The sequence below is a fragment of the Thalassophryne amazonica genome, chromosome 3, assembly GCF_902500255.1.
Source record: "Thalassophryne amazonica chromosome 3, fThaAma1.1, whole genome shotgun sequence".
Taxonomy (NCBI): Eukaryota; Metazoa; Chordata; class Actinopteri; order Batrachoidiformes; family Batrachoididae; genus Thalassophryne; species Thalassophryne amazonica.
In genome coordinates this window covers 40,806,038-40,950,216 of record NC_047105.1, presented here as the reverse complement: position 1 = coordinate 40,950,216, position 144,179 = coordinate 40,806,038, and the positions used below count along the sequence as shown (strand labels likewise).

Genomic DNA, 144,179 nt, shown 5'->3' with positions numbered 1-144,179 from the left:
TGATCTCCTATAGTTGGAACACATCCTCCGGTCCCCCTTCTTAAACAGAGGGACCACCACCCCGGTTTGCCAATCCAGAGGCACTGTCCCCAACCGCCACGCGATGTTGCAGAGGCACCAGAGACCTTGCAACAACAGCTATGAGCGGCCGCATCAACAATGGAGGTGGAGAACATGGTCCACTCTGACTCCATGTCTCCAACCTCCCCTGGGATCTGGAAGAAGCTCTACCGGAGGTGGGAGGTGAAGACCTCATTGACACAGGGTTCCGCCAGTCGTTCCTAGCAGACCCTCATGATACATTTTGGCCTGCCAGGTCTGAACCAGCTTCCTCCCCTCCCAGCGGATCTAACTCATCACCAGGTGGTGATCGGTCGACAGCTCAGCCCCTCGCTTGACCTGAGTGTCCGAGACATGTGGCCGAAGGTCAGATGATACAACTATAAAGTCAATCATCGACCTCCGGCTCAGGGTGTCCTGGTGCCACGTGCACTTATGGACACGCTTGTGCTCGAACATGGTGTTCGTGATGGACAAACTGTGACTAGCACAGAAGTCCAACAACTGAACACCACTTGGGTTCAGATCGGGGAGGCCGTGCTTCCTGATCACCCCCCTCCAGGTCTCACTGTCGTCGCCCACGTGGACATTGAAATCCCCCAGGAGAACAATGGAGTCCCCAGTCGGAGCACTATCTAGTACCCCTCCCAGGGACTCCAAGAAGGTTGGGTACTCTGCACTGCCTCTCAGTGAGAGACCTGTCCCCGACCCAAAGGTGTAGGGACGCCACCCTCTCGTTCACCGGGGTGAACTCCAACACATGGCGACTAAGCTGGGGAGCAGTAAGCAATGCTACTCCAGCTCTCCATCTCTCCCCATGGACAATGCCAGAAAAGCGTCTAGCCCCTCTCCAGGAGTTGGGTACCAGAGCCCAAGCTGTGCGTGGAGGTGAGCCCGACTATCTCTAGTTGGTATCTCTCAACCTCCCACACAAGCTCAGGCTCCTTCCCCCCCAGCGAGGTGACGTTCCACGTCCCAACAGGCATGGGCTGTGAGCATGGACCGGGCCGCCGGGCCACCTATCCTCGACTGCCACCCAATCCTCTCTGCACACACGTTGAACTATTTCTCATATTAAATTTTTTCAAAATCACTGTGAAAAACAGGCCTGGATTCTGGAGAACATCTCTCTCACAGGAGATCCACCCACCCAGAATGTCGAAACTGAAACAGTTTTTGAAAAACACAATATGGACGTCAAAAAAGGTAGCCTTTATTTCACAAATCCTTCGCTTACTGGTATCCCCTGGGCATAGAGGGAGATCCTGACCCATGCCCAAAACCTGTGCAAGTACAAAACCTATGGTAACTTGATTCTCTTTGTTCTAAGCACTAAAACCAGTTAAATCCAGTTCCATGTGCACGTTTAAAAAGACAACAGACTCAGTAAAATATATGATCCTTTAAGTAAAGTGATTACTTGGCCCCAAAACAAAATAGCATATAAAACCACAGATAGCGTCTATAGATGGGAAGATGTTGAGATCAGTCACTGATCAGGAGCAAACGTCAAGGTCAAAAGTGCTCATTTTTGTTTATGGAAATGAGTTAGATACTTTATTGTTAGTGATCTATGTAACTGAGATGATTGAAATGAGGGTGAGAAAAAAAAACATGCTTATTTAGGGTCTGCTCCTTTGTCTGCCCCTGACCAAGGCAGCATCTACATCTGGAGTTGGTCCCTGGGCTGTGGCTGTCCACTGCTCCTAGTGCTTGTATTGTGTCTAACTGTAATTAGGACGGGTTAAATGCAGAGGACAAATTTTGTTGTATGTATATATGTTCAATGACAATAAAGGCTCTGTTCTATTCTATGAGGCATTACTGTGCTCTGAGCACTTTGAATATGAGGATTTCATGTTCAGCTACATCCATCGGCATAGACAAAAAAGGGTACATTGTTCTACACATTTGCATCACATCAAGAAAAATGACTGTAATGATTCGCAGTAGTACAGTGGAGGTTGCATTCCAGAGTAGGTTATTTAGCAGACGCTTCATTAATGGTATTGTACAGTAGATCTTATTTTATTCTGGCTCCAATTGCATCAGATAAAACTGTATGAGGGGCATATCTGTTGTGTGCACACGTGTGTGTGTGTGTGTGTGTGTGTATGTGTATGCACCTCCATGCATGATCCTGTGTGCACAGAGAGGATAGAAAAAAGCTGTTCACAGGCTCTGAGATACATTAGAATCTTCTTCATGTGTTCTTATTAATATTTGCTCAGTGACATTAGGTTAGAATCAAGGCAATGTCAGAAATCCGCTTGTGAACAATGAGCTGCAAATCACACACCCCTTCTGGTTCTTCTGTTGTGCTGCAAGGCATTTTGAATCTGGTACATTGTGGGTGATTTTGTTGGACTACCAGTATAAGAATCGGGGATGATTCCAGGTGTATGCTTCAGTATACCTGCCTAAGACACTTCATGTACATTGCCTTGATGCATGGCCATTCCATCAAGGGAGGACTGTGAACTCTTACCTTCCTCACATAAGCAAGGAATAAGCATGGATCTCAGGCCTTGAACATGATTTACATTGTTCTACACTTACCCTCAGGGCTATTTCAGACTGGATGTATCGACCCAGCCATGACCCATCTTCAATGCTCTTACTGAGGGAAGGAGGTTGTTTGCCAAAATCTCGCAATACATGACCCCATCCATCCTCCCTTCAATACGGTGCAGTCGTCCTGTCCCCTTTGCAGCAGAGCACCCCCAGAGTATGATGTTTCCACCCCCATGCTTCACGGTTGGGATGGTTTTCTTGGGGTTGTTCTCATCCTCTAAACATGGTAAGTGGAGTTGATTCCAAAAAGCTCTATCCTGGTCTCATCTGACCACATGACCTTCTCCCATGCCTCCTCTGGATCATCCAGATGGTCACGGGTGAACTTCAAACAGGCCTGGACACGTGCTGGCTTGAGCCGGGGAACCTTACTACCCTGCAGGATTTTAAACCATGACAGCATCATGTGTTACTAATGTAATCTTTGTGACTGTGGTCCTAGCTCTCTTCAGGTCATTGACCAGGTCCTCCTGTGTAGTTCTGAGCTTTTTCAGAATCATTCTTACCCCACAAAGTGAGATCTTTTATGGAATGCCAGACTGAGGGAGATTGACAGTCATCTTGTGTTTCTTCCACTTTCTAATAAATAATCATAACAGTTGTTGTCTTCTACCAAGCTGCCTGCCTGTTGTCCTGTAGTCCATCCCAGCCTTGTGCAGGTCTATAGTTTTGTCCCTGGTGTCCTTAGACAGCTCTTTGGTCTTGGCTATGGTGGACAGGTTGGAGTGTGATTGATTGAGTGTGTGAACAGGTGTCTTTTATAGAGGTAACAAGCTCAAACAGGTGCAATTAATACAGGTAAAGAGTGCAGAATAAGAGGGCTTCTTAACGAAAAATTAACAGTTCTGTGAGAGCCAGAATTCTTGCTCGTTGGTAGGTGTTCAAATACTTATTTGCAGCAGTAACAAATAATAACAGCAACAATAAATTATTTAAAAAAATCATACATTGTGATTTCCGATTTTTTTTTTTTTAGATTATGTCTCTCACAGTGGACATGCACCTAAGATGAAAATTTCAGACCCCTCCATGATTTGTAAGTGGGAGAACTTGTAAAACCGCAGGGTTACTTATTTTCCTCACTGTGTATATATATATATATATACGAGGTCTATTAGATAAGAAACCGACACTTTTATTTTTTTTTAACTATATGGATTTGAATGACGTGCAATTACACCAATCATGCTTGAACCCTCGTGCGCATGCGTGAGTTTTTTCACACGTGTCAGTGACATCATTTCCCTGTGGGTAGGCCTTGAGTGAGATGTGGTCCAGCCCTCTCGGCTGAATTCCTTTGTTTCACACGCTGCTCGAGACGGCGCGCGTTGCTTTATCAAAATTTTTTCTGGACCTGTGAGGAATATCCGAGTGGACACTATTCGAGAAATTAAGCTGGTTTTCGGTGAAACGTTTAACAGCTGATGAGAGATTATGGGGTGTTTCTGTCGCTGTAAGGACTTCCCACGGAGTGGGACGTCACATAGCACTTCCAGGCGCTGTCGTCGGCCTGTTTCGACCTGAAAACATCCTAATTTAAGGCTTAATTCACCCAGGACGTCGTGAGAGAACAGAGAAGATTCAGAAGAGGCCGGCATGAGGACTTTATACGGACATTCCACTGTTTAAGGACATTTTTTAATGAAAGACGTGCGCGCAAATTCGCCGAGTCATTTCTGTGACGACTCGGCGAATCTGTGTGCGCCGCGACAGGAAAAACACCTCCGTGTTGAAAACCATTTGTAAAATTCAGGCGGCTTTTGATGGCTTTCAACAAGTGAGTAACTGAGAAATTGTTTAACAGCTTGGGCATGTTCCAACTTGCCCGTTAAGGTTTCCGGAGGTGTTTTTCCTGTCGCGACCCCCCGCGGTCGGGTCCGGCCTGACATGCGACTCTGCCCGCACGTTCTTTCATTACAAAATGTCCGTTAACAATGGAAAGTCCGAATAAACTCCTCACACCGACTTCTTCTGAAAGTTCTCTGTTCTCTGACGACTTACTGGGTCAACAGAGGCTGAAATGTGGAAGTTTTCAACTTGAAACGGCGAGACGCTGCCACCTCGAAGTGCAGATCGCCGTCAGGCGCCGTGGGCCGTCCTTAAAGCGACACTACCAGACCAAAATCTCTCATCAGCTGTTAAAATTTTTACCGAAAACCAGCTGAATTTATCGAATGGTGTCCAGTCAGTTGTGCCTTACAGTTTTGAAAAAATTTTGATCAAACAAAGCAGCAGTCTCTGAGCCATTCCTAAACAATGAAAAAAATCGATGAGAGGGTGGGCCACTCCTCACTCAAAGACTGCCCACAGGCGAATGATGTAACCGACAGGCGTGAAAAAACTCTTGCATGCCCACAAGGGTTCAAGCATGTCTGATGTAATCACACATGATTCAAATCCATATATATATATATATACATATATATATATACACATATATATATATACATATATATATACGTATATATATATATATATATATATATATATATACATATACACATATATATATATACATATACATATATACATATATATATATACATATACATATATATATATATACATATATATATATATACATATATATATATACATATATATATATATACACATATATACATATACATATATATATATATATACATATATACATATATATATATATATATATATATATATATATATATATATATATATATATATATATATATATATACATATATACATATATATATATATATATATATATATATATATATATATGGCAGCAATTACAGCCTCAAGTCTTCTTGAATATGATGCCCCAAGCTTGGTGCACCTATCGTTGGGCAGTTTTGTCCATTCGTCTTTGCAGCACCCCTAAAGCTCCATCAGGGTGGATGGAGAGCGTCGGTGCACAGACATTTTCAGATCTCTCCAGAGATGTTCAATCAGATTCAGGTCTGGGCTCTGGCTGGGCCACTCAAGGACATTCACAGAGTTGTCTTCATAGCCACTCCTTTGATATCTTGGCTCTGTGCTTAGGGTCATTGTCCTGCTGAAAGATGAACTGTCGCCCCAGTCTGAGGTCAATAGCGCTCTGGAGCAGGTTTTCATCCAGGATGGCTCTGTACATTACTGCATTCATCTTTCCCTCAATCCTGACAAGTCTTCCAGTTTGTGTGCCTGAAAAACGTCCCCACAGCATGATGATACCACCACCATGCTTCACTATAGGGATAGTGCCTGGTGTCCTCCAAACTTGATGCCTGGTATTCACACGAAAGATTTAAATCTTAGTTTCATCAGACCAGAGAATCTTGTTTCTCATGGTCTGAGAGTCCTTCGGGTGCCTTTTGGAAACTCCAGGTGGGCTGCCATGTGCCTTTTACTAAGGAGTGGCTTCCGTCTGGCCACTCTACCATACAGGCCTGATTGGTAGATTGCTGCAGAGATGGTTGTCCATATAAGGTCCTTGTCCCCCGATCACTGAGTTTAGACGGGCAGCAAGCTCTAGGAAGAGTCCTGCTGGATCTGAACCTCTTCCATTTATGGATGATGGAGGCCACTGTGCTCATTGGGACCTTCAAAGCAGCAATAGAAATGTTTCTGTACCGTTCCCCAGATTTGTGTCTCAAGACAATCCTGTCTCGGAGGTCTACAGACAATTACTTTGACTTCATGCTTTTTTTGTGCTCTGACATGCACTGTCAACTGTAAAACCTTATATGTAGACAGGTGTGTGCCTTTCCAAATCATGTCCAAGCAACTGAATTTATCCCAAGTGGATGCCAATTAAGCTGTAGAAATATCTCTAAGATAATAAATGGAAACAAGAGACAGCTGAAGTCAATTTCGAGCTTCATGGCAGAGGCTGTGAATACTTACTGTATGTACATGTGATTTTTTTTATTTTGATTAAATTTGCAAAAAACTTGAATAAAAACTTTTTTCACATTGTTATTATGGGGTACTGTGTGTACAAGCTTGAGGGAAAAAAATAATTTTCCTCCATTTTGTAATAAAGCTGTAACATAACAAAATGTGGAAAAGTGAATTGCTTTTCAAGCTTCCGAATGCACTTTTCTATAGGACTTACTTCTTTGATCATTTTGAACTTTATGGAAGAAAAGGCAGATCATATGGCCCCTAATAGCAAGCATGTTACCACGTATTGCTCCGCATCCTCACCACGTAAGCCTTTGACATATTTAGAAAGGGACAAACTTGTGCTTGTACCTTTCATTCTGATAGCAATAGGCCTATTTTGTTCACTGAGTGTGTTTAGAGTCTCTGCCCACATAAATGGCTGTTTCAACACTCAACATCATATGACTGTGTGTGGTCTATTCACTTATACCGATTACAGTGATATATGTTACATCACAGTTTAACTATTTGACCCATATTGTACCACAGAGGTGAACCGATGTTATATATGATCACAGATGGATTTGTTTTATACATGCACCTCCATGCACAAATGCACACACTTTGTAGCATGACCGGGTGATAAGACCGCTGGCTTAACTGTGACATGAGTTGTGTGTGTATTGCACTCTACTGGCAGCCGTTATATATTACAGCAGTGGCTCCAGCTTGGAGCTCAAATGGCCTTGAGATGTCAGGTCAGCCGCACTGTGAAGACAATGCTTGAGTTTTGTCATACAACATCTGGAGCTCTGAGCTGCCAGCTGACAACATGAAAACCAACAAAACAGCTGCAGACCGCCTGCAGACATAGACCTCCACTGTCAAGATTTTGTTGTTTGACTGCTGCTAATAGGCCAGAGGAGCTGTCTATCTCTGAAATCACAAAAGAACACAAAAGCAAAATCTTATATTCATTTGATTCTGAATGTTGGCAGTATAATCATATAATTCCCTATGTCAGTCTGTCAACTTCTTAATGTCCCCAGTGAGCTCAGAATTCTACTGGCAGGTCTCTTTTCCTTGCAAACATACACACCTCAAGAGATGAGACTCGATGAACAATGACTGCACCACCAGATGGCAGTCCACAATATCGTCATCTCAGAAATCCACAAATGAATGCAGGGGATAAATTGGAGAAACTGATTAATCAAATTGCAATAATTCATGTAGATTGCAAACAGATGGTTGACATTTCACTCATCATCTATCATTGCTACGTTAAAATATGGAATTATCTTTTGTGATATCTGTTTTTGTTTCACATAGTATGCTTTTATATGAGTAGAGCAGGTGGCTCCGTGGTACAGTTTGACTGCCAACCTACAGGCTGAGGTTTGATTCCAAGTGTGTGTTTCATGCTGCCTGTCTGTCTCAGTGGAGAAGACACTTCATCTGCATTGTCCCAGTCCACCCAGGTAGACATTGGTGTTGGCTTGGGAAGTAATCTGTCCCGTATAGGAGGGATCATACATTCTTATTTCCTGACAAGCACAATTTTCACATGTGAATAGTCACAACTGTAAATGGTACTTGACAGGAGGCATTCTGTCCTTCCGGCAAACTTTTGTATCTTGAAATGCAAGAACTGTAAAGCTTTCACAATTAAACATTTTGTACCTTAATACTGGAAGGTTAAAGCTCTGCATGCCAAAAAGAACAAAACAATCATGCATTATATATATATATATATATATATATATATATATATATATATATATATATATATATATATATATATATATATATATATCCTGCATTTTTGCGAAAAGGAGCCATGCAATACAATAACACATAGTATGGGACTAAAATGCACAGAAAATAATACGAAAGACACTTTACCTGACGTCACTCATACAGTTGGACAAATCAGTGTCATGTGACATACAGTCCACCAATCAAATAATATAATAAGAATACATTTTCATTTATATTGCATCTATCATTAATAAAAATCTCAAAGTGCTATAGGAAAAATAAATAAATAAATAAAGGATAAACAAGAGATTAAAAACAGAAAATCTTAATAACAGTAAGCACAGATAAAAACAGTCAGCAGAATAGAATAAAACCAGAATAAAATAATAAGATGGAATAAAAAGACTATCCATCCATCCATTTTCTTCCACTTTATCCGGAGTCGGTTCGCGGGGGCAGCAGCTCAAGCAAAGCCGCCCAGACCTCCCGATCCACACACACCTCCCCCAGCTCCTCCGGGGGAACCCCAAGGCATTCCCAAGCCAGCCGAGAGATGTAGTCCCTTCAGCGTGTCCTGGATCTTCCCCGGGGCCTCCTCCCAATGGGACGTGTTCGGAACACCTCTCCAGCGAGGCGTCCAGGGGGCATCCGGAAAAGATGCCCGAGCCACCTCAACTGACTCCTTTCGACGTGGAGGAGCAGCGGCTCGACTCCGAGCTCCTCCTGAGTGACCAAGCCCCTCACCCTATCTCTAAGGGAGTGCCCAGCCACCCTGCGGAGGAAACTCATCTTGGCCGCTTGTACTCGCGATCTCATTCTTTTGGTCATGAGCCAAATCTCATGACCATAGGTGAGGATCGGAATGTAGATCGATCAATAAATTGAGAGCTTTGCCCCCCTACTCAGCTCTCTCTTCACCACGACGGTCCAATACAGTGACCGCATCACTGCAGATGCTGCACCGATCCGTCTATCGATCTCACGCTCCATCCGTCCCTCACTCGTGAACAAGACCACGAGATACTTAAACTCCTCCACTTGAGGCAAGGACACTCCACCGACCTGAAGAGGACAAAGCACCTTTTTCTGGTCGAGAACCATGGCCTCGGATTTGGAGGTGTTGATTTTCATCCCGGACGCTTCACACTCGGCTGCAAACCACCCCAGTGCACGCTGAAGGTCCTGATTTGATGAAGCCAACAGAACCACATCATCCGCAAATAGCAGAGACGAGATTCTGTGGTTCCCAAACCAGACCCCCTCTACACTCTGGCTGCGCCTAGAAATTCTGTCCATAAAAATAATGAACAGAACCGGTGACAAAGGGCAGCCCTGGCGGAGGCCAACATGCACAGGAAACAGGTTTGACTTACTACCAGCAATGCGAACCAAGTTCCTGCTGCGGTCGTACAGGGACCGGATAGCCCTTAGCAAAGGACCCCGGACCCCGTACCCCCGGAGCACTCCCCACAGGGTGTCCCGAGGGACATGGTCGAACGCCTTCTCCAGATCCACAAAACACATGTGGACTGGTTGAGCGAACTCCCATGAACCCTCGAGCACCCGATGGAGCGTGTAGAGCTGGTCCAGTGTGCAGCGACCAGGACGAAAACCACACTGCTCCTCCTGAATCCGAGGTTCGTCCATCTGTCGAATTCTCCTCTCCAGTACTCTGGAATAGACCTTACCGGGGAGGCTGAGGAGTGTGATCCCCCTATAGTTGGAACACACCCTCCGGTCCCCCTTCTTAAACAGAGGGACCACCACCCTGGTTTGCCAATCCAGAGGCACTGTCCCCGATCGCCACGCAATGTTGCAGAGGCGTGTCAGCCAAGACAGTCCCACAACATCCAGAGACTTAAGGTACTCAGGACAGATTTCATCCACCCCAGGAGCCTTGCCACCAAGGAGCTTTCTAACCACCTCGGTGACTTCAGCCTGGGTAATGGATGAGTCCGCCTCTGAGTCCCCAGTCTCTGCTTCCTCTTCGGAAGACGTGACGATGGGATTGAGGAGATCCTCGAAGTACTCCTTCCACCGCCTGACAACATCCCCAGTCAGGGTCAACAGCTCCCCACCCGCACCGTAAACAGTGCTGGTGGAGAGCTGCTTCCACCTCCTGAGGCGTCGGACGGTTTGCTAGAATCTGTTCGAGGCCGACCGATAGTCTTCCTCCATAGCCTCCCCGAACTCCTCCCAGACTCGGGTTTTTGCCTCTGCAACTGCACGGGCTGCAGCATGCTTGGCCTGCCGGTACCTGTCAGCTGCCTCTGGGGTCCCACCTACCAACAAAGATAAGTAGGACTCCTTCTTCAGCTTGACGGCATCCCTTACTTCCGGTGTTCACCACAGGGTTTGGGGATTGCCGCCGCGACAGGCACCAGAGATCTTGCAACCACAGCTACGAGCGGCTGCATCGACAATGGAGGTGGAGAACATGGTCCACTCGGACTCCATGTCTCCAACCTCCCCTGGGATCTGGAAGAAGCTCTACCGGAGGTGACAGAGGGTTCCGCCAGTCATTCCCAGCAGACCCTCACGATACGTTTGGGCCTGCCAGGTCTGACCGGCTTCCCCCCCTCCCAGTGGATCCAACTCACCACCAGGTGGTGATCAGTCGACAGCTCTGCCCCTCTCTTCACTCAAGTGTCCGAGACACGTGGCCGAAGGTCAGATGATACGACTACAAAGTCGATCATCGACCTCCGGCTCAGGGTGTCCTGGTGCCACGTGCACTTATGGACATGCTTGTGCTCGAACATGGTGTTCGTGATGGAGAAACTGTGACTAGTACAGAAGTCCAACAACTGAACACCACTCGGGTTCAGATCCAGGAGGCCGTGCTTCCCAATCACCCCCCTCCAGGTCTCACTGTTGCCGCCCACGTGGGCGTTGAAATCCCCCAGCAGAACAATGGAGTCCCCAGTCGGAGCGCTACCTAGTACCCCTCCCAGGGACTCCAGGAAGGTCGGGTACTCTGCACTGCTGCTCGGCCCGTAGGCCGAGACAATAGTGAGAGACCTGTCCCCGACCTGAAGGCGTGGAGACGCGACCCTCTCGTTCACAAGAGTGAACTCCAACACATGGCGACTGAGCTGGGGAGCAATAAGCAATGCAACCCCAGCTCTCCGCCTCTCCCCATGGGCAACACCAGAAAAAATGAAACGTCCAGCCCCTCTCCAGGAGTTGGGTACCAGAGCCCAAGCTGTGCGTGGAGGTGAGCCCAACTATCTCTAGTCGGTATCTCTCAAACTCCCGCACAAGCTCAGGCTCCTTCCCCCCTAGCGAGGTGACATTCCACGTCCCAACAGCCAGGGGCTGTGAGCATGGACCGGGCCGACGGGCCACCCGCCCTCGACCGCCACCCAATCCTCTCTGCACCTGACCCCCAAGGCCCCCTCTGCAGGTGGTGAACCCACAGGAGGGCGGGCCCACATTGCTCTTTTGGGCTGAGCCCGGCCGGGACCCATGGGCTAAGGCCTGACCACCAGGCGCTCGCGCACAAGCCCCAACCCCAGGCCTGGCTCCAGGGTGGGACCCTGGCTCCGCCATACCGGGCGACGTCTCGGTCCTTGATTTTTTACTGGTCATGGAGGTTCTGAAGTCTGACCCGTCACCTAGGACCTGTTTGCCTTGGGAGACCCTACAGGGAGCACAAAGCCCCAACAACATAGCTCCTAGGATCATCCGGGTACGCAAACTCCCCCACCACGATAAGGTGGCAGCTAGAGGGGGAGATAAAAAGACTAAGATGGAAAAAAAAATTAAAAATTTTTCCATAAAAAGACTAAGATGGAAAAAGTTTTAATTATTGAGACATGTGATAGGCCTTTCTAAACTGTTATGTCTTGAGGCCTTTTTTTTTAAAGCTCCAACAGTTTGTGGAGCCCTCAGGTGGTCAGGGAGGGAGTTCCAAATATGAGGGGCAGCTGAACAGAAGGCCCGGTCTCCCATGGTGTGACATTTGGTGCAAGGGGGACAGAGGAGATTAGTGTTGTATGCACGGGAAGATGTGTGTGGAGTGAGGAGGTCTTTGAGGTATGTGGGGCATTGCCATGGAGCATTGGTTCATTGCTCCCTCATTCATTAATTTTCTGCTGCTTATCCAGGTCTAGGCTGTGGTGGCAGAAGAAGAAGCAGCTCATCCCACACTTCCTTATCTAACTTTTCTTGGGAGATCCCAAGGCATTCCCGAACCAGATGGGAAATTTTATCTTTCTGGCATTTTTTGGGGTCTTCCCTAGGGCCTCCTCACATTTGAATGTGCCCAGAAGGCCTCCAAGGGAAACGACCAGAAGGCATCCTCACCAGACGACCAAACCACCTCAGCTGGCTCCTTTCGATACGAAGAAGCAGCAGCTCTACTCTGAGTCCCTCCTGGACAAGCTTCTTACCCTCTCCCAGAGTGTAAGCCCAGATAACCGATGAAGGAATCTCATTTCTGCCACTTGTATCTACGACCTTCTTGTTTTAGTCACTATCCAAAGCTCATGAGCATAAGTATTGGAGCGTAAATTGTCTAGTGAATCAAGAGTCTTGCCTTCTGGCTCCAGTACAGTGTCTGTACGAGACACTCGTAAAACATCAGACGCCGCCCAAATCCATCTGTCAGTCTCATGCACCACTGTACCCTCACTTGTGAAAAAGACCCTGAGACACTTAAACTCCTCCACGTGGGGCAATAACTTACCCCTGTCCCCAAGGAGACAATCCACTTTTTGGTCTCAGATTTGAAGAAGCTGAACCTTATCCCAGTCGCTTCATACTCCACCTTAAACCTACCCAGTGTACATTGGAGGTCACAGTCTGGTGAAACAAACAGAACCACATCATTCACAAAAAGCAAAGATGCAATTCTGAAGTCACTGAACTGGACACCCTCCAGTCCCTGAAGCCTTGAAATCCTGTCGACAAACATCACGAACAGTATTGGTGACAAGGGTGCAACCCTGACCCAGTCCAACACCCGCTGGGAACAGGTCTGATGTCATGGCAAGAATGTGGACACAGCTCCTACTGGATTGCGGGTCACAGCGGTTCACTGAAAAAAGTGAAACACAGTGCACTTCATTCAAAGTACTTATTTACATTGGTCTAATGGAAAATTGTGGTTTCCAGTTTAAATCTGCTGGAATCACTTTACAAAATCATAAATATACATTGTGAGAAACTAAAAAAATTAACTGTAACAAATTACATCAATTTTTTTAAGTTGATCCAAAGTAACATTTTTTTCAGTGTTCCATTATCCCATACTCCTGCAACATCACCCAAAGAACAGTCCGAGGGACCCAACTGTACAGCTTTTCACAGTTCACAAGACACATTGGCGGCTGCTGGTCTTTCAAAGAGAGGAAGCTCATTGTCTGCTTACATCATTTTGTTGTTAAACAACAGAAAAACACCAAACCATTATTGGATCACTGCTTAAAAGTGTTCTCTGAACTCATGAATTTGGTGTTTGAGGCGCTGATTCAGTCTTTTACGAATGACACATCATCTTACAAAATACCATACCCTTTATTTATATAGCACATTTCACAAACATAGTTTCCAAAGTGCTGTACAAAAAAAAAAAAAAAACACACACACACACACACACACAGAGGCCCACACACTCACACGGTGTTAAAAGCCAAAGCATAAAAATGAGTCTTTAGACGAGACTTAAAACACTCTACAGTGGGGGCTGTTCAAACGTTAAGGGGCAAATCATTCCACAGCTGAGGGCCCACTAAAATAAATAAATGCATGTTAATTATACCATATAATGTCTGAACTAATATGTAGAATTAATATTAGTGCTACACGTGCAAAATAAAGGTGACAATAATGGGAATTCATTGGTTTGACACTTTTTAAATTATTTTTATTTATTTATTTTTTGGGGGGTGGGCATTTTGTCTCTGCAAGAATAGCAAACAGTGTTGGTTCAGAGAGCATTTTTCCACTGGCCAAATAGCACAGACACACAAGCATGACAAATAAATGCAGAAAATGATTTCTTATGCATGTTGCAAGTTTCTCCTGAATAAATAAATGTGTTTTGCTCATTCATGAACACAGAGAGCAAACAGCAAACACCTGCTCATATCCAGAAGAAAATTCATTGACACAAATCCAAGCCTTGTGCACACATTGTGTTACAAACAGCATATGATGAAGGATGAGAACTGACAAGGTTTTTTTGATATCAGTATCATTATTGATTCTGTTTACCGGTCCTTATTGATTTTTTAAATGTGGGCACTTTTTCATTAAAGAATACATAGTGAAAAATAGGTAATAGTAGCAAAATTGTGATGATTCTTTATCTTTTCATATTTATTTCAGTAATATTAATTTCTTGAACCTCAGGCCCACATGATCAATAATTATGGCAATTATCTAAGCTCAGCCATGATTTATTAAATAGTTATGGCTGCAAATGTGCCTGTTTTGTGTGTAAATTTGTGTGTGAAAAAGGTAAGTGTGTAACTCAACATGCATTGTTATTAAATTATAAAAGGCCAGACTATAGTTATATATATATATATATATATATATATATATATATATATATATATATATATATATATATATATATATCAATTCAATTCAATTTTTTTTTTTATATAGCGCCAAATCACAACAAACAGTTGCCCCAAGGTGCTTTATATTGTAAGGCAAGGCCATACAATAATTATGTAAAACCCCAACATATATATATATATATATATATATACCTTCTTCAGCATCTACCAGTACTATCTTCTCCATTTGTTTAATGCTGGTAGAGATATTTTTTCAACTAATGTACTTTTTGCATGTCCCCTCCAACACAAGGCTCCAAAAACATATAAAATACAAAACCACACCTTTTTTAGTTACCTTGAAAAAGGTCTGACCTATATTTAAAAGGGTTAAAATTAGATCTAGTGTTGCAACAGTCTTGTGCATTTTGCAAAACGTGACAAAATTATGTTAAACTGAAACGGGGAAATACTATGAGCGTTTTTTTTTTATTTACAGTGTTAGAAATGAACAATGGAAATGGTCAAGTAATTTCGCCAAGGAAATACCAAGAAATGGGTTGCAGTTTGTCTTTCAACTTCACTTGCAAAATCCACGATGGGACTGAGCTTCCAATGATTAAGTGACTGTGTATATCTCAAAATAGCTGTCAATCAAAGCAGGATTCAGCCTTTCGACTGATCCTCCAATCATCATGTGGAAGCTCAGCGTCCAGGCCCGCCCACATGCTCAGCGTCTGGGGTTGGGACAAAATTGTGGTATTTATCCAATGAGCATCGTTTTTCAAGGCAATGAAAAAACTCTTCCATGCAGTCCCATTGAAGTGAATGGATGGATAAATGCATTGACCACAGACCGTATAAGAATACAATTTCATGAAATCTATGACATTGACCCTACGGGAATGTATGAAAAGTTAACAAAATTGATTCAGTCGATTTGTGATAAGTAGCTGATTCTGAACGAACTCATCTTCAAGATGAATGTGTTTTAACACATTTGTAGTCAATGAAAAGTTAACAAACTGTACATATTTCGCCATTTAATTTGTGACATTTTACGGGAAACTGAGCTTCCCTGGTAGTCTTATGCTGCATTCACACCGGACGCCAAAAATTCACATCCTCGCCTGGCGATGGACGCACCACTATCACCCCGTGTGTCGCTCTACTTGAGCCGCGTTCACACCAGACATCACGCAATGCCACAAATTGAGCTGCGTCTGGATAACGGCCGCTTTCAGCAGTACTTCCACCTCTCCAGGACCCAGTTTGAGGACCTCCTGACCCATTCACACACGCACATGTGAACAAAAAAATTAAAAAACTGGCTGCTGCTGTAGTTCACCGCTCTCCCCTCAAACTCTGTCATAATTGTGTTAAATAAATACAAGGTCTGTCAGAAAAGTAACAGACCTTTTTATTTTTTGCAAAAACTATATGGATTTGAATCATGTGCGCTTGTATCAGCCAAGATTGAACCTTCGTGCGCATGCGTGAGTTTTTTCACGCCTGTCGGTTGCGTCATTCGCCTGTGGGCAGGCTTTGAGTGAGCACTGGTCCACCACCCTCATCGGATTTTCATTGTCAGGAAAATGTCTGAACAATTGGAGCAGCACTGCATCAAATTTTTTCAGAAACTGTGAGAGACAGCCAGGTGGAAACCATTTGGAAAATTCAGATGGCTTTCGGTGAAGATTCTATGGGAGTCACAAGGATTAAGGAGCAGTGAGCCAGGCGCAAGCTCACTCAATGGTAGACGAAGCCATAAACCGGAAATGGCACAAAAAATCTGCCCATGGTAGACGAAGATAGTAAAGTAAAAGTACAAACCGGAAATGGCACAAAAAATCTGCACATGGTAGATGAAACCATAAACCGGAAATGGCACAAAAAAAATCTTGTGAGCTCGCTCAGTGGTAGACGAAACCACAAACCGGAAATGGCACAAAAAATCTGCCCATGGTAGACAAAGCCACAAACCGGAAATGGTACAAAAAAATCTTGTGAGCTCGTTCAATGGTAGACGAAACCACAAACCGGAAATGGCACCAAAAAAAAAATCTTGTGAGCTCGTTCAATGGTAGACGAAACCACAAACCGGAAATAGCACAAAAAAAAATCTTGTGAGCTCGTTCAATGGTAGATGAAGCCACAAACCGGAAATGGCACAAAAAAATCTTGTGAGCTCGTTCAATGGTAGACGAAGCGACAAACCGGAAATGGCACAAAAAAATCTTGTGAGCTCGTTCAATGGTAGACAAAGCCACAAATGGCACAAAAAAAAAATCTTGTGAACTCGCTCAATGGTAGACGAAACCACAAACCGGAAATGGCACAAAAAAAAAAGTCTTGTGAGCTCGCTCAATGGTAGACGAAACCACAAACCGGAAATGGCACAAAAAATCTGCCCATGGTAGACAAAGCCACAAACCGGAAATGGCACCAAAAAAAATCTTGTGAGCTCGTTCAATGTTAGACGAAACCACAAACCGGAAATGGCACAAAAAAAAATCTTGTGAGCTCGTTCAATGGTAGACGAAACCACAAACCGGAAATGGCACAAAAAAAAAGTTTTGTGAGCTCGCTCAGTGGTAGTCGAAACCACAAACCGGAAGAGGCACAAAAAATCTGCCCATGGTAGACAAAGCCACAAACCGGAAATGGCACAAAAAAAAAAACTTGTGAGCTCGTTCAATGGTAGACAAAACCACAAACCGGAAATAGCACAAAAAATCTGCCCATGGTAGATGAAACCACAAACCGGAAATGGCACAAAAAAAAATCTTGTGAGCTCGCTCAATGGTAGACGAAACCACAAACCGGAAATGGCACAAAAAAAATCTTGTGAGCTCGTTCAATGGTAGATGAAACCACAAAACCGGAAATGGCACAAAAAATCTGCCCATAGTAGACAAAGCCACAAACTGGAAATGGCACAAAAAAATCTTGTGAGCTTGTTCAATGGTAGATGAAACCACAAACCGGAAATGGCACAAAAAATCTGCCCATGGTAGACGAAACCACAAACTGGAAATGGCACAAAAAAAAAATCTTGTGAGCTCGTTCAATGGTAGACGAAGCCACAAACCGGAAATGGCACAAAAAAAAAATCTTGTGAGCTCGCTCAATGGTAGACAAAACCACAAACCGGAAATGGCACAAAAATCTGCCCATGGTAGACAAAGCCACAAACCGGAAATGGCACAAAAAAATCTTGTGAGCTCGTTCAATGGTAGATGAAGTGACAAACTGGAAATGGCACAAACAAAAAAAAATGTTGTGAGTTCGCTCAATGGTAGATGAAACCACAAACAGGAAATGGCACAAAAAAAAATCTTGTGAGCTCACTCAATGGTAGACAAAGCCACAAACCGTAAATGGCACAAAAAAATCTTGTGAGCTCGTTCAATGGTAGACAAAGCCACAAACCGGAAATGGCACAAAAAAAATCTTGTGAGCTCGTTCAATGTTAGACGAAACCACAAACCGGAAATGGCACAAAAAAAAATCTTGTGAGCTCGTTCAATGGTAGACGAAACCACAAACCGGAAATGGCACAAAAAAAAAGTTTTGTGAGCTCGCTCAGTGGTAGTCGAAACCACAAACCGGAAGAGGCACAAAAAATCTGCCCATGGTAGACAAAGCCACAAACCGGAAATGGCACAAAAAAAAAACTTGTGAGCTCGTTCAATGGTAGACAAAACCACAAACCGGAAATAGCACAAAAAATCTGCCCATGGTAGAAGAAACCACAAACCGGAAATGGCACAAAAAAAAAATCTTGTGAGCTCGCTCAATGGTAGACGAAACCACAAACCGGAAATGGCACAAAAAAAAATCTTGTGAGATCGCGCAATGGTAGATGAAACCACAAACCGGAAATGGCACAAAAAATCTGCCCATAGTAGACAAAGCCACAAACTGGAAATGGCACAAAAAAAATCTTGTGAGCTCATTCAATGGTAGATGAAACCACAAACCGGAAATGGCACAAAAAATCTGCCCATGGTAGACGAAACCACAAACTGGAAATGGCACAAAAAAAAAAATCTTGTGAGCTCGTTCAATGGTAGACGAAGCCACAAACCGGAAATGGCACAAAAAAAAAATCTTGTGAGCTCGCTCAATGGTAGACAAAACCAGAAACCGGAAATGGCACAAAAAATCTGCCCATGGTAGACAAAGTCACAAACCGGAAATGGCACAAAAAAAATCTTGTGAGCTCGTTCAATGGTAGATGAAGTGACAAACTGGAAATGGCACAAACAAAAAAAAAATGTTGTGAGTTCGCTCAATGGTAGATGAAACCACAAACAGGAAATGGCACAAAAAAAAATCTTGTGAGCTCACTCAATGGTAGACAAAGCCACAAACCGTAAATGGCACAAAAAAATCTTGTGAGCTCGTTCAATGGTAGACAAAGCCACAAACCGGAAATGGCACAAAAAAAAAAAAAATCTTGTGAGCTCGTTCAATGGTAGACGAAGCAACAAACCGGAAATGGCACAAAAAAATATTGTGAGCTCGTTCAATGGTAGACGAAACCAGAAACCGGAAATGGCACAAAAAATCTGCCCATGGTAGACAAAGCCACAAACAGGAAATGGCACAAAAAAAAAATCTTGTGAGGTCGTTCAATGGTAGAGAAAGCCACAAACCGGAAATGGCACAAAAAAAATATCTTGTGAGCTCGCTCAATGGTAGACAAAGCCACAAACAGGAAATGGCACAAAAAAATCTTGTGAGCTCGTTCAATGGTAGACAAAGCCACAAACCGGAAATGGCACAAAAAAAAAAAATCTTGTGAGCTCGTTCAATGGTAGATGAAGCAACAAACCAGAAATGGCACAAAAAAAGTCTTGTGAGCTCGTTCAATGGTAGACGAAACCCACAAACCGGAATGGTACAAAAAAAAAAATCTTGTGAGCTCGTTCAATGGTAGACGAAGCAATAAACCGGAAATGGCACAAAAAAATCTTCTGAGCTCGTTCAATGGTAGATGAAGCAACAAACCGGAAATGGCACAAAAAAATATTGTGAGCTCGTTCAATGGTAGACAAAACCACAGACCGGAAATGATACAAAAAAAAAAAATCTTGTGAACTCGCTCAATGGTAGACTAAACCACAAACCGGAAATGGCACAAAAAAAATAGTCTTGTGAGGTCGTTCAATGGTAGACGAAACCACAAACCGGAAATGTCACAAAAAATCTGCCCATGGTAGACAAAGCCACAAACCGGAAATGGCACAAAAAATCTGCCCATAGTAGACAAAGCCACAAACCGGAAATGGAACAAAAAAAAATCTTGTGAACTCGTTCAATGGTAGACGAAACCACAAACCGGAAATGGCACAAAAAATCTGCCCATGGTAGACGAAACCACAAACCGGAAATGGCACAAAAAAAAATCTTGTGAGCTTGCTCAATGGTAGACGAAACCACAAACCGGAAACGGCACAAAAAAAATCTTGTGAGCTCGTTCAATGGTAGATGAAGTGACAAACTGGAAATGGCACAAACAAAAAAAAAATGTGAGCTCGCTCAATGGTAGATGAAACCACAAACCGGAAATGGCACAAAAAAAATCTTGTGAGCTCGTTAAATGGTAGATCAAGCGACAAACTGGAAATGGCACAAACAAAAAAAAATCTTGTGAGCTCGTTCAATGGTAGACAAAGCCACAAACCGGAAATGGCACAAAAAAAAAACAAAACTTGTGAGCTCGTTCAATGGTAGACGAAGCAACAAACCGGAAATGGCACAAAAAAATACTTGTGAGCTTGTTCAATGGTAGACGAAGCAACAAACCGGAAATGGCACAAAAAAATGTTGTGAGCTCGCTCAATGGTAGATGAAACCACAAACCAGAAATGGCACAAAAAAATAAATCTTGTGAGCTTGCTCAGTGGTAGATGAAACCACAAACCAGAAATGGCACAAAAAATCTCCACATGGTAGATGAAGATAGTAAAGTAAAAGTACAAACCAGAAATGGCACAAAAAAAAAATAAAAAAAAATCTTGTTAGCTTACTCAATGGGAGACGAAACCACAAACCGGAAATGGCACAAAAAATCTCCACATGGTAGATGAAACGATAAACCGGAAATGACACAAAAAAAATCTTGTGAGCTCGCTCAATGGTAGACGAAACCACAAACCGGAAATGGTACAACAAAATCTGCCCATGGTAGATGAAGATACTAAAGTAAAAGTACAAACCAGAAATGGCACAAAAAAAAAATCTTGTTAGCTTGATCAATGGTAGATGAAACCACAAACCAGAAATGGCACAAAAAAATATTGTGAGCTCGTTCAATGGTAGACGAAGCAACAAACCGGAAATGGCACAAAAAAATATTGTGAGCTCGTTCAATGGTAGACAAAGCAACAAACCGGAAATGGCACAAAAAAATGTTGTGAGCTCGCTCAATGGTAGATGAAACCACAAACCGGAAATGGCACAAAAAAATAAATCTTGTGAGCTCGCTCAGTGGTAGATGAAACCACAAACAGTAAATGGCACAAAAAATCTGCCCATAGTAGATGAAGATAGTAATGTAAAAGTACAAACCAGAAATGGCACAAAAAAAAAAGAAATCTTGTTAGCTTGCTCAATGGTAGATGAAACCACAAACCAGAAATGGCACAAAAAATCTCCACATGGTAGATGAAGATAGTAAAGTAAAAGTACAAACCAGAAATGGCACAAAAAAAAAAAATCTTGTTAGCTTGCTCAATGGTAGATGAAACCACAAACCAGAAATGGCACAAAACAATCTGCCCATGGTAGACGAAGATAGTAAAGTAAAAGTACAAACCAGAAATGGCACAAAAAAAAAAAAAAAAAAATCTTGTTAGCTTACTCAATGGGAGACGAAACCACAAACCGGAAATGGCACAAAAAATCTCCACATGGTAGATGAAACGATAAACCGGAAATGACACAAAAAAAATCTTGTGAGCTCGCTCAATGGTAGACGAAACCACAAACCGGAAATGGCACAAAAAAATCTTGTGAGCTCGTTCAATGGTAGACGAAACCACAAACCGGAAATGGTACAACAAAATCTGCCCATGGTAGATGAAGATACTAAAGTAAAAGTACAAACCAGAAATGGCACAAAAAAAAAATCTTGTTAGCTTGCTCAATGGTAGATGAAACCACAAACCAGAAATGGCACAAAAAAATATTGTGAGCTCGTTCAATGGTAGACGAAGCAACAAACCGGAAATGGCACAAAAAAATGTTGTGAGCTCGCTCAATGGTAGATGAAACCACAAACAGTAAATGGCACAAAAAATCTGCCCATAGTAGATGAAGATAGTAATGTAAAAGTACAAACCAGAAATGGCACAAAAAAAAAAATCTTGTTAGCTTGCTCAATGGTAGACGAAACCACAAACCGGAAATGGCACAAAAAATCTCCACATGGTAGATGAAGATAGTAAAGTAAAAGTACAAACCAGAAATGGCACAAAAAAAATCTGCCCATGGTAGACGAAGATAGTAAAGTAAAAGTACAAACCAGAAATGGCACAAAAAAAAAAAAAAAATCTTGTTAGCTTACTCAATGGTAGACGAAACCACAAACCGGAAATGGCACAAAAAAAATCTTGTGAGCTCGCTCAATGGTAGACAAAGCCGCAAACCGGAAATGGCACAAAAAAATCTTGTGAGCTCGTTCAATGGTAGACAAAACCACAAACCGGAAAAGGTACAACAAAATCTGCCCATGGTAGATAAAGATAGTAAAGTAAAAGTACAAACCAGAAATGGCACACAAAAAAAAAAAATCTTGTTAGCTTGCTCAATGGTAGATGAAACCACAAACCAGAAATGGCACAAAAAAATCTGCCCATGGTAGACGAAGACAGTAAAGTAAAAGTACAAACCAGAAATGGCACAAAAAAAAAAAAAAAAATCTTGTTAGCTTACTCAATGGTAGACGAAACCTCAAACCGGAAATGGCACAAAAAATCTCCACATGGTAGATGAAACGATAAACCGGAAATGGCACAAAAAAAATCTTGTGAGCTCGCTCAATGGTAGACGAAACCACAAACCGGAAATGGCACAAAAAAATCTTGTGAGCTCGTTCAATGGTAGACGAAACCACAAACCGGAAATGGTACAACAAAATCTGCCCATGGTAGATGAAGATAGTAAAGTAAAAGTACAAACCAGAAATGGCACAAAAAAAAAAATCTTGTTAGCTTGCTCAATGGTAGATGAAACCACAAACCAGAAATGGCACAAAAAAATATTGTGAGCTCGTTCAATGGTAGACGAAGCAACAAACCGGAAATGGCACAAAAAAATGTTGTGAGCTCGCTCAATGGTAGATGAAACCACAAACAGTAAATGGCACAAAAAATCTGCCCATAGTAGATGAAGATATTAATGGCAAAGTCACAAACCAGAAATGGCACAAAAAAAAAATCTTGTTAGCTCGTTCAATGGTAAACGAAACCACAAACCCAAAATGGCACAAAAAAAATCTTGTGAGCTCGTTCAATGGTAGATCAAACGACAAACTGGAAATGGCACAAACAAAAAAAAAATCTTGTGAGCTCGCTCAATGGTAGACAAAGCCACAAACCGGAAATGGCACAAAAAAATCTTGTGAGCTCGTTCAATGGTAGACAAAGCCACAAACCGGAAATGGCACAAAAAAATGTTGTGAGCTCGTTCAATGGTAGACGAAGCAACAAACCGGAAATGGCACAAAAAAATGTTGTGAGCTCGCTCAGTGGTAGATGAAACCACTAACAGTAAATGGCACAAAAAATCTGCCCATAGTAGATGAAGATAGTAATGTAAAAGTACAAACCAGAAATGGCACAAAAAAAAAAAATCTTGTTAGCTTGCTCAATGGTAGACGAAACCACAAACCAGAAATGGCACAAAAAATCTCCACATGGTAGATGAAGATAGTAAAGTAAAAGTACAAACCAGAAATGGCAGAGAAAAAAAAATCTTGTTAGCTTGCTCAATGGTAGATGAAACCACAAACCAGAAATGGCACAAAAAAATCTGCCCATGGTAGACGAAGATAGTAAAGTAAAAGTACAAACCAGAAATGGCACACAAAAAAAAAAAAATCTTGTTAGCTTACTCAATGGTAGACGAAACCACAAACCGGAAATGGCACAAAAAATCTCCACATGGTAGATGAAACGATAAACCAGAAATGGCACAAAAAAAATCTTGTGAGCTCGCTCAATGGTAGACGAAACCACAAACCGGAAATGGCCCAAAAAAATCTTGTGAGCTCGTTCAATGGTAGACGAAACCACAAACCGGAAATGGTACAACAAAATCTGCCCATGGTAGATGAAGATAGTTAAAGTAAAAGTACAAACCAGAAATGGCACAAAAAAAAAATCTTGTTAGCTTGCTCAATGGTAGATGAAACCACAAACCAGAAATGGCACAAAAAAATATTGTGAGCTCGTTCAATGGTAGACGAAACCACAAACCGGAAATGGCACAAAAAATCTCCACATGGTAGATGAAACGATAAACCAGAAATGGCACAAAAAAATCTTGTGAGCTCGCTCAATGGTAGACGAAACCACAAACCGGAAATGTCACAAAAAAATCTTGTGAGCTCGTTCAATGGGAGACGAAACCACAAACCGGAAATGGTACAACAAAATCTGCCCATGGTAGATGAAGATAGTAAAGTAAAAGTACAAACCAGAAATGGCACAAAAAAAAAATCTTGTTAGCTTGCTCAATGGTAGATGAAACCACAAACCAGAAATGGCACAAAAAAATCTGCCCATGGTAGACGAAGATAGTAAAGTAAAAGTACAAGCCAGAAATGGCACAAAAAAAAAAATCTTGTTAGCTTGCTCAATGGTAGATGAAACCACAAACCAGAAATGGCACAAAAAAATCTGCCCATGGTAGACGAAGATAGTAAAGTGAAAGTACAAACCGGAAATGGCACAAAAAATCTCCACATGGTAGATGAAACAATAAACCGGAAATGGCACAAAAAAATCTGCACATGGTAGATGAAACCATAAACCGGAAATGGCACAAAAAAAATCTTGTGAGCTCGTTCAATGGTAGACAAAGCCACAAACCGGAAATGGCACAAAAAATCTTGTGAGCTCGCTCAATGGTAGATGAAGCGACAAACCAGAAATGGCACAAAAAAAAAATCTTGTTAGCTTGCTCAATGGTAGACGAAACCACAAACCGGAAATGGCACAAAAAAATCTCCACATGGTAGATGAAACCAAAAACCGGAAATGGCACAAAAAAAAAAAAAAAAAAATCTTGTGAGCTCGCTCAATGGTAGACAAAGCCACAAACCGGAAATGGCACAAAAAATCTTGTGAGCTCGTTCAATGGTAGACAAAACCACAAACCAGAAATGGCACAAAAAAAATCTTGTGAGCTCGTTCAATGGTAGACAAAACCACAAACCAGAAATGGCACTTAAAAAATCTTGTGAGCTCGTTCAATGGTAGACAAAACCACAAACCGGAAATGGCACAAAAAAAAATCTTGTGAGCTCGTTCAATGGTAGACGAAACCACAAACCGGAAATGGCACAAAAAAATCTTGTGAGCTCGTTCAATGGTAGACAAAACCACAAACCAGAAATGGCACTTAAAAAATCTTGTGAGCTCGTTCAATGGTAGACAAAACCACAAACCAGAAATGGCACAAAAAAAATCTTGTGAGCTCGTTCAATGGTAGACAAAGCCACAAACCGGAAATGGCACAAAAAAATCTTGTGAGCTCGTTCAATGGTAGACAAAACCACAAACCAGAAATGGCACTTAAAAAATCTTGTGAGCTCGCTCAATGGTAGACAAAGCCACAAACCGGAAATGGCACAAAAAAATCTTGTGAGCTCGTTCAATGGTAGACGAAGCAACAAACCGGAAATGGCATAAAAAAAAAAAAAAATCTTGTGAGCTCGCTCACTGGTAGACGAAGCCACAAACCTGAAATGGCACAAAAAATCTTGTGAGCTCGTTCAATGGTAGATGAAGCCACAAACCGGAAATGGCACAAAAAAAAAAAAAAAATCTTGTGAGCTCGCTCAATGGTAGATGAAACCACAAACCGGAAATGGCACAAAAAATCTTGTGAGCTCGCTCAATGGTAGACGAAACCACAAACCGGAAATGGCACAAAAAAAAAATCTTGTGAACTTGTTCAATGGTAGATGAAACCACAAACCAGAAATCAAATCAAATCAAATCAATTTTATTTATATAGCGCCAGATCACAACAAACAGTTGCCCCAAGGCGCTTTATATTGTAAGGCAAGGCCATACAATAATTACGGAAAAACCCCAACGGTCAAAACGACCCCCTGTGAGCAAGCACTTGGCAACAGTGGGAATGAAAAACTCCCTTTTAACAGGAAGAACCCTCCAGCAGAACCAGGCTGAGGGACGGGCAGTCTTCTCTGGGACTAATTTGGCTGAGTGAGAGAACCAGGAAAAAGACATGCTGTGGAGGGGAGCAGAGATCAATCACTAATGATTAAATGCAGAGTGGTGCATACAGAGTAAAAAGAGAAAGAAACACTCAGTGCATCATGGGAACCCCCCAGCAGTCTAAGTCTATAGCAGCATAACTAAGGGATGGTTCAGGGTCACCTGATCTAGCCCTAACTATAAGCTTTAGCAAAAAGGAAAGTTTTAAGCCTAATCTTAAAAGTAGAGAGGGTGTCTGTCTCCCTGATCTGAATTGCGAGCTGGTTCCACAGTAGAGGAGCCTGAAAGCTGAAGGCTCTGACTTCCATTCTACTCTTACAAATCCTAGGAACTACAAGTAAGCCTGCAGTCTGAGAGCGAAGCGCTCTATTGGGGTGATATGGTACTATGAGGTCCCTAAGATAAGATGGGACCTGATTATTCAAAACCTTATAAGTAAGAAGAAGAAATTTAAATTCTATTCTAGAATTAACAGGAAGCCAATGAAGAGAGGCCAATATGGGTGAGATATGCTCTCTCCTTCTAGTCCCTGTCAGTACTCTAGCTGCAGCATTTTGAATTAAGTGAAGGCTTTTCAGGGAACTTTTAGGACAACCTGATAATAATGAATTACAATAGTCCAGCCTAGAGGAAATAAATGCATGAATTAGTTTTTCGGCATCACTCTGAGACAAGACCTTTCTAATTTTAGAGATATTGCGCAAATGCAAAAAAGCAGTCCTACATATTTGTTTAATATGCGCATTGAATGACATATCCTGATCAAAAATGACTCCAAGATTTCTCACAGTATTACTAGAGGTCAGGGTAATGCCATCCAGAGTAACGATCTGGTTAGACACCATGTTTCTAAGATTTGTGGGGCCAAGTACAATAACTTCAGTTTTATCTGAGTTTAAAAGCAGGAAATTAGAGGTCATCCATGTCTTTATGTCTGTAAGACAATCCTGCAGTTTAGCTAATTGGTGTGTGTCCTCTGGCTTCATGGATAGATAAAGCTGGGTATCATCTGCGTAACAATGAATATTTAAGCAATGCTGTCTAATAATACTGCCTAAGGGAAACATGTATAAAGTGAATAAAATTGGTCCTAGCACAGAACCTTGTGGAACTCCATAATTAACCTTAGTCTGTGAAGAAGATTCCCCATTTACATGAACAAATTGTAATCTATTAGATAAATATTATTCAAACCACCGCAGCGCAGTGCCTTTAATACCTATGGCATGCTCTAATCTCTGTAATAAATTTTATGGTCAACAGTATAAAAGCAGCACTGAGGTCTACCAGAACAAGCACAGAGATGAGTCCACTGTCTGAGGCCATAAGAAGAACATTTGTAACCTTCACTAATGCTGTTTCTGTACTATGATGAATTCTAAAACCTGACTGAAACTCTTCAAATAGACCATTCCTCTGCAGATGATCAGTTAGCTGTTTTACAACTACCCTTTCAAGAATTTTTGAGAGAAAAGGAAGGTTGGAGATTGGCCTATAATTAGCTAAGATAGCTGGGTCAAGTGATGGCTTTTTAAGTAATGGTTTAATTACTGCCACCTTAAAAGCCTGTGGTACATAGCCAACTAATAAAGATAGATTGATCATATTTAAGATCGAAGCATTAATTTATGGTAGGGCTTCCTTGAGCAGCCTGGTAGGAATGGGGTCTAATAGACATGTTGATGGTTTGGAGGAAGTAACTAATGAAAATAACTCAGACAGAACAGTCTGAGAGAAAGAGTCTAACCAAATACCAGCATCACTGAAAGCAGCCAAAGATAATGATACGTCTTTGGGATGGTTATGAGTAATTTTTTCTCTAATAGTTAAAATTTTATTAGCAAAGAAAGTCATGAAGTCATTACTAGTTAAAGTTAAAGGAATACTCAGCTCAATAGAGCTCTGACTCTTTGTCAGCCTGGCTACAGTGCTGAAAAGAAACCTGGGGTTGTTCTTATTTTCTTCAATTAGTGATGAGTAGTAAGATGTCCTAGCTTTACGGAGGGCTTTTTTATAGAGCAACAGACTCTTTTTCCAGGCTAAGTGAAGATCTTCTAAATTAGTGAGACGCCATTTCCTCTCCAGCTTATGGGTTATCTGCTTTAAGCTGCAAGTTTGTGGGTTATACCATGGAGTCAGGCACTTCTGATTTAAGGCTCTCTTTTTCAGAGGAGCTACAGCATCCAAAGTTGTCTTCAATGAGGATGTAAAACTATTGACGAGATACTCTATCTCACTTACAGAGTTTAGGTAGCTACTCTGCACTTTGTTGGTATATGGCATTAGAGAACATAAAGAAGGAATCATATCCTTAAACCTAGTTACAGCGCTTTCTGAAAGACTTCTAGTGTAATGAAACTTATTCCCCACTGCTGGGTAGTCCATCAGAGTAAATGTAAATGTTATTAAGAAATGATCAGACAGAAGGGAGTTTTCAGGGAATACTGTTAAGTCTTCAATTTCCATACCATAAGTCAGAACAAGATCTAAGATATGATTAAAGTGGTGGGTGGACTCATTTACATTTTGAGCAAAGCCAATTGAGTCTAATAATAGATTAAATGCAGTGTTGAGGCTGTCATTCTCAGCATCTGTGTGGATGTTAAAATCACCCACTATAATTACCTTATCTGAGCGAAGCACTAAGTCAGACAAAAGGTCTGAAAATTCACAGAGAACTCACAGTAACGACCAGGAGGACGATAGATAATAACAAATAAAACTGTTTTTTGGGACTTCCAATTTGGATGGACAAGACTAAGAGTCAAGCTTTCAAATGAATTAAAGCTCTGTCTGGGTTTTTGATTAATTAATAAGCTGGAATGGAAGATTGCTGCTAATCCTCCGCCTCAGCCTGTGCTACGAGCGTTCTGGCAGTTAGTGTGACTCGGGGGTGTTGACTCATTTAAACTAACATATTCATCCTGCTGTAACCAGGTTTCTGTAAGGCAGAATAAATCAATATGTTGATCAATTATTATATCACTTACTAACAGGGACTTAGAAGAGAGAGACCTAATGTTTAATAGACCACATTTAACTGTTTTAGTCTGTGGTGCAGTTGAAGGTGCTATATTATTTTTTTGGCACAAAAATCTGCCCATGGTAGACGAAACCACAAATCGGAAATGGCACAAAAAATCTGCCCATGGTAGACGAAGACCCAAACCGGAAATGATACAACAAAATATGCCCATGGTAGACGACGACAGTAAAGTAAAAGTACAAACCAGAAATGGCACAAAAAAATCTGCCCATGGTAGATGAAACCACAAACCGGAAATGGCACACAAAAATCTGCCCATGGTAGATGAAACCACAAACCGGAAATGGCACAAAAAAATCTGCCCATGGTAGATGAAACCACAAATCGGAAATGGCACAAAAAAATCTGCCCATGGTAGATGAAACCACAAACCGGAAATGGCACAAAAAAATCTGCCCATGGTAGACGAAGACCCAAACCGGAAATGGTACAACAAAATATGCCCATGGTAGATGAAACCACAAACCAGAAATGGCACAAAAAAATCTTGTGAGCTCGTTCAATGGTAGACGAAACCACAAACCGGAAATGGCACAAAAAATCTGCCCACTTGATGAAATCACGTTCGAGCGTGAACAGAGCTTCGCTCATTAAAGTCAGCGACATCGAACACATTGGAAACAGCATGGGCAACTTGTTCCAGAAAGGGCCAAGAGGGTGCAGGTTTTCTTAACAGCCACTGATTCCACCAGGTGATTCCACTGATTGAGCAGATGGAATCAGTTAATCAGTGAAATCACCTGATGGAGTCAGTGGCTGCAAAGAAAACCTGCACCCTCTTGGCCCTTTCTGGAACAATAAGTTGCCCACCCCACTATAACACAATCCATCTCCAACAACCTCACTCAGCTGAAACAAATGGTGTGAACACTACAAACATTTTAAATAAAGTGATGTTTGTTTCTTTTCCAGCTTTTAAGGGCTGTGAGACTAACAAATAATTTTAAGATAAAAATTCAACACAATAATGTTTGATATAATTTCATAATCCAGTACTTAAAATTATAATTCACCGTAAAATACACGTGAGATAAATCACGTGTCCTTACTTTAATTTACATGTCTCGGGGTGGGACTCGGTTCGATTCTTTAAAGAATCTTTTAAAAAGAGGCAGAACTAAACAAAGAAAAATATAACCTAAATCCAAGAGGAGGGATGCTCCTCTTGAAGCCCCCGCCCTCTTCCCCAGATGCTCGCCTCTAATTGGCTACAAGATGCAGGACTGGCTCTTCTATTGGCTGACTCGGTTGTCACACAAAAAAACACTCTTTCAGTCCACCGTTCCTCTGCTGCTTCGGGATCACACGTACCAAAGCAAATCTTACGACAGGAGGAAAAGTTCATGTTGGAGTTTTCGAAGACTTCAGATGGCTATATGAAGGTAAGCAGCCTTTTAGAGAATGTTTCCTGACATAATCTTTATATTACGCGGGGTTTCGTCGTGTTTCTATCCATATTGGTCCAAAAGAAAAGAAACCGGAGGAGGGAAAAAAAAGAAGAAGGCAGCAGGCCGAACCGTTTGAGAAACTGCATCTTCTCAAACTGACATAGAACTACAGCAGACTTGATCCAGGCTCTTATTTATCGGTTTAATATCACTAACATGTTTTGTGTTCATATTAGGCTGCTTCAAAATCGCTAAGCAGCCAGCTTAAGTCAGTGACCTACACAAAAATTAGGTTATGCACCAAATCCAATTTAGTATCCAGACACATACTACATCTGGTCAGACGTCCTGATTAATCAAACAGGGAAATTCAGCAGACTGTATACTTCCCCTGAGCTGACCCTTATTTATTTACAGCCTACATAACTCTGATCTCTGGATGGGAAGCTTTTTCTCTTATCCCCGAAATCCGTGTAAGATTCTGTTAAGTTTTATAGAATGTAATGTTTATTCTATTTGAGAAGTGATTTGTTAAATTGATGCCAGAATAATTTTAACTGTACTTCACAGTTATCTAAAAAAAAAAAAAAAAAAAGTAGCTAGTGTGGTCCAAACCAAAGGCTTGTTGTCACTTCCATAGATATAATTGCCAGAAGGTTGTTGTTTATCTTTTTAACACCCCCCCCCCCCCTTTGTTTGTTTGGGGTCACCATAGCAGAACCGCATTAGGATTTCACACAAGTTTCATGCCCGGTGTTGCAGACTGAACGGTCCCTCTAAAAAAAACTGGTCCCCCCTGATGACACGGTTCACGGATTAACACCTCGTTTCTGCTTCAAACTGCCCACCAGTCATCATCTGTCTCAGCGACAGATATCTGAAGCTTTTGTACAACAATCATTTCCACATAAATTCAGCATTATTTCATCGTTAAAGGCGGCAGAAGCGATCAGAGTGCCACGGCTAAACGAGCTGCTAGCTGATGTGTTCACTGTGCGTCGGACATTTCAAAGCGTCACAAATTTCACCTAATTTCTGCTTAAAATGGCCTTTCTGCTTCAAACTGACTTTACAATGATTTAAGAGGCTTTGCCTTTATCATGTGATGATTAATAGTCCATTTAATTGCTTTGGGTGAGGAGACTCCAGATGTGCTGCTGTGGTCCGAAATGACGCATGTGCAGATGCAAAAGGCGGACCAATTTTTAGGGGCGGACCGTTCGGTCTGCGACACCGGTGCCCTTCCTGACACTACTCCAGTTGCACATGGAGAAATGCACACAACCCCTGCTCTTCCTACACAGTCTGCCACCTGAGGGTTCATAGTGAAGTCGCCCCACTGCGTACTTGCCCCAGATGAAGACACCCCACTCTAATAACACAGTATTTCAGTTGTTATATGGTCATGTAATAAATTATTAATACACACCAATGGCATAATACACTGTTCTTACTCAGGTTTTGTGAGTAAGATGTTGTTTTAAGGTAGGGGAATGTAATTGTCAGGTAAAAAGCCCATTGATGGGAGAAGCAGGGAGCACTGTACAGTTCCATACATCACACTGGCAGGTTCCTAACTTTATACTAGTCATCATTAATTATTTTAAAAAGCATGCATGGATAGCTGTAGTGGGGTGACTTCACCGACAAAAGTGAGGTGACTTCACCTGGGGCAAGTATGCAGTGGGGTGACTTCACTCGCTACCCCAGCCACGTACTGATCTGGACCTACTCCACTTCACTTCTGAGATCTGATGCGATCAGATATATATAGAGCAGAATGGCTGCATTTGACTTAGGTTTATGAGAGAAGGTCACAGTTTGAAACCTTGTCCAGATCTTGGAATTCTTTAGAGGTGGTAGGAGGTTGTTTGTGATGAACTGGGATATACTGTAATTGGGCAGTGCAGTCTTGTTTGAGGGCGGGCACTAGGGCTGAAACAATTAATCGAGTAACTCGAGTAATTCGATTACAAAAAATGTTCGAGGGAAATTCTGTGCCTCGAAGCTTTGTTTAACGTTGTAGTACATATGCCAGGCCTGTGTGTGGTGCTGCAACGTCTGCAGAAAAAAAAACTGAAGAAGACGAGCATAACAGCTAATCAAATTAGCAACGATAGCTACCGCTTTCCAATGTGACACATAAAGGCTTTTAAGAGAAAGATGGTCCACGCTGATCATCTGAAACAGACTTACTGTGCATTTAAAGTGAAGCAGCGTGTTTGTCTATTTTTAAAATACACACGGTCTGCTCTATGACCCGGTGGCCGGCTGCTGTCTCTCTCGCAGGGACCCAGTCCATCAACCTTTATTTAAAAAAAAAAAAAGAAAAAACTTAAAAAGGTTACATTTTACAAGTTGGAGAAAACAAAACAGAAAGCCACATCCCATCGCCATTTCAGCAAAATGCCAACACTTTGGCGCAGTGACATTGTGGCATTGCTTAGAGAGAGCCCTGGACTATTGCTGTTGTTTAAAAACGCAGAAGTACTTTTTATCCGATTACTCGATTAATCGCCAGAATAATCGATCGAATACTTGATTACTAAAATAATTGATAGCTGCAGCCTTAGGGGGCACTAAAGCCTGGTCAGACCGAATAATGAACAATGAACAATGAGCCACGTAACATGAATTTTTTTTGTGCGAGTCGAATTATTCAAGAAACGTGGGAGAATAGTTCAAAATTGAGCAAAAATAGCATGGGGCGACTTGTGTACGAGGACAAATGAGGATGTTAGAGGCATGTTAGTGGTGAGTACGAGGCTGTTAGAGACCCATTATCCGAGTACCTGGTGGCTACGAGGACAGGACAGGCTCCCTGCAACAGAGCAGGCTCCATTCTGAGAAAGTCCTTGTGGCTTTTTTAAACATCTGTTTCTTGCAATTCTATCAGAAGAACATCATATTTGTGGCTTATTATTTGAATAATCACTTAAATTTCTGACAAATTTGGCTTATTATTAATGGCTTTATTATTCGGTCTGGCCAGGGCTTTAAGGGTTAAAATATGACAATAATCCCTCTTCCGTGGACAGCCCTCATATGTCCCCATCAGAAACATGGCACTTTCTGAGTTTTTGGGCAAATTACACAGCAAGGTGAAAATGCAAAGAAAAAGTGATGATGTGGTGGAAAGTGGACATGTGTTGTGATTTGTTTATGACCCGGAGCTCAAACATGTTGATGCATTTGTGCAGGCGAGAGACTGCATCTACTCTTTGAAAGTGTGTAGGCTAAAACTTACCGACACAACTTCTCCCATTCTGATGGTCCTGCACCGTGAGAATACAGAGCCCATGTCAGTTGTTGTTCATTTGGCTGCTCCCGGTTTTGTTCGGGTTCGCCACAGCAGATACAGCCAGATCTGCATTGGTATTTGGCACAAGTTTTACACCGGATGCCCATCCTGACGCAACTCCAGTTTTACCTGGAGAAACACACACAGCCACTGGTGTTCCAAAGAGGTCTCCCATCCAAGTACTAACCAGATCCTGCTCTGCTTAGCTTCTGAGATCTGACGGGATCAGGCTGACACAGAGCAGACCGGCTGCACAGAGCCCATGCCAGTATGTAGGGTTTAATGAGGTCAGCTAGGTAGGGAAGTGCTAGCCCATGAATAATTTTATAGGTTATTAACAGAACCTTAAAATCTGACCTCACAGAGACAGGAAGCCAATGAAGAGAGGCCAAAATCTTCATTGAACACATGCTCACTAACCCAGTTGCATGAATTACCACATGAATGCATGTATGATCTGATGATATGTCCTTTTGATTCTCCTTCCCTTATGTGCAGTCAATCCAATACATGTTTATTGGTATCAGTTGCTATGGCAACAAGCTTGTGAACATGTCCTGTTCAATAGAACATAAGAATTTTTCTGAAGTTATTTTTCCGATCACTAAATCCTCAAGCCTGCCAAGGGAGAAGACAATTTGAGGCATATCCAAGTAAGTCATGCATGAACTCTTGTACTGCAGATGATGCAGATCGAGAGACAAATGTCTGACCAATGATCTGATTTTAAAGGGATATCAAATCAATATAAGAGGAGTCCCCAAAATCCTGCCAACTGTTATATAAAGTAGAGATGTTGGTTTATCCACTCCTCCAAATTTTGTTAAAGAAGGCTGATGGCGTGGGCCACCAGGTGACGCTAAATTTCTTCAAAATTGGGCAAGTCGAGTACTTTGGTGCCCCCTGGTGGCCAGCGCCATCAAGACCCCAATGTTTTTTCAGTTGCATTTGATAGAGTAGGGCCTATATTTGTTGATAATATTGAAATCTGGTTGGGGTCTTGATGGTGCAGAGGGTTATAGGCCTTTAAACACAGCCAATTTTGCAAAAATGACCAGACATTGAGCGCCCCTATATTCAGCACCATCGATTCCCCAAACAAATATGTATATAAGATGAAAGAGTTTCCCTTCCTATGTCATTGTGATAGTTAAACTAGCTTAGGGACTTGATGGCGCTGAATGTTACACCACTTGAAAGATGGGAATTTAATAAAATATCAGTTTTTGTGTATTTTTGCCTTGAACTTTGATGACCCCTGGTCACCGTTTGGTTTTCGGTCATGAAAGTTTGGGAAAGTTAGTTTCTTGGTAGGTTCCATCTCTGAGCCAAGTTTCATTGAAATCCGAGTCGGCTTGAATCACACCCTAATGTAAACCTACCTGAACTTTAAAAATATTGGCTCTTAATTGAAGAAAAAAAAATGCACGCCTTAACTCACATGCAGGGCACCCATTCAGATTGTAATTAAAGTCCACCTTAGCCAGCCACTACTACATAGTAAATAAAGTGCGATGCTTGCTACCTGACCTGCGTACCACGTGAACTGTGAAAATAAGGGCTCCAGTGAACGGGTCATGATCTAATATATAAGGCTGACCATGTGTGTGTTTGCACACATATGTTTTCATCCTAAGGCCCCAGTAACATCCCCCTTGGTGCCCCCAGTCACCATACCAAGTTTGGTGTTGATTGCTTAATTACTGTGGCTGTGCATAGCGAACACACAGGCACGCACGTGACAGTGGTGCTTTGGGTCCGGAGAAGACATGATCATTCAGCAACTCATCTATGCACTCCCAGGTGGCTGCGCATTCTAGAACTAGAGGCGCATAGTCTGGAGCAATGGGGTAACTGGAAATCAGTCATTGTCTTTGTTGGATGGATAGCTCACTGGTGGGGTTTTTCTCTTGCCACAGTCAGTCGTTGTCAGCAGGCATCCTTGAGATTTGTGTTAGTCTTGAGCACTAGTGATCTCCACTGTGGTTTGTTGCTGGCATGTTGTTCTATGTCTTTGGGATTTATACAACACAGATGAAAGTCTGCTTTAACGCAGTCTATATACCTCTTCTTGGGGCGGTTCTGCTTTTGTCTGCCACACGCTAGTTTACCAGACAGCAGGTGTCTGGGCAGCCGGTGCCCCTCCATGATGTGGGATGACATGTCCCACCCATCAGAGTTGGGCCTTGGCAAGCATGGATTCAGTGCTGGTGGTGTTTGCACGGTCGAGGACCTCAAGATTCGTGATGCGATCTTAACACTGAATGCAGAGAATGGAGTGGAGAGGGCACATATATGGAAGTTCTCCAGCTTCTTGATGTGCCCGAAATACCGTGTCCATTACACTATGTAACACATTTTTATTTTTGTTTTGTTCCTGGGTACACAGTGAGTTTTCCTAACCTGTTATGCCTTAAATAAATAGAAAATAGCTGTTATTCCACAGAAACTTTGCTTCTGTGATCAGGACAATGATATTTTGAAATTTGTCTGTTTTCAAGAATATTCTTGATTCGCCTTCACTACTACCGAGTAGTTTCTAGAATATTCTTTGCTAGAAGTTTCCAGAATTATCTTGAAATTTCAAGAAACTTTTAGAACTTTCTAGAATGTTAAAAAAATAAAATCAAAGTTTGTGCTGAATGTAGTCATTTTTCCATAGACTTTAGACATAAGCAGTTGAAATATAACACTTAGAAGCCAGGAACAAAAATTGTGTTACATAGTGTTCACATCCATCGAGGAGAGAGGGGATTACCACAGCATTGAAAACTTTGAGTTTTGTTGTCAGATGTATGTATGTTGTGCTGATTTAGGACTGCTGCAGAGCCTCCATAGTGCTTGACATGCTTTACTGATGCGGGCATCAATCTCTCTGTTGAGGGAACCATCATGAGACAGTGTGCTAGCCAGGTACTTGAGGTTCTGGATGTTGAAGAGGTGATTGCCGTAGATCGTAATGGTAGGTGCTAGGGGGTAGGTGTTTGGAGCAGGATGATGGAACACTTCAGTCTTGCAGAGACTGATTGTCAAGCCAAACAGCTTTGATGCTTCTGAGAAGCGATCCAGTATGAGCTGTAGGTCAGAGTCTGTATGGGCTAACGGCATACATTGAGGCAGTGGAGGTCGAAGAGGGACCCATCTGGGCGATAGCGGATGTAAACTTCCTTTTTCAGGTTCTGATCGGCGTGGGAGAGCATGTGGGTGAAGAAGATGTTGAATAGAATGGACGCCAAGATGGAGCCTTGTTTCACACAATTTTGATCTCAAACTCTTCCATTACATCACCACTGGTGAGAATCTGGTTGGTCATGCAGTTGTGGAAATACTGAATCATTTGGATGAATTTCCTGGGGCATCCATTGCTCTTGAGCACAAACCAAAGGCTTGTCTGTTGACTGTGTCCAACGCCTTGGTCAGGTCAATAAACACCGAGTACAAGGGCATGTTCTGCTCAATACACTTTTTGTAATTGTCTCATGGTGAATATTATGTCCCCGTGCTTCTGGCAGGTCTAAAGTTGCACTGTCCTTCAGGTTCAGAGATGGTGACCAGTCTGTTGAGGATGACCAAAGTAAAGATTTTTCCGGTGATGGGGAGGAGTGAGATGGCCTTGTAGTTGCTGCAGTCTGCTCTGCTTCCCTGGTTCTTACACAGGGAGATGATGAGGGCATCACGGAAGTCATCCGGAATCTTTTCCTTAACCCAGATGCTCAGCAGAATGTTGAGGAAGGCTTTGGGGGTGTTTGGGTCTGCTGCTGTATAGATCTCAGCAGGTATGTTGTCTTTTCCTGATGCTCTGCCTGCGCTAATCTGATGGATCACCTTCTCCATTTCAGTCACTGTGGGGAGCGAGTTAAGTTCCTTCACTTCAGGCTGCTGTGGAATGTGGTAAAGCGCGGCTGGATCCACTGTTGATGGTCTGTTGAGCAGGGTGCTGAAGTAGACCTTCCAGGGTTCATGGTGCCCACCCTGGATCTTGATCAGGGTCATGCCATCAGAGGACAGCAGTGGGGAGCATCCCGAGGTCAAAGGGCTGTAAATTGTCTTTAGCGAGCTGACTGGAAACCCCAGATTGAATGGGGTCTTAACTGTAGTGCACAGCTGTCCTCAAGATTTATAGTCTTTAAAAGAAAAAAGTGTAAAAAACAAAACAAAAAACAATACTTTAGATTCCCCTGCCGCTTATCTGAAGCTAGATCTGCTCTGCACAGCACTTTAGGAACAAAATACAGATCCTAATCATCACACAGAGGTATGTGGTTGCTTTTTTTTTTTTTTTTTTTGCAGATGACATGCAAAAGTACAGAAGTAACGACCTGAACGTTTGCGTCTGGGTTCAGTTCTACAATATTGCAGAGCTCTGATGCAGTTCAAAATGAAGAAATACAAAGTACAAGTATTGCAGAATTTTTCATAAAGCTTATAGTGCATCCAGAAAGTATTCATAGCACTGCACTTTTTACACCTTTTTTGTGTTACAGCCTTATTCCAAAATAGATTAAATTCATTTTTTTTCCTCATAGTTATACATATAATACCCCATAATGACAATATGGGGTATTGAAAAAAAATTTGAGATTTTTGTGTGTATGTATGTATGTATGTGTGTGTGTGTGTGTGTGTGTGTGTGTGTGTATATATATATATATATATATATATATATATATATATATATATATACACACAAATTAAGAAATCATTTGCACATAAGTATTCACAGCCTTTGCCATGAAGCTCAAAATCGAACTCAGGTGCATCCGTTTCAAAAGAATTGTCTATAGACCTCTGACAGGATTGTCTTGAGGGACAAATTTGGGAATGGGTACACAACCATTTTTGCTGCTTTGAAGGTCCCAGTAAGCACAGTGGCCTCCATCATCCGTAAATAGAAGTTCGGATCCACTAGGACTCTTCCTAGATCTGGCCGCCCATCTAAACTGAGTGATCAGGGGAGAAGGGCCTTAGTCAGGGAGGTGACCAAGAACCATATGGTCACTCTGTGAGAGCTCCAGGATTCATCTGGAGAGAAAAGAACCTTTCAGAAGGACAACCATCTCTGCAGCAATCCACCAGTCAGGCATGTATGGAAGAGTCTCCAGAGGACCATCTCTGCAGCAATCCACCAGTTAGGCCTGTATGGTAGAGTCTCCAGAGGAAGCCACTCCGTAGTAAAAGGCACATGGCAGCCCACCTGGAGTTTGTGAAAAGGCACCTGAAGGACTCTCAGACCACGAGAAACATCATTCTCTGGTCTTTTGAGACAAAGATTGAACTCTTTGGCCTGAATGCCAGGTGTCACGTTTGGAGGGAACGAGGCACCATCCCTACAGTGAAGCATGGTGGTGACAGCATCATGCTGTGGAGATGTTTTTCAATGGCAGGAACTGGGAGACTAGTCAGGATTGAGGGAAAGATTAATGCAGCAATGTACAGAGACATCCTGGATGAAAGCCTCTTCCAGAGTGCTCTTGACCTCAGACTGGGGTGACGATTCATCTTTCAGCAGGACAGTGACCCTAAGCACACAGCCTTTGTCTGATTAGACAAAGATTGAAGTCTTTTGCGTGAATGCCAGGCATCATGTTTGGAGGAAACCAGGCACCGCTCATCACAGAGCCAGTACCATCCCTACAGTGAAGCATGGTGGTAGCAGCATCATTCCATGGTGATGTTTTTCAGTGGCAAGAACTCTGAGACTAGTCAGGATTGAGGGTAAGATGAATGCAGCAATGTCCTGGATGAAAACCTGCTCCAGAGTGCCCTTGACCTCAGACTGGGGCACACAGCCAAGATATCAAAGGAGTGGCTTTAGGACAATTCTGTGAATGTCCTTGAGTGGCCCAGCCAGAGTCCAGACCTGAATCCAATTGAACATCTCTGGAGAGATCTGAAAATGGAGTGCACCGACGTTCCCCATCCAACCTGATGGAACTTGAGAGGTACTGCAAAGAGAGAAAATGGCAAAACTGCCCAAAGATAGGTGCACCAAGATTATGGCATCATATTCAGGAAGGCTTGAGGTTGTAATTGCTGCCAAAGGTTAATCAACAGTGTTGAGCAAAGGGTGTGGATACTTATGTACATGCGATTTCTGTTTTTTATGTTGTCATTACAGGGTGTTGTAAGTAGAATTTTGAGGGGGAAAAATGAATGAGACTGTAACCTAAATGTGGAAGTGTGAAAATGAGTTCATCATAAATGATAGTAAGGGAGAAGTGCTGTGTGCTCAGCACAAACAAGCGAAGCATTGCGGTTCTCCTTTTACGTAGTCGGAGACTGCGTGTAAAAGGAGAACCGTGTGTGTAAAAGGAACTGTGTGTAAAAGGAGACTCTTTCTCCACCTAACATTAATTTATTAATTATGCCCAATGTTTCACTGAGTGATTTATTTATATTTTTCGCTGTCAAGCAGTGGCATCTGAAATAAGCTGCTTCTTCGACAGAGACTGCAGTCCACGATGCGTAGCCACTTTGAAAATGGAATTCAGAGTGCAGCGCAAACAAACCTTTCCACTCATCAGTTAAGGACAGAAATCATAGATTTTGCCAGTGGTGCTACTAGTATTAAGGTTATTTTTATATTTGCCACCTTGGCAAATGAGAAGCAAAGAAGCCTCACCACATCATGTATTCATTTGACAGTGTGGACTGAAGCAGGGAGGGGGGTAGGGGGGATTTTAACTGGTACATAGTTTTAACATTTAAATTGGAACATTCTTGTAATTTTTTATTCTCACGCTTATTCTTTATTTGATTTTTAGTTCTTTAAAGAAAATCCACTTAAAATTCAAGTTTTTTTCATCTGCTGCAACAATCTTCACTCTGTTTACAGCTGACCCTAAGGTCAGCTGTAAACAAATAACAAATCCGCCTACATCAATATGTCTCTTACCCATTTGCGATTAAATAACAGCAAATCTGTAACGGAACAACAATATATAAACAATCATCATGATATTTTTGATGTTATCTTTGCCATTACGCCACAAACTCCATTCGAAATTGACCCTTTTTGCTGGTGTTTTGTCCGTTTCAGCAATAGCTTTTCTTTGTGATTCATGCCATAAATTAGTGATGTACTGTGATCAAAAAGCAATGAAATTTTCAAGCCTATGCCATATTTTAGAATAAAACAAGTTACCTATATTCACTGGTTGTGTTTGTGTTTGTTCATGTTCTCCAATTCTAAAACATTTGCCCTAAGGTCTGAAATAAAAGGAGAAAAATAATCAAATATGAGTGAATACCTTTTTATTCTTGAGTATATAATTTAAAATGTCATAAGAAAGAGCATTTCCATGTTATTCATTACATTTACAGAAATGCATTGTATCATGATATATATGGTTATCGCAGGGGTTGAAATACATTTTAACCTACTTGCACTGGTGCTAGTAACAAAAAAATTACTTGCACCAAAAAAAGGTACTTGTACAACCAAAAGTCAGTCTTATATCAACCTTAAAACTCCTCCTCTGATGTGTCAGACTCTTCCTCTCTGGGGATAGTTTGAGGGGAGATCAGCGGCAGACAGTTTTTTTTTTTTTCAGGTGCGCCCCGAACGAATCTTCCGTGAAGATTATTGGTGACTGGTTTATAACACAATTATGACAGAGTTTGAGGGGAGAGAGAGCGAAGAACTACAGAGCCCTGGAATTGTCATTGCAAAATGTTTTGCATGTGGAGAGAATGTGCGCACTTTTTATTATATTGTGCGCACATTTTATTTAAGCATCGTTTGAGTAAAACAAGGGCACGATCTACTTAAACGTGGCCACAATTTATAAAACGTGCACTCAATTATTCAATATTGTCTTGACACAGAAATGTTGACTATTAGTCAACAAACCAGGAGACAGTGTAATACATTTCCCCATTAGAAATGGATCTGGTCAGGGTATATCATCATGGTTTGGGTGCACAAGGACATACAGGGAACTCCAGCTGCCCAGCATGGCATCATCTGGAGTTTAAGCACATTAAAAAGGATGCTGAGGGTGAAGCGTCTCCCCGTTGTGAGGATGACAATTTAGGTCATATTATGGAGTTCATTTTGAACTAAAGGAAAACATGCACACGTTTTATTAATTTGAGGGCTCAATTAAAGGAAAACATGCGCATGAATGATCACGGCCAAGAAAATGTGCGCATGTTTTATTAATTTGAGAGCACGTTTTATTAATTCGTGGGCTCAATTATAGGAAAACATGCGCACAAATTATCATGGCCAGAAAAAAATATCACTTTAAGTGACCTCTCCCGGGTTCCATAAGGAACCGCAACGACAGCCAGTTTTTTTTTTTTTTTGTGTGCATGTGCCGCTTTCCACAACAAATAGAGGACAGCAACTCGCTCCGTGTGTGAGAGTCATAAAACGCAGGGAAAACAAAGACAACACACTGGAAATTGGTTTTGTTCCTTATTTATTCGTTTATTGGTTCATTCTACTGGTGCTTATAGTTGATAAAACTTGGATAAAGTTACTTGCACCAGTGCAAGTGCAGTATAAAATTCTGTGCTCGAATAATATGTGCACAAACTAGCACATGCACGTACTATTTCGAGCCCTGTTATCAGGATATGAAATTACCTATATCATGATGAGATTTTTGTCATACTACACAGCCCTGTAAACAGCAAATTGTTTCTATATTTTGTGCTCAGATTATGGGCTGCATAAATTGCGAAGATTTGTTTAATGTGCCTCAGATGGTCTTGCACTGTGCCATAAAGTGTGCACCAGTGTTGGTCAAGATAGGGCCCGTAATGTGTAATGTTTTCCTGCTATTATAATATACACAAGCAGCTTCTCACAAATGGTGGTTGTTATTGAATAACTGGTGTTGCCGACCGAACGCCCCCCCCACCAAAATTGGTCCGCCCTGCCTTCACTGCACGTGTCATTTGGACGTCTGAGTCTGACTCTCTACACCAAAAGTGATCAAAGGGAATAATGTGATTATTAACCATCAATGACAAAGTAAAACCTCTTAAATAATTCTAACGTCAGTTTTAAGCAGAAATGAGGCCGTTTTAAGCAAGAACGAGGCGATAATCACCTCATTTCTCTACTGACATACTGAGATGACATAGACGCAGTGGCACGTAAGACGTCTGCCGTGCTGCTGCGCTCTGATCGGTTCGCCGTCTTTTATTACGAAATGATGCTGAATTTATGTGGAAATGATTGTCGTACAAAAGCTTCAGATATCCGTCGCTGAGATAGATGATGACTGAGTGCAGTTTGAAGCAGAAGTGAGGTGATAATTAGTGGATCACAGCTGACCCTTAGAAATGACGATGCTGACACTGACGCATGCACAGTGAAGGCAGGGGGGACTGATTTTAGTGGGGGGAGCGTTTGGTTGGCGACAGTGATATTTTACTTTTTTTTTCCACATTTTTAAATGTTTGCATTGTTGCAGATGAAACTGTCCATTTGTAAAATAACATTACCAGCACAGGATTTTTCTAATTTGAACAACATGTGGGAATATTTGTAATTCCCATACTGTTTTCCCTGCTTTGTATATTCTCATGACTACCAACTCCAGCTCGAGGACTGTGTGAAATAATATCCAATGATAAAGCTCTTAACAAGCACGATGATGCATGTAGCTTCCTCCTGAGCCAGACATTTCTCGTAACACAGGCAGCACACATACTGTCTCTGTAATTACAGCTGCCTGTGCAATTACCAAACGAGACTGTAAACCAAAACCAAGGAGGTGTGTATGCTGTAGTGTAATTAGCATTTTACTCCTGTGGTTTTGCCACAGACCGAGTGCTGGTGAGGGCACAGCTCTAGACATTGTGTGCTTTTCTTCAGTGAGGACGTTGACGCAAGGATCAGACTATCAAAGTTCTCCAGTGCTGGAGAGAATAGTTTTAGAAAGGGTCCAAGACTCAAATCATATTGTTGTTCAGGTGTATGAAAGTAAATTGAAGCGCTGTAATAAGAAAAGCGCTCATTTAAAAAAAAACTACTGCTTCTGCCTCTGTACCTGGAGCTGATGTGCTATATTCAGACTTGCAGACTAACAGTCCAGGGCTCTCCCTAAGTAATGGCACAATGTCACTGCGTCATCACGGAGATTGTCAAATTTAGTGTATCCCTTTCTGTTTTCCTGGGTAATTATTTATGTTTTCACATCAAGTTTTGGATCTTTCCTGGTGTCAGGAGCTCAGCCAAAGTCAGGCCACAGTCTTGACATTTTGCTCAAATGGTGATGGGTTGTGGCTTTCTGTTTTTTGTTTTCCCAACTTGTAAAATGCAACCATTTTTATTTATTGATTGATTGATTTATTAAGGTGGTGGACTGGGTCCCTGCATGAATTTCTTTTTAACACTGCGATTCAGCCAATGCATTTCATTTTCAGCTGGAGGTTGAACATGCAGCCTCGCAGTCACTGTTTTTTATTATTATTATTTTATTTGAGTTCCTGTTTTTGTGAAGCATTGTGTGTTGCCCAAAAAAGCGAAAATTAAAAAGCGAAACACTTATTACGAATCTAAGCAAAACGCAGAAGAAAGCGTGGACTTCTTCCAGAGACTCTGTGGCCGGGACGGAGCTGTGTGAGGGCAGTGCTGAGCCGCTCACACCGGTTAGAGAGAGGCAGCAGCCGGCCGCCACACGTAGAGCGGCCAGTGGACGAAACTGTGTTTTTTTAAAAAAACAAAAAAACAAAACACACTGCTTTGCTTTAAATGCACAGTAAACTATTTCAGATGATCAGCCTGGACCATCTTTTTCATAAAAGACTTTATTTCATTCTGTTTGTCGCGTTGGAAAGCTGTAGCTATTGTGCTAATTTGATTAGCGCTTGCTCTAGTCTTCTTCTGTTTGTTTTTCTGGGGACGTTACAGCGCCACACACAGGCCTAGCATATGTACTAAAACGTTAAACGAAGCTTCGAGTCATATTCTGTGCCTCGAACATTTTTTGTAATCGAATTATTTGAATTACTCGACTAATCGTTTCAGTCCTAAAAAATATATTGCATGAATGGCCCATGTGCATAAACTCCAGGGGTGTTCACAAGTATAGTGAATTTGCAAAATACAATGATACGATGTTCTACTATGACTGTGAGTAAATATCAACACTCACAATATTGTGATATTAATCTTTTTATATGACAATCTATTTTCAAAGGCAAGAGTCAATATAATTCCATTTCTGCTTGAAATGAGGTGGAAATGCAGTATCGCCGAATTGGGCACGGTTGATTATTTACTTAAAGCAGTTGCACCTAGAGAGTGCAAAAATTAAGAATGGGGTGGGGGGTGGTGAGTCTTTAGTAGCATGTTTAAAAGTTGAGATGCATAGTCCATTTGCCAGCCAAAAGTGTCGTGGCTGAGCAGCTGTGCCACCTTCTCTCTTGGCTGGCTGCAGAGACGCAAAAGAGCATCAAATTTTCACTATGAACACAGAAAAAATTAACACACCATCGCTATGAGTTCCCTACGTGATGTGTGGTGGCAGCCTTGGTGATATACAAAGTAAAATAACGTAAGAATCCTAAATAAAACTAGGATGTTTAGCAATTCTCTGTTTAAAAATTCCTTGCTGTTAAAAAAGCACTTGGGAATTTTTTTGGAGAAAATTTTAAATTTTATTTGGGGGGGCTAATAATTTTGTCCTCACCTGTATATGAAAGAATTTAGAGTATAAATTAATATTACAATACAACTTGTAGAGTTACACAGATAACGTCAAAGCATTTATGGCATACAATTTACGTCAGGTTTTTCAAATAAAACTACTTAGAAATGATGAAATATGCAATTAGGAACTGAAAATGTAGGTTTGGGTGAGAGCAGATTAATTCCATGACTCCTGCTACAAGTTTGGACTGCTCACACATTTTGTTTGTACAGTACATATAAAAAAAAACACTCAATATGAGAAAGTTGGTCAGTGCGGGAGCCAGAGAGGAAATCTGGCCAGATCTCTTCGTAGACCCCCCCCCTTCATGTGACTCATTGTCTGCAGTTTTTTTCATCTTTTTTCATGGCAGCACTGATTGAATGTGCTTTCATAAAAGTCTCACATGCACATTGGTTGCATGGTGTTCGTAGTTTCAAGGGCATTTTTGTCACAAAATTGCTGTCCTTGTGCCATGGCCCTTTGGACTGCTTAGATATTGTATTTAAATGCAGCAGAGCACTGAATGTTTAGTTTAAGGTTTTTCTTTGTTAGCGGGGACAAAATATTCCACACTGATTTAAGTGGAAAGTCAGTGTGCATTGGCTACTTCAGAAATGTCACAAACTGTGAGTTTATCTGCACTGGTGATTTTATTTGAACAGTCACCTTATGTTCTTGTGCAGCAATTTAATAAAAAACAAAACAAAAAAAAAAAACAATGATAAGGGTAAATTTTAATTAGTCTTTATATGGCCTCTTTTGAAAAAATGTCTACAACAGCAGTTATCAGGTTTAACAGAGTAGTATTCACTTTGCAAAAAGCCTGGTTTTTGCCAGTGTAATGCCTTTTGCAGTGGTGAATAACAAATATACACTGATAATCCATAACATTGTGACAACATGTCAGATATTGCCTTTTTTCCACCTAAACAGCCTTGACTTGTCGAGGCTTAGACTCCACTGGACCCCTGAAGGTGTGCTGTTGTAGTTTCACAAAAAAACATTGGTAGCAGATATTTCAGTTGAATGAGACCACATGGTTCAGCCTTCTGTGCTCTGGCCGAGTGGTATAGCCATCACAGTTTTGATGCTTGTGAAAGTCACTCAGATCTTAATGTGTCCCTGTTTTTCTGGTTTCCAACACATCAACTTCAAGGACAAAATGCTAACTTGCTGCGTAATATCCCCCCACAAACTGACAGGTGCCACTGAAACTAGATGAGGTTATTCATGTCATCTGTCATTGGTCAAAGGCTGATTAGTGTAAATAGTGAATATAAATATAGTGCCTTCAGTTCTGCTTTGAAATGGTAAATGGACTGCACTTTACAGTGATGCTTCACATTCAGCCATTCACACATCAACGTCAGACTGCTAATGCTTATGTAACTCTGTGCTTCCCCTGAGCGATGTTCCGGTCTGATGTGGATTTGAACCAAAGATCCTCTGGTCACAAGCTCACTGCTTTAACCACTTCACCATCACATCCCCTTGAAAACTGAACACAATTATATACTGTGTGTGACTAATGTGTAGGCCTATTTGAAAATTGGCAAAATGTGTGTCATTAGACTTTTTTTTTTAAGTATGTTATTTCTGAAGTGCACAGCTCTTGTACTATATTCTCTATGGTGAAGTCCTGTATATACCCTGAGGTTCGCTGGTGCCTTTGTCGGACTCTGTCGGACGCATCAGATGAGAGTCCATGACTCCTGGACAAGACACAGGTTACTTCCTCAGTCAAGGCCAGTAGCCATTTACAGCTGGGTTGACTGGTACCATGCAAAATAAGTGTCTGGTCCAAGGACAGAGACAGGAAGCATAAGTGGGGATTTGAAGCTAGTTCCACTTTTGGCAGGGCAGCTCCTTATCCATTGAGCTTCCTGCTCAACACTGAGGTGAAAACATTAGAATAAATTTATTGCAAGCGTTAATACCAACTTTCAATGACAGCACCAGTGTTTTTGACTTCACACTATAAACCAACCTCAAGAAATGGCGACTTGCCATGAGCAGCAGAGTGGCTCATTTAGAATGTTAGAAAATTAAGACACAGGTCAGATGATGGCTTCCTTATCCAGAGCTGATCATCTGTGTGTTAGATTTGTCCAATCAGTGGCAGTCATGCTATCAAATTTGGTGGGAGGATATTCATTTGTTACAGTATTTTTGTGATGACAACAGCAACTGTTTCATGCCAGAGTAGTGTTACATTACTCGGGATGGAGCAGATAACCAAACTCATGGTTTGTATCAGACCACAGTTTTAATCACAGATTGGATCATTTTTATGGATCTGCAAAAAAGGGGACACAACTATAGCTTTACTTTTGGAGTTGCAAACATTGGAAAAGTCATGGTTTCTGTAGCTCGGTGGACTCCCACCTACCTCTGTATTGACCCTGCACAGCTCAAGACAGCACAGAGAAAGTGCAGCACACAGTCTGTACTCAACTCCGGGTATTTTGTAGTGATTCTTTCCATGCATGGAGCCCAACTTGCTTTGGCTTTGTGCCAGGCTGTCTTGAGCTGAGCAAAAGGCAGCAGAGGCAGTCTGCTTTTAACTTGGTCAGTTCACTTAAATGCACAATAAGCGAAGTGCGCATCGCATCTGCGCATGCGTGGGTCAAACGGGGGCAAAAATCCCAGCTACCACACTCACACTGCTCTCATTGAACTTCGTATACAAGTGGCATTAGTGTACTGTAAAGGTTAAGGCTTTTACAGGGATTGTTTCAAAGGCTTTAAGACTTAAGCGACACATACAATAATGACAGGGGCGCATTGTGCTGTTTTCAAATGCTTGAACGGAATTTACAGGCTTGAAAGTTGGCTGAAAACACACGATTGCAAAGCTCCGCCAAGTCCACACAAAGATGGAAAGAAGAAGAAATGTGGTCGTAAACCTCCGTTCATTCTACACAATTGCACCACAGAAAAGAAAGATCCAGATGGACGTAAAAGACGGACTAAAATTGTAAGTTTCTTCCACACATTTATTTTGTCAATATCCTGAAACCGTGCCGCCGTTTTCGTGCATCGGCTTATGACTGTAATGTCGCGCCATGAATGACGTGGTGCGTAATATTGTAAAATTGACATGTTCTATATAAACAAACTGCATTTAATGCACATATCATTGTATGTCTGTCAAAACTTATCAAAACAAACGTGACACCAAAGAGGTTATATGTGAGACTCACCGTCATTGTCGTCATTATGAAGCCGGTGGAGTAGCAATTTCTCATCCCTGCTTAGCAAATATTCTGCACTATCCACAGTTTCAGTCTCTGGACTTCGTCTAACCATCTGTTAGTTGCCTTCAAGGGGTCAGAAATTTGTTTGTCTCCAACTATCAACAAGCACTGGTCATTTTCGTTAGCAGCGCGCTCTTCCTCCTTCAGCACTAACAGTACTTTCTGTACAGATGCAGCACACGCAAGCACAACCAGCTCTTCTTTCCATTTCTGTCCACTGCTGTACGTAGTCCTGGTTGTAACAGGCAATCCGCGGAGCTTACAAAAATGCTTTAAATTGTCAACTTTCCAGCGGTTGAAATGATCCAAATCACAGCACTACTTGCTGCTTTCCACCGCTATAGCTTGTGGGTTGGTAGCTGAAAAATTTAGCCTACCCATAATGCACCGCGTGGCCTGATATGCACACTTCGCTTATTGCTTGGATTTCACTGCTAATCAGCATCAATATTTCTACATTACTTTAAAAACATGATGGACGAATGGCCAGTAAATAAAGCAGATATCTTTTTTTCATTCATTAATTTTGCCCGCTTTCAATCATTTACAACTCCAATTCCAATGAAGTTTGGGACGTTGTATAAAATGTAAATAAAAACAGAATACAATGATTTGCAAATCCTCTTCAACCTGTATTCAGTTAAATACACCACCAAAAAACACAAAACAAGATATTTAATGCTCGAACGGATACCACAAAAACAAGATATTTAATGTTCAAACTGATAAACTATTGTTTTTGTGCAAATATTTCCTCATTTTGAAATGGATGCCTGCAACATGTTTCAAAAAAGCTGGGGACAGTGGTATGTTTACCACTGTGTTAAATCATCTTTCCTTCTAACAACACTCAATAAGCGTTTGGGAACTGAGGACACTAATTGTTGAAGCTTTGTAGGTGGAATTCTTTCCCATTCTTCCTTGATGTACGACTTCAGTTGTTCAACAGTCCGGGGTCTCCGTTGTCGTAGTTTGTGCTTCATAATGTGCCACACATTTTCAATGGGCGACAGGTCTGGATCCAGGCAGGCCAGTCTACTACCTGCACTCTTTTACTACGAAGCCACACTGTTGTAACACGTGCAGAATGTGGCTTGGCATTGTCTTGCTGAAATAAGCAGGGACTTCCCTGAAAAAGACATTGCTTGGATGGCAGCATCTGTTGCTCCAAAATCTGGATGTGCCTTTCAGCATTGATGGTGCCATCACAGATGTGTAAGTTGCCCATGCCATGGGCACTAACACACCCCCATACCATCACAGATGCTGGCTTTTGAACTTTGCGCTGGTAACAATCTGGATGGTCTTTTTCCTCTTTTGTCCGGAGGACACGACGTCCATGATTTCCAAAAACAATTTGAAATGTGGACTCATCAGACAACAGCACAATTTTCCACTTTGTGTCTGTCCATTTCAAATGAGCTTGGGCCTAGAGAAGGCGGCGGTGTTTCTGGCTGTTGTTGATGTATGGCTTTTGCTTTGCATGGTAGAGTTTTAACTTGCACTTGTAGATGTAGCGACGAACTGTGTTAACTGACAGTGGTTTTTCTTAAGTGTTCCTGAGCCCACGCAGTAAGATCCTTTACACAATGATGTCTGTTTTTAATGCATTGCCGCTGATGGATCGAAGGTCACTGGCATTCAGTGTTGGTTTTCAGCATTGCCGCTTAAGTGTCGAAAGTTCTCCAGATTCTCTGAATCTTCTGATTATATTATGGACTGAACATGATAGAATCCATAAATTCCTTGCAATTGAACATTGAGAAACATTATTCTGAAACTGTTGGACTATTTTTACCAGACAGTTGTTCACAAAGTGGTGATCCTCACCCCATCTTTGCTTGTGAACTGCTGAGCCTTTTGGGGATGCTTGTTTTATACCCAGTCATGACACTCACAATTAGTGTCCTCAGTTCCCAAATGCTTATTGAGTGTTGTTAGAAGGAAAGGTGATGAAATGATGGTTCTTGGTCCAGCAAGATATTGCCATCAATTTCAGCAGCTAGCACTTGGCCTGGGTTCAGGTGCTATACATCATACGGACAAGGTGAGGAACCTTGGGTTGATTTTTGATCCTGTGTTGTCCTTTGGCCTCACATTAATGATAATACGAGAGGTGGGCTTCTTTCATCTGTGAAATATAGCGAGGATTCGTCCCATTCTGGCCTTGGCTGATGCTGAGACCCCCGATCCATGCTTTTGCTTCTTCCAGATTGGATTATTGCAATGTCCTATTTTCAGGGTTACCGCAGTCCAGTATTAGGGGTTTGCAATTGGTTCAGAATGCTGCTGCCAGACTTTTGACACAAAGCAGAAAGTTTGACCACATTACACCTGTTCTGGTATCTCTTCATTGGCTACCTGTCTCTGTGAGATCAGATTTTAAGGTTCTGTTATTAGCCTATAAAAATGTTCATGGACTGGCACCAACCTACCTAGCTGATTTAGTTAAACCCTACGTACCGACCCAGGCTTTGTGGATGCAGGGCTACTTTGTGTTCCAAGAGTGAAGAAAAAGTATGTGGGTCAAAGAGCCTTCTCCTATTGTGTCCCTGTCTTATGGAATGGTCTCCCAGTGGTGATAAGACAGTCAGATTCTGTGGAGACATTTTCTCAGTGCTATGGTTAGCATATTATCTTAGCATCCTATTTAATTCTTCTAATTTTACTCTATTGTGTTTTTTTTTTAATCTTTTAATTGTGCTTTTAATTTTTTGTTTTTGCATTAATTTTGAATTGTTTTGTGTGAAGCGCCTTGGAGCGACGCTGTTGTGAGTTGGCGCTTTATAAATTGAATGAATTGAATTGAAATTTAAACTTTCTGCTCAGTGTCAAAAGTCTGGCAGCAGCATTTTGAACCAATTGAAGACCTCTCATTCTGGATTGCGGCAACCCAGAAAATAGAACATTACAATAATCCAATCTACAAGAGACAAATGCATGAATCAGTGTCTCAGCATCAGCCATAGACAGGATGGGACAAATCTTCACTATATTTTGCAGATGTAAGAAAGCAGTCCTAGTATGTCCCTAATGTGGAGGTGAAAGGACAACGTAGAATTAAAAATTACCCCAAGGTTCCTCACTGTGTCCGATTATGTGTGACACATGAACCTAGGCTAGCACTAGGTGGCCAAATTCATGCCGATGTCTCGCTGGACCAAGAACCATCATTTGTCTTCATCAGAATTTAAAAGTAGGAAGTTACTAGACATTCAGCTTCTCATTGATGCGAGGCAACCTTCTAAAGACTTTATGTGAATGAGATTACCAACAGTTATCTGCATGTACAATTGAGTATCTTAAGCATAGCAATGAATTCCCTTATCGGTTCACATTACGCTGGAGCAGCCGTTGTTTTTGAAGTTGTGTATCGGGAAAATGATAATTTCTCTAAGTTCAATGTGGACCTGCTGTTTCTGAGAGTAGCGAGTCGCAGCGCAAACAGCGAAGCTCTCAGAAGCAAACAAAGCTCTCAGAAGCAGCAAAGTGCAATTTCTACATTGTTTATTTTTATTTATGTCCAGAGATCAAGGATCCAGTGACATTGTACAGATTTATTTATGTCCAGAGATCAAGGATCCAGTGACCAATTTCATATTTATTTACTTTAAGACTCAACAAAATGTTGTTAACATAGAAAACCTTTAAAGCCTACTTTTACTCACTTATCACTTATCTTAAACCACTTTCCGAGTTCGAGTCTGCGGGGGCAACAGCCTCCAACAGGGGAGCCTAGACTTCCCCTTTCCCATGCCACATTGTCCCACCTCTGACTGGGGATCCCGAGGCATTCCCAGGCCAGTGGGTCTCCCCGGGGTCTTCCTCCCAGATGGACGTGCGTGGAACACCTTCCCCTGGAGGCGCCCAGGAGGCATCCTTACCAGATGCCCCGAACCACCTCAGTTGGCTCCTTTCACGCAAAGGAGCATCGACTCTACTCCGAGCTCCCCATGGATGACCGAAATTCTCACCTGTCTCTAAGGGAGACAACAGCCACCCTCCTGAGGAAGCCCAATTCGGCCGCTTGTACCCCTGATCTAGTTCTTTCGGTCATGACCCAACCCTCATGACCATAGGTGAGAGTAGGAACAAAGATTGACCAGTAGATCCGAGAACTTCGCCTTTTGAGTCAGCTCCCTTTTTCATTGCACAGTACGGTAGAGCAAATGCAATACTGCCCCTGCTGCGCCAATTCTCCGGCCAGTCTCACGCTCCATCGTCCCCTCACTCGTGAACAAGACCCCAAGGTACTTGAACTCCTTTACTTGGGGCAGGGCTGCATTCCCTACACGGAGTAGGCAATCCATTGGTTTCCTGCTGAGAACCATGAACTCAGATTTAGAGGTGCTGATTCCTCATCCCAACCGCTTTCACCATTCGGCTGCGAACCTCAGTTGGCTCCTTTCAACGCGAAGGAGCACCCACTCTACTCCAAGCTCCCCATGGATGACCGAACTTCTCACCCTATCTCTAAGGCACTTCACACTCGGCTGCGAACCGATCCAGTGAATGTTGGAGGTCACCGGCCGATGAAGCCAACAAGACCACATCATCTGCAAAAGCAGTGATGAGACCCTGAGCCCACCAAAATGGAAACCCTCCAACCCCCGACTACACCTCGCTATCCTATAACGGGATTGGTGACAAGATGCAGCCCTGGTGGAGGCCAACCCTCCACCAGAAAACGAGTCTGACTTAGGCCGAGCACCTGAACACGGCTCTCAACTTGCAAGTACAGAAATTGGATGGCCCTGAGAAGGGGACCCCCTCACTCCATACTCCCACAGCATCTCCGAGGTACAAATGATACGCCTCTCCAAGTCCACAAAACACATGTAGACTGGGTGGGCATACTCCCAGGCACCCTCCGGGATCCTTGTGAGAGTAAGAGCTGGTTGGTTGTTCCACAACCAGGTCGGAACCCTGCATTGTCCTCTTCAGTCATAGGTTCGACTATCGGCCGAACATTCCTTTCCAGGACCCCTGGAGTAGACTTTACCAGGGAGGATGGTAGGTGATGTCCCTGTAGTTGGCACACATTCTCTGGTCCCCTTTTTAAATATGGGGACCACCACCCTAGTTTGCCCATTCCCTTAGGCACTGTCCCAGACCTCAATGCAATGTTGAAGAGACGTCGTATCCAAGACAATCCCGCCACACCCAGAGCCTTCAGCATCTCTGAACGGATCTCATCAACCCCCGGGGCTTGCCACGCGGAGTTGTTTGACTACCAGGGAAATTGATGAAAAACCGTCCATCAGCTTCCCAGCTCTGTCCCTACTATAGAGGGTTCTCTGGTCTGAGCAGCTCCTCAAGTGTTCCTTCACAGCGCCGGATTACATCCTCAGTTGAGGGTCAACAGAGTCCATCCTTACTGTAGACAGCTTGGATGGTTCCCCGTGTTCCTTCTCCTGATGGTGCCTCACGGTCCGCCAGAAGCACCGTGGTGCTGACCGAAAGTCCTTCTCCATGGTTGCTAAGACCTCCTGCCACACCGGCTGCTGCCCTTCTGGCCTGTCGGTACCTTGCAACTGCCTCTGGAGTCCTCCGAGATAACATATCCCGGAAGGACTCCTTCATTCGGATGGCTTCCCTGACCACCGGTGTCCACCACGGTGTTCAAGGGTTGACGCCCCTTGAGGCACCTCAGACGTTCAGGCCATAGCTTCCCGCTGCAGCTTCAGCAATGGAAGCTTTGAACATTGCCCATTCTGGTTCAGTGCCCTCAACCTCCACAGTAATGCTGGAGAAGTTCTGCCGGAGGTGTGAGTTGAAGATCTGTTGGACAGTGGGCTTCTCCAGACATTCCCAATTCACCCGCATTATCCGTTTGGGCTTACCAGGTCTGTCCAAAGTCCATCCCCGCCCTCTGATCCAGCTCACCACCAGATGGTGACCAGTTGACAGCTCTGCCCCTCTCTTCACCCGAGTGTCCAGATCATGCGGCCTCAAATCGGATGATACGATCACAAAATCAATCATCGATCTTCGGCCTAGGGTGGTACTCTTGTGTACCCTGTACACTTATGAGCATGCTTATGTTCGAACATGGTGTTCGTTATGGACAGTCCGTGACTAGCACAGAAGTCCAATAACAAACGACCATTCGGGTTTAGATCAGGGAGGCCATTCCTCCCAATCACACCTCTCTGGTTGTCTCTGTCATTGCCCACGTGTGCGTTGAAGCCCCAGCAGAACAATGGAGTCCCCCACCGGAACCCCGTAGAGGACTCCATTCAGGGACTTCAAGAAGGCCGAATACTCCAAAATGCTGTTCGGTACATACGCACAAACAACAGTCAGAGTTTCCCCCCACCACCTGAAGACGCAGGGAGACGACCCTCTCATCTACTGGAGTAAACTCCAACGTAGCGGTGCTCAGGCGGAGGCTCGCCACCCGCAGTGGTTCCCCCTGCGGTTGGTGAGCCCAGAGGTTGGAGATGGAAGGTCCATGTTGCGTTTTCTGGCTGTGCCCAACTGGGTTCCGTGGCAAGCCCAGCCACCAGGCGCTCGCTGATGGGCCCAATAGCCTACTTTTAGTACACAGAAAATTCACAGGAGGCATTGATAAGGGAATTCACAGATGAGTGATAAGGGAATTGATAGATAAGATTGATAAGTGGAATCGATAATGTCATTGACATTGATTAAAAGCTTATCAATACCCATCCCTAATAATGCATTAAAAATTGAAGGGCAGTTATTCCAGTGAGACATTTTATTTAAAGTTACAGTTGTATGCAATGGTTTGGGCACCCTTAATAGTTTTCATGATTTTCCTTTGTAAATCATTGGTTGTCTGGATCAGAAATTTCAGTTAAATATATCATATAGTAGACGAACATGCTGATATTTGATAATACTGATATTTCCTAAATTTGGGCACCCTTGTCACTTTATTGATTTGAATACATTTTGCACTAATTATTGGGACACAAAATTGGTTTGATAAGCTCATTGACCCTTGACCTCCTTACACAGGTGAAACCAGTCAAGAGAAAGGGTATTTGAGGTGGCCATTTGCAAATGTTTCCCCTCTTTGCATCTCTTCTGAGTGGCAACATGGGAGCCTCTAAACACCTCTCAAATGACCTGAAAACAAAGATTGTTCAACATCATGGTTTAGGGGAACTGTACAAAAAGCTATCTCAGAGATTTCAGCTGTCAGTTTCGATTGTGAGGAACATATGGAAGACCGCAGGCACAGTACTAGTTAAGGCCTGAAGTGGCAGTCCAAGAAAAATCTCAGATAAGCTGAAGCGAAGGATGGTGAAAACAGTCATAGTCAACCCACAGACCTGCTCCAAAGACCTATAACATGATCTTGCTGCAGATAGTGTGCATCATTCTCAACAATACAGCGCATTTTGTACAAAGAGATGCTGTATGTTGCTGTAATGCAGAGAAAGCCTTTTCTGCATACACGCCATGAACAGAGTCACTTAAGGTATGCTAAAGCACATTTGGAGAAGCCAGCTTCATTTGGGAATAAGGTGATGTGGACTGATGAAACATAAATTGAGTTATTTGGACATAACAAGGGGCGGTATGCATGGCTGAAAAAGAACACAGCATTCCAAGAAAAACGCTTGCTACCTCCAGTAAAATTTGGAGGTGGTTCCATCATGCTGTGGGGCTGTGTGGCCAGTGCAGGTACTGGGAATCTTGTTAAAGTTGAGGGCCACATGGATTCCAGTCAATATCAGCAGATTCTTGAGAACAATGTTCATGAATCAGTGACAGAGTTGAAGTTGCACTGGCGCTAGATCTTTCAACAAGACAATGACCCTAAACACTGCTCAAAATCAAAAATCAATCAAGTCATTCATGCAGAGGAACAGGTACAATGTTCTAGAATGGTCATCTCAGTCCCCAGACCTGAATGTTATTGAAAATCTGTGGTGTGATTTTAAGCGGGCTGTCCATGCTCGGAAACAACAAACCTGACTGAACTGGAGATATTTTGTAAAGAAGAATGGTCCACAATACCTTCAGCCAGAATCCAGACTCTCATAAGAAGTTATAGGAAGCGTTTAGAGAATGTTATTTCTGCAAAAGGAGGACCTACTAAATATTGATGTATTTTTTCTGTTGGGGTGTGCAAATTTATGCACCTACCTAATTTTGTTTTAAAGAATGATTGCACTTTCTGTAATATGATAAACTTTATTTCACTTCTCAAATATCACTGTTTGTTTGCTATATGTTATATTTAACTGAAATTGCTGATCCAAACAACCAATGATTTATAAAGGAAAATCATGGAAATTATCAGGGGTGCCCAAACCTTTACATACAACTGTATTTTTCCTCATTTCTGTAATCAGTATTAACATTATTTATTTATTTTTTAATACCAAATATCTGCAGCAGTATCAGTCGGTCTCTGCTGGTGCGCACACGCTGGACTGGTACAGCCAACCACAGAAAGAAGGAAAAAACGTTTGCCGTGTTTATTTTTGTCCCACAGCTTAACCGCTGTGAACCAATCAGAAAATAATGTTTTGTTTGTCTGGTTAACAGTTTTAAGAAGAGACGTCCACATTCTCTGACCACCATGTTTTGTGTCTTGTGACTATTTCACTCGCTCTGATTTCTGCAGCCAGGAAAAACATGTAGCCAAGCTCCCGTGACGAAGCTAAGCTTCGCATCATGCTGTGGCAGTAACAACTGGCGGATATTACATGCCATTTATTCCATTCCAAAATCATCTGTATACATTTTTTGTTTAATTCTTATCAAGTATGCTGGGGAAATATTGTGTAGTAGCTGAGATACAACAATCTGTGGCTCCCGTATCATGATACAGCAAAAAAGATGAAACCCAAAATTACCCCCCAACATCACCTGCATGAAAATGTTTGAATTCTAGAAGCTCTAAAATGGAATCTGGGACTATTCCAGACAATAAACTGCAGTGAGTGCAGCATCCATTTTGGTGAGAAAAAAACAAAACTTTCGTTATTCAGATTCATTCCAGCAGTATTCTGCTCTTACTAGGATGCAGCAGTTTTCTAGCTTGGCAGATTTTTCTGGAAGAAATCACTGAAGAAAACAAAATGAAAATACGGTTTGACCGAAGCAAATTGTCATTAAACTTAAATAAAACAGGAATGAAGTGGAGGTGTAAGAGTCACTAGGTATTCACAGGAAACAGTTATTTCTATATTTATTAATTTATTTATGTTCATTGTTATTTAGTTTTATATTTTTTGTTGTGTTTTAATAACATTCTTTTTGTATCTCCTAAAATTGGTATTGTTACATTATTAGTATTATTACTATTATTGTTGTTGTGCTATTATAATATATACACAAAAATAAATTAAAAAAAATTACAATTGGAATACATTTGACTCTAACAGCTAATTTCCATTTCAATTTTTCAATTATTTCATTTATATAGTGCCAAATCACCACAGAGTTTCCTCAGGTGCTTCGCACAAGTAAGGGCTAACATTACTAACCCCCAGAGCACAGTGATAAGGAAAAACTCCCTCTGAGGAGAACCTCAAGCAGACCCAGACTCAAAGGGGGTGACCCTCTGCTTGGGCCATGGCTACGGAATAAATTACAGAACAATTCACAAATGAATATAGAGGAAAATGCAGTTGGTGCACAGGACAGGAGGGTCTCTAGCACAAATGAATGCTAACTTTAAACATTGAACAGTGCCATAGACATGCTAACGCGTTTGCATCGGTCCCATTTTTAAGTTATAAAATGCATCTACCAACTGTTTCAGAAGACCATAGCAAGGTCGGTTTAACATAAAAAGGTAACTATTACTCACAGACATACAGTGAGGAAAATAAGTATTTGAACACCCTGTGATTTTGCAAGTTCTCCTACTTAGAAATCATGTAGGGGTCTGAAATTTTCATCTTAGGTGCATGTCCACTGTGAGAGACTTAATCTAAAAAAAAAACAATTGGAAATCACAATGTATGAGTTTTTTTTTTTAATAATTTATTGTATGTTACTGCTGCAAATAAGTATTTCAGCACCTGTGAAAATCAATGTTAATATTTGGTACAGTAGCCTTTGTTTGCAATTACAAAGGTCAAACGTTTCCTGTAGTTTCTCATCAGGTTAAAATAATAAGTGTGTCTTTTATATGAGGTGTAGGTTTGCAGAGAGAACAGGTGAACTGTACTGTCCGGACATTTAACCAGAAGGTTATTTTTTCTCCAGAAACAGGAATGTACCATGAGTTGAACTGTACCATGACCTTAAAATTTGAATTGTACCAAACCCTGAGGGAGGTGTACTGTTACACCCATAGTGAGTGGGTTAAGGGGCACTTCACATGGTTTATTTGTTAGAGAAGAATGTTTTGCACTTGCACTTTTAAGACATAAAGTTGGTACTTAATACATATTGATAAACATTTAATCAACAATTTGAACTACCTCTTTACCTTTGCAGTCCAAGATGAACATGGACAGTTTGACCAAGCCAGAGTTGCTGATGTTGTTCAGCATACTGGAGGGAGAGTTAGAAGCCCGTGACCTGGTGATTGACGCCCTCAAGGTAACAATCAGTGGATGTGGTGAAGTAATTGCAGTGTTAAAGTGGCTCTTCAAGCAGAATCTCTGAGATCCCCCTGCTGAACGTGTGAAAGATGGCTCTTACAGTTTAACCGTTCCATCCTTCAGAGAAAGCTGCACCTATGACGAGTTTGACTTTGTGTTGATTTGAATAAGTATTAGTTTCTACAGCCATAAAGTATCACATTGTCTAACCAATTCTGTAGCATAATCCACCTTTTCATTCTCCATCATGTGCTCCTTATATTCAAGATATTTATATTCTGAGCAGAACAGCCATCACAATATTAAAAATGACAATTCATTTTGTAAAGCGTATAAAGTGTGTTAATTGTTCATTTTGTTCCAATAAAGGAGGTTGTCTGGTACTTTTCACTGCCAATTTCTGATTAGCCTGCATTTTTGTGATGCTTGGTAACCAATTTTTAGAAATTTAATGATTATTAAATAGCCAGGATTACGTTAAATGCCAATTTGCATCACAGTGATACAGATTCTAATGATGGTACACACACATCAGAATGAAAGGTCAGTTGTCTTGCTTGTTGTAGGAATGTCTCAGCAGCAGGTAGTCCGTGTTTGTGTCTGCTGTTTTGAAGTCTTGAATTTGATGAAATTACACAGGCAGCATGCCCCCAAGCCATGTGTAACTATGCCTCAGCAATGTACTTATACACCTACACTTCCTTCCTGCTCCTGTGACTGCTGCAGACTGAATCAGTTTGCAGGAATCTGGTTCATGAAAAAGACTGGTTATGTCAGTCTGGAAAGACATTAATTTTGTGAAGGTGTTCAGTGATGTTGCAACAGTTACATTTCCTATGAGATTTGGATTGAGAACATACTGGACCTTGGGAATGACTTTGTGTCAAAGCAATAGATACTGAAGGAGACTGATGAAATTTACTACTTGGCTTGTAAGGGAACATCCAGTATAACATTTTCGCAATGTGGTGCGTTTCTCTGGGCATAATCCAACATGCAGGGGACTTCATCTTGAGGACCCCAGCAACTGGAAAAGACCCAGGGAATTCCCACGTCACCTGGTGCAATGAAAGATGACTACTTTCTGGATATGGGGATGAACAGTTGTCTGGCTGAGTGGTTGCTATCCAAGACCCAAGGTGGTTCCTTAGTTTGGTGGATGTGGCAAAGCATGGCACCAGTGCATCTCCCAACCTGATCTGATTACTGTGTCAGTTATTCTTGCAGCATTGGTCATCGTGTAGCGTTCAAAAATCTTCAGATCGTAGTTAAGTTTATGAAGTCAGCTCTAGGAGCATGCTCTGATGCCGTGTAACCCCTGCATCCACCACACCATCAAACCCCTTGGGTCCTGGATGGGCAACCACTCTTGCAGGACTGTCCACACCTCTCAGAGGTCACATCTATCTGCTGCAGCCGCAGTCAAGTTAATAACACTTTTAATGAGGAAAGGAGTAAGTCCTCTGAACACTGTTTTCAGTGAAGGTGTATACTGACTGATAATGAAACCAATCTGTGTCTTTGTTTATTGATTTGTAAATGAACAGATAATTGTTTCCAATCTGCAAGAAGCAGCAATACACTGAAAGGCATCAGAGGGCTGATGCATACCCTGCATGCTCCACACACCAGGCTGTACCAGTTAATATACATATCTCTGTAATGGTGTTTTAGACCATGTATGATGTCATCATATTACTTCTGTGTGACCACATCATGAAGTCAATCATAGCAATCAGTTGCAAGCATTTTACTGACTGCTATATGCATTAGATCATCCATCTACTCTTCTTTTTTGTTGAGATATACAAAAAAAATAGGTTTTTCACACCTTGTTTTCCTTCACCATGGACTGTGACCACACTATTCCAATGTCCATCTAAGCAGTGGTGGGCACAGTTCCGCTAATCCGCTAACCACTAATTATCGAAGCTAAGGTTTTCATTATCGGATTAGCTTTTCAGATAACTTTGAAAACCATCAGCGGACTATTTATCTTCCGATAAATTTTGGTCCGATAAATTTTAGACTGCTAACATATTTTTGCAGGCGTGGTGAACAAAGCTTAACAGTTACAAACATTTATGAAGTCTGAAATCAAAGATTTGAGTACCTACCTGTTAAATGTTTTGTAGCAGATGTACAGTTCTATCCTCTGTAAACATCACAGGAGAAGAACAGAAAGCTTTGTCAGCACTGCAGAAGGACCAAAGCATCCTTATCCTGCCAGCAGATAAAGGCAGATGCACGGTAGTTGTGAACATATCGGACTATGAGGCCAAGATCAACAACTTGCTCAGTGACTCCAGTACATACGAACGTCTGAAGAGAGACCCCCACGAGCGGCTATAAGAAGAAAATCATTAGCTACCTCCAAACCGGAAAAAGAGGGACTCATCGACAGGCAGATATACTACAGACTGTACCCGGGGGACACCACTCCATGCATCTATGGACTGCCCAAAATCCACATGCAGGACGTGCCACTCAGGCCTATTGTATGTAGCACAGATTCCATCACATACAATTTGGCCAAGCACATCAAGTGGATTTTGGCTCCTCTAGTGGGTAACTCAGACCCACCATGTGGAGAACACACAAGATTTGTGAACAAGATCAAGGACCTGCAGCTGGAGGCAGATGAAACTATGGTGTCATTTGATGTGACATCGTTGTTCACCTGCATCCCCACCACTGAGGCCATTTCAGCTGTGAGGCAGAGACTGCTGGAGGATGTGTCTCTACTCAAAAGGACCAAACTCACACCAGACCACATCTGCCAACTCTTGGAGATCTGTCTTAACACCACGTATTTCCTGTTTAGGGGGAATTACTACAGGCAGATCCTGTGAGTGGAGAAGACAGCCTTGACCTCTTTCACGGGCATCTCTCCCAGTCACTGGTTCAGATATGTCGATGACACATGGGTTAAAATCAAGCAACAGGAGGTCGAGGACTTTACAGAACACATCAACTCGGTGGATTCCAATATCAAGTTCACACGTGAGGATGCCAGAAACAACCATTTAGCCTTCTTGGACTGTGATGTTACGATTGGCGAGAACAGGCAGCTACAGACAGGGGTTTACAGAAAACCCACTCACACTGACCAATATCTGCTCTTTGGCTCAAACCACCCCCTTGAACACAAGCTCGGGGTGATCAGGACTCTTCAACACAGAGCCCTACAGGTGCCCACAACTGCAGAGGGAAGGGCTAAAGAACAACAACTTGTATGGAAAGCCCTCACAGTATGTGGGTACCCACGATGGTCCCTGGACAAAGTGCAGAAGTCCCAGAGAACAAAGAGACCAGATAGTCAGGAGACGGAGCCAAGAAGAAGAAGAGTCTCTCCCTTATTTAGCAGGAGTAGGGGAAAAACTACAGAGGATCTTCAGACAGCACAAAATCCCAGTTTACTTTAAACCGGTTAACACTGTTGTGAAAGTGTCGTGACACGGACCCACAACAGGGGGCGTTAATGAACGGACAATGGATAAGCCAAAAGTAACATTTTAATGTTGTGAATCGCACAACGAAGTACAGACAATAACAATATGGTGGAATGTCAATTATACACAAGGTGACGTGTGGGCAGGCTCGACGATAGAAGACGTCTGGCGAGAGAAGAGCCGGATCCCACACAGCTTCCACCACCAACGGAGCTGAAGAACACCGGAGCCGCCAAGCCCTGCGCCCCAGGTGGCCGCTGTCTTCAGCAGTCAGACCCGGTACTGCTGGCAGAGAACAGAGACAGTACTGATGAGTGTGAGTTCGCACACTCAGTAATCCCACAGTCTGTATACAGTTAGGAGGGAAACCTCCACCTCCAATCACACACTCGTGCAGCTCCTGTGAAACCACTTATCTGGTTTGGGGTGTGAGGCGAAGCCGTCGCAGTCCACACCAAACGCCAATACCGCAGATAAGGACACCGTCACAGGAAAACGGCTGCAAAAGAAGTTCAGACTATTACTCAATGTTTTGTTCAGCAGAGAAAAATTACCTGAATGGTAGCTGATTTCTCGGCGGGGAGGTGGAGTTGCAGTCCGGCCTTTATGGTGGTGGTGATGAGTAGTGGATGAGTGACAGCTGGTACGGATGATGAGTGACAGCTGTCACTCCCGGTCGCTCCGACGCCCTCTCGTGCTTGAAGCCCGCACTTCAAGCAGGGCGCCATCTTGTGGTGGTGGGCCAGCAGTACCTCCTCTTCAGCGGCCCACACAACAAACACCTTGAGACAGAAATTAGTTCACCCTAAGGACAGGATCCCTAGTTACAAACAGAGCAATGCAGTGTATTCTATCAGATGTCAGGAAAACTGTAATAAACACTACATAGGTGAGACTAAGCAACCTTTCCACAAAAGGCTATACCAGCACAGCAGAGAGGGTGCCAGTGGACCTCAGTCTGCAGTTCAACTCCACCTGAAAGACACTAACCGCACGTTTGAGGACAAGGAAGTTAAAATCTTAGCCAGAGAGAAGAAATGGTTTGAGAGAGGTGTCAAGGAAGCATTCTTTGTAAAACAGTTGAAACCCAGCCTTAACCGGGGAGGGGGTCTCAGACATGCTTTGTCCCCTGTTTACAATGGGGTACTCAGGTCAAAGCAGTTTCAGTCTTTTGTTCATGGTAATGAGTCATTCACGTCATCAGGAGAGTCGTCAAGGGAGCCATCAGGAGAGACTTCCGTCCCATCATTAGGAGGGACAGCTGCCTTGTCATTAGGAGGGTGCTTTTTAGAGCACAATAGGTGCTAATTAGAGCTATTGTTTAGTCACTAGCCTGTAGCAGTCGGCCTCTCGGTAGGAGGGGTCTGGTTAGGTTAAAAACTCCAGCTTTTGTTGGCTTCTGTTTTATTCTTCTCTACAAGAGTCAAGACGGAAGTCAGACTACCAGAGCAAGAATTTTAGCTGAGGAAGCTTCTGCAATTTGAAGCGAAACGTCGTCACGTCAAGCAACCCAGTCCAGTCAAAGATTCAAACTTCTCTACTATGGAAACCACCTGGACAACTGAAAGCCTACACAGAAACATTGCGACCAACTGTGGGCATGAGGCCCTGGCACTGGTACATAAGCTGGAAAGGACTGCTTAAAAGATAGCTAACTTTAGCACCTGAGATGCAAACAAAACAATGTTATTCCCAAATGCATGAAGCAAAAGGCACTAGAAGCAGGCCACACAGCAGAAAAGATCCAGCACAGTTACCTTAGGAGGATTTTGGGTCTTAGAAGGCTTCATTTTAAAAATATTAGACCTCCAAAATAATCTTGATAGAAGAGTCACAGCATGGTTGTGCAATGGGGTCTCCGGTATCCCCCATTGTGGCCAATCTGTACATGGAGCGAGTGGAGAAGACAGCCTTGACGTCTTTCACGGGAATCTCTCCCTGTCACTGGTTCAGATATGTCGATGACACATGGGTTAAAATCAAGCAACAGGAGGTCGAGGACTTTACAGAATACATCAACTCCGTGGATTCCAATATAAAGTTCACACGTGAGGATGCCAGAAACAACCATTTAGCCTTCTTGGACTGTGATGTTACGATTGGAGAGAACAGGCAGCTCCAGACAGGGGTTTACAGAAAACCCACTCACACTGACCAATATCTGCTCTTTGGCTCAAACCACCCCCTTGAACACAAGCTCGGGGTGATCAGGACTCTACAGCACAGAACCCTACAGGTGCCCCTTAGTTCACCCTAAGGACAGGATCCCTAGTTACAAACAGAGTAATGTAGTGTATTCTATCAGATGTCAGGAAAACTGTAATGAACACTACATAGGTGAGACTAAGCAACCTTTACACAAAAGGCTATACCAGCACCGCAGAGAGGGCGCCAGTGGACCTCAGTCTGCAGTTCATCTCCACCTGAAAGACACTAACCACACATTTGAGGACAAGGAAGTTAAAATCTTAGCCAGAGAGAAGAAATGGTTTGAGAGAGGTGTCAAGGAAGCAATTCTTTGTAAAACAGTTGAAACCCAGCCTTAACCGGGGAGGGGGTCTCAGACACGCTTTGTCCCCTGTTTACAATGGGGTACTCAGGTCAAAGCAGTTTCAGCCTTTTGTTCATGGTAATGAGTCATTCACGTCGTCAAGGGAGCCATCAGGAGAGACTTCCGTCCCATCATTAGGAGGGACAGCTGCCTTGTCATTAGGATGGTGCTTATTAGAGCACAATAGGTGCTAATTAGAGCTATTGTTTAGTCACTAGCCTGTAGCAGTCGGCCTCTCGGTAGGAGGGGTCTGGTTAGGTTAAAAACTCCAGCTTTTGTTGGCTTCTGTTTTATTCTTCTCTACAAGAGTCAAGACGGAAGTCAGACTACCAGAGCAAGAATTTTAGCTGAGGAAGCTTCTGCGATTTGAAGCGAAACGTCCTCACGTCAAGCAACCCAGTCCAGTCAAAGATTCAAGCTTCTCTACTATGGAAACCACCTGGACAACTGAGAGCCTACACAGAAACATCCTCTGTAAACACAGGAGAGCTGGTTCCAGGAAAAACTGTTCTATCCTCTGCAGACAAAGGAGAACTGGTCACAAAAAAGAAAAAAACAAAATTAAAAAAGATAATTTCTTTTGACCCCATACTGATGCGCTGGCAATATCACCCAAGTCATCCAACTAATTTCAGGAAAGGTTATTTAAATTAACATCACGTCTGAAGTTTTGTAAAGTGATGATATCATATGTTTAATTTTAAAGTAATGCACTAATCTTGAAGGTTTTAGTGTGGACATGCTGTGTCCAGGTGCATTATGGGTAATCTAAGTACATTCATGACAGAAGAAATGCATTTGAGATGCTCTGATCAGGCTCCACATGGGCAACAGTATTAAACCCTTTGTATATTGTGCCTAAAACTCTCGTAAATTCTATTCTCTGGGTTTATAGACGTTATTGCGCTTGTTGTATGTAAAAATGCCAGAAGAAGCCCAGGTTGCTTCTTCATTATTTTCAGTTGGAATCATTGCAATCGATTCCTGTTTGCTCTTTAGAGTCCTGTAACTCCTATTTATGTCAAACACTGTCTGTCGTCTTTGTTCCAGGGTAATATATATATATATATATATAAGATGTCTGAAATTTAGTTTGCGTTTATTAAATTCCACGCATCTTAAACGTAGCAGACACGGATTATCTGGAATTTTGTTTTAGCAAGTTTTCATGGTCTCTACTGTCATCTACTGGCCAGTAGTGTTCATGGCAGTATGAGCGTCTGGGTGCCAGTAGATGGCAGTGTTCTATTTATTTTGATCCCCGTTATATCAGACGGTTGTCTAATCACAACTTGACTTTTGGCTTTTGCAAATGGCTTTTTTTTTTTCCACAAATAATACAAGGCATATTTTACAAAAGCACATTTATATATAAACACCAACACACACACACGCACACACACACCCAGTGATGCCGGTAACGCGTTATTCTAATCTGGCCACTTTTTTTAGTAACGAGTAATCTAACGCGTTAATCTTTCCAAATCAGTAATCAGATTAAAGTTACTTCTCCAAGTCACTGTGCGTTACTATTATTTTTGCATTGTGGGTCGATAGCAGCATTAAACTTGGTCTGTGGGCAGGGGGTCGGGGTTCCACTGAACTGCCCACTTTAAGTGAGCTGTGAGCTTTCATCCGCGGTTTTTTTTTTTTTGCAGCAGCTTGACTCGCCTCACCTCTTAAAGCGCTGGTGACAACAGCACACCTGCACGGAGCTTTACAAAGACATTTTATGCTTTTTTTTTTTCTCCGAGTCGCTCCGTATCTGCTGCTAAAACAGCTGATCCTCTGTGACGCTGGTCAACAACTAACACTATTTTCCACTCAAATGCACCTAAACTCTCTTTCTGAGGACCCCATGATGTCAATCAATCAATCAATCAATTTTTTTTTTATATAGCGCCAAATCACAACAAAACAGTTGCCCCAAGGCGCTTTATAGTGTAAGGCAAGGCCATACAATAATTATGTAAAACCCCAACGGTCAAACAACCCCTGTGAGCAAGCACTTGGCTACAGTGGGAAGGAAAAACTCCCTTTTAACAGGAAGAAACCTCCAGCAGAACCAGGCTCAGGGAGGGGCAGTCTTCTGCTGGGACTGGTTGGGGCTGAGGGAGAGAACCGGACAACGACTGCTGTGGAGGGGAGCAGAGATCGATCACTAATGATTAATGCAGAGTGGTGCTACAGAGCAAAAAGAGAAAGAAACAGTGCATCATGGGAACCCCCAGGCAGTCTACATCTATAGCAGCATAACTAAGGGATGGTTCAGGGTCACCTGATCCAGCCTAACTATAAGCTTTAGCAAAAGGAAGTTTTAAGCCTAATCTTAAAGTAGAGAGGGTGTCTGTCTCCCTGATCTGAATGGGAGCTGGTTCCACAGGAGAGGAGCCTGAAAGCTGAAGGCTCTGCCTCCCATTCTACTCTTACAAACCCTAGGAACTACAAGTAAGCCTGCAGTCTGAGAGCGAAGCGCTGTATTGGGGTGATATGGTACTACGAGGTCCCTAAGATAAGATGGGACCTGATTATTCAAACCTTATAGTAAGAAGAAGAATTTTAAATTCTATTCTAGAATTAACAGGAAGCCAATGAAGAGAGGCCAATATGGGTGAGATATGCTCTCTCCTTCTAGTCCCCGTCAGTACTCTAGCTGCAGCATTTTGAATTAACTGAAGGCTTTTTAGGGAACTTTTAGGACAACCTGATAATAATGAATTACAATAGTCTAGCCTAGAGGAAATAAATGCATGAATTAGTTTTTCAGCATCACTCTGAGACAAGACCTTTCTGATTTTAGAGATATTGCGTAAATGCAAAAAGCAGTCCTACATATTTGTTTAATATGCGCTTTGAATGACATATCCTGATCAAAAATGACTCCAAGATTTCTCACAGTATTACTAGAGGTCAGGGTAATGCCATCCAGAGTAAGGATCTGGTTAGACACCATGTTTCTAAGATTTGTGGGGCCAAGTACAATAACTTCAGTTTTATCTGAGTTTAAAAGCAGGAAATTAGAGGTCATCCATGTCTTTATGTCTGTAAGACAATCCTGCAGTTTAGCTAATTGGTGTGTGTCCTCTGGCTTCATGGATAGATAAAGCTGGGTATCATCTGCGTAACAATGAAAATTTAAGCAATACCATCTAATAATACTGCCTAAGGAAAGCATGTATAAAGTGAATAAAATTGGTCCTAGCACAGAACCTTGTGGAACTCCATAATTAACTTTAGTCTGTGAAGAAGATTCCCCATTTACATGAACAAATTGTAATCTATTAGACAAATATGATTCAAACCACCGCAGCGCAGTGCCTTTAATACCTATGGCATGCTGTAATGTCTGTAATAAAATTTTATGGTCAACAGTATCAAAAGCAGCACTGAGGTCTAACAGAACAAGCACAGAGATGAGTCCACTGTCCGAGGCCATAAGAAGATCATTTGTAACCTTCACTAATGCTGTTTCTGTACTATGATGAATTCTAAAACCTGACTGAAACTCTTCAAATAGACCATTCCTCTGCAGATGATCAGTTAGCTGTTTTACAACTACCCTTTCAAGAATTTTTGAGAGAAAAGGAAGGTTGGAGATTGGCCTATAATTAGCTAAGATAGCTGGGTCAAGTGATGGCTTTATAAGTAATGGTTTAATTACTGCCACCTTAAAAGCCTGTGGTACATAGCCAACTACAAAGATAGATTGATCATATTTAAGATCGAAACATTAAATAATGGTAGGGCTTCCTTGAGCAGCCTGGTAGGAATGGGGTCTAATAAACATGTTGATGGTTTGGATGAAGTAACTAATGAAAATAACTCATACAGAACAATCGGAGAGAAAGAGTCTAACCAAATACCGGCATCACTGAAAGCAGCCAAAGATAACGATACGTCTTTGGGATGGTTATGAGTAATTTTTTCTCTAATAGTTAAAATTTTGTTAGCAAAGAAAGTCATGAAGTCATTACTAGTTAAAGTTAATGGAATACTCAGCTCAATAGAGCTCTGACTCTTTGTCAGCCTGGCTACAGTGCTGAAAAGAAACCTGGGGTTGTTCTTATTTTCTTCAATTAGTGATGAGTAGAAAGATGTCCTAGCTTTACGGAGGGCTTTTTTATAGAGCAACAGACTCTTTTTCCAGGCTAAGTGAAGATCTTCTAAATTAGTGAGACACCATTTCCTCTCCAACTTACGGGTTATCTGCTTTAAGCTACGAGTTTGTGAGTTATACCATGGAGTCAGGCACTTCTGATTTAAAGCTCTCTTTTTTAGAGGAGCTACAGCATCCAAAGTTGTCTTCAATGAGGATCACATCTCTCACAGAGTGAGATAGAGTATTTTTTGATGTGAAAACGCAATAAAACTTTACCTGTAAATCTGGTCATGTTTTCTGCATAAATAAATGTTATCCATTCTTTGTGCTCAAACGCCAAAGCAGGGGCGAATCCATTTGGATTCGCTTAGTTACTTTTCCAATTGAGTAATCAGTAAAGTAACTAAGTTACTTTTTCAAGGAGTAATCATTAATTGGATTACTTTTTCAAAGTAACTGTGGAAACACTGCACACACCACATTAACGTGTTGGTTTTCACATAGAATGAATGAGTCAACCAATCAGTGTTAGCGGAGGCTCATTTACCCATAATCCCTTTAGCATCTGTCTGTGTTTGTTACAAAACTTCAGAATTAGTGCACTATTTAAAATTAAAAGATATGTTTTATATTTTAATTTTGTACAAATGACAGAATTGACATTAATGGAGTTATTCTATTTGGATTAATTTGATGATTTTAAATCAAAACTGCTTTATTTTCCAAGACCTCTGCATCACTGCGGCACTGCTGTATTCTGTTAAGGAATAATGGCTTGTTGTGTGTGTGTGCGTGCGTGCGTGCGACCTGCCAGCAGTGGGCAGGACGCACAAAGACAGAAGTGCTGACTCATTGTTTGGGTCTGTGGTACCCTTTGATGCTACCACAAGCAATTGTGGTGTTAAAACTCAAAATCAGCTTGTTAGCAGCTGCAAGTGTACCAGAGACAATACTGAAAGTTATCGGTTAGCTGTAGCTTCCAATGAATTTTTGGGTGGTTTATTGGTTTAGCTTTATAAAAGCTAACTTTTCAGTTAGCTGATTAGCTGTTATCGAAGCTAACTTTTTGGTTAGTTGTGCCCACCACTGCATCTAAGTAATATTCCCATCAAGACTGAAGGAAATCCATTCAGCTGTTTTTGAGTTATCTAGTCCACAGACATGCGGCATTGAAAACAGTACCCTGATATCACTGCCTCACTGACACTCAGTGTAAATATCATTTGACATGACATTGGAACACAGAGCTTATGGGCCAAAATTTCTGACATTGCCAGAATTTTGTGAAAATCTTTCAACAGCCCTCTGATGAATGAATGAATGAAAACTGTTTATTTCGAACATTTGATACAACAACAAATACAAGATAGATCAGTGAAAACAACAACAAAGTTCCTACTGTGTACCCAACATGTCCGAAAAGGGGTAGGGTGAAGCATCAGCTTTTAATCCTTTTAAGTGATCGAATATCACTTAAAAGGATCGTTCCTCGCCGGCTTCATTGTGTGACATAAACTATGTGTAAGGTCAGAAGCTGGTGAAAAATTAAAATATGTCTTGTAACTCGTACGTTGTGTGACCTCTGGAATGATTTGCCATTTATTAAGAGAGCTATAAATCTGCTTCAGTAACAGTGTGAAATTACCCACTGGAGGTAAGCAGCAAATCAGCACCTTGTCACCTTCTCATACGTTAAGGCAACACTGCAGACTTCATACTGATTGTTTTTGTTTGTTTGGAGGTTTCCAGCATTCTTGTGAAGCTGGTCACTTTCCTGGTGTAAAATGCACTATTGAAAGAACAAACTCCACAAGCAGCCAGCAAAGCAGAGAGCAGCTTCTCAAAGCCCATACTGCAGAACGCTCCTGTGTTGTGTCTAGACCACATTCCTCCATTTCTCCTGGGATCTGGCCATCTAAGGCATGAAGAGTTACAGCACATCAAGCGCCTGATGACTCAATGTGAGCGAGAGTAGGAGTGAACAAATAAACACTGGCCTTAACTGGAACTTGAGGAAAAGGGCTGTGCTTCTCTCCTTCTTTCTTTCTTTCTTTCTTTCTTTCTTTCTTTCTTTCTTTCTTTCTTTCTTTCTTTCTTTTATGACTGCAGCAGCACAAAGTGTTATCCCATTGCGAACGGGCATGGGATCAGTGCCGCAGCATAAAATTTTATTTAACCTTAATTCCAGTATATAAACTCCAACAGGATAGATTAACTGCCTGATGTTTTATTAGTTGTAGGAAATAAAAAGAAGGCTGTTCTCCAGCTTATCAATCAGCCCCGTTGTAGTAAACAGTGAGGGTCTTGTTCGTTTGCGTCTGTGTGCATCGTTTGAGAGACGGCGTAGTGAAAGCTCCTCTTGTTCAGGAACGGGCATGGTTGAATGTTGGTACATGTCCTCACATGAATATAGAATGTCATCTATCATCAGTAAAATATCCAAACACTTGTTTCTACAACTGTATCTTTGCACTTGAAGTTAATAGAACAATTATGCTGAGTCTAAACTCATGTGAGGAGCGTTAATCTTCACCACACGGCAATGACGCCACACTGCATAGCGTTCTTTTAATAACCTGTCACATGATAAATTGGTCATATACCTCTCTGCTTTGCTCATTCTTTTTGTTTCCTTCACTTTGGCTCATCTGACTGTATGTATGAGAAGTCGCAAATTAGTCAAGAAGGAGACTAAGGTTTGAGACAAGGTTAATGACGTGGTTTCTCCTATCCTTAATTACACAGAGCTGTCACTGGCATTCCAACTATCTGCTGCCTTTTTCTCTCCCCTTCTGCAGCTGTTCACTTCTCTGTCATTGTGTGGCTTTTTTCAAAAGGAACTTAGTCTCTGGCATCGCTGGTGTTTGGCACAGAAAGCCTTGCAGCCATCCAGCAGTCCCTTTTGCTTTGGAAAGAATACGAGTCTTTAACTTCAAAGGGGACTCAAATATGGAAATGAGCCTGTAATTAACTGTGGAGTTCACATGGTGCAGTTTTACTACAAACATGTTTACACATTCAAACAGTTTTATTTGTTACAGGGCAGCTGTAAAATATGGGGAAAAAAGTAGCTGTGTGTGTGACATCAAATGATGCAAGATTGTTTCATTTGCAATGGTGGGTGAAGTTTTTAATTATGTCAGTGCCATTTTAGATACAACAAGCTGCCTTAGCAGTACTGAAATATAACTTGTGACAATACATGATACTGGGTAGCAATTTAACATGACATAAAATATATCCTAATTATAATTAGCATGATGCCACTTTTTCATGTCAACACAACAGTGATACTGGAACCTTAGGTAAGTTTATCTTGAATACCGTTCCCACTTAAGGCTGGGTTTACACTGTGCGAGTTTTGGCCCTTTTTCAGCCGATTTTTCACTTGTGCGAGAATTTTTGGATCGCGCCTAGTTTCAGTTTAATCGTGCGTTCTGCATCGTGCAGTCTACATGGAGTAACGAGCTGCGTTTAACATCTCACGACCACCTCCCGATTGGGAATCGTATGGTTGGATGAAAATCAAACCTGTTTGATATTTTGGTTGGCCGTCGTGGCTCGTGAGGGTTCAGCGCTGTTGAAGCAGCGCTACAAGCATCTACGCGCTGATTACCTCGCGCACTGTCCATTAGCAAACACCGGAGAGAGCAAACAGTGATCTCATGTAAAATCTTGTGGAGTTTTTTTTTTTTTTGCTTTCCCTTGCAATAACCTAATATATTAAAGGTCATGCCTATCAGCGCGCACAGTGAGTGGAATCAGGTGGGGGAGACTGAACGTATATGCGTGCACGCGCACACACACAGCAGACAACAGGATTTACAACAGATGAGGGAATAAGTTGCTACACCTTGTACAGCTTTATGACTCCGTATGAAATATAGTTTATTTATACAACAGTGTAAGTAGCAACACCTGTTATGAATGTTTATGTTTTCTTTTTTTACCGTCCTCTCATGAATCATGTTGCTGTCTTGCTGTGTGTGCGTGTGCATGTACGTTCAGTCTCCCCCCATCTGATTTCACTCACTGTGCGCGCTGATAGGCATGAAATTAATTTTTTTTTAAAGAAAAAAAAAGCTTCCGGCGTGTGGTTTTTGAACGTACAATGTGAGCAGCCAGATCACATCAGAGCATCGGGCCGTACAGTGTGAGAACATGAATCGTGCGCTCTGAACTTTTAACCCCTGCAGTTTTGTCGCAGTTTGAGCTGGAGCCAAGTACAACGATTGAAAATATCGTACAGTGTATGCCCAGCCTTACATATGTTAACCCTCTGTGGCCGATGCCATCGTATACGACGGCAAAGACCAAGCTTTACTAAATTATAAATACCTTTTGAATGATTTGAGATAGAAACTTACTTCTTTTTTGCTGAAAAGGTAACTCTGCGGACTTTTGAGTCAGCCATCGGCCATCTTTGTACTCCTCATAGAAGCTGTGTGATGACATGCGCAATGTGACTGTCCAATCGGAATTGGTTCACCGTCACATGGTTTTCCAAATCCAATTATAGGGCAGATTTACCTCACGTGAAAAACCAAAGATCATTTTCAGGAGTGATGTGTTACTAGGTGGCCCGTTTGAATAGCCCCCTGGTTGCTCCAATGAGTACATACTATTAGTACATACTCAGTGTGCTCTGCGCCATTACGCACATCGATCAGTGAAAGCAGGAGCACATGGAGAGCCTCTGATGACAATCTCACATGCTCAAACAAAGAGTGTGTAACTATCAGGATTGCTCCACTAGTTTGCATGTGAATGTTACTGGATAACTCTGTTGCTTTCTCTGCGTAAAGCACTGTTTACCATATCAGTGGACAACAAAACGCATAGACCATTTTGTATATATTGTTCAAAATGTGCATTTGTGCTTATTGTTTGAACCTTTTTGTTGTACAGTCTTTCACACAAGACCTCAAATTACCTTTAGAAAGTGTCAAAACAGTTGTTTATTATAGTTTGCTGTGTGTTTTGAATGAATGTGTGTGGAAAATTATTTTTCACATTATTTTTTCCTTGCCTATTTTTGATTGCAAACCTTTATTACACTTATAAAACACAACAAAAACATATATATTCTGAAAGCACAGGTTGTCCTGAAAAAAAAGAGACATAAAACTTGATTGTGGGATGCAGGGAGAGCTGTTAACAGCAATAATAAAACATTTATGCCAGGCGAGTGAACTGTGCAAAAAAATGTCCTCAGACCCCAGAGGGTTAATAAATACATTTGTCTGGATGTATTTTGCTAACGTAGACATCTAACAAAACATCAGCTCAGACTGTGAAACAAATATGCTGCTCCCGTAAAGGAAACCATACTTAGCCCACAACATGACTAACGAGAGAAGACTGATTATATTGTATTTATTTATTTTTTAATTTTCTGATATTCAGTCCATTAATTTTGGCCAATATTGAAGCAATACATTTCAAAATATTGTACTGCCGCACTGCTAGTTATAATGACATTCACATAAAACAGTAAAATGTGGAGCTTTTGAAATTTGAAAATTAAATGGTTGCCCCCACTCCCCCCAAGTAAATACTGAACGGCCAGTTTAGGTCAAGAGAAGCTTAAAATTCACTGAATCCACAACTGTGGAAATCATACCTATCCAGGTTTTTCATCAACTTCTTTCCCACCTTTTCCGAACTTTTCGACTTACACTAAACAAAAACATAAACACAACACTCATGTTTTTGCTCCCATTTTACATGAGCTCAAAGATCGAAAACATTTTCTGTGTACACGAAAGACCTAATTCTCTGAAATATTGTTCACAAATCTATCTAAATAAATGGTAAATGGACTGCATTTATATAGCGCTTTTCCATCTGCGTTAAACATTCAAAAAGCTTTACAATTATGCCTCACATTCATCCATTCACACAGACACACTCACACCAATGTCAGGGGGCCCTTAGTGATTTTCCAGTCAGGCAGGAGTTTGAACTGAGGATCCTCTGGTCCAACACTTAACCACTTAACCATCATCTCCCTAAATCAATCAATCAATTCAGTCAATCAATTTTTTTATATAGCGCCAAATCACAACAAACAGTTGCCCCAAGGCGCTTTATATTGTAAGGCAAGGCCATACAATAATTATGTAAAACCCCAACGGTCAAAACGACCCCCTGTGAGCAAGCACTTGGCTACAGTGGGAAGGAAAAACTCCCTTTTAACAGGAAGAAACCTCCAGCAGAACCAGGCTCAGGGAGGGGCAGTCTTCTGCTGGGACTGGTTGGGGCTGAGGGAGAGAACCAGGAAAAAGACATGCTGTGGAGGGGAGCAGAGATCGATCACTAATGATTAAATGCAGAGTGGTGCATACAAAGCAAAAAGAGGAAAGAAACAGTGCATCATGGGAACCCCCCAGCAGTCTACGTCTATAGCAGCATAACTAAGGGATGGTTCAGGGTCACCTGATCCAGGCTTAACTATAAGCTTTAGCAAAAAGTGAAGTTTTAAGCCTAATCTTAAAAGTAGAGAGGGTGTCTGTCTCCCTGATCTGAATTGGGAGCTGGTTCCACAGGAGAGGAGCCTGAAAGCTGAAGGCTCTGCCTCACATTCTACTCTTACAAACCCTAGGAACTACAAGTAAGCCTGCAGTCTGAGAGCGAAGCGCTCTATTGGGGTGATATGGTACTACGAGGTCCCTAAGATAAGATGGGACCTGATTATTCAAAACCTTATAAGTAAGAAGAAGAATTTTAAATTCTATTCTAGAATTAACAGGAAGCCAATGAAGAGAGGCCAATATGGGTGAGATATGCTCTCTCCTTCTAGTCCCCGTCAGTACTCTAGCTGCAGCATTTTGAATTAACTGAAGGCTTTTTAGGGAAGTTTTAGGACAACCTGATAATAATGAATTACAATAGTCCAGCCTAGAGGAAATAAATGCATGAATTAGTTTTTCAGCATCACTCTGAGACAAGACCTTTCTGATTTTAGAGATATTGCGTAAATGCAAAAAAGCAGTCCTACATATTTGTTTAATATGCGCTTTGAATGACATATCCTGATCAAAAATGACTCCAAGATTTCTCACAGTATTACTAGAGGTCAGGGTAATGCCATCCACAGTAAGGATCTGGTTAGACACCATGTTTCTAAGATTTGTGGGGCCAAGTACAATAACTTCAGTTTTATCTGAGTTTAAAAGCAGGAAATTAGAGGTCATCCATGTCTTTATGTCTGTAAGACAATCCTGCAGTTTAGCTAATTGGTGTGTGTCCTCTGGCTTCATGGATAGATAAAGCTGGGTATCATCTGCGTAACAATGAAAATTTAAGCAATACCGTCTAATAATACTGCCTAAGGGAAGCATGTATAAAGTGAATAAAATTGGTCCTAGCACAGAACCTTGTGGAACTCCATAATTAACTTTAGTATGTGAAGAAGATTCCCCATTTACATGAACAAATTGTAATCTGTTAGACAAATATGATTCAAACCACCGCAGCGCAGTGCCTTTAATACCTATGGCATGCTCTAATCTCTGTAATAACATTTTATGGTCAACAGTATCAAAAGCAGCACTGAGGTCTAACAGAACAAGCACAGAGATAAGTCCACTGTCCGAGGCCATAAGAAGATCATTTGTAACCTTCACTAATGCTGTTTCTGTACTATGATGAATTCTAAAACCTGACTGAAACTCTTCAAATAGACCATTCCTCTGCAGATGATCAGTTAGCTGTTTTACAACTACCCTTTCAAGAATTTTTGAGAGAAGAGAAAAGGATAGGTTGGAGATTGGCCTATAATTAGCTAAGATAGCTGGGTCAAGTGATGGCTTTTTAAGTAATGGTTTAATTACTGCCACCTTAAAAGCCTGTGGTACATAGCCAACTAACAAAGATAGATTGATCATATTTAAGATCGAAGCATTAAATAATGGTAGGGCTTCCTTGAGCAGCCTGGTAGGAATGGGTCTAATAAACATGTTGATTGATTTGGATGAAGTAAACTAATGAAAATAACTCATACAGAACAATCGGAGATAAAGAGTCTAACCAATACCGGCATCACTGAAAGCAGCCAAAGATAACGATACGTCTTTGGGATGGTTATGAGTAATTTTTTCTCTAATAGTTAAAATTTTGTTAGCAAAGAAAGTCATGAAGTCATTACTAGTTAAAGTTAATGGAATACTCAGCTCAATAGAGCTCTGACTCTTTGTCAGCCTGGCTACAGTGCTGGAAAGAAACCTGGGGTTGTTCTTATTTTCTTCAATTAGTGATGAGTAGAAAGATATCCTAGCTTTACGGAGGGCTTTTTTATAGAGCAACAGACTCTTTTTCCAGGCTAAGTGAAGATCTTCTAAATTAGTGAGACGCCATTTCCTCTCCAACTTACGGGTTATCTGCTTTAAGCTACGAGTTTGTGAGTTATACCACGGAGTCAGGCACTTCTGATTTAAAGCTCTCTTTTTTAGAGGAGCTACAGCATCCAAAGTTGTCTTCAATGAGGATGTAAAACTATTGACGAGATACTCTATCTCACTTACAGAGTTTAGGTAGCTACTCTGCACTGTGTTGGTATATGGCATTAGAGAACATAAAGAAGGAATCATATCCTTAAACCTAGTTACAGCGCTTTCTGAAAGACTTCTAGTGTAATGAAACTTATTCCCCACTGCTGGGTAGTCCATCAGAGTAAATGCAAATGTTATTAAGAAATGATCAGACAGAAGGGAGTTTTCAGGGAATACTGTTAAGTCTTCTATTTCCATACCATAAGTCAGAACAAGATCTAAGATATGATTAAAGTGGTGGGTGGAACTCATTTACTTTTGAGCAAAGCCAATAGAGTCTAATAATAGATTAAATGCAGTGTTGAGGCTGTCATTCTCAGCATCTGTGTGGATGTTAAAATCGCCCACTATAATTATCTTATCTGAGCTAAGCACTAAGTCAGACAAAAGGTCTGAAAATTCACAGAGAAACTCACAGTAACGACCAGGTGGACGATAGATAATAACAAATAAAACTGTTTTTTGGGACTTCCAATTTGGATGGACAAGACTAAGAGTCAAGCTTTCAAATGAATTAAAGCTCTGTCTGGGTTTTTATTAATTAATAAGCTGGAATGGAAGATTGCTGCTAATCCTCTGCCCCGGCCCGTGCTGCGAGCATTCTGACAGTTAGTGTGACTCGGGGGTGTTGACTCATTTAAACTAGCATATTCATCCTGCTGTAACCAGGTTTCTGTAAGGCAGAATAAATCAATATGTTGATCAATTATTATATCATTTACCAACAGGGACTTAGAAGAGAGAGACCTAATGTTTAATAGACCACATTTAACTGTTTTAGTCTGTGGTGCAGTTGAAGGTGCTATATTATTTTTTCTTTTTAAATTTTTATGCTTAAATAGATTTTTGCTGGTTATTGGTAGTCTGGGAGCAGGCACCGTCTCTATGGGGATGGGGTAATGAGGGGATGGCAGGGGGAGAGAAGCTGCAGAGAGGTGTGTAAGACTACAACTCTGCTTCCTGGTCCCAACCCTGGATAGTCACGGTTTGGAGGATTTAAGAAAATTGGCCAGATTTCTAGAAATGAGAGCTGCTCCATCCAAAGTGGGATGGATGCCGTCTCTCCTAACAAGACCAGGTTTTCCCCAGAAGCTTTGCCAATTATCTATGAAGCCCACCTCATTTTTTGGACACCACTCAGACAGCCAGCAATTCAAGGAGAACATGCGGCTAAACATGTAAATCTGTGTTAGTGAGCACTAGGCATGGGCCGGTATGAGATTTGGACAGTATGATAACCGTGGGCAAAAGTACCATGGTTTCACAGTATATATAGCTTTAAAATTTGCTTTAACAACATTATGGCTATTTACATATGAAGCATGCATGATTCAGGCTTACTAATTGATGCGATGTCTGCCGCTACAAGCACTATAACACTGATAACTTTAGAGCAAATACCAAAATAATAGTCTCTCTTTTAGACATGTAGCATCTGCCCCGTGGGAAACATGACTTAGTTGCTTAGGGAGAAACATGGCCGGAATAAGGTCCGGAACTCCGGATGTGCAATACTTGGCCCAGCTTCACCAACAATGTGCTTGGAATAGATGTAAAATGGAAATGCGCACAGTCGTCAAAATGTACCCTTGTGAACAAATCAAGTGCACCTTTCTTCTTCTATGGCATTTAACGACAGCCAACATCCTTTTTGTGGCATTGCTGCCACCTTCTGCATTCGTCTGTTATAGCAGTACAAACCCTCTCGATGAGTCCAGTGTCTTTCAAGTATTTAAAAATACTTCCAACAGAAACTTCTTTCAGGCCTATTCTTCTAAATTTTGAGAGAAACTCTTGCCTTTGGAATATTTTCTACACCATATGAGGACATCCTGCACTGTCTCTAGCTGTGGACATATTCCACCATACATAACTTTACCTCAAAAAAAAAAAAAAAAAAAATCTAATCAGACTGGGCCTTCAAAACCCTTTTAAAAATCACACTGTTGCTTTACTGTTTTTGCTTTCCCCCAATGGCCAACAAAGCAAAACAGTGGTACTTTCACATTAGTGGAATGGGGTTCAACTACCTACAGTGTCCTTGCTAAAAGCCAAAATATATGAAAACACAATAGTTATCAATCAGTCCACACATTTCACAACAAACCAAAATGTCCCTGACTCACATTATCAGTAACTACTGTATTCACATTCATAAGTTTGTGCTTCATGTACACTAACTGTGTTTATTTCTTCCTAAATCTCTAAGTGTGTATATATCTCTGACCATGTTGGATGAATGTCAGTCTTTGTCTGAAAATAACTATTTGCATGTCTCTTTGTATCTCAGTGTCAACCATGTCATGCACACTTTGTTAAAATGATGGCCTGGTGCAGATTTTGGTGTATTTCAGGTGAAGCCATAGTTTCAGCGCTTACATATGAATGACTGGCAGATGTTACACTCCAACTGATATGTTATGAAAATTCACTAAGGTATATCTTCCATTATACATTCCAATTCTAAGGTAGAACTCTACTAGTGTATACTAAAGTATATCTAAAAAAAAAAAAGAAGAAACAGTCTATGGAACATATATGAAGATTGCCAGGCACAAATAAACATGTCATACCAAAACTTAACCTAAACCAGTCTGCCAGGGTAGTGAAACCACCAAGCACAGAACTGGAAGTTAAGTAGCTACATGAAAATTCAGTAAGATATATCTTCTATTACACATTCCAATTCTAAGGTAGAACTCTACTAGTGTTGATCCGTGGCGGAGATACAGGCTTTTTAGATGTGTGGAAAAGTCTATTTTCCCACTTTTTAGTGTGACATGCACAGTATCTTTAGGCATTTTAAAAGCTTAAAAACAGTAAATATCACTGAAAAACTAATCCCACAACATTTTCCATCAAATTCGCTCTCAGACTGCAGGCTTACTTGTAGTTCCTAGGGTTTGTAAGAGTAGAATGGGAGGCAGAGCCTTCAGCTTTCAGGCTCCTCTCCTGTGGAACCAGCTCCCAATTCAGATCAGGGAGACAGACACCCTCTCTACTTTTAAGATTAGGCTTAAAACTTTCCTTTTTGCTAAAGCTTATAGTTAGGGCTGGATCAGGTGACCCTGAACCATCCCTTAGTTATGCTGCTATAGACGTAGACTGCTGGGGGGTTCCCATGATGCACTGTTTCTTTCTCTTTTTGCTCTGTATGCACCACTCTGCATTTAATCATTAGTGATCGATCTCTGCTCCCCTCCACAGCATGTCTTTTTCCTGGTTCTCTCCCTCAGCCCCAACCAGTCCCAGCAGAAGACTGCCCCTCCCTGAGCCTGGTTCTGCTGGAGGTTTCTTCCTGTTAAAAGGGAGTTTTTCCTTCCCACTGTAGCCAAGTGCTTGCTCACAGGGGGTCGTTTTGACCGTTGGGGTTTTACATAATTATTGTATGGCCTTGCCTTACAATATAAAGCGCCTTGGGGCAACTGTTTGTTGTGATTTGGCGCTATATAAAAAAATTGATTGATTGATTGATTGATTGAAATTGTGATTCCAAATATGTTTTGGTTGTCATTGTAGTCCCAAAATTAACAAAGTTATTTCCACTTAAAGCCAAATTAATAAATGAAGCCAAAATAATTGGGTGGTTTTCTTTTTTTCATTTTTAATGTGAATAGCTCCCATTCTTTTAAATGGTTGCAGGTCTTTGTAGTTTAAGTTCCTTCAAACTTCACTCAGCACCAGTTTATACAGTGAATCACAAGCTAACCGCTATATTAGTAACTCTTAACCTTTAGTCAGATATACCCCATAATAGGTGATGGCTGAATTGTTCTCCCATTCTGCCTATAGTGGGAAACAGTGGCTTGTCCCAATGCTAACACCTCCTTGCTTGCTGCTCACATAGTGCATCTTTTCTGTGTTCTCTGCTTGCTGTAATTCCATTGCTCGCTTCCATAAACAAAATAATTTTTAAACACATGGACAGTACTTGGCATGTTCTTTTTTCACTTGTTTGTAAATTAACGAGGGCTCAAATTTGTATATTGACATTGGTGAACTTCATAATCAGGAGACAAACACAAAACATGACCCAAAACATCCCTGTTATCAGTACTGTAAGACAGAAACTCACGCAAGGGTATTGTCTAGGCAGATAGTCTCAACATGCATGAGAAAACCTGAGCATAGGTTCGATATGCCGCGTTCACACCGGACGCCACACGAGCGACGGCGGCGAGAGGATGCCATGTAGTCCCTATGGAAGGACACGTTGTGGCACCACAAAAGTCCAAGCCATGCAATGCGATGTGATGGACGGGAATAAAGTGACGCGAATAAAGCGATTTTGAGCGATTGGTGTGTTTGTAGCGCAATATCGTGTTGCGTCGCCTCGCCCTCTTCCCCAAGTTGAAAAATTGGAACTTTTTCGTCTTGTTGCGCCGCAATGAACAATCAGGGACTGGATATGTAGTGATGTGGAGATGTTTGGAGTTTATACTTGATGTGGACATGTCCTGTCTCTGGCAATCAGTCTGTGAGCATGACTTAAGTCCCTTTTGTCCTTTTTTTATTAAACACAGTTATGACAGAGTTTGAGGGCAGAGCGATGAACTGCAGCAGCAGCCATTTTTTTTTTTCACATGTGCGAGCGCGAACAAATTGTCCATGAAGATAATTTTATTAACGACACAGATGTATAATAAAACAAATGGTAACTGGTTTATAACACAATTGTGACAGAGTTGGAGAGGAGAGCGAGAAACTGCAGCAGTAGCCAGTTTTTTTTTCTTTGTTCACATGTGCGCATGCGAACAGGACAGGAGGTCCTCAAACTGGGTCCTAGAGAGGCAGAAGTACTGTCATCCAGACGCAGCTCCTGCAGCAAATGATAAATTTGTGGCATCGCATGGCGTCCGGTGTGAACGCGGCTCAAGCAGAGCTACACACCGGGCGATGGTGGCGCGTCCATCGACAGGCAAGGGATGTGAATTTGTGGCGTCTGGTGTGAATGCAGCATAAGGATTGGGACATGATTGGTGCATCAGGTGAAATACGTTGATACATCAAGATTTGGCATGTCCAATATGTTGAAGTCACTAGTCACAGTGGCCAAGGTGAAAATGAACTTTGAATGAAAATGAATGCCTGCCGCTACATAGACGAATACATGTCATTCTGTTGTAAAACAGTTCCTGTCCCAACCCTAGCAGTAAAACACACAGCTCTTTTTAAACTGTTTGGGTAGTAACCTTGTACTCCACCTTTGTTCCCTGCTGGGTATAAAAAGATCTTAGACATATGAAGGTTCTTGGAGATGTCAATCATTTACCTGTTCAACAGAACCCATATTGTTAACAGAGTTAGCTGAATAAACCAGGCGTTCATCATACACTGTCTGTTTTTTTGTTTTGTTTTGTTTTGGGTTTTTTTGGGGGGGGGGGGGGGGGTGTTATGTATTCATTATCGAAATTAGAAAGTATGATTTTAGATGCCCAGAGCACTGGTCTCGTGCCCTTAGCTGTCCATGAAGACACAACCAACATTAGAGTGGCAGTAGTCCTTTTACTGTGTATATAAAGTGGAGCCCGACCGATATATCGGCCAGCCGATATTATCGACCGATATAAGCCCTTTTCAAAGTACTCACTATCGCCCGAAATTTTGCAGATAGTACACCGATAATTTCTCATAAACAGAACAGTTACTGAAATAATGTTTGTGTCGGCAATGTAAAATGTCCTTGCACCGTTTGCCCAGTAGATGGAGCTCTGACTCCATTCAACTGAGAGCTGCTTACACCCCTGCTTAAATGTGTTCATCACCGGCTGTAGTTCGCCCCCACACTGCACTGATCGGCTGACAAAAGCATACAAGTAAGTTAATAAGGATGTTGTTTGTAATAACTTTGCGATTACATTCATCCCACATTTCTCCCGTTTCAGTTCAACTCAGTTTAACTCAGTTTATGTCGTAATGTGTCAAATTTGCTTCATTGCATAGGTCACACTTTTTATTAAGCCCACGTTGTTATTTCTAGCATGAAAAACTTTTGTTTACTGCTAAGAGGTTGAAACATTCAAATTAACTGGTCGTCCGGAAGGGTTCTGAGAATTACTGCCGTTTGCCATTAATCCACTGTGGCCTACGCCGTCGTATACAATGGCTGGAACCAAGCTTTAGTAAATTGTAAATAAGTTTTTAATGATATGAGATAGAAACTTTTTGTTTTGCTGAAAATTTAACTCCGCGGACTTTCAATCCACCGTCGGCCATCTTGGTACTCCTTATAGAAGATGTGTGATGACGTGCGCAATGTGAGTGTCCAATTGGAATTGGTTCTCCATCACATGGTTTTCCAAAATCCAATTGTAGGGCAGATTTACCTCACGTGATATGGCAAAGATCGTTTTCAGGACTGATATCTTACTAGTTGGCCCGTTTGAATAGCCTCCTAACTGCTCCAATTGCATTTTTGCATTTTTTTTTTAACTTGAAAATTCTTCTCTGTTATAAAGTTAATCAGTATGAGAACAAAGCTTCAGCTTTTAGCTCATACCTTTTTTGTTAAGGGTCCAAAAAAGAACATTTTATTCATTAAAAAAAATATATATAATAATATCGGCTGATTTATCGGCTATTGGCAAATCAGCCGATTTATCGATTATCAGCATTTTTTTCATCCAAATATTATCGGCATCGGCCTCAAAAAATCCATATCGGTCGGGCTCTAATATAAAGATACTGTCCCAACCTTAACGGCAACAAGGTATTTTTCATGCAAATTGTTTAAGGCTCTAACTTGCTCAGTAGTAAGACTGTCACCACCAAATTTGTGCTGGATGGTCTATAATGACTTTCAGATCAAGAGAAACCATGAGTTCTACCCTCATACTAACACTCCCAGAAGGATTAATTTTAATTGATCTTAACTCTAAACAAAATGGTTACTCCTCATGAGAAAAAAAAAAAACATTACAGTTTTGCTAATTTTTACAGTCACAGCCAAATATTTTACACCAAAGCGTGAACTGCAGCTTGCTTTTGAAGATTGTATTAGAAAACATTGGCAATTTCATGGTGTTAGGTGTTCTACATTGGTTTACATTACTAGATGTATGGTTTTGACCTAAGGGCAACCTTTCCCAATAAAAGTGTCCCAAAAAATAGCAGACACCTTTCCGTAACTTGGCTCTTATATTTTTTATATTACACAATGCCATAGCTTCCAAATGCAATATATATTTGATGCATAACAAAGCATTTGTTTTGGGGTCTGATGTCACACTCTTATTTGCACCAGGCCCTGATGTAAGAGTAAGTACACCTCTTTGTACATCCCACCTTCAAACACAGCTTCATACAACCATCCATAAAAAAAATCTACTTCAGCTACCAAATTTTCTACAGGAATACAAACTTCCTACAGGGACTGCACAAGTTTAATTAATTTTAAAAAGAAAATTTGATTTTCAAAATTGGATGGTGAAGAGTTAGAAACCATAGTATGAGACTATTATGAGAGCATTGAATGACAAAATAAACTCGCTGACATGGCACCATTCAGGGTAGCAATAGTACAAGTGGGTCTCTCATTCTGCTTGTCCTTATAGGACAAGTAGTTTTGTCCTTATAGGACAAGTGCCAGAAAATGCTTAATGTCTGTACCTGCCATGGCTTAGAAATTGATCAGTTCCCCCCACCCCCTCCCCTCCAGATTCCTTTTACTTCTACTTTGGGTATTGCATAACTCATGAGAGCCAGATTGAAGTGACACATCAGAGCAGGCAGTCACTGATGGGAACAAGGAAAAGACTGCAGGTCATTTCTGCAGTCAGATTTCCATCCAGATTTGAAAAATTCAGAGTCAATAATTTACCTTTGCAGGTGAAAATAAGATGGTGACAAAACAAATGGGGTGTGCAGCCAGTACATTCTGAGTGCCGGTCCCAAGCCCCGGTAAATGAGGAGGGTTACGTCAGGAAGGGCATCCGGCGTAAAACAAGCCAACCAACTATGCAGACTAAGAATCGAATTTCCACACCGGATTGGTCGTGGCCCGGGTTAATAACGTCCGCCACTGGTGCTGTTGCCCAACAGGGTGCCGGTGGAAATTCGGCTACTGCTGGGCGAAGACGACGAAGAAGAGGAGGAGAACGTTTCCACAAACAGCGGGAGAAGAAGAAAACTAGAAGGGTGGAAATGAGAGTGGAGACTTTGAATGTTGGTACTATGACTGGTAAAGGGAGAGAGCTGACTGATATGATGGAGAAGAGAAAGGTAGACATATTGTGTGTGCAAGAGACCAAGTGGAAGGGAAGTAAGAGCAGGAGCATTGGCGGTGGGTACAAGTTGTTGTACCATGGTGAGGACAGGAAGAGAAATGGTGTTGGGGTCATTTTAAAGGAAGAGTATGTTAAAAGTGTAAATGGTAAATGGACTGCATTTATATAGCGCTTTTTCCATCTGCATCAGACGCTCAAAGCACTTTACAATTATGCCTCACATTCACCCCAATGTCAGGGTGCTGCCATACAAGGCGCTCACTACACACCGGGAGCAATAGGGGATTAAAGGCCTTGCCCAAGGGCCCTTAGTGATTTTCCAGTCAGGTGGGGATTTGAACCCATGAAGTGTGTTGGAGGTTAAATGAGTGTCTGACAGGGTGATGAGTGTGAAGTTGGAAATTGAAGGGGTGATGATGAATATCATCAGTGCATATGCCCCACAGGTAGGTTGTGAGATGAAGGAGAAAGAAGATTTCTGGAGTGTGTTAGATGAGGTGGTGGAGAGTGTGCCCAAGCATGAAAGAGTGGTGATAGGAGCAGACTTCAATGGGCATGTTGGTGAAGGGAACAGAGGTGATGAGGAAGTAATGGGTAGATATGGTATCAAGGATAGGAATGGGGAAGGACAGATGGTAGTTGATTTTGCAAAAAGGATGGACATGGCTGTGGTAAATACCTACTTTAAGAAAAGGGAGGAGCACAGGGTAACATATAAGAGTGGAGGAAGGTGCACACAGGTGGACTACATTCTTTATAGAAGATGCAAGCTAAAAGAAATCAGAGACTGTAAGGTGGTGGCAGGAGAGAGTGTTGTTAGACAGCATAGGATGGTTGTTTGTAGGATGACTTTAGAGGTGAAGAAGAAGAGAGTGAGAGCTCAAGAAAGGATCAGATGGTGGAAGCTAAAGGAGGAAGACTGTTGTGTGGAATTTAGCGAGCAGGTGAGAGAAGCACTGGTTGGAGGGGAAGCAATTTTGGACAACTGGAAAAGTACTGCACATGTGGTGAGGGAGACAGCTAGGACAGTACTAGGTATGACATCTGGACAGTGGAAGGAAGACAAGGAGACTTGGTGGTGGACTGAAGAGGTCCAGGAAAGCATCAGGAGAAAGAGGTTGGCGAAAAAGTTTTGGGATAGTCGGAGAGATGAAGAAAGTAGACAGGAGTACAAGGAGATGCGGCGTAAGGCGAAAAGAGAAGTGGCAAAAGTGAAGGAAAAGGCATATTGCGAGCTGTACAAGAAGATGAATATTAAGGAAATCAAATAAATTTTATTTATATAGCGCCAAATCACAACAAACAGTTGCCCCATGGCGCTTTATATTGTAAGGCAAAAGCCATACAGTAATTACAGAAAAACCCCAACTGTCAAAACGACCCCCTGTGAGCAAGCACTTGGCGACAGTGGGAAGGAAAAACTCCCTTTTAACAGTAAGAAACCTCCAGCAGAACCAGGCTTAAGGAGGGGCAGTCTTCTGCTGGGACTGGTTGGGGCTAAGGGGAGAGAATCAGGAAAAAGACATGCTGTGGAAGAGAGCAGAGATCAATCACTAATGATTAAATGCAGAGTGGTGCATACAGAGCAAAAAGAGGTGAATAAAAAGAAACACTCAGTGCATCATGGGAACCCCCCAGCAGTCTAAGTCTATAGCAGCATAACTAAGGGATGGTTCAGGGTCACCTGATCCAGCCCTAACTATAAGCTTTAGCAAAAAGGAAAGTTTTAAGCTTAATCTTAAAAGTAGAGAGGGTGTCTGTCTCCCTAATCCGAATTGGGAGCTGGTTCCACAGGAGAGGAGCCTGAAAGCTGAAGGCTCTGCCTCCCATTCTACTCTTACAAACCCTAGGAACTACAAGTAAGCCTGCAGTCTGAGAGCGAAGCGCTCTATTGGGGTGATATGGTACTATGAGGTCCCTAAGATAAGATGGGACCTGATTATTCAAAACCTTATAAGTAAGAAGAATTTTAAATTCTATTCTGGAATTAACAGGGAGCCAATGAAGAGAAGCCAATATGGGTGAAATATGCTCTCTCCTTCTAGTCCCTGTCAGTAGTACTCTAGCTGCAGCATTTTGAATTAACTGAAGGCTTTTCAGGGAACTTTTAGGACAACCTGATAGTAATGAATTACAATAGTCCAGCTTAGAAGAAATAAATGCATGAATTAGCTTCTCAGAATCACTCTGAGACAAGACCTTTCTCATTTCAGAGATATTGCACGAATGCAAAAAAGCAGTCCTACATATTTGCTTAATATGCGCATTGAAGGACGTATCCTGATCAAAAATGACTCCAAGATTTCTCACAGTATTACTAGAGGTCAGGGTAATGCCATCCAGAGTAAGGATCTGGTTAGACACCATGTTTCTAAGATTTGTGGGGCCAAGTACAATAACTTCAGTTTTATCTGAATTTAAAAGCAGGAAATTAGAGGTCATCCGTGTCTTTATGTCTGAAAGACATTCCTGCAGTTTAACCAATTGGTGTGTGTCCTCTGGCTTCATGGATAGATAAAGCTGGGTATCATCTGCGTAACAATGAAAATTTAAGCAATGCTTTCTAATAATACTTCCCAAGGGAAGCATGTATAAAGTGAATAAAATCGGTCCTAGCACAGAACCTTGTGGAACTCTATAATTAACCTTAGTCCATGAAGAAGATTCCCCATTTACATGAACAAATTGTAATCTATTAGATAAATATGATTCAAACCACTGCAGCGCAGTGCCTTTAATACCTATGGCATGCTCTAATCTCTGTAATAAAATTTTATGGTCAACAGTATCAAAAGCTGCACTGAGGTCTAACAGGACAAGCACAGAGATGAGTCCACTGTCTGAGGCCATAAGAAGATCATTTGTAACCTTCACTAATGCTGTTTCTGTACTATGATGAATTCTGAAACCTGACTGAAACTCTTCAAATAGACATTCCTCTGCAGATGATCAGTTAGCTGTTTTACAACTACCCTTTGAAGAATTTTTGAGAGAAAAGGAAGGTTGGAGATTGGCTTATAATTAGCTAAGATAGCTGGGTCAAGTGATGGCTTTTTAAGTAATGGTTTAATTACTGCCACCTTAAAAGCCTTTGGTACATAGCCAACTAATAAAGATAGATTGATCATATTTAAGATCGAAGCATTAATTAATGGTAGGGCTTCCTTGAGCAGCCTGGTAGGAATGGGGTATAATAGACATGTTGATGGTTTGGAGGAAGTGACTAATGAAAATAACTCAGACAGAACAATCGGAGAGAAAGAGTCTAACGAAATACCAGCATTACTGAAAGCAGCTGAACATACGAGGGCTGTCAATAAAGTATAGGTCCTTTTTATTTTTTTCAAAAACTATATGGATTTCATTCATATGTTTTTACATCAGACATGCTTGAACCCTTGTGCGCATGCGTGAGGTCCGCACGTCTTTCATTAAAAAAATCTCCTTTAACAGTGGAATATCCAGATAAAATGCTGAAACCGACTTCTTCTGAAACTTCTCTGTTCTCTCACGATGTCCTGGATCAATAGAGCCTGAAATGTGGAGGTTTTCAGCTTTAAACAGGCTGACGACGGCGCCTGGGAATGCTGCGTGACGTCTCGCACCGTGGGAAGTCCTTAAAGCGACAGTATCACCTCAAAATCTCTCATCAGCCGTTAAAATTTTCACTGAAAACCAGCTTAATTTTTCGAACTGTGTCCACTTCGATGTGTCTCACAGGTTTAGAAAAAATTTTGATCAAACAAAGCGCAAGTCTCTCAGCATCTTTTCAGACAAAGGAATTCCGACGAGGGGCTGGATGACTCCTCCCACAAGGAGTGCTCACAGGCGAATGACGTCACCGACAGGCGTGGAAAAACTCACGCATGCACACGAGTGTTCAAGCATGTCTGACGTAAAAACATATGAATGAAATCCATATAGTTTTTGAAAAAAATAAAAAGGACCTATACTTTATTGACAGACCTCGTAAAGATATGTCTTTGGGATGGTTATGAATAATTTTTTCTCTAATAGTTAAAATTTTATTTGCAAAGAAAGTCATGAAGTCATTACTAGTTAAAGTTAAAGGAATACTCAGCTCAATAGAGCTCTGACTCTTTGTCAGCCTGGCTACAGTGCTGAAAGGAAACCTGGGGTTGTTCTTATTTTCTTCAATTAGTGATGAGTAGAAAGATGTCCTAGCTTTATGGAGGGCTTTTTTATAGAGCAACAGACTCTTTTTCCAGGCTAAGTGAAGATCTTCTAAATTAGTGAGACGCCATTTCCTCTCCAACTTACGGGTTATCTGCTTTAAGCTACGAGTTTGTGAGTTATACCACGGAGTCAGGCACTTCTGATTTAAAGCTCTCTTTTTCAGAGGAGCTACAGCATCCAAAGTTGTGCTCAATGAAGATGTAAAGCTATTGACGAGATAATCTATCTCACTCACAGAGTTTAGGTAGCTACCCTGCACTGTGTTGGTATATGGCATTGAAGAACATAACAAAGAAGGAATCATATCCTTAAACCTAGTTACAGCGCTTTCAGAAAGACTTCTACTGTAATGAAACTTATTCCCCACTGCTGGGTAGTCCATTAAAGTAAATGTAAATGTTGTTAAGAAATGATCAGACAAAAAGGGTTTTTCAGGGAATACTGTGAAGTCTTCAATTTCTATGCCATATGTGAGAACAAGATCTAAAGTGTGGTTAAAGTGGTGGGTGGGCTCATTTACATTTTGAGCGAAGCCAACTGAGTCTAATAATAGATTAAATGCAGTGTTGCGGCTGTCATTCTCAGCATCTATGTGGATGTTAAAATCACCCACTAAGGAAAGAAGGAGAAAAGGACTTGTACCGATTGGCCAGACAAAGGGACAGAGCTGGAAAGGATGTGCAGCAGGTTAGAGTGGTAAAAGGTGCACATGGTAATGTGCTGACAAGTGAGGAGTGTGTGCTGAGAATGTGGAGGGAATATTTTGAAGAGCTGATGAATAAAGAAAATGAGCAAGAGAAAAGGCTGGATGATGTGGTGAGAGTAAATCAGGAAGTACAAGAAATTAGTAAGGAAGAAGTGAGGGCTGCTATGAAGAGTGGAAAGGCAGTTGATCCAGATGACATTCCAGTGGAGGCATGGAAATGTCTAGGAGAGACAGCAGTAGAGTTTCTAACCAGATTGTTTAATAAAATCTTGGAAAGTGGGAGGATGCCTGAGGAGTGGAGACGAAGTGTGCTGGTTCCTATTTTCAAGAACAAGGGTGATGTGCAGAGCTGCAGTAACTACAGAGGCATAAAGTTGATCAGCCACAGCATGAAGTTATGGGAAAGAGTAGTAGAAGCTAGGCTTAGAAAACAGGTGAAGATCTGTGAGCAGCAATATGGTTTCATGCCAAGAAAGAGCACTACAGATGCAATGTTTGCTCTGAGAATACTGTTGAAGTACAGAGAAGGCCAGAAAGAGTTACATTGTGTGTTTGTGGACTTAGAAAAAGCTTATGACAGGGTGCCAAGATAAGAGCTGTGGTATTGTATGAGGAAGTCTGGAGTGGCAGAGAGGTATGTTAGGGTAGTGCAGGACATGTACAAGAATAGTGTGACAGCAGTGAGATGCGCAGTCGGAATGACAAGGTGGAGGTGGGATTACACCAAGGATCAGCTCTGAGCCCTTTCTTGTTTGCAGTGGTGATGGACACGTTGACGGATGAAATCAGACAGGAGTCCCCATGGACTATGATGTTTGCAGATGACATTGTGATCTGTAGTGAGAGTAGAGAGCAAGTTGAGTCTAGTCTGAAGAGGTGGAGATATGCTTTGGAGAGAAGGGGAATGAAAGTCAGTAGAAGCAAGACTGCGTACATGTGTGTGAATGGGAGGGAGCCCAGTGGAATAGTGCAGTTACAAGCAGTAGAAGTGGCAAAAGTAGATGAGTTTAAATATTTGGGGTCAACTGTTCAAAGTAGTGGAGAGCGATTTGTGACCGAAGAATATCAGCAAGAGTGAAGGTGAAAGTTTACAAGACAGTAGTGAGACCAGCTATGTTGTACAGCTTAGAGACGGTGGCACTAACAAAAAGACAGGAGGCAGAGCTGGAGGTGGCAGAGCTGAAGATGTTGAGATTCTCTTTGGGAGTGACAAGAATGGACAAGATTAGGAATGAACATATCAGAGGGACAGCTCAGGTGGGACGGTTTGGAGACAAAGTCAGAGAGGCGAGATTGAGATGGTTTGGACATATGCAGAGGAGGGACCCAGGGTATTCAGGGAGAAGGATGCTGAGGATGGAGCCACCAGGCAGGAGGAGAAGAGGGAGACCAAAGAGGAGGTTTATGGATGTGCTGAGGGAGGACATGCAGGTGGTTGGTGTGACAGAGGAAGATACAGAGAACAGGGTGAGATGTAAACGATTGCTCTGCTGTGGCGACCCCTAACAGGAACAGCCGAGAGACAAAGAAGAAGAAGACAAAACAAATGTAGTGACTACAAACTTATCTGCACAAGCAAAGAAATGCCATGTTTAGGAAAATATCATTATTACCTTTTCTTCTGTTGTACCAGTGTTCTGTAATTTGGATGTGAAACATTTAGGATAAGAAAGTGATGAGCTGCTTGGCCGACTGCTACTGCAACCCAGAGTAGCAGCAGAAAATTAATGAATAGTGCAGACAAGGACTAGGGAGCAATTATAAGATATCCTATGTCACAAACTTAGACAGGCGTTGGGTTACCAATATGTAGATCTGGGTTAGATTTCTGGTCACACAACATCTCTGTGTGTACTTGGATAAGACATTATATCTATGTTGTCCTACTTCACCCAGCTGTCAGTGGGTACCAGCCTTGGCTGAGGAAGTTATCTGCGATGGACTGGTTTCCTTTCCAGGGGGAGTTCTAGATCCGTTTAACACTACTGAATCCTGGGTGGGGAGGCAAGCACCAGCACCAGTTGGTCTCAAGGTCTATATCCGTAAAGCTAGGACATCTTACTACTCATCACTAATTGAAGAAAATAAGAACAACCCCAGGTTTCTTTTCAGCACTGTAGCCAGGCTGACAAAGAGTCAGAGCTCTATTGAGCCAAGTATTCCTTTAACTTTAACTAGTAATGACTTCATGACTTTCTTTGCTAATAAAATTTTAACTATTAGAGAAAAAATTACTCATAACTATCCCAAAGACGTATCGTTATCTTTGGCTGCTTTCAGTGATGCCGGTATTTGGTTAGACTCTTTCTCTCAGATTGTTCTGTCTGAGTTATTTTCATTAGTTACTTCATCCAAACCATCAACATGTCTATTGGACCCCATTCCTACCAGGCTGCTCAAGGAAGCCCTACCATTATTTAATGCTTCGATCTTAAATATGATCAATCTATCTTTATTAGTTGGCTATGTACCACAGGCTTTTAAGGTGGCAGTAATTAAACCATTACTTAAAAAGCCATCACTTGACCCAGCTATCTTAGCTAATTATAGGCCAATCTCCAACCTTCCTTTTCTCTCAAAAATTCTTGAAAGGGTAGTTGTAAAACAGCTAACTGATCATCTGCAGAGGAATGGTCTATTTGAAGAGTTTCAGTCAGGTTTTAGAATTCATCATAGTACAGAAACAGCATTAGTGTTATGTGTCGACGCAGGTTGAGGAGCGGACCTGCGTCAGACAGGACCCAGCGCTAAAAATAACCAGAAAGCGGTTCCAAACAGAAACTATTTATTATTCACCTGTGCTTAAAAGTGTAAAATCATAAAAACAACGTCCCTCTGGTGGAGTGATTCGTGGCTCGCTCTCCAGCGCCCGCAAGGATTAAAGCCGGCGCTCCTGGACTTCCTACCACCGCCAAACACCCCCCAGGTGGACACGACAAACTGATTCTCTGTGAAGCAAAGAGAAGGTGAGGTAAGTCAACAGATACAACTATATCTTCCAATAAACACACGCTATCAGCAACACACTCAGGTCAGTTTCCTTTTTTTACTTTATGCAAATGAGCAGCTTCTCACAACAAGTGGAGGATCACTTATCCTTCACGCCACAGCAGTGAGAAGCAAACTGCACAATTCTCTTCACAATTCCAGTATACTGTGTAACAAAACTCCAAGTTACTATCAACAATTACTTAAACACTTAATTACCTTTTGTGTGTGCTGACAGCATGTGTCCTCACCCCTCCCTGCTTCACGGGCTCGATGTGTCAAAACCCAGGCGCGGTCCTCAGCGTCTCACAAACGAACATCACAAGGTCGAGTTCCCGGCAGTTCTGCTTGAATCACACATGACTTAAATGCAGAACGCCATCCAATTATCTGCTTCAGCTGCAAGTCGTCCAGGTTGCACGTGAGCACCAATCACAGGTGCTTTCCATGATGTTGATGAGGGTGAAGACTCTTCAGCCAGCACCTTCTTCACAGACAAATCAGCCCTCATGCCACCTGGAGAGCAAAGAAAAGAAAAGAACACCAAAACATCCAGCCACGCCCCCCCCAACACACAACAATTAGTGAAGGTTACAAATGATCTTCTTATGGCCTCAGACAGTGGACTCATCTCTGTGCTTGTTCTGTTAGACCTCAGTGCTGCTTTTGATACTGTTGACCATAAAATTTTATTACAGAGATTAGAGCATGCCATAGGTATTAAAGGCACTGCGCTGCGGTGGTTTGAATCATATTTATCTAATAGATTACAATTTGTTCATGTAAATGGGGAATCTTCTTCACAGACTAAGGTTAATTATGGAGTTCACAAGGTTCTGTGCTAGGACCAATTTTATTCACTTTATACATGCTTCCCTTAGGCAGTATTATTAGACGGCATTGCTTAAATTTTCATTGTTACGCAGATGATACCCAGCTTTATCTATCCATGAAGCCAGAGGACACACACCAATTAGCTAAACTGCAGGATTGTCTTACAGACATAAGGACATGGATGACCTCTAATTTCCTGCTTTTAAACTCAGATAAAACTGAAGTTATTGTACTTGGCCCCACAAATCTTAGACATATGGTGTCTAACCAGATCCTTACTCTGGATGGCATTACCCTGACCTCTAGTAATACTGTGAGAAATCTTGGAGTCATTTTTGATCAGGATATGTCATTCAAAGCGCATATTAAACAAATATGTAAGACTGCTTTTTTGCATTTACGCAATATCTCTAAAATTAGAAAGGTCTTGTCTCAGAGTGATGCTGAAAAACTAATTCATGCATTTATTTCCTCTAGGCTGGACTATTGTAATTCATTATTATCAGGTTGTCCTAAAAGTTCCCTGAAAAGCCTTCAGTTAATTCAAAATGCTGCAGCTAGAGTACTGACGGGGACTAGAAGGAGAGAGCATATCTCACCCATATTGGCCTCTCTTCATTGGCTTCCTGTTAATTCTAGAATAGAATTTAAAATTCTTCTTCTTACTTATAAGGTTTTGAATAATCAGGTCCCTTCTCATCTTAGGGACCTCATAGTACCATATCACCCCAATAGAGCGCTTCGCTCTCAGACTGCAGGCTTACTTGTAGTTCCTAGGGTTTGTAAGAGTAGAATGGGAGGCAGAGCCTTCAGCTTTCAGGCTCCTCTCCTGTGGAACCAGCTCCCAATTCGGATCAGGGAGACAGACACCCTCTCTACTTTTAAGATTAGGCTTAAAACTTTCCTTTTTGCTAAAGCTTATAGTTAGGGCTGGATCAGGTGACCCTGAACCATCCCTTAGTTATGCTGCTATAGACTTAGACTGCTGGGGGGTTCCCATAATGCACTGAGTGTTTCTTTCTCTTTTTGCTCTGTATGCACCACTCTGTATTTAATCATTAGTGATTGATCTCTGCTCCCCTTCACAGCATGTCTTTTTCCTGGTTCTCTCCCTCAGCCCCAACCAGTCCCAGCAGAAGACTGCCCCTCCCTGAGCGTGGTTCTGCTGGAGGTTTCTTCCTGTTAAAAGGGAGTTTTTCCTTCCTACTGTCGCCAAGTGCTTGCTCACAGAGGGTCGTTTTGACCTTTGGGTTTTTTACGTAATTATTGTATGGCCTTGCCTTACAATATAAAGCACCTTGGGGCAACTGTTTGTTGTGATTTGGCGCTATATAAATAAAATTGAATTGAATTGAATTGAATATAGGACTTAGAACTTATTCTGGTTCACAGAAGACACATTGATATGCTGACTTGTCAAAAATCTAACTTTTTTAAATTCTCCAGGGAATGCTGGCTTTTCCTGTTAGTCTTTGATCCTCCTTATGAAGTCTGCAATCTACATTGAAATATTTCAGTCTGTCTGTGACTGATATCTCTCAGTCCCTATATTTTCAAGAATATGCAAGAACTCGCGCTTAGGCGGCATGATTGATGCCTATTAAGTTATGTAAGTCAGACTGGGAATGATTATGCATTTGTGTGCTCGTGTTTTACTTGTCCTTCTCAGTGCTGTATTGAGTTGCTAAGAATGAAATCTTGTTTTTTTCTGTCAGTCCTGCCTCAGTCATTCATTTTTCTAAATAGTTATTCCAGTTAAGGGTTACTGGGGGGGCAGTCTGGAGCCTATCACAGCTGTCATTGGGCAAGAGGCAGGGTAAACCCTGGACAGGCTGCCAATCTAACGGAGGGGCAACACACCTGTGATCCATCATATTAGACAGTATTTTGTTCATGCCAGTGTTTTACATCTGTTTCATTTGGATGCAACGAGAATAAGTTATTAATAAAAACCTCCACAAAGGCCTCAGATGTCCCACCGTGGAATATATAAAACACAAGTTTAAAAATTTCTGGTTCTCCCTCTTGATCCAGATCCACCAGGGGAAAAAGTAATATCCTTTTCAGGTCAGACTCAGTCTTTTTAAAAAGCTTCCTAAAAATCAGCTTCTCGAGTTCTGAGTAATTTATTAGATATTCACATAAAAAAGCCTCTTTTCCAGAGGTTTTTTTTTTTTTATTAAACATATGTCTACTGCATTATAGAGTAATGGGCCTTTCACACTGAACTTATCAGGCCGATGCATCAACGCTTTCCATTGCGTCGTAACGTGACATCTGTTGCTTCGCTTCGGAAGCATCAAGGGGGGTGGAAATTGCTACGTCACACTCTGGCTGTTTCCACAACCCGAAAAAAAGTTGAGCGAGCACCATCTTGAATTTACGTCTCCTGAGCCACAAAAAAACCTTAAAAAAAACCAGCAGTAGAACGATTTTCCCATCACCCTGCTGGGGGAAGCTTTTTTTTTTTTTTTTTTCAGCTACTGTTCAGAGTGACGCCGACCGAGGGAGGACTTACAACTTGGGATATCAATCGAACCGCGACAGCGGGCCGACCCGCACGGAGAAGCCCTGGGCAGAGCGAGGCAGGCAGCCGGGGGAATGGAGCAAACCCACTCAGTCCGAAATCTCCCACTTTTTGGATATATGCGAAGTCCCAGTTTGACCAGTGGAGTTTAGTTCTGCAGCTTTATCGAGGTGAGAATAATATAAAAGTAAAACATGACGTTTACTGCACTGAATGTTTATTGATCGGCTAATGTTAGCTTAGCCTTTTAGCACAGTTGATCTGAGTGAACGCTTTAATTTGTAAATTGTTCAGTCTTTTTTATTTTTACCAAATAAAGCTACAGCTTTTTTCAGAGACTACAAAAGCTCAATTTTAAATAACTTTTTTTTTCGGGCGTTTTTTGTTTTCCCCCCATCGTTTTTTTTTTTCCGTTTTTTTTTTTTTTTTTTTTTTTTTATATATATATAAACTGTTTAGTTTCTTTATATTTTAAAACATATTTTTATTTGTCCCAATCAGGAACATTTGCTAAATACAGATGCACTTCAAAAACTTCCATTGATGAGCTGTACACCATGAAATCCAGTCGAAAGAAAACATCTCTGCTCTTCAGAATAGAAGTGTCTTCAGCAACACCACAAGAGTTCAAAGCTGCAGAAGAGACCTTCATCTGGTCCCGAGAATTCATCATAACATCACCTGCTTCTAAATAAAAGGCTCTTTCAACAGCAACTATTTTATTATTTTTTTAAAAGGCTGTTTCATTTTATATTTTAACAATAAATGAATGGATTATTAAATGTCCACAAAATCAAAGTCAAAAGACATTTGCCCAGATAGAAGCTCTCCACTTATTGCACTCAAATTCATATTTTAGAAATGACTGTCCTGATAACAGCATTAAAGGCAATTACATATTTTGATGTAATTACAAGTTGAAATGACTATATATAAAAAAAAATCATGATGAGGTTTATGTCACAGAAATCCTACTTTACAGTCACACTGCAGTCACTGTTCAATTATTTCCTGTTGCATTTATAATAAACATTTGTATTTATTTACAGTGTCTGTTTTTCTGGTTGAAATGAGATATAAATAATCTACCAGACTTTAAAAAATGTGCAAATTTCCATGTTATTTTATTTGTTTAAAAATAAATGTTCTAGGTTCCTTATGAATAAACAAGAAATGATCTAATCTGAAATAACAGGTGGTTTTCATTTACAGATGAAAGGTTTCAATTTACAGATGAAAGGTTTCTAAAGAACCATTTATTGATTTATTTAGCTATTTTAACTACAAGTGTTCTAAACTTTTTTTTAACAGTAATCAGAAATTTTGAGGTAACAAAAAAAAAAAAAAACATTTCCAAGGATTTTTCTTCAGAAAACTGCTCTATAAATGAGCAGTCCTGTGACACGTTTCTGTTTTGTACAGATCGGTGGTTTCTGCACCGATGTGTTTTGTAGAGATCAGCTGTTTCTGCCACTAGTCTTCCGTGTTTTGGCCCGACGTGTCATTCCTATTCAACAGCGTGAAGCTACGTCATAGCTTAGAGCGTCGAAAGTTGGATTGGGTTGAACTTTGACCGCGTCAGCCTGCCAACAAGCAGCAATGTGCGCTCCCGTCAGAAGCGTCACTTTAGCTCGGGTTTTTGACGCAACTCTTCTGACGCCTCTAAAAAGCAACGTGTCTCATTGAAAATAATGCTTTTTAGACCAATTCTTGATGCCTCTGACACTTCTGACGCATTCAGTGTGAAAGGCCCATAACAGCTAACTGTTACCACTTAATAAAGTGTGTGTCAACTTTAAGTGATGGGGAATAACTGAGGGTGTTTGTCTCCAGGCCCATTCACACTCTTGACTCGACATTAAGGGCCCCTCCATGCATAGTGCGAATACATACAACTATGAGCGTACCATGAAACATCACGCCGACGGGCAGGCATGCACAATGCTGGTGTGACGGTTCGTGCACGCGATGGTGTCTTTCCAGCAGGAACACAGTGCGAACAGCTGCAGCTCCTTGCACTGTGTTCCATGGGACAAGCTGATGTGGAGGAAAATAAAATAAAAACCAGCTACATAATTAGCGAAAATCACTGGGTTGATATAAATGATACATAAAAGGGGACACAATACAGAACCCCGCGGTAAAAAAAAAAATGCCACTCACGGGATTTGAACCCGCATGCTCTGATTACCAGATGGAAACTTTACCACTGCGTAGTGGTGGGCAAATTTCCACTAATCCACTAACCGCTAATGATCAAAGATAATGTTTTCATTATCAGATTAGCTTTTCAGATAACTTTGAAAACCATCATCAGACTAATTATCTTCCGATAAGTTTTGGTCCAATAATTTTTAGACTGCTAACATATTTTTGCAGACGTGGTAAACAAAGCTGAATAGTTACAAACATCTATGAAATCTAAAATCAGTTAAGTACCTACCTGTTAATTGTTTTATAGTAGATGCGCAGTTCTATCCTCCGTAAACAGAAAAGCTGATTCTAGAAGAAACTGCTCTATCCTCTGCAGGCAAAGGAGAACTGGTCACAAAAAAGAAAAAAGGCTCATTTCTTTTGACCTCATACTGATACGCTGGCAATATCACCCAAGTCATCCAGAGGCATACAGTTTTAACTTATGGTTAAAATTTTAACCAAATTAATTTCAGGCAAGTTATTTAAATTAACATCACGTCTGAAGTTTTATAAAGTGAAAATATCAGATATATGTTTTAGTTTTAAAATGATGCACTAAATTTGAAGGTTTTAGTATGGACATGCTGTGCCCAGGTGCCTTATGGGTACCTCAGTACATTCACTACAGAAGAAATGCATTTGAGACGCTCTGATCAGGCTCCACACAGACATATATAGACGTTATAGACGTTGTAGTGTTTGTATTATGTAAAGATGCCAGAAGAAGCCCAGGTTGCTCCTCCATTATTTTCAGTTGCAATCATTGCAATTGATTTCTGTTTGCTATTAGAGTCCTGCTTATGTCAAACACTGTCTGTCGTCTTTGTTCCAGAGTAATATATAAGATGTCAAAAATTCAGTTTGCGTTTACTAAATTCCACGCATCTTATCCATAGCAGACAGGGATTATCCGGAATTTTGTTTTGGCAAGTTTTCACTGTCTCTACTGCCATCTACTGGCCGGTTTTGTAGTAGTGGCAATATTCGCCCTAGTACTGAGCATCCAGTAGTGGCAGTGTTCTATCTATTTTGACACCAGTTATATCAGACGGTTATCTAATTACAACTTGGCTTTTTTTTTTTTTTTTTTGAAAATAAAAACACAATACAAAAGCACATTTATCTGTAAACACCAACACATGACACACCTCACGTTAACCTGTTGGTTTACATAGAATGAATGAGTCAACCAGTCAGTGTTAGCGGAGGCACATTTTACCCATAATCCTTTGCCATCTGTCTGTGTTTGTTACAAAAATTCAGAATTAGTGCATTATTCAACATTAAAAGATATATGTTATATTTTAACTTTGTACAAATGACAAAATTGACATTAATGTTGTTATTCTATCAGTATTAATTTTATTTATAAACCACACCATAAGTCAGCACTGCTTTATTTTCCAAGACCTCCGCCTCACGGCAACGCTGTTATTGAGTAGAGAATTGAGCTTCACAGGACAGGACGCACAAAGACAGAAGTGCTGACTATCTGAGCTGATTATCTGTTATGGAAGCTAGTTTTTTGGGTAGCTGTGCCCACCACTGCCACTGTGCTACAATCACCATCTTGTAACAGGAGCGTGTGAAATCTCTGAAATCAATAAACAGATAAATGTATTTTCTAAAAAAAAAAAGAAGAAAAAAGCACTGTGATAACTGACCAAACGGCATATGGTACAGCGTATTTCTGCTGATACGTGAGTGAAAGTGGCGTATTTGTCATACTATTGGGTTGTCCTGGTCCTGTGGTGCGCTGCTCACGGCCCAACATGCGTGTCCTGTCAGACGTGACATTCAGATCGCCTGCTGCATGTTCAAACGGACTGACAGCCCATTTTTATGTATTTCCACACAAGCAAACACGCGCACGTGTCCGTCAAAACATGGGACGTGTGCTGCAGCTGTGGTTTCGTGGACTGGAGATGTCTCAACAGCTGTGGGCAGCCAGCTATGCCCCCTGTCCTGTCAGCGCACAGACCAAGATGTAACTCTATGATCAGATGAGAAATGCGTCGCGTGGGGGTGGGGGGGGGGGGGGGGGGAGTCAACACTCTGGCACACCACATGTGCGACTCCACAGTCGTGGGGCATTTAGAAAATTTCACTGCCAGCTCGACAGTGATTGTCTGCTGACTGTTGTCATTTTAATAGTGTGAATGGCCACACGATTTTACACGTTTTTGCACACTATTCCTGCTTCATGCACAAATCAGCCAAATTCGCACTGTGTGAAGGGGCCCTAAACTTTTCACACACCAAAAGCTTTGTCCTCAACCTGCCAGAGAGGCTACAGCTCTAATTTCTTGATCCTTCTCAGTTGAAATCTCAGTAAAGCCTCTTTCACGTGTGTGCTGCAACTCTGAACTTGCCTAGTTATAACTGGAAGCTGAACTAGAGCCGTTTGTGAGAATGCAAGTTTCTGAATCACTTGGTCTGTTGATTATACAGACCTTAGCCTTCCCAGTGCAAAGTCCTTCTAATATCTGATTGAGCCAATATGTGAATAGCACCAGCCGACCGGAGGATTCACAGTGAGTGAGTGGATCTGTTTATGATGTTACTGTCATTTGACTGTGGCAGAACCAGAAAAATACTGAAATGGTAATTTACATCAAGACACCAAGTGGAGGAACGACTGGATTTGGGAACTTCTGTCTGCAGCGACCAACACTGAAATGATCGGACAAATTCAAGGAATGGCCACACTGATTTCAGTAGTCTACTTCTTTTGCTATAATTTGTCCTGAATACTCTACCCAAGTGTCACCCTTCTTGTACACCAGATGGAGTAGTTCCAGTGGGGGAAGTAGGCATCTGACCTTGACAATCTCCAGTTGTGTGCCACATGTGAAATATTAATAATTTTACTTGTATAGCACTTCAACAACATACAAAGTGATGTAGAACATCAAATATGATAAACTTAAGAAATGGCACAAAAACACTGTCCTATATACAGGTGAGCCCCGTTAACTTGCGTGAGTTGGGGTCCACAAAATTGGACTGTGAGTTATCATCTGAGACCACAAGTTAATTAAGTTGACCAAAGAAAACTTAATACTTTCAACCATTTCAAGTGTGATTCCTTCTTAGATGGTCATGATTACTTTATCTGGAGTGGGTGTGGGATCTTCTTTCCTCCTCTGGCTGCTGCAGGTCAGCGATGAGGGCTTTGTCTGTGTGGAAGATGACTGACGATTCACCACAAACATCCGCCATACATGTGGCGAGCGCGTGTGTGGCAGGCATGTGATTAAATTCTGGCCCAAACTGAACTGGCAGTAAGGATCTAAAGAGTCGCATCCAAAAACTTTGCATCGTCGGGAATCTTCCACACAAACCATCCGCCCTCATCGCGGCCCACAGCAGCCGGATTGAGGAGGAAGTAGAAATCATTGCCTGAATCATGATCCCTCCCAAAAACGGTCAAATCAGAATGGACTTTTATAGGTCATCTAAACTTTCGGGGTCCACAACTTGACTGTGAGTAAAGCCGAATCGCAACTTTTCTAGAAGTTTCCAGAATTATCTAGAAATTTCAAGAAATTTTTAGAACTTTCTAGAACGTTAAAAAAAATAAAATCAAAGTTTGTGCTGAGTGTAGTGATTTTTCCATAGACTTTAGACATAAGCAGTTGAAATATAACACTTAGAAGCCAGGAACAAAAATTATGTTACATAGTGTAATAGTTTCTTAAAAATCTCAAAAATTTGAAAGGGTAACTCCGGACAGTGTCCAGTGTTCACATGAAGAACAAACAAACACAGCTTATGCCACATTGCCAGCTTTGATGCAGCCCTCCTCTCTTCCTGCAGGGCCAGTGGCATCTGCTCAGCCTGAGACATCTTGAAACGATTATCTGTCATTTGTCAAGAGTTAAAAAGAACAGGTCTGCCTTGGCCACAGCAGAGTCCTGAGCAGCTGTTCTGCTAAAGAGACCAACACCATCTGTTGCTACTTCCTCTTGGTGAAAGCCTTTTTTCCCCCAGTTAAGCATTTCGTCAGCCTCTGTTCCCGTTTCTGTATCATTTATTAAATATTCTAACATTAGAGAAGCTGTTTTGCTGAGCTGAGCACTGGATTCACTCTTTAAATAGAAGAGTGATGACAACGTCTGGTATTTGAACGTAATATATGACTTCATGACTGCAGACGTGACAGTTGACAGATACTGAGTTTGAAAACATTTACTGTATTCCTCGGCTGGGGCAGAAACCTCAGTTTGTACCTTGTAAGATGCAGTCAGTGAATAAATAAATGGCTGAATGAACAAGTCTGTCCCCTTCAGGTTTTTGACCCTATAACTCAAAAATAATAAATGCTGTCATCCTGTAAGTCTCAAAATTAAAAGAACATATAATGAGGATGATGTGGAAAGAAAGAGCAAAATGATTTGCTTATTTCATACACTGTGTACCCCTCTGCCACCTGCTGGACATGTCACAGGGAATAATCTTATCAAATGCATGATGAAAATTAGGAGCAGGTGCTGCTTTTTTTGTAACACGTGTGGTTGAAGTTGCATGTAGCTTTAAGTGAGCTTGTTTCTCAGTTTCTAACATTGCCATCGCCCATGTCTGCTGTTTGTACTGTAGTACAATTTGCTGTCATGTTTGAGGTGGAAGGTAGAGAATAAAAAAGCAACATCAGCATGATAAAAATGTAACTTTTAAACATTACAGATGGCCACAATCCCAGAATGTCCATGAATAAAACTCAACACCAAAAAAAAAAAAAAAAGTAGAGACGTACACTACAACCACAAACCACTAATAAATCCAGTTTCTCCAGCGTTTGCCTTTGACTGACCCTCTCTGTGTGTCGTTTTCTGTTCACCTCCTCAGGCCCAGCATCAGGATGTGTTCATTCAGGAGCGCTATGGAAGGTACGACCTCAGCGACCCCTTCCTGGCTTTGCAGAGAGACAGCCAGGCTATTGGGGAGCAGAAAAAAGACCTGGGCTCCTCTTCCTCCACCTCCAATCCTCTTGTGGTTCTCAGACTGGTGGTGAGCCACTGCAGGAGGATGCAGGAGAAGATGTTGGCTCAGCTAGCTGCAGCTGAGAGCAGGCACAGGAGGGTGGGTGGCTTTTCTGAATACATATGTACAATGATCGAGTCTTTAAAAGTTCATACAGATACCAGTGAAAATCCATCATATCTGATATCGGGTTGGATACCAAATCTTTAAGGAGAAATTTTATTACACAAACTATTTTGTTAAAGTAAACAATATTATATGACAACTAAATAGATCCTTGTCATTTGATTGTGAAATCTTATTCATTCATTCATGTTCAACCGCTTATCAGGGATCGGGTCACGGGGGCAACAGCTCCAGCAGGGGACCCCAGAGTTCCCTTTCCCGGGCCACATTGACTACCCCTGACAGGTGGATCCCGAGGTGTTCCCAGGCCATTGTGGAGATATAATCTCTCCACGTAGTCCTGGGTCTTCCCCAGGGTCTCCTCCCAGATGGAGGTGCCTGGAACACCTCCCTTGGAAGGCGTCCAGGGGGCATCCTTACCAGATGCCTGAAACACCTCACCTGGTTCCTTTCAACGCAAAGGAGCAGCGGCTGATCAAGCTTTTCAACCTGTCTCTAAGGGAGACACCAGCCACCCTCCTTAGGAAGCCCATTTCAGCCACTTGTACCCGCATTCTAGTTCTTTCGGTCATGACCCAACCCTCATGACCATAGATGAGAGTAGGAACAAAGCCTGACCAGTAGATTTAGAGCTTCACCTTTTGGTTCAGCTTCCTTTTCATCACAGCAGTACGGGAGAGCAAATGCAATACCTCCCCTGCTGTGCCGATTCTCTGGCCAATCTCACGCTGCATTGTACCCTCACTCATGAACAAGACCACCGAACTCCTTCACTTGGGGCAAGACCACATTCCTTACCCGGAGTAGGCAATCCATTGGTTTCCTGCTGAGGTCCATGGCCTCAGATTTAGAAGTGCTGATTCTCATCCCAGCTGCTTCACACTCGACTGCAAACCGATCTAGTGAGTGTTGGAGGTCACATGCCGATGAAGCTAACAGGATCAATCTGCAAAAAGCAGTGATGAGACCCTGAGCCGACCAAAATGGAAACCTCCTCCCCCTGATTACGCCTCAATATCCTGTCCATGAATATCACAAAAAGGATTGGTGACAACGTACAGCCCTGGCGGGGGCCATCCCCCACCGGAAATGAGTCTGACCTACTGCTCAGCACCCGAATACAGCTCTTGTTTTGTGAGTATAGAGATTGGATGGCCCTGAGAAAAGACTCCCTCACTCCATACTCCCGCAGCACCTCCCACAGTATCTCCCGGTGTATCCGATTATGCGCCTTCTCCAAGTCCACCGAACACTTGTAGACTGGATGGACGTACTCTCAGGCACCCTCCTGGATCCTTGTGAGAGTGAAGAGCTGGTGGTTGTTCCATGACCAGGACAGAACCCGCATTATTCCTCTTCAATCAGGAAATGCTTCAGGCGTTTTTGTGACTATTTACATCAAATAAGATGCCACACAAATTATATTTGTGCCACTCAGAAAAACAAGTCCTGTTCAGTGCACATCAGAAGCTCCAAAAATTTGTACAGATAGTCCACCTCAATATCCATGTGTATTTTTCCCTAATTCCTTTGTTTTTTTGTAGCATTTTTATTGGTATTGGTACAGACTGTCCTGGATGAGTTTGTGGCTAAAAAAGGTGGTGTTTTGGACTTTGGGGGCGAGGGGGCGCTCTACCTGAACTCCTGTGTTCTCTGCCGCTGGAGCCTGCTCTGTGCACCAGGACTCGGCACTGGAGCAGAAATGCATGAGTCCTGGAGAAAATGGAATGAGAAGTGCGCAGTCCGGTCCACTGTGCAAATCTGTGCTCGCAGATCGGTGAATCCACCTGTTCTCATTCGTCCAGACCAGAACAATAAAGTCCAGAGCATGATCAATCATCAGATTGATCACGCCCTGGTTCGGACTCTGATGACGCACTCCGTGGTTCGATCATCTTCATGCTGTTCAAAAAAAAAGAGAGAGACTTGACGCGCTGTCCCAAGATGCCAATTGTTTTGATGCACTAAATACATAAAAAAAAAAACTACAGCATACACTAAAACACTCCGAGCATGGCAAATATCACATAGCTTTCAAAACTGTTTGCATCTGCTTTTTGTTCCACACACAACCACAATTTTCTTCTCTCAGCAAGCAAATTACGTGGATTGCGGATCATTGTTTATTTTACATCAGTGATAAAGAAAAATTAGTTCTTAATTTTTTGGGTTTTTTTTTACTTGTTTGCTGTCGCAGACAGAGAGACACGGAAGGAAAGTCCCGTTCGCAAAACGTGCGTGCACACACAGACACCCACCCACGTGGGGTCTGTGCGTTGTCATCAAACCCACATGAAGTTGGTGAATGTAATTGGTTAGTTTCTGATTTTTCCACCAATGGTAACACTCCTTTCTCCTGCTGCAGCTGAGGGAGTTGTGTTTCATTCCAGCCTTCTCGCTTCTCCAGCTGAAAGGAGAAGAATGAGTTGTTTTGCTGCCGCTGTCTGCAAAACACGCAGCGAATATGAGAATATTATCCCCCAAAAAACTTGCGTAAATTATTAATCATAATTCAAGTTATACTTGGCTTCTTAACAAAATTTACAAACTGGAGTGGAGGTTGAAGTCTCCACTTTCAACACGCATTCAAATAGACAGAGTGGAGCTGATTGTGTTACGTCAGCTTAATTAGGTCATGTGACTTTTGACACGAGGGCGCATCATTAGACTCCAGACGGTTAAAGTAAGAAGACTAAAAGTCCAACGCTGACATGATGCATTCAATTCAGTCAGCTTAATAATACACTTCAAATTAGAGGTAAGAAAATCTTTTTGTTTTCCCCAAATAGAAACTGCTTAATGTCAAAATACTTTTTTCCAATTCAACTAGGATGTAGAGGTCCTCTGAACAACACTCAATAAGCCTTTGGGAACTGAGGGCACTAATTGTTGAAGCTTTGTAGGTAGAAATCTTTCCCATTCTTGTTGGATGTACGACTTCAGTTGTTCAACAGTCCAGGGTCTCAGTTGTCGTATTTACACATTTTCAATGGGTGACAGGTCTGGACTGCAGGCAGGCTAGTCTAGTACCCGCACTCTTTTACTACGAAGCCACGTTGTTGTAACACGAGCAGAATGTGGCTTGGCATTGTCTTGCTGAAATAAGCACGGACATCCCTGAAAAAGACGTTGCTTGGATGGCAGCATGTGTTGCTGCAAAACCTGGATGTACCTTTCAGCATTGATGGTGCCATCACAAATGTGTAAGTTGCCCATGCCATGAGCACTAACACACCCCCATAACATCACAGATGCTGGCTTTTAAACTTTGCGCTGGTAACAATCTGGATGGTCTTTTTCCTCATTTGTCCGGAGGACACGAAGTCCATGATTTCCAAAAACAATTTGAAATGTGGACTCATTAGACCACAGCACACTTTTCCACTTTGCGTCTGTCCATTTTGAATGAGCTCGGGCCCAGAGAAGGCGGCTGCGTTTCTGGATGTTGTTGATGTATGGCTTTCGCTTTGCATGGTAGAGTTGTAACTTCCACTTATACATGTAGCAACAAACTGTGTTAACTGACAATGGTTTTCTGAAGTGTTCCTGAGCCCACGCAGTAAGATCCTTTACACAATGATGTTGGTTTTTAATGCAGTGCTGCCTGAGAGTTCAAAGGTCAAGGGCATTCAATGTTGGTTTTCGGCCTTGCCGCTTACATGTAGAAAGTTCTCCAGATTCTCTGAATCTTCTGATTGTATTATTGACTGTAGATGATGGAATCCCTAAATTCCTTGCAATTGACCATTGAGAAACATTGTTCTTAAACTGTTGGACTATTTTTTCACGCAGTTGTTCACAAAGTGGTGATCCTCACCCCATATTTGCTTGTGAACGGCTGAGTCTTTAGGGGATGCTTCTTTTATACCAAATCATGGCACTCACCTGTTTCCAATTAACTTGTTCACCTGAATTTTCCAAACAGGTGTTCTTTGAGCATTATCAACTTGGGTTGTATTGGGTTGTACATCCATGTCATACTCTGTTATTTCATCATTATCATTGACAGTTGAAATGAAAGGTTGACTCTAGGATAATTTAAATATGCACTTCGTTTGAAATTTTTTTTCTTCCAGGAGATGCTGAAAATGTGTCATTAGATACAAAATTTATTTGATTTCTGGGGCCCCGCAGGCCCTAGTCCCTGGCTCCTGGGTGGCTGCGTCCCCCAGAACCCCTACAAATTTTCCTTGGATTTCACAATTTTCATTTCACAGCCCTGCTTCTTAAATATGATGCCACAGGCTTGGTGCACCTATCTTTAGGCAGTTTTGCCCATTCCTCTTTGCAGCACCTCTCAAGCTCCATCAGGTTGGATGGGAGCATTGGTGCACAGCCATTTTCAGCTCTCTCCAGAGATGTTCAGTCGGATTCAGGTCTGGGGCTCTCAGGTTGGGCCACTCAAGGTTTTCATCCAGGATGTCTCTGTACATTGCTGCGTTCATCTTTCCCTCCTGACTAGTCTCCCAGCTCCTGCCACTGAAAAACATCCCCCCAGCATGATGCTGCTGCCACCATGCTTCGCTGTAAGAACGGACCCTGGTTTCCTCCAAACATGAGGTCAGTCTTTGCCTCATCAGTCCAGAGAATTTTGTTTCTCATGGTCTGAGAGTCCTTCAGGTGCCTTTTGGCAAACTCGAGGTGGGCTGCCATGTGCCTTTTACTAAGGAGTGTCTTTCGTCTGCCCACTCTACCATACAGACCTGATTGGTGGATTGCAGCAGAGATGGTTGTCCTTCTGGATGGTTCTCCTCTCTCCACAGAGGAATGCTGGAGCTCTGACAGAGTGACTATCTGGTTCTTGGTCACCTCCCTGACTAAAGGCCCTTCTCCCCTGATTGCTCAGTTTAGATGGTTGGCCAGCTCTAGGAAGAGTCCTGGTGGATCCAAACTTCTTCCATTTACAGATGGAGGTCACTGTGCTCATTGGGACCTTCAAAGCAGCAGAAATGTTTCTGTACCCTTCCCCAGATTTGTGTCTACTGACAATTCCTTTGACTTCATGTTTGCTTTGTGCTCTGACATGTGCTGTCAACTGTGGGACCTTATATGTAGACAGGTGTGTGCCTTTCCAAATCATGTCAATTTACCTGAATTCACACCAGCTGGACTCCAATTAAGCTGTAGAAACATCTCAAGGATGATCAGTGGAAACAGGATGCACCTGAGCTCAATTTTGAGCTTCATGGCAAAGGCTGTGAATACTTACGTACATGTGATTTCTTATTTTTTTTATTATTATTATTATAATTATTCATAAATTTGCAAGAACAAAAAAATGTTTTCACATTGTCATTATGGGGTATTGTGTGTGGAATTTTGAGGGGGGGGGAAAATAATTTCATCCATATCGGAATAAGGCTGTAACATTAAAAAATGTGGAAAGATTGCTGTGCTGTGAATACTTTCTGGACACACTGTATTTGATTATTATGCTTTATAGAATTACGCATTGAGCTGTGAAAATACAAACGATTCAGATTTTTGTTGATTTTAACAGATCTGTTGCTTTCTTTAAGATGGTGTTTTCTTTAATAATGTAGACCACATTCTCTGGCATTTTGTGACTTTTTTAATTTCAAATTTCTAACTTTCAAAATTGGTCTCTTTCCTTCATAATCAAGGAGAAATAACCATTTATAACTATAACATTGCTTCAAACGTTTGCACAGTACAAGACACCATATTAAAAAAATACCGCTTTTGAAACTATAAAATATTGATCAGGGTGTTTGAATGCCGTGATAGTAAGGATACAACATGTGTTGCAAGAAAACTAATTTAAATAACATTCAAACATTTGGAATTGAAAGGTTGGCTACAGAATGAAGAATATAGTTTTTATATGTAGGTGAGATTAAACCAGATACCCATTAGACTGAGGTGAAACTTCGTAAGTGCAAATACAATGGACTTCTTTTTTTTTTTTTTTGTGGAAGAGCTGTTTCCTTCAAAATGAAATTGGGCCTCAGTGCTAAAAAAAAAAAAAAAAGAAAAAGGGGGGGATGATTTAATGATTATGTCTCCCTCCTGTGGTGGCTTCAGGTCATTGCAGATCTGGAGGAGGAAAAGAGGAGGCATGCTGAGGACACAGCCGAGGGAGATGATGTCACTTACATCCTGGAGAAGGAGAGGGAGCGTTTACAACAACAGGTGCTCCAAAATTCCCAATAAATGAATAATGAAGTGCTGTGTCTTCCACAGTAAGCATGCAGACTGTCAGAGGTTTAACAGGAATTGAGGCACACAGTCTAATAAAGCAAATGACTGATTTTTGTCTGTGAAGCTGGAGTTTGAGCGTAGCCAGGTCCGGCGCTTGGAAAAAGAACAGCAGCGGGTGACTGATCAGCTGGAAGAAGAACGCACTCAGCACAAACAGCTCTCCTGCGCTTTGGCTAAAGAATGCAAGTGGGCCAGTTCCAGGGCTCTGGAGGAGGGTCACCGGCTGACCGAACTCAGCCGTAAACTGGACAAGGTGCAGCTGAAGAAAATTTTGAATTTCTTGTCTTGCTGGCCATTTTCAAAATGTTACACTGGATTCCATCTTTTCCATTCAGGAGAAGGAGGCTTGCCAGGTTCTGAGAAAGGAGCTGGAGGAGGAGAGGAGTAAATCCTTGAGGATGGAGGCGAGGGTGGAGGAGCAGCTGGCCGAGTTTGACACAGAGCGAGAACAGCTCCGCTCACGGCTGAGGAAGGAGGAAGTGCACTGCTGTCAGCTGCAGCAGCAGGTGTGAACACTGATGTATCGCTCACGTGCAAATTGCGACGATGCCGTCCTGTTTTGTCCAGTTGCAGTGTGAAATGATACACTGAGCACATTTTTTTCACCCATGCACAGTACTGCATGCTGCGGGTGTTGTGGCCCTGTGGTTACAGCTTGTGTGAACAAAATAACAGAGTTTGATCAGATTTGCACCAAACATGGTAAAATGAATTGGGGATCAGCCAAGGACAAAGTGATTGGATTTTAAGTGAAATTAGTTAAAGGTCAGTCACAGATCAAGGTCAAAATTTGGGTCCAGTGCTTATATATAAGGGATATTTATCATTTCTATTCTAAGTAACTAGTTAAAGATACAGTAATGGTTATTATTAAACACTCGTGAAGTCATTTTAGTTTTCTTTACCGTGGGTTTCCTCTAAACATCAAACTTGACAGTTTCAACTGCATAACTGTTGTTCAGAACCATATACCAGCCCTCCCCTGCTGGCTCTGTCCCAGGGGTTGAGCTGGAGTCGATAGTGGAGGTGTCAGAGAGGAGGATGTTGAGGAAACTACGCAGCATCCTCTGCATGCCACACTGATGTCCTGTGAGAGCACCTTCAGCCATAGACTGAGAAGTGCACCACAAAATGTCAAAGGAGGTCTTTCTAATCTGTGGCAGTCAGACTCTGTAACTCCTCCCCCTTCTGCAGGATGAATACATAAGTTATTCAGTTACTCAGTTATGTGCAATATTGGCAAACATCTTGTGAAAATCTCTTCAGTCATTTCATGTAAATTTGTTCAACCTATTGTATAAAAAATGTTCACTGTTTACTGTTTGATAATCTGGCAAAAATAATTTCCTTTGGGATAATAAAGTTAATCTTATTCTTATACTGTGGCACCACCGAATCACAGAGAACTAATCTGCATAATTTACAGGCCCTGTCCTGCGGATCGATGACACACAATCTAAAATGCAGAACAAAAATTCATTTGGGCCTTGTCCAAGTTGATGTTGCTATCTTATGTGCAAAGGGGTCGGGTTTTATCAGTTCAATATTTGTGGCTGTTTTGTCGCCATATCACGACATAAACCATTTAGTTTAAACTGGAGCACCACAGCTGGGGTATTGAGCAATCGCAAGTGAACATATTTGTGGCGAGTTCAGTGATTAGTGTACCCAGTGAACCGTGACCACTACAGGTCCATGAGGTGAAGCACGAAAACAATAAGATTACATTTTTATTTTTCCATGAGTGTTTACTTCTGCTTTAATTATTGTTTTAAATAGACAGAGAGAGCGAATAAGAGAGCATCTTGTAAAATATGAAATGTATTGGTGGTGGGGGGGTGTTCTGGGGTTCTCCCTCCCAGTGCTCCACCCCTCCCTGATATGTGCAGGCATCCAGCATGTACGTGTGCTATGAACCTGCTTATGTAAAGTGTGTCTGAGTGTTGTGCTCTTGAAATAAAGCAGCGCACTACGCTTGACTTTCGACCTGCTTTGTGGTGGACACTTTCTTGTGCGCAACAATAAAAACACACCAATTCTGCGTTTGACCACACCTCCTGTGTCGACTATCACCACCAGAGGAGCACAGATGAAGACAAGGTGTATTGGTTATTGTGTTGCATTGTGCAATCTGTTGCTCAAGGTGGATGATGGGAGACCTCAGTGTCAAACATGTAAAGCACAGGGTGTCGCACACTATGAGTACCCGTTCTAGTTTAAACTTGTATTTCCTCAAAATTCATTAAAAATTGTTTTTGTTTTGGTTCTTATTTACAACAGGTACAGGAGCTGAGAAGTAAGCTGGAGCAGGTGACAATGACGGGGGACATCAGGGGGTCATTTACTTCTGTGGAGGAGGAAGTACAGGAGTGGACCACCATAGTTCCTCCAGGAAAGATGTTGATAGAAACTATTGGAATTGAAGACATGGAGGAAGATGAAAACCAGTCAAATGCCAATGGCCACCATTATCCAGTGGAGACAAATGGACACCATGATCCAGGCGGTGCCCTGTCAGAGAAGACTTCCTTTGAAAATGGGAATGAAAACTCTAGAGGCCCAGGTCTAGAGACTCAGACCCTGTTCCCTACCTGCAGTACTGTTACTTCAATCGCTAAAAAGCACCCATCAGGTATCCTCAGCCCCGGTAGCTACCAGTCCCCCTACCAGACTGGGATCAACCAGCGCTTCCACGCTGCTCGTCATAAGTTCCAGGGTACTGCTGACCCAGAAACTCAGACCCAGGTCACCCAGCCTGCTCTTCCCCTCTCTCCAAAGGACTTTGCCACCGTGACCACTTCCTCCCCAGAAGCCAGCCCAGTCAAGCAGATGGCCCGGAGCACAGTCACTCAAGTCCTGTCCCGTTTCACCACTGCCCAGCAGAGCGCTTCGACAAAGCTCGCCGCGCCAAACACGTCACCCTTCGGTACAGACTACCGCAGCCTGGCCGCGCCCCTTTCGCCAGTCATAGGGAGAGCCACGGCAGCGATTCCACAGGTGGTCAGATCACCCACCGTCTCCAGGGCGGACAGGGGAAATCCTCCTCCAATTCCTCCAAAGAAGCCCGGTCTGGCCCAGGCTCCTCCATCCCCAGCACTCACGCCCCGGTCTGCCACCCACTTCCATGACGGCCCCCTCTCTGGCAGCTGTGGCCTCACCTCCAGCCAGGATGGAGTCAAAGAACTGGACATGGTGGTGTCCTCTAACTAATCTTGCTGCTCCGCTTGTTACATCAAGTACAGCCCATAATTGTGATTAAAACATTTTCATAAATGCTACTCTCTCTGTGCTCAGTTTGGAAAAGAACCATCATTTAGAATGTCACACTCTTTGTGTTTTATTTATTTGATTGTAAAATGTGGCTGACATACTGTTTTGTGAGTACTGGATCCATGTTTTCATTTACATTTTATGGAGATAATGTGTTTAAAAACACTGTTGCTTATTATAAGAAATGACCTGGAGACCAAATGCAACAAGTAGTTATTGAACCAATATACAGTATTATACTCTGACTGTACTCACATGTAATGTTTTAAAATATCATGTAAAATTTATTTTATAAATGCGCCTTACATAAAATCTGTTCTACTTTTACACAGGAGATATATTCTAATTTTATGTTTATACAGTGTGTTTTCATATTATACAATCATGATGAAGTGTTTCAGAATGGAAACACTTTAGTTTTTTCAACATATAACAACATGAACTTGGATTTTATTCCTTGAGCAAACAGTTTTGATAAGTACGTATTAATAATGTGCGCTTACATCTCTGTTCCTTTCACCAGAATCTTTACAGAAATTTATATTCTGGAAAAGGACAAATAATAAATTAATTCCAAAAGTTATCATGTGTTCAGTATTTTGTACTTTTACATGCATTTCTTTCTCACTATAGTACACAGCAAACTGTTGACTAGTGTTACCAAAGTAAGAAAAGTTACAGTGAGGCAAATAAGTATTTGATCCACTGTTGATTTTGCAAGTTTTCCCACCTACAAAGAATGGAGAGGTCTGTAATTTTATCATAGGTACACTTCAACTGTGAGAGACACAATAAAAATAAAAAATCAGAAAATCACATTGTATAATTTTTAAATAATTAATTTGCATTTTATTTTATTGCATGAAATAAGTATTTGATCCATAAGAAAAACAGACCTTAATATTTGGTACAGAAACTTGTTTGCAGTTACAGAGGTCAGACGTTTCCTGTCGTTCTTGACCAAGTTTGCACACTGGAGCAGGGATTTTGGTCCACTCCTCCATACAGATCTCCAAATCTTTCAGGTTTGGAGTTTCAGCTCCCTCCAAAGATTTTCTGTTGAGTTCAGGTCTGGAGACTGGCCAGGCCACTCCAGGACCTTGAAATGCTTCTTACGGACCCCCTCCTTAGTTGCCCTGGCTGTGTGTTTGGGGTCATTGTCATGCTGGAAGACCAAGCCATGACCCATTTTCAATGCTCTTACTGAGGGAAGGAGATTCTTTGCCAAAATCTCGCAATACATGACCCCATCCATCTTCCCTTCAATACGGTGCAGTCGTCCTGTCCGCTTTGCAGAAGAGCACCCCCAGAGTATGATGTCTCAACCCCCATGCTGGGTTGTTCTCATCCTCCAAATACGAAGAGTGGAGTTGATGCCGAAAAGCTCTATTTTGGTCTCATCTGACCACATGACCTTCTCCCATGCTCCTCTGGATCATCCAGATAATCACTGGCAAACTTCAAATGGGCCTGGACATGTGCTGGCTTGAGCAGGGGGACCTTGCTGCCCTGCAGGATTTTAAACCATGACAGCATCATGTGTTACTAATGTAATCTTTGTGACTGTGGTCCCAGCTCTCTTCAGGTCATTGACCAGGTCTTCCTGTGTAGTTCTGAGCTTTCTCAGAATCATCCTTACCCCACGAAGTGAGATCTTGCATGGAGCCCAAAACCAGGGAAGACTGACAATCATCTTGTGTTTCTTCCATTTTCTAATAATTGCGCTAACAGCTGTTGTCTTCTACCAAGCTGCTTGCCTGTTGTCCTGTAGTCTATCCCAGCCTTGTGCAGGTCTACAGTTTTGTCCCTAGAGTCCTTAGACAGCGCTTGGATAGGTTGGAGTGTGTTTGAGTGTGTGGACAGGTGTCTTTTATACAGGTAACCAGTTCAAAGAGGTGCAGTTAATACAGGTAAAGAGTGCAGAATAAAAGGGCTTCTTAAAGAAGAATTAACAGGTCTGTGTGAGCCAGAATTCTTGCTGGTTGGTAGGTGATCAAATACTTATTTCATGCAATAAAAATGCAAATTATTTAAAAATCATACAATGTGGTTTTGATTTTTTTTTTTTTTTTTTTTTAGATTCTGTCTCACAGTTGAAGTGTACCTACGATAAAAGTTGCAGACCTCTACATTCTTTGTAGGTGGGAAAACTTGCAAAATCGACAGTGGATCAAATACTTATTTGCCTCACTGTAACTTTATTAGTTACTTCATACAGTTACATTTTACACTTCATTAGCAGCTGCGGACAACTTGTTTGCAGCTACTGAAAGTAACATGTCATCAAACTTGGTTATTTTTAAGACTGAGTACTCAGAAAAGTAACTATTAGTTACAGATGAACCGCCCACTTTTGCCACAATTTTCTTACTGGTGCCTGTTTGGGGTCTCTACCAGATCACAGTATTATCGAAGTGCCAGTATAACTGTTCACTACATGCACCTGTAATCCTTCCCTGTGTTTACATCAGTGTTTGATGCTACAAGCTGTCAGTCCGCTGTTTTGCGCAGCAGGTCCAAGTTGGAAAAAAAGGTTCCCTTCTGTGTGTCAGTGTGAGGACATAAAGAGCAGAGTGTGGAGCTTACAAACATATTTTTAAACTTTTCTTTCAAACCCTGTTCCGCCCTGTTTGTGTCCTTGCTGTGGCTAAATTAAAACACCCCCCCAAAATGTGCTGAATGTCTTTTTCTGAGGACGACATGAAGTAAAGCGCTGATAAAACCTTCTTGCCTCTCAATAAGGGCATGCTTTCTCCTTAAATACACAACTTCTTCATTCTACCTCCAGACTGCATACCAGAGGTGAATCCAGACTGGAAGAGGGTGTTGGGGGGGGGGGGGGGGGGGTGCTCCTCAACAGTCCTCAACACTCCTCAATTAAAGGTCCACTTCTGAAGACATTTTTTCATACTACTACTACTACTAACAATAATAATATTTTTAACAACTTAAAGGTTTAAATCAGTATTACTCTGGGCCTGAGCTTTACTACAGTTCTGTACTGTTTAATTGATATATAAAAATAAGTTTACTTACTGTAACTTTTCTGCATAACTATTGTTTAGGCTCAGGCCTTACTGGGTCTGTTTGGGGTTCTGGCTTTAAAATCAGGTTCAGATTAGACTTCAGGAACCCATAAATATGAAAATGATTGTGGCTCTTTTTTTTTTTTTTGTAGTCAATTTTTTTTAATTGAAAAATGTGTAATATACATATATATGTATTCACATACATATACAGTACATAGTTTTTTCCTCCCCTGCCTAAAATGATTGTGATTCTTGATGTGTTTGCTAGCTGTTTGAGGTTCTTCTGGCTAAAGTAAAGTCCTTCCTCAGTAGACATGATTTTCAGACGGCAATTCATGCTTTCATCAACTCCAGACATGATTCCTGTAATGCACCTTATGCTGATGTTAACCAGTCTTCTCTTGCACACCTCCAACTTCTGCAAAATGCTGCTGCTTGTCTTTTAATGAACACTTTCAGCAGTGAGCATATTACCCCTGTACTTTACTCACTCCACTGGCTTCCATTTCATTTTAGAATTGATTTTAAGATTTTAATGTTTGTTTTTAAAGCTACTAATGGCCTTGCACCATCTTTACTAACCTGAAATGTTAACTCTCCACACTTACATGAGGGCATTATGGGCATCTGGTCAACTTTACTTAGATGTTCTGAGATGAAAATACAAACTCTGGGGTGATCATGTTTTAGCAGTAATTGAACCATAACCCCAATAATAATAATTCATTGTAAATGTTGAGCATATTTAACTTTATGCCACGCTTGTTTCTTTAGAAATAAATGTCTCCATGAGTAAGGGGATGACACAAAGACACACATATCGAAGTCTGTATGGGACATCACAGCTGTGCACACACAAATCCACAGCACATGAACACGCTCATGCACTGGCTATTATAACAAAGAAACATTAAAAAAAAAATCTTTTATTTCGGACATTTAAGTAACGGTAATTTGACTGCATTTATCTAGCGCTTTTCCATCAGAAGCTCAAAGCGCTTTACAATGATGCACTCATTCATTCAAACCTTTATTTAACTAGGATTTAACAAAATCTCTTTTACAAGAGTGTCCTGGCCAAGAGGCAACACACAAAAACATCAAAATGACACAACCGACAGGTGTGGAAAAACTCACGCATGCACACGAAGGTTCAAGCTTGGCTGACATAAAAACATATGAATCAAATCCATATGGTTTTTGAAAAAAATAATAAGGTCGGATACTTTTTTAATAGACCTCGTATAGTGAGGATCCGCCCCATCCTGTCTATGGCTGATGCTGAGACCCTGATTCATGCTTTTGTTTCTTCTAGATTAGATTATTGTAATGTCCTAATTATAGGCCAATCTCCAACCTTCCTTTTTTCTCAGAAATTCTTGAAAGGGTAGTTGTAAAACAGCTAACTGATCATCTGCAGAGGAATGGTCTATTTGAAGAGTTTCAGTCAGGGTTTAGAATTCATCATAGTACAGAAACAGCATTAGTGAAGGTTACAAATGATCTTCTTATGGCCTCAGACAGTGGACTCATCTCTGTGCTTGTTCTGTTAGACCTCAGTGCTGCTTTTGATACTGTTGACCATAAAATTTTATTACAGAGATTAGAGCATGCCATAGGTATTAAAGGCACTGCGCTGCGGTGGTTTGAATCATATTTATCTAATAGATTACAATTTGTTCATGTAAATGGGGAATCTTCTTCACAGACTAAGGTTAATTATGGAGTTCCACAAGGTTCTGTGCTAGGACCAATTTTATTCACTTTATACATGCTTCCCTTAGGCAGTATTATTAGACAGCATTGCTTAAATTTTCATTGTTACGCAGATGATACTCAGCTTTATCTATCCATGAAGCCAGAGGACACACACCAATTAGCTAAACTGCAGGATTGTCTTACAGACATAAAGACATGGATGACCTTTAATTTCCTGCTTTTAAACTCAGATAAAACTGAAGTTATTGTACTTGGCCCCACAAATCTTAGAAACATGGTGTCTAACCAGATCCTTACTCTGGATGGCATTACCCTGACCTCTAGTAATACTGTGAGAAATCTTGGAGTCATTTTTGATCAGGATATGTCATTCAATGCACATATTAAACAAATATGTAGGACTGCTTTTTTGTATTTGCGCAATATCTCTAAAATTAGAAAGGTCTTGTCTCAGAGTGATGCCGAAAAACTAATTCATGCATTTATTTCCTTAAGGCTGGACTATTGTAATTCATTATTATCAGGTTGTCCTAAAAGTTCCCTGAAAAGCCTTCAGTTAATTCAAAATGCTGCAGCTAGAGTACTGACGGGTACTAGAAGGAGAGAGCATATCTCACCCATATTGGCCTCTCTTCATTGGCTTCCTGTTAATTCTAGAATAGAATTTAAAATTCATCTTCTTACTTATAAGGTTTTGAATAATCAGGTCCCATCTTATCTTAGGGACCTCATAGTACCATATCACCCCAATAGAGCGCTTCGCTCTCAGACTGCAGGCTTACTTGTAGTTCCTAGGGTTTGTAAGAGTAGAATGGGAGGCAGAGCCTTCAGCTTTCAGGCTCCTCTCCTGTGGAACCAGCTCCCAATTCGGATCAGGGAGACAGACACCCTCTCTACTTTTAAGATTAGGCTTAAAACTTTCCTTTTTGCTAAAGCTTATAGTTAGGGCTGGTGACCCTGAACCATCCCTTAGTTATGCTGCTATAGACTTAGACTGCTGGGGGGTTCCCATGATGCACTGAGTGTTTCTTTCTCTTTTTGCTCTGTATGCACCACTCTGCATTTAATCATTAGTGATTGATCTCTGCTCCCCTCCACAGCATGTCTTTTTCCTGGTTCTCTCCCTCAGCCCCAACTAGTCCCAGCAGAAGACTGCCCCTCCCTGAGCCTGGTTCTGCTGGAGGTTTCTTCCTGTTAAAAGGGAGTTTTTCCTTCCCACTGTCGCCAAGTGCTTGCTCACAGGGGGTCGTTTTGACAGTTGGGGTTTTTCTGTAATTATTGTATGGCTTTGCCTTACAATATAAAGCGCCTTGGGGCAACTGTTTGTTGTGATTTGGCACCATATAAATGAAATTGATTTGATTTGATTTGATTCCTATTTCAGGGTTACCGCAGTCCAGCATTAGGGGCCTTCAGCTGGTTCAGAATGCTACTGCCAGACTTTTGACATGAAACAGAAGGTTTGAACATATCACACCCATTTTGGCATCTTTACACTGGCTCTCTGTCTCTGTGAGAGCAGATTTTAAGGTTTTGTTATTGACTCATAAAGTTGTTCATGGACTGGCACTGTCTTATCTGGGTGATCTGGTGAAACCCTACGTGCCGGCCCGGGTTTTGCAGTCGCAGGATGCGGGACTACTCTGTGTTCCCAGGGTGAAGAAGTCAGCGGGTCTAAGAGCTTTTTCTTATCGTTCACCCGCTCTGTGGAACGGTCTTTCTGCGACCTGGAGGCAGTTGGAGTCTGTGAACATTTTTAAGTCAAGACTTAAAACCTATTTTTATTCTCTTTCTTATGAATAGCTTTTATTTTTTTTTTATCTGTTTTATTCTTTTACTTCTGTTTTTAATTATGTATTTGAATTTTTTTTTCAATTCTTATTTATTTATTTAAAATTTTATATTGAACGGCTTTTGTTGTGATTTGGTGCTTTATAAGCTGATTAAATTGAACTGAACTGAAACTGCTACCTTTTCTACAGTGGGTGGTAAATATAAAGAGAAAATGAGTTGCTACATTCAGAAGTTACTCATAATTTTTTGTTTGTGTTTTTACGGAATCTCAGTACAATATGTCTGTGGAGATTCTCAGTCATCCAGGTCATTTTATCTAAGCAAGTTAAGTAAGATCAGATGGACTTCTTTAGTTCTTTGAAGACATTTTGCTCTAAATCACTACAATATTTTTGTTTGTTTTTTAGTCCAGTAAACAACTCAGACAAAGTTTTACATGACTTTTCTTATTATTTACTGACATTTTATTCAGAGAATTTTTCTTGTCCTAAACTTTCCCTGCAAATTTTCCATTCTGTTTCCATGACGCTGTCCTCTAGGGGTCAGTATTGGCTAAAGATTTCACAGCATCCCAAGAAACACAAAAAAATCATATCTATGGCTACAGATAAATTTGACAACTGCATAATAAACAGGATGTGTTGTGTGTGATAGTTAGTTATAGGAATGTAAGGATGTTTGTATATTTACACATCTCAGAACATGATGACTCGGCATTCTTAGTTAAAACCTTTTGAATTTACACAGTAATGAACATCTTGTGATACCTTATAATTGTTCTAAAAAATTGTTTGCAAAATTTAATACATTGCAGTGAAGACAGAGCTTCTGTTTATAAAGCAAAAAGTGTATTTCTCCATCTTTCTGTACTTGTTTGTATGTGGTGGTCTGTAATTCTAGTTGGATGTTGACAAGAGACTGAACCCTGGCCTGCTCTGTGAACAAAAGTTATGAAACCCTTAAAAGGCTACAACTGCTTGATATTTTGCATCCCGTGTTGCCTAAACTATAAACAGTTTTCTAGTGGTATGTTACTGAAGTGGCGCAATATTAGAGATGAAACTTGGCGGTGATTGTGCAATCACCTCAAAAATACAGAGCTGCAATGCCTTGACGGCTTCTCAGATTTTAATGTGCGTTGTGTTACACGATGTCTAGACACAAATGCTTGTGGCCCGTGTGGTCTGTCCTCATTAAGACTGTCAGGTATGTGCAGAGCGCATGCTGGCTGGGCCGTCTGTCAAACCAAATCACCCTTGTGGTTGTTGGAGAAGGGTTGACTGGTTAGCAGGACAGGTCACTTGTCCATTCAGCTCACCTAGTTAACATTCCACTGAGGGACAGCAGGGCCGCATCCCAAATCCAACACTGTTAAGGCCCCGTCTCTCTCAGACTTCATAAGCACAGGCTCAAGTTGACAAGCTGTGAGGGGCCACGTCCTCCCTCACTGCTGTTCCAGCCAACGCGTGTCCTTCTGTGATCTACTGGAGGGGTTCCCAAAGTCCTGACCATGACGTCTTACATATATGACCTCCTTGTCACATATTGGACACAACAGATGAGGTTATTCCTGGAATTACTGGATACTACTTTTATACCCAATGCTGTTACGCCCATTCCTCCCTCAATGTTAGACCCCTATGAAAGCCATTGCAGTCGATCCTCCAGTAAGTTACAAACCACCAAATCTCGATTTGCATTTCCATCTGCATCAGATGCTCAAACCACTTTACAATAATGCCTCACATTCACCCCGATGTCAGGGTGCTGCCATAGAAGGCGCCCACTACACACTGGGAGCAACTAGGGGATTAAGGGCCTTACACATGGGCCCTGAGTGATTTTCCGGTCAGGCTGGGATTTGACCCAACAATCCTCTGGTCTCAAGCCCAACGCTTTAACCACTAGACCATCACCTCCCCTAAAGGTGGCGAAACAGCTGTGGACAGGTAAATCTGCAAGGATCTGTGGTATTAGGGTTTAACTCCTTCAGGGGGATGCAGATGTTATTTTCCTGGTAACACCTCAACAAACTGGAAAAAAAGCCCTTGTCCACTTGTGGAATACAATGGACGATCACCTGGATTGCAACAACTACATGAGCATTACACTGCTCTGTGTGGCACATGCTTGCAAGGTTAATTCTCATGAAGATACAGTGCCAGCTGCTTGCTGCTCACCAACCAGAACAGTCTGGTTTCACATTAAAGTATTTGTTAAATGCAAACATGAGTATTGGCATTACTTCTTTATGGCCTGTGTTGACTTTCAAAAAGTGTTTTTATCATAGTTCAGACGGTTTTGTGGGACATCCTCAGACTTGACATTTTCCCCACTAAGTGTCTGGTTATAACTGCTTTCTGGATCTACACTTGATGTGGAACAAGAGTATGGTCGAGTGTGGGGAAAGTGTCTAACTCAGTTGGACATTAAAGTATCTTGTTAATGACATTTATGTCTCTAGGAACTTTGCTTTAGAGGTTGAGAGATGAATGGGAAGAACATCTGAAGTTGCTGGTCAGTTTGCCAAAGCCTTTGCAGGAAGCCAAATGTCCAAGTCTTCAGGATCATGGTGATTCCATTCCCATTGTATGGTTGTGAGATTTGGAGTCTGAGTAGGGCCCTAAGATGATGACTGCATGTTTGTAGCGAAACTTTAATATCCATTTTTACGACACTGCTAGGCCTGCATCATCTTCTATTCTCACCTCTTTAAGTAGGAAACCTACGTCAGTTTGCATAAATGAGGTGACGCAACTGGGACTCATGGGTAGCCTCTGAATTGTTTGAACTTCACTGTGGTATGCCCCGTAATACTGACTGTTCTCTTTCTCTCACTCCCTGTTTTCTTTGTCCAGAATTAGCCCAGACCACAACATGAGCCTAGAATAGGAGCACTCCTACCCCCTTTTACTCTGAGCCTCTTAAAGGCCACAGCTGGAGCTGGATCAGAGGGAAGACACAGGCAGAGGGAGCCGCAGATGACAAGCATTATCGCCACCATCACCTGCTCCCTGTAAAGCAATTTGTTATAGAGTTGTCACTGTAAAATCTGTAGCTTGTCCCAGGGTAAAGAAAGATGGGGTCACATGTAATGAGGATCAGAGTGTCACTCCAAATGCAGATCTGAAGGACAAACAGCTGGGCTATGCATGATATGGAACAGCCAGTACCTATCATAGACAAAACAGGTACACAGTCCAACAGCTTGTATCATATTGTACTATGTGTACCAATGTCAGCTTCATTTATACATTTTGTTCTGAGATACAGGTCGAGACAAAAACTATTTCCTGCTTAGATGATATGTGAACTCATTGCTGCACATAGAGGTATTTCAAAGTAGACTGGACTTTATTTGGGTACTTAAGATGTTTACACAGATTAAAATGGCCAGACAATTTCATATGAGCAAATGCACATATTGTCTACAACTGCAGAAACTTTTCCTGTTTGACAAACAAAAGGGGTTTGGGGTTCAAGCCAGAAATACTACTAAGGCATGCCCTTTGTTAACTCAATGCCTAGATGGGATCAAACAGTTTGGGGATGTCGGTCTGAGTCAAGCTATAACGTGCACCCATTAGCTACAGAACATGTTCAAGTGTAAGCAGTAGACTGTTTGAGAATTTTGCTTTTAATCACTTCCTGGACTCGGTCATCAGAAGTGGATCTGTATGTGGTGAAAGTGTTGAACTTGAAGAGACATTCAATTATCTGTGCAGTGACATTCATGTTTCAGGTGCTTCGGTCTTCAAGATGGAGAGGCGCCTGGGAAGAGTTTACAGAGCCATGAGGTCCCTGGACTGGGGTATTTGGCAATGCTGATACTTTGTTTTTGCAGGAGAATGACGGTCCAAGTCTTTTTGTGTCCTGGTGCTTCTTGTCTTACTGTATGGTTGTGAAACTTGAACATTAAACAGCAACCTAAGATGGTGATTGGATGTATTTGGTCTCTTTGGAGGATCCTTGGGTACCACTGGATTGACTTTGTGTCAAATGAATGGTTACTTAGGGAGACAAGGATGAGGAGTATCACTTTCATGGTGAGACAGCATCAGCTACCACATTTTGACCATGTGGCAAATTTTGCAAGTGGTTAAACGGCATTTGGTTTCAGTGCAAAAGGTTCCTGGTTACTTTAAGATTTCTGTGCAGTGTTGTTGTATACTTTTATTACTGGAGCTTCTTTTGTGCAGAATTTTTTTTTTTTTTTGTATACAAGTCTCACCAGAGTGCAAGGCAGGACCTCCCAAACTCACAAGAAAACTGCCACATTTACTCCAGAAAATACAGTAAGCTTTAAGCTGTAGTAAAATTGGACTTAGCTATATGTCAATACTGGAGCTCTTTGCGAAATTCTGTTGTACCTGGATTAATGGTAACTGTCCACAAGGTAGAGATATTGCTCCATTTCAAGAACCTTGAATGTAGTCTGCTGTGGGACGTGACAACAAACATGGTGCTTATAGTAGTAGATATTCACGTGTTTGGCTTCTCCCGCACACACGTTTTATATACAGTACTGTGCAAATATTTCTGGCACATTTAATAATAATAAAAGCATTAAAATTATGAAATCCTGATAAATATTCATAAATAAATCTTATTTGTTATAATTTCAACTTTAATGATAATCGATATTGAAAATTGGCTTCTATTTACGTGTGATTTTTCGGTATATAAAATGCACAATAGTATAAGCTGCAGGACCACAAAAAGCTATTTTAAGACAAACAGGACTCAAAGTATGACCAGTTATGTTTTACAGTCATTTTAATATTTCATGATCCTTTGTAGCAGTGTGTATGTAGTATTCTACTGGGCAGTACACTTGCAAAGGAATTATTATTTTGGAGTAAACGATATAGTTCACATATTCACATTTGTTGGAACTGGTGTTATGTTGACATGCCAGTAAAAAGTGGGTGGAGGGGAGGGGTATCAAACGCTACTTTTATAACTCTGGGATGCATAAAACTTTTGCACAGTACTCTGTATACACACACACACACACACACACACACACACACACACACACATATATATATATATATACATACATACATATATATATATATATGCACACACACACACACAGTGTATTGCCTGTGGGGATCCACTGGCTCTAGACTGGGTAGTGTTTATAAAATAGGGGTGGTAATAAATTAAGCAAAGCTTGTATAATGAGTTTGAATGGCGTGCGAGTCCAGAATGTTTTTAGAACCTTAGACCTCAACAATTTTTAGAAGAGGAACTCAACCATTTTATTATTTCCTATTAATTATGTCATATCGTAATGTTAATTTGTTGTCTTCATGTATTCATAAATTGTTTATGTAGTTATGTTCACGTACATTATTTATAAATTGTTTAGGTTCTTGTTATCATATGCACATTATGATTATTATCAGTATTATTATTATTTTATTATTTTATAGGGGAGGTGATGTCTAGTTAGGATGCCTTGATTGAAAGAGTAGCATCAACTCAGAACATGGCGCCATTTTGGTTCCAACTGTGCTGATCTACTGAATGAACCTTTTATGTTTTCAACATTTTTTAAAATCATTTAACCACATAAAGCAACACATCCAGGTACAGGTGCTATCAAAATAAATATAAAAATAGTTAAGCTATAAAATTTACAATTTATGATGACTTATTTAATTTAAAGCTGGATTTATGCAGCTACACAGCTGTAATTCTGTGTCATGCAATGACGTGCATGACAGTTTAAAAGTTTTCCGTCTCTGGATTATGCTTTATTATGGACTAATTTCACCCTCAACAAGCTTTTGTTTCTACAATCATCACCTCCAAATCAAAGTAAAGTAAAGTGTTCCCACTTTACTCAAATCAGCGAGTGTCAGAGCGCTGAACTTTAATTTGTACCGCTGTTACTGTGCACGTCCAGACTGCTCGGGGTTTTTAATGGAAATACATTACAATCGGATGGGACATTTTATCTGATGTGAGCGAAAAATCTGTTATACAAAATCCCTTATCTACTGTGTTTATTACATGGAAAACAATACAAAAACTTTGGGACTTTTTTGTCTGGTGACTGCGAATATCCAGTTTATACAATGACAGTTTCGTTGAGTTTTACTGTACATGGGACTGAACAATAAATTTAGCTCTCAAAACTTTGACGATGAAGTCGGCTTCCATCCTACACAGCTGACTTTATTTTCCCAAATTTTTCTTCTGTTCAGATCTGAAGAGAATCTGTACATCTTGAAGCCCTTGCTGTGTCTATTTGTGCATCCAAATGCACAACATCCCATCATTTTCAGTAAATAAATAAATAAAATAGCTGGATTTATATGCAGATAGATTAACAGCGAACGCTATTTTGGAACCAAGATGACACCAGGTGTCACATGACCATTTTTTTGACTCGTCATGCACCACTCTCTCAATTAAGGCACTCTAAGTCTAGTAGGGGAGGTGATGGTTTAGCGGTTAAGCGTTGGGCTTGAGACCAGAGGATCCTTTTTTTCAAATCCCAGCCTGACCAGAAAATCACTAGGACCCTTGGGTGAGGTCTTTAATCCCCTAGTTGCTCCTGGTGTGTAGTGAGCGCCTTGTATAGCAGCACCTGACATCGGGGTGAATGTGAGGCATTAGTTTAAAGCGCTTTGAGCATCTGAGGCAGATGGAAAAGGGCTATATAAATGCAGTTAATTTACCATTTATGTTACTATTACTTCTATTTTGTCATTTGATTTTCACTTTCTTGTGTCATCCATGCATTTTTAACATATTTACAATTATATTATGCACTTACACTAAACTTGCTAAATAAAATCATTCACTCACGTTTTTAATATAATTATGATTTATCGCTCCCTGCTGGAATGGCGTGTGAGTCCGATTGGCGTAACCGGGTGTCATTACAATCTTACCAAATTTACGCTTAGCCTTAGCCAGCAGTTTCAAATTTCCTTCGATGTCGCCTGCTCTGGCCCCCGGAAGACAATTGACTATGGTTGCTGCAGATGGAAAAGTGTTATATAAATGCAGTCCATTTATATAGACAAAGCAAACACTTCTTTCCCAACATATGTGTGGTTCTGAAGTTCCAGGTTGCTGGAAATGAGCTCGTCTGTCACATCATTTCCAAAACCTGGGGGTGGTGTCATCAAAAACAATAATATTCTTGACAATTTAGAGAAAATTGCATTATGCAAGCTACAAATATACACCCAGCAGCTCCCTTAGGTTTGAGAGTCCTTTTGGATTCCAGGCTGTTCCTCAGTGAATTAAGCATTTTTTCACGTCAGGGGTGTTTTTTGTTCCAAAAAAAAGTTGGATGTGTTAAATGTCAGACATCAGAGACTACTTTCTAAATATAAACCCCACTGTCCATATTTTCTAACAAAAGGGGGTGGAGGGAAATCGGGTTGACGGGCGGCTTTGCGCACAGGAGCGCGCTTCGCCGTGCGCATCTTCAGTCCTGACCGCAGGAGGAAAGGTGCGCACACTGTTCCATCCTCGGCGCCTTCTCATGCACACTTTTTTAAAACTAATTTCACTGCTTGCGCACAGCGAGTCGGATCTTATGACGCAGATATACCAAGAAGCTTCAGCGCCAAGTTTGGTGCGTAAAAGCTGCAGAGAGTTCAAAGGGAATATTGGTGCGACTCATCCAGCGCGCGCGCGCGCGCGCTCCGGAGCGGATAGACATAATGGATTTATGAAGCAATCAGCATGGGGCGTTATTGAAGACTGATTAAAGTGTCAGCAGCTGGCTGATGGACGTTTGGTACTCGGCTCTCTCAGGATGGACGGCGAGCACTCAGACACTTCCACACCTGACTGCGCAGCGCAAAAATGTTTGGCGTGATCCAAGACAGCGGCAGGGCGATGGGGAGCAGAAATGCGAAGACAATCCAACACTCCAAACCCATCTGCAGAATTAATTTTATTCTGCTCTTGCTCATTTTCACCCCCAGAGTGGACACATCGTGGTGGTGAGGCACTTTTTTCCTTCTAGGAATCATCTTCTTCCAAACAATTGGATGATTCCCGAACGTGCTGATAAAGTGATTTCAAATAATAATAATAATAATAATAATAATAATAATAATAATAATAATGTTCTAATACGTGGTTATATATTAGCAACAAGGTTTAGTGAGCCCATGGACGAGATGAGATCTGCAGCAAACACATGGATCCACATTACTGATGTTTAGGGATTATTAGTGGATGAATGATCAATCAGACATTGTCTTTATTTTTAACAAATTGACACATGGTTTTTCATTTATGAAGAAAAACTGCCCAATTTTGGACTTTTCCCAACTTCTATAATGTGAGAATTCACTCATTTTCATCTGGTGCAAGATTGATTATTAATTGGTTTCAATCATTTTTAAAACGGTTTTAAACCATTGTGCCTTTTCTTTTTCTTATCTTTCTTTTTTTGTTTGTTTGTTTTAACCTAAACAGCACTCATTCAATAAATAAAGGGTCAAACTTATTTAACTGGGCTACATAGTTTTAAAATGTATAAATCAGTTTATATTTTAATCCAGATAAGATTGAGTTTAAACCACACTAAACTGGTTTGTAAAACTGTTTTAAACCAAATTTGAACTAGATCATTTCTTTTTAAAATCCTAAACAGCTCTGATTCAAAAATTAAAATGTCACACGTCTTATTTTGGTGACAAAAATGTTTCAAACTGTGATTTAAATTGCTTTTAAGGGATTTTATGGTTCAAGACAGAACTGGTTTGAAAGCAGGCCGGCTTTTAAATTTTTTAACTCATTTAGTCCCCCCTTCAAATTGAACCAGTTCAAAAAGTAAAATGTCAAACCTATTTTAATCTAGGCACATGGTTTTAAACTGTGATTTAAACTACTTTTAAAATCATTTTATACTTTATTCCAGATGACACTGGTTTTCCAAAACAGTGCAGCAGCAGAATGAGTTTTGTGATGTTTCTGTTCCACAAATGCCAACTTTATGCATTTTAGATTTTTGATTCTGTTTCAAACTGCAAAACACTTTGTATGCAATATCTTCTTAAAAGTGCTTTTAAAGTAAAATTTGATTGATTAACTAATTGATTAAACTGGCATTAAATTGACTAAATTTGAGACAAACTACCCAATTGACATGAAACTGCTGGTTGTGTAAAGTAAGTAATGTGAAGGAACAACAAATTCCGATGTTTTATACACTAAATTTTAATAAATGATGAAAATAAACGGTTGTAGGCAGGCTGATACTAAGTTGCTGTTGTCAATGAAACAATAACAATTAAATGAAACAATCACAACTGAACACTTCCAAGGAGGTAACGTTTTCATCGTAATTTGTGGTTCAATTGTTACCAGGTTAATTTAAAAATTAATGAATGGATTTCAATGATATTTGGTGAGCAGATAGATAATGTTCCAGGGAATAAGTACTTACATTTTGGAGGTGATCATTATATTCTGGAGGAACTGAGATTCAGAAAAATGTCTGGCACACAGGCAATAACTCAAAACGTTGAGAGGTTGCTGATGACATTTTTTGAGCAGATGCTGTTTTGAAGTTGATCTGGAACATATTTTAGATCCAGAATCATTTTTAAGTAATATGTGGACCTTTTGTTTTGGAGGTATGCTCTCTCTGAATGTCTTCTACTTTTTCACTGTGGCCAGCAGAGCAGATCTATGATTAATGGAGTCATTCAGTGCATCACTGAGCAACTGAGTCCCCAAAATTTCCATCAGTAACTTTGTTAAACCAACTGCATATTCAGCTCTGAACCTTTGGGTTGTGGTAGGCACCGGTGTGGACCACTCAACCTCCTGTTGTGGATCATTTTGATATCTTTTCATGTCATAATTTGCAGTTAGTCTGGAAAAAAAATGATTGGATGAACTAAATTCAACTTTGGGCAGGATTTCTATCCAATAAATATGTCATCGTGACCCCAGCATAGATAAGCAAAAACAACAACAACAAAACAATAAATAAATAAAAAAGTGAATTAATAAAATACGGGGCTACATTTGACAAAACTCAAATGAATGAACTATTTAATGGATGTACCTTGAGTTACAGCTACATACTGTATATTTATTGGATGTAAATCATGTATACAATTGAATTCATCCGATGAGTCTTTTTTTCATGTTAGGGATGCTGGCACAGTGGAACATGTCTGGGCTTGTTCAGGCAGGTCGCAGTGGCCAGTGCAGCTCAAAGTACCAATCAGCTGGAATCTGTCGGGTATCAAAGAAAACAGCAGCTTCTATAAAAACCTTTATCCTTTATATTGACGTGTAAATGTCATGACTTTCTAAAGAGTTCCAGCTTTTCCTTGTGAATGTGCTACGTTGGTGTCAGTGAAAAGTCATGCACGGCAACACGTGATGTGCTTATGGAGATTAATGACACGCTGTGGAATCTCCCCTATCCATCAGTCTTGCCCTTAGTAAGTGGCAGGTGCAGGCGCTGGTGCATGAATAAATGCTCCTTGATGGTTTCTCTAAAAGGAGGAAAACATGCAGGAGGGTTCCCGTCCCCATCCCACCCACCTGAACGGAGTGGTGTCACATCACATTTACTTTCATATCTATTGAGGCTGAGTGATGCACTCCGAATTCAGTTTTTTTTTTTTTTTGTCCAGTTCATCCTTTGCACAGCATCTGTTTTGATGGATATACACATACACCTCCACAATACCAGGACCTGTGAATTAGGGGGAGAAACCACTACTTCTAGGATCCACTAGTTCCAGTCCTAGGGTCCACTGGTACTAACCTCTATATTATTTGATGGTGTATATTACAACCTCAAACTGATTTTAAAGTTCACCCTAATCCTAACTAGGACTAGTGGAGCCTAAGACTAGGACTAGGACCAGTGGACCCTAGGACTCGTGGACCCTAAGACTCAGACTAGGACTAGCAGACCCTAGGACTAGGACTAGTGGTCCCTAGGACTAGTGGGCCCTAAGACTAGGACTAGGACCAGTGGACCTTAGGACTAGTGGGAAGTTCCCATGATTTAGCAACATGTCCTGTCTGTTTTTACCCAAGGCCATCAAATATGGCCATCGGGTATCGCAAAGGCTTTGTGTGTGCTCATCCATCCCTCCCGTCCATCTGTGCTCAGCAATAGTCCAGTCATATTACTTCCAGTGTCTTCAAATTATAGGGAACATTCTTGGGACACAGACTTGGACAAGTTCAAATCTGGCTAACCTTGACCTATTTTAAGGGATATTTTAAGAGGTTAAAAAGTCACATTCTGTTTCAATCTGTTCACTTTTGTTTTTGAGTGGTGCGTGTGTCAGACAATCTGAGTAGAGCTGCACCATGACGTCAGTGGCTGGTGTCTCTAAAAATCACTTTGCTTTGTGTGTTTATGTACATCTTTTGCATATATTATATAAAAGCTAGCAAGAAATAAACACTTCTAAAACTGACAACGCTGTTTTTGGAACCTAAAACACCTCTGAATTTATTTACAAGACATTTTATGGACATTAGCATGGTGACATCACAGGCTGGTAGCTAGCTGCAAAACTCTGTTTCGTTTATGTGTAAACATATCTTCTGTGTAATATATTATGTAAAAGACAGCGAGAAATAAACACTTCTAAAACTGAAAACACTATTTTTGCACAGTGGGTGATCTACAAATATTCCTTGATTTGCACAACTTCCATTCTTAAAACATAAATATTGTTTCTGGTTGATTGATCGATAGAGGGGCTTTATTGAACATGTACAAACTGTATGTAAGACAATAGGATCTTAATAATTAATTAAACAACTGCAAATTATAAAGAGCACAACACTCAGATGGCAGAGGATATTGTAGAATTGCGTTATATTTATTTAATCTTATGCTCATTACGCATGTTAGAAGATTCCAACATGGTCCAAAAGAGGAGGGACACTGTTCCTTGCATGTTTTTATCAGAACCCAAAATTTCAGTGCTGATTAGTTTTTACAGAATTACTTCTAGAAATTTTGTTGACCCGCTCATAGAATGACTGACTCCTTTAATCTTATGCAATGTCTTGCTAATCATAGAGAATAATATTATGAAGTGTAATTTCACAAGACAGCAAAAAAGCTTATGTTATCCAACTGGGCATCCTCTAATCCCGGCGCCGTTTTATGCAAATACATACGGAATAAAGTGTGATTAAATCACTGACAAAATCTAGATAAAGACACACACAGAGAAGGAGGAGAGGACGAAAGAGGCTTGGCAGCTTTGTCTCCGGATGATGAACGCTCCTTTAATCTGTGTTTGTATGGTTAAGGCCTATTTATAACTGTTGCAATAATTCAGATAGATCCCATGTGTCTTGCCGCACGCTCGCTTTCGATGTGTGTGTCCTCATCGGAGACGGTCGGGGCCTTTTGGCACAGCCGACATGCGCAGCACACAATAAACTAAAGCAGCGCCTCTGCTTTGCTTTACTGCTCAGGCAGATAGTTCGAATGGCAGCAGGATGGCCATAAGAGGAGTGGAAACTGCCTGCTACATCTGTTTCTGTCTTGGTGGCCAGGCGACAAATGTGGCTGCGATTAGGAGCTATAATGATATCCGGATGGCGAGTGGAGCGTGCTGGCTTAGAGGCCATCATATGGTTCCTCTAAGGACACTCACTTGTGCTATAGAAAACTTTTCTCACATTCTGTTCATAACAACGTTTCCAGAAGACCCCCCCCCCCCCGGTGTCACCACGCTGCACCGCGTGATCCACTTTTTTAAGTGCTGCCCCAAAAATATTACGTCTGAATAGAGCAGGAAAGCTCATCACAGAGGGAGAGACACTTTTCACTGAACTTGAGGAATTTAATAAGAATATCCTTTCTAAATCTCTGCACTGCCGTCCTACTCTGTCTGCACCTGATCCTCTCAGATCTCAGAAGTGAAGCAGAGTAGGTCCTGAGTGGTACTTGTTTGGGCTACAGCTTGGGAACACAACTGGCTGTGTGTTTCTTCATGTAGAACTGGAGTTGCACCAGGAAAGGAATTTGGCATAAAACCTGCCAAATCCCATCACAAATCCATCCTCAACCTACTGTGGTGGTTCCAAGCATGTGGAAGCAGCCAAATAACAATCACCACCACAAGCATTTCGGTTCAACAAATATACATCCCTTACTGCATTTAAGACTGGCAATAGTAAGTTCCTTCGGCTGCTCCCTTGTTTGCACTCGGGGTCGCCACAGCAGATACAAGGTGGACCTGCATGTTGAATTGGCACAAGTTTTACGCCGGATGCCCTTCTTGACGCAACTCCACATTACGTGGAGAAATGTTACAGGGGTGGGATTTGAACCGGGAAGCTTACGCACTGAAACCAAGTGCATTAACCACATGGCCACCACCCCTGCTCGCATTTAAGGCTGGCAGTATATTCCAAAAAAAAAAAAAAAAAAAAATTGGGATGCTAAAGCATTTACTGCTTTATAATGTTGCCATTCCTAAGGAATTATGGCATTGAGGATGCAAACGATAAAGTGTTTCAAGTGCCATTTTTGTCCAATTCCTTCTGCAAACATGTCTTCATGTGTGCAACAGAACGGGGTCATCGTTGCATTTTTCCATTTCAAAATTCTTCACACATTCTCTATTAGGGACAGGTCTGGACTGCAGGCAGGCCAGTCCAGTAATCACACCCTCTTCTTCTGTAGCCACGCCTTTTGTAATGTATGCAGAATGTAGTTTTGCATTGTGTTTTTGAAAAATGGACGTCCCTGCTAAAAATGCCATGTTGAAGGCACCATGTGAAGGGTTCAGATACAAAACCCAATAAGTTATTTTTGTTAATGGAGGAAAACACAGTTTTAAAATGTGAATTGAAAGAAAAATGCACCAGAAAATGCACAGATTTCCAAAAATAAATTGAAAATGGTAGGTTTAAATTCTTTAATGCTTTGCACACTGATAGTTGGCCTCAACTAAAAATGTGTGGTTGTGAACTGATAGGATTTTACATATGAACAGTTCATATGCTGCTTTAAAATCTCAATGTATTTTTCTGCATTAATGCTGCCATCACAGAAGTGTAAACTATCTTTGTCAAGAGCACTGACACAACCCCAAACCAAGACAGACCCTGGCTTTTGGACTTTATGCAGTTAATAGTCTGATGGTTCTTTTACTCTTTGGTCCAGAGCACATGGTGCCAATTTCTTCTAGAAAAAGATCTGGAATACTGACTTATCTAAGAATACACTTTTCCACTGTGTGATGGTCCAACCTACAGAAGTCAGTGCTGCTTCTGGACAAGGTTAACATGAGGCTTCTTTTTTTTAAACAGATTTGTTTTAAGTTGCACCTGTGAATGTAACTCCATATTACAGTGCTTGACAAAGATTTCCCCAAAGTAATCAGTTGCCCATATGGTTATATCAGCTATTGATGAATGACAATTCTTGACATAGTGCTGTTTAACATATCAGAGTCACAGGTGTTCTTGAACAGACTCCTTGAATTGTTTAATGATATTATGTAGTTTACAGGGACAAATATGCAATTCACTTCCAATATTTCTTTGAGGAACTTTGTTTTTAAACATTTCGAGAAATTTCTCAAGCATTTGTTGACAAACTGGAGAACCCCTGTCTATCATTGCTTTTCAAAGACTCTGCCTTTGTGGATATTGGTTTTCTGGCAAATTCCAATGACAGTTACCTGTTGACAATACATGTTTGAAATAATATTGCTTATTTTACCCCATTATTAGCCTTAAACTGCTCCTGTCCCAACTTTTTTGAAATGTGCTGCTGGCCTTGCAATGTAGAAATGATATATACATAAATATTCAATGAAATTAAGATAACAAATAAATGGGAAATGGATTGCATTTATATAGCACTTTTCCATCTGCATCAGATGCTCAAAGTGCTTTACAAATAATGCCTCACATTCACCCCGATGTGAGGGTGCTGCCATACAAGGTGCTCACTACACACCGGGAGCAATAGGGGATTAAAGACCTTGTCCAAGAGCCCTTTGTGATTTTCTAGTCAGGCTGGGATTTGAACCAAGAATCTTCTGGTCTCAAGCCCAACACCTTAATCACTAGACCATCACCTCCCAGAACAACACAAAACATGAAATATTTTTGGTTCACACCATTTGCAGCCGAATAGTAACTGCAGTAACTATGGTTACTGTAATCACATCTGCTCACACCAATTGCAATTATCATTTTCTTTTGCAGGTTAGTAGGCTGTCAAGAGTCCATGTCCATGAGACAGTTTCCTGTAGGAATATCTGCATGCTCATCATTGCACATACCTGTGACTGTGCATGTGGGAACCCCAAGAGATATGAGCAGAATGTTGGCTTGAAACATCTCATTTTAGATTCCTGTGGCATACATCATCTGAACTGCTTATTCATTCATGCCCAGTGTTGCAAAATAAAATCTCACCAGAAGTTGCTTTTGGCTCTTTGAAATATAACTAAAAACTGCTACATTAAGTGATGATGTAATCACAGATCCAATATGTATATAGTGGACGAACAGCATCCTGTTCACTTGAGGGTTGGTTTACTTTCTTTGCTTTTTTGTTGTGGAGTGGGGGTGGTGATGACAGGTGGGCCTGTAGTGTTAATTTTGGTGTGTGTGTGTGAGTGTGTGTGTATACACACACACACACACACACACACACACACACACACACACACACACACACACACACACACACACACACACACACACACAGTGAGACATATAAGTATTTGATCCATTTTCGATTTTGCAAGTTTTTCCACGTACAAAGAATGGAGAGGTCTGTAATTTTTATCATAGGTTCACTTCAACTGTGAGAGACAGAATCTAAAAAAAAAAAAAAAAAAATCTGAAAATCATATTGTATGATTTTTAAATAATTAATTAGCATTTTATTGCATGAAATAAGTATTTGATACAATAAAATAAACAGACTTTAATATTTGGTACAGAAACCTTTGTTTGTAATTACAGAGGTCAGATGTTTCCTGTAGTTCTTGACCAAGTTTGCACACTGCAACCACTCCCCCTTACAGATCTCCAAATCTTTCAGGTTTGGAGTTTCAGCTCCCTCCAAAGATTTTCTATTGAGTTCAGGTCTGGAGACTGGCCAGGCAACTCCAGAACCTTGAAATGCTTCTTACGGAGCCCCCTCCTTAATTGCCCTGTTTGGGGTCATTGTCATGCGCGGAATTCCACTCCTCTTTCCATGACAAAAACTCCTGTAACAGTGGAATGTGCCGTTCATTTCTAAACTGGATACTGTCTTGATCCCGTATATCGTCTGACTAGCACAGGAATTGTGAAAAGACGTGGACATCAGCACATTAGGACAGACGTGCGGAGGAGTTCCGCGTGTCGCGGTGGAGCTGCACGGCGCAAAGCAACGCCGTGATGAAGCCTTCCAGGACATGTTCGGGCATGTCCAGCTCATGCACAATCACAGTCGGATAATCACACGACTGAAAAGTAACCGGAATCCATCTGAAATCCACCTGAAAGCCGTCCTGTGAGACCAACACAGAGGTGGTTTTATGCCGCGTAATGAACGGCTCCGTGGCGCGTCCCTCTGCTTTTCTTTCTGTGAAAAAAACTCCTGTAACAGTGGAATGTGCCGAAAAAGTGCTGATATCCACGACTTCTGCCTTTTTGTGAAAGTCAGATGAGGTCCCGGATCAACAAAGCCTTCACATTGGAAATGATCTGGTTGTTTCAGTGGGGTCTGAGCCTGTCAATCGGCGCTGGGAGTGCGCCGCGCTCTCAGCAGTTGTGGGCCGTCCTTAAAGTGGCAGTAACACTCCTTAATCTGTATAATCCCCATAAAATCGTCCCTGAAAGCCATATTAATTTTCCGAACAGTGTCCACCTGGAGGTCTCTCACAGTTTCTGGAAAAAAAATTGATGCAGCAAAGCTCCAAATCGTTCAGACATTTATTCGCAATAAAAAAACGACGAGAGGGTGGACCAGTGCTCACACAAAGCCTGCTCACAGGCGAATGACGCAACCAACAGGCGTGAAAAAACTCACGCATGCGCACGAAGGTTCAAGCTTGTCTGATGCAATCACACGTGATTCAAATCCATACGTTTTTTTGAAAAAATAAAAAGGTCGGATACTTTTCTAACAGACCTCGTACATGTCCCCATCCATCAATACGGTGCAGTCATCCTGTCCCCTTTGTAGAAGAGCACCCCCCAAAATTATGTTTCCACCCCCATGGTTCACGGTTGGGACAATGTTCTTGGGGTTATTCTCATTCTTCAAACACAGCGAGTAGAGTTGATACCAAAAAGCTCAATTTTTGTCTAATCTGACCACATGACCATCTCCCATGCATCCTCTGGATCATCCAGATGGTCACAGGTGAACTTCATACGGGCCTGGACATGGGCTGGCTCTCTTCAAGTTGTTGACCAGGTCCTCCCGTGTAGTTCTGGGCTTTCTCAGAATCATCCTTACCACATGAGGCGAAATCTTGCATGGTGCCTCAGACTGAGGAAGATTGAAAGTCATCTTGTGTCCCTTCCATTTTCGAATAATTACGCCAATAGTTGTTGTCTTCTCACCAAGCTGCTTGCCTATTGTCCTGTAGTCCATCCCAGCCTTGTGCAGATCTCCAGTTTTGTCCCTGGTGTCCTTAGACAGCTCTTTGGTCTTGGCTATGGTGGACAGGTTGGAGTGTGATTGATTGAGTGTGTGAACAGGTGTCTTTTATACAGGTAACAAGTTCAAACAGGTGCAATTAATACAAGTAAAGAGTGCAGAATAAGAGGGCTTCTTAAAGATAAATTAACAGGTCTATGAGAGCCAGAATTCTTGTTGGTTGGTAGGGGGTCAAATACTTACACTCAACAAAAATATAAACGCAACACTTTTGGTTTTGCTCCCATTTTGTATGAGATGAACTCAAAGATCTAAAACTTTTTCCACATACACAATATCACCATTTCCCCTCAAATATTGTTCACAAACCAGTCTAAATCTGTGATAGTGAGCATTTCTCCTTTGCTGAGATAATCCATCCCACCTCACAGGTGTGCCATATCAAGATGGTGATTAGACACCATGATTAGTGCACAGGTGTGCCTTAGACTGCCCACAATAAAAGGCCACTCTGAAAGGTGCAGTTTTGTTTTACTGGGGGGGATAACAGTCAGTATCTGGTGTGACCACCATTTGCCTCATGCAGTGCAACACATCTCCTTCGCATAGAGTTGATCAGGTTGTCAATTGTTGCCTGTGGAATGTTGGTCCACTCCTCTTCAATGGCTGTGCGAAGTTGCTGGATATTGGCAGGAACTGGTACACGCTGTCGTATACGCCAGTCCAGAGCATCCCAAACATGCTTAATGGGTGACATGTCCGGTGAGTATGCCGGCCATGCAAGAACTGGGACATTTTCAGCTTCCAAGAATTGTGTACAGATCCTTGCAACATGGGGCCGTGCATTATCCTGCTGCAACATGAGGTGATGTTCTTGGATGTATGGCACAACAATGGGCCTCAGGATCTCGTCACGGTATCTCTGTGCATTCAAAATGCCATCAATAAAATGCACCTGTGTTTTTCATCCATTACAGACGCCTGCCCATACCATAACCCCACCGCCACCATGGGCCACTCGATCCACAACATTGATATCAGAAAACCACTCACCCATACGACGCCACTCACGCTGTCTGCCATCTGCCCTGAACAGTGTGAACCGGGATTCATCCGTGAAGAGAACACCTCTCCAATGTGCCAAACGCCAGCGAATGTGAGCATTTGCCCACTCAAGTCGGTTACGACAACGAACTGGAGTCAGGTCGAGACCCCGATGAGGACGACGAGCATGCAGATGAGCTTCCCTGAGACGGTTTCTGACAGTTTGTGCAGAAATTCTTTGGTTATGCAAACCGATTGTTTCAGCAGCTGTCCGAGTGGCTGGTCTCAGACGATCTTGGAGGTGAACATGCTGGATGTAGAGGTCCTGGGCTGGTGTGGTTACACGTGGTCTGTGGTTGTGAGGCTGGTTGGATGTACTGCCAAATTCTCTGAAACGCCTTTGGAGACGGCTTATGGTAGAGAAATGAACATTCAATACACGAGCAACAGCTCTGGTTGACATTCCTGCTGTCAGCATGCCAATTGCACGCTCCCTCAAATCTTGCGACATCTGTGGCATTGTGCTGTGTGATAAAACTGCACCTTTCAGAGTGGCCTTTTAGTGTGGACAGTCTAAGGCACACCTGTGCACTAATCATGGTGTCTAATCAGCATCTTGATATGGCACACCTGTGAGGTGGGATGGATTATCTCAGCAAAGGAGAAGTGCTCACCATCACAGATTTAGACTGGTTTGTGAAGAATATTTGAGGAAAATGGTGATATTGTGTATGTGGAAAAAGTTTTAGTTCATCTCATACAAAATGGGAGCGAAACGAAAAGTGTTGCGTTTATATTTTTGTTGAGTGTATTTCATGCAATAAAATCCTAAATAATTATTTAAAAATCATAGTCTAATTTTCTGGATTTTTTTTTAAGATTCTGTCTCTCACAGTTGAAGTGTACCTATGATAAAAAAAAAAAATCACAGACATCTCCATTCTTTGCATTTTGTATCACCAGTTATATAACTTCATAATGAAGTGGTACAGAGGAGGATTTTCCTAAAAAGAAGACCTGAAAGATTAGCTGCAAATTGCCAGAAGGTACATCTGAGATGCAAGCCTGGATTTGATCTGTTCTGGTAAAAGAATATCCTTCTCTGCTCTACTCCATTATGAAGCTAAGAGCAGTGATGCAAAATGCAGAATTTGCACTGCGAACAATTTCTCCAATCACAGCCACATGAGCCTATAACTTCGTCTGGGTTGTCTGGGTGTCTTGGTGGCTTTCCTCACTCTTCTCCTTCTTGCACAGTCACTCAGTTTTTGACAACTGTCTGCTCCATGCAGATTTACCATAGAGTGCCACAGTGTTTGAATTTCTTCATAACTGATGTAAATAAATATTCAGTGGCATTCATTCATATTCTCTAAAAAAAATGGCCAAAATAAATAAATAAATTCTGCCAGGGTATGTAAACTTTGGAGCACAACTGTATATAGAGAGACAAACACATTTACACTCCAACTCACACCTGTGGTCAATTTAAGAAGTTTCCAATTCAACTTACCTGCATGTTTTTGGAAGTGGGAGGAAGCCGGAGCACCTGAAGGAGACTCGCAACCAACGCAAACACAGGGAGAACATACAAATTACACACAGAAAAGACTCGGTGGAAAGTGAACCCATGACCCACTTGCTGCGAGGCAACAGTCAAGTTAAGCTTCACGGGTTCTCGTGCCTATCCTGGGAGTCACTGGGTGAGAGGTGGGGTGAACCCCGGACAGGCCGCGGGTCTATCACAGGGCCACCTACAGTCAGACCAACTCATTTTTGTCTAATTTTAACCTTTTTATAAAACTGAAAATTGAGGACCTTTTAATTGATTAAGTTTTAATGACTTCACATGGTCCACCTGCAGTGGACCACACTTTGAGAATCACTGTGCTACACGAACACTTAACTGAGATGAGTCTGTGTACTTGGATTGGGATTCCAGAATTTTCTGATTTATCATCAGCATTCTGTTGTGTGTTGTCAAAAAACAGATCATTGCACTGACAACACTGTGTCCACGTCACCCACAGGTATATCGGAGCGCTGGGAGCCCGGGTCATCTGTGACAACATCCCTGGTCTGGTGAACAAGCAGCGGCAGCTCTGCCAGCGGCACCCGGATCTGATGCAGTCCATCGGCGAAGGCGCTAAGGAGTGGATCCGAGAATGCCAGCACCAGTTCAGGCATCACAGGTGGAACTGCAGCACGCTGGAGCGGGACCACACCGTGTTCGGCAGGGTCATGCTCCGCAGTGAGTGCCACCGCTAGGCCTTCTATCTGTGTGGATGTTATGTCTTGACATAATCATCCTCGCGTGTCCGCCGCGCAAAAACGTAGAAGTCACAACTGTCTGATTTCCTCCTCTCAACTTTGCCCCAGAAGGCGGAGAGAAGCAGCTTGGTTTTACCTTCTCTGGTGGTTTTACTTTCCCAATCTCTTCTATGAGAAGAGATTGGGAAAGTGGATGTTCTCTGAAAACAAGTAGCAGATTGAGAGATCCACACTGGTGACGTATAAACAGTAATAGGAGATGTAAATATTTGGGTAGATGTTTCTGGCAGCCAGACAAAGCTTTACTCGCCTGTGTTCTGCTTCGTTGTGTGAGCAGGAATGAGGACAGGAGGTGGGTGGGAAAGCCAGACCAAATAACCCACAAAATCTCCTCTCCTGTGAAAAGAAAACAGAGTGCGGTGGCTGAGAAAGCTGCCATCTGTGCGAATTAAAATGTGAGAGCCGGCTGAACTGTGGTGTTACAGCGGACGTGTTACCTCTCATCTGCCCTTCCACCATAAATGGACTGATTGCTGTGGTCCTGCTGTCTGGAATATAATGGAGAAAATTAAGATTTTGGATGATTGTTTTTGTTAGAAATCATTTTAATATAATATTATTATTCAAAAACCATTTTATGAAGCTGATATTGCAGTAAACCCTTTTGAAAGAACGACAACCTTTCAGAATATAGAAACATTAGAATATCGAAATACGGTACTAATTTAAAATGTTTGAACTATATGTAAATAAAGGCTCAGTTAATAAAATTTGCACTTCGACGCACTAAAGCAACCTCAGGTCTCTCTCTGATCCAATGAAATTTGTTATTTTTCATAAATGATCAGAAACACCTTTTAGGAATGTTGACTCCAATGAAATCTCCATATCACTGTTGCTTAGTAATCAGTGAGCCCCTTTCCACCTGGTGCAAAACAAGGCAAAGTGCAACACAAGCATCGTTCCTACTTTACATTCAACAACTTTGTCATTTTCATGTCCAGGGCCTATGTTCTTTCAATTGTGAGTTCATGGGCATGTTGGTATAAAAACGAAGTGTGGTTGGGTACAGTGCTGGTGTGTTGGTATCATCTGGCACCTGAAAGCATTTGCTCCAGTAAATACCTGGTCTATGGGATGCAACAGTCTGGTAGCCCCCATATCACAGGTTCACGACAGGCGTAACTGCTGCGCACAGGAATGCGCATCATAGTACCATGAAACTGATTGGAAACAAATACGAACAATAAAATAAAATAATTAAAACAGAAATTTCATTTGGCTTTTTTATGCACTGGGGAGCAACAGCAGATCTTGGATCATGGATGGGCATCTTGATTTGGCACATTTTATGTTGGTTGCCCTTCCTGAAATGGCTCCATATATACATGACAAAAAGACACAGGTGGTCTTGAACTTTGAACGTTCTGTTTTGAAAGCAAGGGCACGGGACTTTACATATTCTTTCCATTATGTGTGGTTTGTTGTGGCGAGGAAGATCATCTCATTCCTAGACAGGATATCTACAGTACTTCCAGGATCAATCTAGAGACAACTGTGCGTGGGTTTGTTTTTCACGTGGGGATGCCATTGCATGCTGACAAACACCTTAGCCTCATCTGATGGCTGGGAAATTCCACATGATTGGGGTCTAAGGACCTGCTGCAGCCTTCATCCACCTTCACGACAGTTGGGTTACAAGCCATCATCTCCTCCACCTTATCCACCGTTGAAGACTTCTTGTTTCCAGAGCCCCAGTAGCCATCTCATGTTCAGTGTTCCTGTTGGGCCTTCATGGTTACCATGGTGACCACAGGGCACACAAGGTCCCCACCATATTTTAATCCAACAGGCAATCCCCTACTTGATCCGTTATCCAGGTGTTACGACACGGACAAGGGGTTGGATTTTGACACCTTATGTGTGTGTATGCTTATGGAGTCATGAGGTTGCTGTCCAGAGGTGTTTGGGTGATGCCTATATCTTTGCAGAAGAACAAATGTCCAAGTGTTTAGGGTCCTGGAGCTTCCCATCTTACTTTATGGTTGTGAGACCTAGTTGCCAACGAGGGACTGGTGTCCTCTGCCAAACCCTTACAGTCTGTCAGCTGGTTACAAAGAGATTTTAGGTAACAACAGTGGCTCTCAAATACAGAAATAGTCCACCTCCAGCTATTCTCTCTCCCTAGCGGTCATTCATTGATGTATGACTCAAACCTCGTCATGTCCTGGTTCGGTTCTCTGTGCTGACAGTGTTGATCTCAGACATCCCGTGGTTCTCTCCCGACTTCTTCTTCAGAGTGAAATAAATAAAGACAGGTACTGATGCTTCACAGCTGTTGCTGTCATAGAGGGCAAGCTGAACCG

At 41.6% G+C, this 144,179-nt stretch overlaps 2 protein-coding genes across 3 annotated transcripts in view; both read left to right on the top strand.

The window, feature by feature from the left end:
* The first annotated feature begins 30,556 nt into the window (after window positions 1-30,556).
* Window positions 30,557-114,931, top strand: cttnbp2nla (CTTNBP2 N-terminal like a). 2 transcript variants are annotated; one of them, XM_034166089.1, is made up of 8 exons: window positions 30,557-30,664; window positions 59,314-59,418; window positions 104,596-104,829; window positions 110,902-111,009; window positions 111,143-111,331; window positions 111,414-111,584; window positions 113,359-114,191; window positions 114,222-114,931. In XM_034166089.1, the coding sequence occupies exons 1-8, from the start codon at window positions 30,626-30,628 to the stop codon at window positions 114,286-114,288; spliced, it is 1,746 nt and encodes a 581-aa protein (XP_034021980.1). In that variant the 5' UTR covers window positions 30,557-30,625; the 3' UTR covers window positions 114,289-114,931. The 2 variants fall into 2 exon arrangements, with proteins under 2 accessions (XP_034021980.1, XP_034021979.1); XM_034166088.1 differs by having other exon boundaries at window positions 113,359-114,931.
* A 13,464-nt stretch (window positions 114,932-128,395) lies between these two features.
* The window catches only part of wnt2ba (wingless-type MMTV integration site family, member 2Ba), a 48,529-nt gene continuing 32,745 nt past the window's right edge, over window positions 128,396-144,179 (top strand). The window contains exons 1-2 of the mRNA XM_034166086.1: window positions 128,396-128,869; window positions 141,573-141,793. Coding sequence (XP_034021977.1) covers window positions 128,730-128,869; window positions 141,573-141,793 — 361 coding nt within the window. The 5' untranslated portion in view covers window positions 128,396-128,729. The remainder of the gene's footprint in view (window positions 128,870-141,572; window positions 141,794-144,179) is intronic.

Coding starts and splice junctions, on each gene's coding strand:
- cttnbp2nla (XM_034166088.1), top strand. CDS start 30,626: ATGTTGGAGTTTTCGAAGACTTCAGATGGCTATATGAAG. Junction 111,332..111,413: donor TCAGCCGTAAACTGGACAAG/GTGCAGCTGAAG, acceptor TTTTCCATTCAG/GAGAAGGAGGCTTGCCAGGT. Junction 111,585..113,358: donor GCTGTCAGCTGCAGCAGCAG/GTGTGAACACTG, acceptor TATTTACAACAG/GTACAGGAGCTGAGAAGTAA.